The sequence below is a fragment of the Mus musculus genome, chromosome 4 (assembly GCF_000001635.26).
Source record: "Mus musculus strain C57BL/6J chromosome 4, GRCm38.p6 C57BL/6J".
Taxonomy (NCBI): Eukaryota; Metazoa; Chordata; class Mammalia; order Rodentia; family Muridae; genus Mus; species Mus musculus.
Window position 1 is genome coordinate 48,729,589 of NC_000070.6, and position 144,179 is coordinate 48,873,767.

Consider the following 144,179-nt stretch of genomic DNA (forward strand, 5'->3'; position numbering starts at 1 on the left):
TTTCAACTGCTAGGTTACTTGGGGGGGGGAGGTTGTACAAAATTTTGGGAGAACTTTACTAGTTGAGCTGGCTAATCTTATGTGAACTGGACACACAAACTAGAAAAGAGGGAACCCTAATTGAGAAAATGCCTACATAAGATCAGGGTATAGGCAAGACTGCAGGGTATTTTCTTGGTTAGTTATTGATGGGAGAGGGCCCAGCTATTTTTCATGGTGCCATCCCTGGGCTGGTGGTCCTAGTTATTTTTAAAAGCAGGATGAGCAAGCCATGCAAAGCAAGCCAGTAAGCAGCACCCTTTCATAGCCTCTACATGACCTCCTGCCTCCAGGTTCCTGTCTTGAGTTCCTGTCTTGACTCTGATGATGAGCAGTGCCATCAACGTCTAAGTCACATAGGCCCTTTGATCTACAACTTGCTTTTGGTCATGGTGTTCCATTGCAGCAATAGAAACCCTAACTAGGACACCTGTCATCTCCCCAAAGTTTGAGAACAAATTCTTTGAAACCTGGCCAACTTCATAAGTGAGAAATTCCAATGAACTTCTATGTGGCATGAATAGGGACAAGTGGAAAGACTTAGTTGCCACAGAAGTTTGAATTTTTCCCATTATATTCAGTCTCATTTAGATGCTTTTGCCCATATATACACTCTGTAGCTCTGGGAGGATCTTAGCCTATTGATAACAATGGTGATTAATTGTGAGATGCCTACTGTATGCCAAACTGTGGGGCAAGTGGACTGTGCCACCAGATAGAAGAACTGGTAAGGCTGAGCAAGCCCAAACCCCAGGAAATCTCAGAATTGAGAATGGTAGGCGTGGGGCCAGCTTCCTGCCAAACCATCTGATCTGGAACACATAACCCTGCACTTCACTGAGAGGATGGTGACAGTCGGTCATGTAGCATGAAAACCTGGAGTTCTCTATGCTAATAAAGTATAGATATGTCTCAAGTGTTTAGTCAAGGAGCTTCACTTCCTGAGCATTCCTTCCCCGGAAAGGTATTTAATGCCTGGTTCATCTTGAGTAAGGTGTATGCATTCACATCCGCCATCAAAAAGGCAGTTTGAGCAAGCAAGACCATATTCTTCATCAAGGATCGAGGCAGGGGAGGCCTTTATCATAAAAAGCCATGCCTAAATCTCCCAGAGAAGGCCTTTTTAAATCTGCCAGCCCCTCAGCACTCTCAGCACTCATTAGGAACCAAACTGGATTCCGCCATGTCCAGGACTCAGTTCCTCCCTTCCTGCCTGGTGCCAAGGGAAAGTGCTGAACCTTGGACCCCGTTCCCAACTCCCCAGTGGCGTCTGGGTTACACAGGAGGCCTGGAATCACAGCATCGCCCCAGACAAAGCTGTTTGTTCTTGAGGGAAACACGCGCTGGAACCCCTATCACGGACTGTGTTCTTCCTTTCCTGAGTTGGCGCTCGGTCAATCCAGCTAGAGGTAGACACACAGCCCGACACTAAGTTATGCTCAGTACTCTGCACTTATAATCATATGTCCTATTTGCTGTAAAGTGGAAAGATATATATCCTTGCTACCCATCCCCAATTTAGGAAAGAGGGAGCAGAGGCACAGAGGTAATTGCCCACTATTGAACTACCAGCAATGTCTGCTGTTGACAAGTTATTGAGGATGTTGGACTTCTGGACTTCATCCTATATGTTGTAGTAGTTCCTGGTCATACAAGACTTTTTCCAAGAAGCATTCTATACTTCCTCTCTGTCATGTAGAGGACTCTAGTGAACATTTGTGAATGTTAAGTACCAATTGAATAGACTTATTGATGCTAGGTGTCCTCCATATACAGAGCGCCTGTTGCCCATAAGCTTTGTCCCTGTAAGGGCATCTGGAACCCATATTCTGCATTCCAAAAACTCAGAAGTCATGAAGTCCTTTAACATAATAGGCCTGTGTATGGTGCCTCAGTAGCCCATGCAGCCACTCAGCATGAATGTGAATTAGTTTCCATCTTCATTGTTTTAAGTCCCAGCTAAGGAACTCAGAACACTGTGACATCTTTGTTTACTCTGTCTTCTGCAAATGAGGTGACCACATACACTTAGATGGACATCCTCCAGATGTCCCTTGACAACTACATTCATAGGACACGCGAAAGGGAGCTGTAATAGTAGAAGAGCCATTGATTAGGAAGAACTCAGATGCTATTCTGAGTAGCTAGGATCTTAAAGCAGGAAGGGATAATAAACAGGGGACTTACCTAAGCAATTCTTGCTTGCTTTAGGAAGCTCATACCCAGAATATACATTAGCAAGGAAGGAAGCAGCAAGGAACCAGAGTAGCAGAATTCTATTGTACTAAAAGAGCAATTCTGAAATTTGCAGGCATGAGAACCCTCACAGAGCTTGTCTGACTCAGATTTCTGGGAGTGAGGTCTAAAAAGTTGCTGGCCTGTAAATTTCTCAGGGGATGGCCATGTTCTGGTCTGGGAGCCCAGCTGAGAGCTTCAGCACAATGGAGAAATAATGGTGACTTAGTTCAACACACTGGTGGTTGGGTTAGGGACGAGGATTCACAATTGAGAGGTATTTAGGAAGCAAAGGTTGTAAGGTAAGAGTAGTGAAGAAGAGAAAGGTTTTGATCTGGATGGGTAACTGGGTTGATAATGATACCATTGGTAGAGCTGAGAAGGAACTCTCGGGGGAGAATCAGAACCCTTGGGAGTGCCCTCTCCTCAGGGTGAATGCAGCTTGCTTTATCTTGTATAGGGGGTTTCATTGTGGATGGCCACCTCTCAACCTCAGTGATTTCTACTTCCTAAGTATCATGGAAGTATTTTGTGAGGGCATTTTAGTAAACAAAGTAGCTTTTGTGGATGGTTCTGTGTTATAAAGTAGGGCTATTGTGTTGGTTTGAATAGGAATGGCCCCCGTAGACTAGAGTTTGAATGCTTGGCCCATAGGAAGTAGCATATTAGGAGGGCTCCTTGTTGGAGGAAGTATGTCATTGAGGATAGGCCTTGAGGTCTCAAATACTCAAGCTAGGCCCAGTGTCTCACTTTCTGTCCCTGCTGCCTGAAGATGCAGATGTAAAACTCTCAGCTACCACTCCAGAGCCATGTCTGCCTGCATGCAATCATGCTTTCTGCCACGATGATAATGAACTAAACCTCTGAACTGTAAGACACTCCAATTAAATATTTTCTTTTATAAGAGTCATCGTGATATCTCTTTATAGTAATAAAACCCTAACTAAGACAGAAGTTGGGACCAGGAAATGGGGGATTGCTGTGATGGGCCTGAACATGCTTTTGTTTGGAGGAGTGTGGACTTTGAAACTTTGGATTAAAAAAGCAGTTGAGAGGAACTGGGAGGTGGACGGAGGGGAACTGTGAAGGGATGTAAAAACTAAATAAATAAAAGGAGGGGAAAAAGCAAAGTGGAACTTTATAAACACTGGAAAAAAAGAAAAGCAGTTGAGTGCTTTAAGTGGGGCTTAATTGGCTATAGTAACAGCACGGAAGACAGTGGAGCTAAGGGTGCTTTAAACTATGGGAGCCTGGCTCAAGAGGGTTCAGAAGAGAATATTTGTATGTGGCCCAGAACTGTTCTTGAGGTATTTTTGGCTAAGAATATGGCTGCTTTTTGCCCTTGTCTGAAACATCTACTTGAGTCTGAATTGAAGAGTTTTGGATTAAGCAAATTGGCAGAGGAAATTTCAAAGCAGCTTCATATGGACTCTGTCATATGGATGTTAGTGCTTGCTTCAGTGCAGGTCTATGATGAAAAGGAGCAAGTTGAGCAAATAAAAATATAAAATGTACAGATTGAAGAGGAAAAGGGCACTAGAAAGTGGAATGGAGCTATGTCCTGTGTTCAAGGAGATAAACATTAAAAAAAAAAAAAACCCTGATGCTAAATAGAACAAATGGAGTGGTGACCTCAGGGCAACAATCCATCCAGCTAAACTTCCAATTTGTGAAAAAGAATTAAATAGCTTAGAGATGTGTGGTTATACATGCCTTTAATCCTAGTACCCAGGAGGCAGAGGCAGGTAGATCTCTGAGTTTGAGGCAAGCCTGGTCTATAGATCAAGTTTCAGGACAGCCAAGCTTAGGCAGTGAAAGAAACCATCAGAAATAGCCAATGAAGAAGTATTGAATGAAGAGGCCCCATTCCAGACCCAGCAAGCAGCTTCGGCCACATGATTCTGGCTTTGGAGTTACAGATACAAGAAGGGAGTTATGGAATCTTCCTCCATGGCTAAGGAAAGCCACTAAGGCTAGACCTGTGTCAGGGTATCCCTGCATGAAAGCCTAGAGAGGCCACTGTGTGAAGCTGTGAAGGGGAAGCCTGGGTTGCCTTGGAGATTCCAAAAATGTTGGAGATGCTAGAGCTATGGATACCTGCTGAGGAGAGCTACTAACAGGGAGTGAAACCAGTCCATAAGAAAGAAGTATGTGATAGTCAACAAAGCTGATAGGATTTGGAGATCTGAAGACTGCTTTGACATCAGACACGGGGATGCAATGTTTGGAATTTGCCTATGACTCTATGGGGGTCATGCTTGATTTTGGTCTTGCTTTGGTCGAGTATTTCCTCAGTGTGTTTCCTTCCCTTCTTTTTGGAATGGTAATGTATGCCCTGTTCCATTGTATGTGGGAAGTATGTGAGCTTCTTTTACATTTTGATTTAACAAGGATTACAGTTAAGAGATTGCATGGGACTCAGAAAAGACTTTGGACTTTTAAACAGGGTGAGACTGATACAGACTATGGGGACTTTTGAAGGTGGAGTGAATGTTAGTGAATGATATCTGAACTCTTGCTACCTCTCCAGCACCATGTCTGCTTGCGTGTTACCATCCTTCCTGCCATGACAATAATGAACTAAATCTTTGAGCTGCAAGACAGCCCCAATTAAATATTTTTCCTTATAAGAGTTGCCATGGTCCTGGCATGGCATGGTCTCTTTATAGTAATAAAATCCTAACTAAGGCAGCTATTTAAGGATGAGGAGATCTAAGTGAGATGCAGGAGGCTTCCAGGAGCCATGTGATGTCACATTATGTCCCTATAACAGTGCTGTGTTGTTGTTGTCATCAACCATTATGTTAATTCTCACTATGTAACAAGGAAAATAACTTACATATATAATGTTTATATGTACATACATGTATATACACATTCATGAATATACATATATGTATATATATATATATATATATATACACACACACACAAAGACTGACAGACATACACACATATACACATATACACACACATGAACACACACACACACACACACACACACACATACACACACACACACACATGAGTTTAAATGTAGCACAATGGGTACAGAGCCTGATGTGTAAGCAAGCATAGGTGCATATGTGCATTAAAAGTGGAAGAGGAAGTAGGATTTCCCCACATTTGCTACCTAACCGAAGAGAAAACCCTGTTCATTGTGGCTTTGAGAAAAAGCTAACCAATAGCTGGTTAAATTCTCAGGCTGGGATTGGTCAGCCCATGCAGAAACCATGGGTAATTTTTGGCAGTGAGCTCTGCCATTGGAAGCACGCCTGCGAAGGCGAATGAGAAAGGAGCCTCAAGCAGGTCATAACTCATGTTTCAGTGATGCTGTGACTGGAGGAGGGAGAATGAAACATTTATGAAAATGACTTTTTTCCAGCCACACATTATGTTTGTCAAAGTGAAAATGGCAGGGGCAGGAGTCACTTCCCCGGAGACCCTGTATTGCACATCTGTTTTCTTGCAGGTCTTAACTGTGTCAATCCCTGTAGTGATCTGCTTTTGCCTTACTCCCAGGGCGTGTGAGGCTGCTCCCGACTGTCCACAGCACACTGACCACGGTTTGCCCCGTGCTCTAGCAGAAGCATGGTAGAATATTTCTGTGGCTGTGTAATGTTTGGAATTCTGGGAACTTTTCAGATAAATGTGAGAGCCTCAAGAGGCGGGATGTGGTGGCTGTTGATCATTTAGGGAGGTTGGTTGTGGTTTGCTAGTAGCTGTGGTCAAAGAAGAAACAAAAGGAAAGAAATTAGCCCCAGGGATTTTCCTAATTCCTCTCTCCCCTTTCTCCTTCTTTCTCTCCTATCTAGTGATAGGGGGTGAAACTAGTGGGATAAAGGGTGGGAAAAAAAAAGAATTGACAAAGTAGGAAAGACCAGCTACAAATACCAATGGGAGGAGAAGGACCACAGACTCCAAGGATCATGGCCAAATTAATTGAAGCAAAGAATTAATTAAAGCAAGCTTTCTTATTCATGTATACTGGCTGCCTCCCCTCAGACAGGGTTCAAAAGATCAGCATCGGACCTGGGCAAGAAAAAGTTTTTATAGCTCAGGGGTAGCTCAGGGGCAGGGGTTTCCAAATGGGGGAGGTTACATAGATGAGGTTACAAGAGCATAATAAATGGGTCATAAGTAACCTTTTGAAACCAAGATGCGATTGCAAGGTGGTCATAAGGTAGCCATAACAGCAGGTGGTCATAACAACCTTTGAAACACAGGCATGGTTGCCCTTTCCTGGAAAAGGCAGTACAGAACCATTTGTAGTTAAGGTTACAGGTGGGCATAGCACAATCCTTGAGATATTTAATCATAAACAAGAAAGGACCTAGTTTGTCTCCACTTTCACACCTTAGATGGAGGCTGGCTGGTTTCTCAGCTGAATGCGTGTGTATTTAAAGGTGAACTCGTCACAGGTTCGTATCCATTCTGTTAGTTGTTATTGACTTATCTCATGTCTTCCTGGGTGAGGACTTTTCTTGCAAGAGGTTAAGAAACAATTAGTTTTCTTCAGCAGGGATGAGCTTAGGGTACCTGGAAAGTGGAAGCAAAATCATGCGTGCGTGCGTGTGCATGTGTGTGTGTGTGTGTGTGTGTGTGTGTGTTGGGCACTGAAAATAAACAAAACTATAAAAATTGAAGAGAAACATACCTAGTTTCTTTTTTCTTTCTTTCTTTCTTTCTTTTTTTTTTGGCAAATACAATTAAAAATAAATCCTCTCATGTGACCAAGGGACCGATCAGTCATGTGACCAGCCTGCAGTGGGAACCACCACAATGTCAGATGGGAGAGAAAGAGAAGTGGAGCAGCTTGAGCATTATGAAGAGAGAGATTGAACGGGAGACCTGATGCTGGAGCGGAGTAGCCTGCTGTGAATGTCCAGCTCTGCCACCTGGGGCCATGGTGAGGTCCTAGCTCAGGCTGCTGCTGAGGGCTAAGTCTGAGTCTATGGCTATACAGTAGCGGGGGGTCGGTGTCAATGTCTGTGACTCTTATTACTACTAGAGAACACCGGGACATCCCTCATCAGGGCAGTCACCTGGATGTTCAAGGGCTGTGCAGAACTATCCCTGCCCCTCGTTGGATGTGCTGCTTTGGAGAGCTGGCCCCATCACTCACCCCAACAGCATTCAGGAGAGCAGGCCTTGTGCCTTGCCTAGGCAGCACAGTGGAGCTGGCCCTGATGGAAGGGGCATGGGTAAGCTGAGCCCCAAGGACCTGAGAGAGGGAAAGCTTGTCCCTGCCACTCCTCTGCTGTGAGATGGCCTGGGTGGAGTGAGGTTAGGGGGAGATGCCCTCTGTCCCCTTGCCCTTGGCCACCTGAGGCACTCGGGAAAGCTGATATGGGGGTCATGACTGCAGCTGAGCTGGTCCTGCAGCACTCAGGAGAGTGGGTCCTACACCTCACTTGGGTAACACTGTAGAGCTGGCTCTGGTCAAGGGGCACAGGTGAGGCAGCTCCCAGGACAAGAATGAGGGAGAGTTGGCCCCACCATTCGGCTGCTGTGTGGTGGCAGGAGTGCAGGGGTGACTATTACTCCTACCCTGCAGTAGCTGGGAGAGCTGGCTCCAAAGGCATGAGAGCAGGAGAGCTAGCTGTGCCCCCTCACTTGGCTGTAGCACTTGGGAGAGCAGGCCCTCCACCTCACCTGTGCAGCATAGTGAAGCTGGATCTGGGGGCATGGGTGAGGGTGAGCCAGCCCCAAGGGCATGAGAGCCGGAGAGCTGACCCTGCCTCCTGCTGATGGGGGCACTGGGTGGCCTAGCCTGAGCAGTGCTGGAGAGCGTGCCCTGATTGTGTAGATAAGGGAAGACTGGGTCACTGACCAGCTCAACAACTACTCTGGACTCTAAGCTGGCCAACCCCCAAATCTATATCATCTACAAATGTCTGGGGTGAGTGAAAAGGCCTGTCCTGCTGTTCCAAAGCTGCAGGATCTCCATGACACAGGGCAACAACAGGACTGGGAAGAGTCCTGATGATGACCCAATATTGATGGTGTCACAGAAGCCAGAGATCCCGAACCAGACTCATTGCAATGAATATTTGCAAGTGAAGATGTGTGGACAGAGGGCTATACTGTGGGGACACACTGTGACATATTATAGATTCCATGAAGAGATGTGTTCTATGCTTTTCTTTGTATGTTTTTTATTTTTGGGGAGAGGTTGAAAGGACAAAGCACAGATCTAAGGGGATGGGGAGATGAGTGGGACTTGGGTACAAGATGTGAAATTCACAAAGAATCAATAAAAGTAAGAAAAAATGAGGTGCACAAAGAAAGAAAAATCAATCAACCAACCAACCAACCAACCAACCAACCAACCAACCAACTAACCAACCAACCAATCTTCTAACCCGAGAAGTCATCTCCACAAAAGTTAGAACTGAAGCCGGTTTTATTACTAAATATCTGGTATGGTCAAAGTGAGGCCTTTGAGAGTGGTGGAGGCGTTCTCTCTCACACCAAGAGAGCATAAATTGGGGTGCTAGGGTTCCATACAAATAGCTACTAAACAACACAGGGTCATAGCTTCCGGTATCTTTGTCTTGGGAACTGTCAGAACAAAAATCATAGGGAAAGCGAGGTCAGTTTGGAAGGTGTGTTATAGGACTGTAGAGGCCCTGAAGAGAAAGCAAGCAGGTTACTGTGCATCAGGAACAGGTCCACGAAGTAGGGCACACATGAGCTGTTGGGCTCTTTATGGGGCTTATGGAAGAAACTGGGTGTCACATGGGTGTTACCAGAAATTTGAGGGAGTCTCCCAAAGTCATCACATGTGACTGGGGGAAACTGGGGTCATATTTGAGGTCCTTAGTCTTGTAAATAAAGAATTTAAGAATGCATTTAAAGAGATTCAAAGGCAATTTTATTATAGTTTCAAGGAAAAATATTCTCTAAGCAGGCAATCTCAGCAGTTGCCTGGAGGAAGATAGAAATAAAGAAAAAGTCCTGTCATCAATCAGTGCAAAAAAAAAAAAAAAAAGCCATTTTCTCTCATGTAGGAGGTTGGGCTGCTCCGTTTGCCACACGTGGTTAATTCCAACTGCACTTGGGGATGTGCTGGCTGTTGTTAGCAGGAGGGAAAACAGGCTTCTGTGTCTTTGTGATGAGGGAGTTTCGGAGCCTGGAGCACTGATCTCCTACAGCCAGGCTCTTTTCCTTGCCTAGGGACTGGGAGATCTGAGCTAACTCTCCCTTTATATTTGGATCTCAAAGACATGACTCCAAGTTTCAGAGCAGGTCACCCAGGTCATAAAACTGACAAAAGATCTACCTAGTTTTGAAGACATGGATATACATTTAGAAGAGAAAAGCGGCTACTTCAAAGTTTTCTGAAGGCAGTGATCTACGGAATGGGAGGAAGCTCTCTTATTTTTCCTCTCCAGTTATTTCTGCTCCACCTCTCCCTTGGATTCATGATTCTCTCTTAGGTAGGGAGTACCGATGTATGTCTTCATTTTTTTTAACAGGAAATTTAGATTTTCCCTATAGATCTACAGTTTGTTCTTTTTTTTTTTAATTAGGTATTTTCCTCGTTTACATTTTCAATGCTATCCCCAAAGGTCCCCCATACCCACCCCCCCAATCCCCTACCCACCCACTCCCCCTTTTTGGCCCTGGCGTTCCCCTGTACTGGGGCATATAAAGTTTACAAGTCCAATGGGCCTCTCTTTGCAGTGATGGCCGACTAGCAGTTTGTTCTTATAATACTTATTTAATAATCTAGCATTGCTGCTGGGCAGTTGTGGAGCATGCCTTTAATCCCAGCACTTGGGAGGCAGGAGCAGGTGGATTTCTGAGTTCGAGGCCAGCCTGGTCTACAGAGTGAGTTCTAGGACAGCCAGGGCGATACAGAGAAACCCTGTCTCAAAAAACAAAAAGCAAATAACAAAACAAAAAAAAAATCTAGCACTGCTTTAAATTTTCACATTGTGTATGTGTACATATATTAATAGTATTCATGGATTAATTTGGTAGAACTAGACAGGGCCTAGTGTCTCTCCCCAGCCTTGGGACACGGACTCAGAGGAGAGAGTAGCAATGGGCCTGAGTGATGTAGAAATGGTGAGGCCTAAAGGACAGGGACCCAGAGTTGCTGGTAAGCCAGAGCTATCTGGTTAGCACGAGGAAGCTGTCTGCTGAAGGCTCTTCATGAGGTACAGCTGAGCCGCCAAGGATCCAGAAAGGATTAGAGATTAGTAAGGAGTCAGAAGGAGCAAGCTAACTTGCCATTCTGCCTGTAGGGCTCAAGATCCGAGGCCCTAGGAAGGGAGCTTAAAGCGAGAGCCTAGATGCTCTAGGAAAACTTTACGAGATCTGAGTGGGTGGGAGTGAGTGTGGTGAGTGTGGTGAGTGGGTGTGAGTGAGTGTGGTAGTGGGGGAGACCAGGGAACTCAAAGCAAGGGTGTTTGTCACCAAGCCTGATGACATGAATTCTGTACCTGGGATCTACATGATGGAAGTGGAGAACCAGTTTCTGCCAACTGTTCTCTGATACATACACACACACACACACACACACACACACACACACACACATACACACACACACACACAATTTTAAAAGCTTAATAAAAATATTCTTAAAAATACAAACATGGATGTAACTGATCACAATTGGTCTCCTGTCTGTCTGCCATCCTCAATTTCATCAGGAGCATGAGATGTTCATTGAAGTGAATTGAGACAAGAGTTAGTGGCTTGGACTGTGCTTTGAACTATTAATTTGTTCTTTGATCACAGATTGCCTATAATGTTAGGAAATGTGTTTTAAATAGCTAAAATGTCCTATTAGGGGGTGCTTGAGAGATGGTTCAGTGGCTAAAAACAGTGGAAGACTTTATAGAGGACCTGGGTTTAATTCCCAGCAATGGCATGGCTGCTTACAACAGTCTGTAACTCCTGTTCCAGGGTATCTAACACCTTCTCCTGGCCTCTGCAGGCATCACAGCACCTGAGGGGTACCTGTACATACATGCAGATGAAACATCAATTAAAAAAACAAAAATAACAACAGAAATACCCCAAAAATGCTATTAACAACTGGAATTAGCTTCAACTCTCCTAAGCCAAAGGGAGTTGGGTAAAGAACAGGCAGAGGGACCAGAGCTGGGCTCAGATCTCCTCCTCTGCTTTCCTTTGTTGCCATCAGGCTGTCTCCTCAGGAGGCATGCCACCTGTGGCTTCAGGTTTTCACCAATGATCCTCAGTTTCTGGGAAGGCGAAGCAAGGAAGAATCTACTGTTTCTGTCTGCTCGATTCCTAACTAGGCCTTTTGGGGCTCTGTGATCATAGCTTATGTACCAGGGAAGGATACTTCCTGGCAGAGTTGGGTTCATGTGACTTACAGTTAATAATGCTGCTGTTGATGGGTAGGGAGGGTAACTGGGCTTAATGAAGTACCTTTATGTAACACCAGTGTGCCTCTCTACATGTGGGCACTGTTTTATTTGTCTTTGTGATCCCAGTGTGTAGCAAAGTATCTAGGACCCAGGAGGTCCCCAGTGCACGTTTGATGATTGGATGAACTTCTACTCACTTGCTGCCCAAGTAGAGGGAACATCCTTGGAACACCTTGGCCCCCAGGAATACTAAAACCCAAGGATGCACAAACTATATAAGCATATAAAAGTACCTGCTCCTGTATAAAATGGTATATTTGTATATAACCTATGTGCATGCTTTTCTATATTACTTAGGATGCCTAGTACAGTATGACAAGGGATGCACACATTCAGATTCCTTTTGGTACCTTTGCTGAGTATGTGTGTGTATGTGTGTGTATTTTTGAACCTTAGCTGGGTTTATGCATATGGAACTTGCTGACTGAGATGTCGAGATTAACCCTCTGTTAATCTGATGGCAGTAGAAAAGGCATGAAGGAACAGATTTTGGACTCTACCAGCAAATGATGTTAACACCAGAGAGAATTCACTAACTTTTAAGTCACTTATTTATAAAGCCAGCTGACCATGACTAGTGCTTAGTAAGGTACTGTTTAGAATGGCCACTGCCAAATAACCAGTACTGTAACAATAGTCTTTAGACAAATAAATGAAACTTGGATGAGATGGGATTTTAATTAGATAAGTACAAAATGTTATAAATATTTTATATGTATTGTGTTAGGTAGTTAGATGTCAACAACAAAAGCTATATTCATTTGAGAAGAGGGAGCCTCACTTGAGAAATGTCTTCATAAGATTGGCAAGTCTGTGGAGCATTTTTTTGATTAGTAATAAGTGTGGGAGGGCCTGGAGGGCCCAGCCCACTGTGAGTGGTGTTAACCCTGCTTAGGTGATTCCTATATATATATATATACACACACACATATATACATAAGTGATAAACACACTTCTCTTTATTGTTATTAAGATTTTGCCAATGTCTTTCAGTTACAGAGCACTTACTTAATTCCACTATTGGTCATGTGTACTGGCTAGTTTTGTGTCAACTTGACACAGCTGGAGTTATCACAGAGAAAAGAGCTTCAGTTGAGGAAATGCCTCCATGAGATACAACTGTAAGGCATTTTCTCAATTAGTGATCAAGGGGGAAAGGCCCCTTGTGGGTGAAACCATCTCTGGGCTGGTAATCTTGGTTCTATAAGAGCAGGCTGAGCAAGCCAGGGGAAGCAAGCCAGTAAAGAACATCCCTCCATGGCTTCTGCATCAGCTCCTGCTTCCTGACCTGCTTGAGTTCCAGTCCTGACTTCCTTGGTGATGAACAGCAGTATGGAAGTGTAAGCTGAATAAACCCTTTCCTCCTCAACTTGTTTCTTGGTCATGATGTTTGTGCAGGAAAAGAAACCCTGACTAAGACAAATTGGTACCAGCATAGTGGGGTATTCCTGTGACAACCTGACCATGTTTTGTGGAGGACTGTGGAAGGACTTTGGAAATTTGGGACAGAGGATCCATTCACTGTTAAGAACTCTGAGATGTTGTGTAGGAGCTTGGAAGATAATGTTGAGAAAAGTGCAGAAAAATGGAGGCCTGGCTTGTGAAATTTCAGAGGGAAAATTAAAGACTCTTTTCAGGGGCGTTACTATTTTGGATTGTGAAGATTCTGTGGTTCTGGTTAGCTGGGGCTGAAGAATCAGCTGTGATTAACAAGATACCAGAACTACTAAATAAAAAACTTTGCATTACTGGGACTATTGATGCTGGTTAGTTGGAGCTAAGAAATTAGCGGTGATTAAGAAGAGACCAGCATCACTGAGATGAAATCTTCTGGGAAGTGTTTTCTGAGAGCACAGAGGCTGTGTTCCAGAGATAGCCAAGGTTGTACCTTGTGCTGTGGCTGGACTTGGTAATGTGTAAGAGTTACCCAGGTGGTACTGGTTTTGAAGGCATGAAGGGGGTCACACTTGCCGCAGACCCTCTGGGCCCCTTTGTCTTCGTGGAACAGGTCTCTGGTGCAGGTGGGCAAAGCGTCGGATGGGATGACAGACAGATGCACACAGGAGAGGTTGTGTAGAATCTGAATGTAATTTGTCAAATTGAGCATCAAACTTTTCATACAGAAGACAATAAGGAAGTTGGGTGACATACCCGCAAGGTACAAAGAGGTTACTGGATTCTTACATAAAACAGAGGAATGCAAACACAGAAGGTCTAACAGGAACCACCTGGGATAGAATTCATTGTTAACAACTGGGATCAACAAGGGCTCCACCTAAGATTCACTTAATCTTAGAAGCCAAGGTCAAGGGCTTCATGCCCTTGCCATAGTTCCTATTTTAGTCTATTGTATAGTCCACCTTTCCCTTAGGCCATTGTAAATACGTGTGTATGGGTGTAACTCAGCTATCTATATGTATTAGTCAGGGTTCTCTAGAGTCACAGAACTTATGGATAGTCTCTAGATAGTAAAGGAATTTATTGATGACTTACAGTCGGCAGCCCAATTCCCAACAATTGTTCAGTCGCAGCTGTGAATGGAAGTCCAAGGATCTAGCAGTTACTCAGTCTCACGCAGCAAGCAGGCGAAGGAGCAAGAGCAAGAGCTAGACTCCCTTCTTCCAATGTCCTTATATTGTCTCCAGTAGAAGGTGTAGCCCAGATTAAAGGTGTGTTCCACCACACCTTTAATCCCAGATAAAAGGCGTAGCCCAGATTAAAGGTGTGTTCCTTAAACTCAGAGATTCAATCTTCTGGAATCCATAGCCACTATGGCTCAAGATCTTCAAACCAAGATCCAGATAAGGATCTCCAAGCCTCCAGATAAGGGTCACTGGTGAGCCTTCCAATTCCGGATTGTAGTTCATTCCAAATATTGTCAAGTTGACAACCAGGAATAGCCACTACACTATAGTTTTAAGTATCTACTCTGGTTTCTCCTTAGGTCTGAAACTTCCTTCTTCCTAGGTGATGGTAATTTCCTGTGTAGGGCAGTGACCTAGCTTTTGCTCAAAGTGATAGTGTAGTACCAGAGGCAATTCTGAATGTCACTGAATAGCAACATTCTTACTGAATTCCAAGCCCATGGTCTTACTCAAGGACTTTCTAGGACATTGGAACACTGGCGAAGGCTTTAGCTATGCCAGAATTCAATCTTAAAAGGCACTTATAAAAGAGAGCACGTGGATCCATACACTAGACTAACGCGGGAATGGAAAATTAATGTATGGGTTAGAGAGAACGCCAGACTCCAGGAGTGAGTTTCCGTGAAACTCTTCTGCCTCATGAGTAGTTTCCAGGCCTCAGCCTGTCAGGCTGACTCGACCAGAGTGCGTGGCACACACTGAGGCTCAGCACTGTGAGAGGCCCTGGAAGGCCATTGGTGAAGGTGTGCAGCCTCAGTTGCAATTGATGGCCCAGGACTGAAGGGGTCATGCAGTGTTTTGGAGATGCCAGTGCCATGAGATGAAAACCAAGAGCAGCAGCAGTGGAGTACTGGCATCTGGAGCCTAGAGGACAACGCATGTGCTACAAAGGGCATGGCTGGAGAAGTGACCCAAGCCCTTGGAGGAGCCCAGAAGATCGTGAGTTGGATCCCAGACATTGGACGGTTGGAGATTGATTTTTGCTTTTGATTGTGATTGTGCCCTAATATTTTTCCTTCTTGAAGGAAGAAAATATTTTAGTGGATTCCACAGTTAAGAGACTTTTAATTGTAAAAAGACTTTGGATTTTAAAAAATATTGGACATTTTAATGGGGTTGACTTTTAATATGTAAAGACTGTGGGACTTTTAAAGTTGTTTAGATCTTGGGGATGAATAAGAAATTAAGGGTTGAGGCTTACTAGTGATGTGTTTGTGTGTCAAGTTGACAAGAGGTCAATTGTACTGGCTAGTTTTGTGTCAACTTGACACAGCTGGAGTTATCACAGAGAAAGGAGGCATTTTCTCAATTAGTGATCAAGGGGGAAAGGCCCCTTGTGGGTGGGACCATCTCTGGGCTGGTAGTCTTGGTTCTATAAGAGAGCAGCCTGAGCAAGCCAGTGGAAGCAAGCCAGTAAAGAACATCCTTTCATGGCCTCTGCATCAGCTCCTGCTTTCTTACCTGCTTGAGTTCCAGTCCTGACTTCCTTTGGTGATGAACAGCAGTATGGAAATGTAAGCTGAATAAACCCTTTCCTCCCCAACTTGCTTCTTGGTCATGATGTTTGTGCAGGAATAGAAACCCTGACTAAGACAGCCATGGTTTGGGCCTTGCAAACTCCCTTCCCCTTCCCCTCAAAGGGAGCTCCTTTGCATGTGGCCACACACTAATCTTTGGTGTGCAGGTCAGGCTGAATTTGCTCCCAGATCTTCTTAGGGTTCAGCTCCTTGTCAGGCTCTCCAGGGAAAGCATCAAATGTAATTCTGTTCCCAGGTATGGACCTGTCGTGAGGGGCCAGAGTTTCCACTTTCTCTGGTGAAGTGGCACACATCACCATGGCTTGAGACAGTATTCCCCGCATCTTTGCAGGCTTCAGATTACAGAGTAAAACCACCATCCAATTTTGCATCTCTTCTAGAGGAACATGATTCTGATCCTATAAGACAGCAGACTGAGCAAGCTCTGAGGAGCAAGCCAGTAAGCAGCATTCCTTGCTTCTGTTTCAGCTTCTGCCTCCAGATTTCTGCTGAGACTTCCCTCAGTGAGGGAGCGTGATTGAAAGATGAAAAAAACCCTTTCTTCCCCAAGTTGCTTTTGGTCATGGTGTTTTAGCACAGCAACAGAAAGCATAACCAAGACCTCTATTGTATTTAAAGTTTAATTGATTAAGTAATGAGTGTGTGTATGCATGTACGTGCATGTGCTGTGGCACACATGTGGAAGTCAGAAGACAAATTTCAGAGTTTCTTCTACCCTGTGGGTTTCAGGGACTGAACTAGGTTGTCAGGGTTATCGGCAAGCACCTATACCTGCTAAGCCATGTCACGGTTTCATATTTCATGTTTAAAGAATGATTGCCTAATTATTTTGCAGGAACGAACTTCCATTAGTCCTCTTGGATAGAAGTAAGTACTAGCATATTTTCTGGCATTTCCTACGTGTTCTCATTAAGTAATCTAAGGCAGGTATTATTTTACTGCATGCCAAAATGACCTATTGAAGTGCCCCTGAGCACAGAGAATCTTGGTTTCCTGAGGAAGGAAGTTTGGCCTGCATCCTCCACAGAAGTGAAGCACCTCCTTACAGTGCCACTTGGAATGTCAGAAGAAAGCAAACACATTTTGCATTCTACTCCATAATACCCCTGAGCTTGTTCTAACAACTAACAACCATCCCTACTCTCCCACAGAAAGAATGAAATGGGAGAAGTTCTCCTCAGATGACACAACGGCAATTTTAACTCTCTGTAATTCTTCCTGTCACTCATTAAGTAATTAGAAGCATTCTCTGGAACTCATGGTAATTTTATTCAAGAAGGGCACAGTAGTTCACTATGAGGATCTGACTCTGGTCAGGAAATAATGAAGTCTGCTTTGCATAAGAGCAGCTGCTAATTCACCTTATATCACTTTTTTTTTGCCCCCAAATAATTTTAAGAACAAGCAGGTTTTTTTTTTTTGTTTTTTGTTTTTTTTGTGTCACCTGAGAACGTGGAAAGATCATGGGGTTTTCAAGAGAAATACCATTATGTGCAAACCTGGTGCCCTCAGAAAACTACTTCACCTTTGTCTCTTCATCCATTCAATGGGGCACTTCACGGGGTGACCTCTGTATCTAGAGTCACAGAATTTATGGAATGAATCTATATTTACACATAGGGAATTTATTGGAATGACTTATAGGCTGCAGTCCCACTAGCCCAACAATAACCAGCTGTGAATGGAAAGTCCAAGAATCTAATAGTTGAGCAGTCCCATGAAGCTGGGTGTTTCAGCTGGTCTTCTGAATAAGCTGGAATCCTGAAGAAGTAGGCTCTAATGGATGTGCTGGCAAAGTAAATATGAGCAGGGGAAGAACTAAGAACACTTCCTTTTTCCAATGTCTTTATACAGGCCTCCAGCAGATGGTATGGCCCAGATTAAAGGTGTGCTTCAGGATCTATATTAAAGGTGTGTGTCATCCCACCTCAAGATCTGGATCAAAAGCTTGTGTTTTCCAGCCTCAAGATATGGGTCACAGGGGTGCCCTCCATTTCTGGATTGTAGCTCATTCTAGATATAGTCAAGTTGATAACAGAGAATAGCCATCACAAGTTCTAAAGTAAATTCGAGTCACTAAATCCTTGATTGCAATAGAGACAGCATCAATGGTCTATTTGAACTAACCACACAAATACCCGATGAAAACATTTGGGGTTGGGGAGACAAAATCTGAATAAGAGGTATTTTTTTCTTCTTTTGAATGGCAAGGACGTGTGTTTGAATAATATTTATCTTGTCAATAAATCTCTTAAAAATGAACATTTGGGCACCATTTCTAAGTATTTAATGGATTAAGGCTTAATAGGACATGGGGCTGTCTTAGGGCTTACGATTCAGCAGAGGAGAGAAATGGATATTCATGTACCTCAGAGGCCCAGGTAGGGGTCAGTGGGAGGCAGAGGAGGGAGTGATTCTGTTTAGTGATGCTAAGCTAGATGGTGAGGTGAGGGATGCAGGGACTGCTTTGGAGGAGACCAGGACTAAGAGTTGTAAAATGTTTATTAGTTTCTCAGAAGAAAAGAAGAAATATTCTAGTCAGATCAGAGTACACAGATGTATAATAAGATAGACCATAGATCTTCTGCTTCGAAATTTCCATCAAAATGTTTTCTCATGATGTAAGAATGAACATTTTCTGCTCCATTTAAACATTTTACACTGAATTTCTCCCCTCTTCTGTTCATCCTGTTCTATATACCTTCTTTTTATTTTTCTAGCTCTTTCATATATACTGACTTAAAAAATATTTTGAATACATAGGACTGACTGATACCTTAGGTAAACCCACTGTGTGTGGGTCTGTCTTAGTTAGGATTTTTATTGCTTTGAAGAGACACCACGACAAAGACATTTATAAAGGACAACATTTAATTGGGTCTAGCTTACAGGTTCAGAGGTTCAGTCCACTATCATCACGGCAGTTAAGTATGACAGCATCCAGGTAGACATGGTGCCAGAGAAGGAGCTGAGAATTCTACATTTTGATCAGAAGGCATTTACTCTCTCTTCTGCAGGCAGTCAGGAGGACTGTCTATTCTTCACTGGGAAGGGCTTTAACATTACGAGCCCTCAAAGTCCACCTACACAGTGATACACTTCCTCTACAAGGCCACACCTCCTAATAGTATCACTTCCCGTGGGCCAAGCACATTCAAACCACTACAGGGTTTGATTACAGTACAACCTGGAAAAGATATAGAGTGATAATTAGACCTGATACATACCTATCATTCCAGTACAAGAGAACCATAAATTCAAGGCCAACCTGGGTGACAGAGCAAGCTCCTGACCCCCACCTATGTGAACATACATTTAAAATACTTTGCAAAAAGATATTTTACTTGAAGGTACAATTCTTCATTTTTAAAAGCATCAATAGTCTCCCATTCTTTGAAAGACATTAAAGCCAGCTTATTTAGTTGGCTTCCATAAAATATAAGCTTTATAATCAAATCTTTGTCTTGCTACTCATTGTCAGTAGGACCATATCTTTTCTGGGCTTTAGTTTGAAATGAGGTAGCCTCAGCTGTCTTGTGGACTCAACTGAAGAAATAATAAAACAATGAGTATTAAATACAAAACTCTCTGAGCTTGAGAATCAACAAATACTATTTACCTAACCTTTGTCAAAAAATTCTCTACATAAATGAAGTCAAATTTTGGGTTGTTAACATACAGAGTAGAAGGATATTAAATGATTAGCTTCATGGCCACAGAAAATTTAGGGCAGTTAATATGGATGATGGAAGGATGCGCAACAGCCACAGAGGAACTTGTCCTTAAAGATAGTTGATCCTTGTATTTTCAGAGTGACAGGTAGTGAGCGTGTGTTGAAAATCTTGGATAGATTCTAAATTGCCTGTCAGATTGGTATTGTTCAGGGAAAAACTTGACATATGGCCAGTCACTTACCCAATACACGAGGAACTCCCCTGAGCCCTATCCATCATCAGAGGGACATAAGACAAACTTCTGAGCCCAGGAAGAGAAACTTTCCTGCTCTTTTAAATCCAATGGATATTGTCCAGTTTTCTCAAACACAAATAGTACAGAAATGTTAAGCTTTCTACTCTTATGATCATTCAGCTCTACTCTTAAGACCAAATTATATATATATATATATATATATATATATATATATATATATATATATGATGCATTTAACTACCTTTTTGTAATTTTCTATCTTTACAGTTTTAACAGTTATTTTTCAATACCGCCTTGGCAAAGACTGCCACAGTCTGAGTCATCTTTGCATGGATCCCAGTCCTTCTCTACTCCTATTGTGTGTTTCTCTCCACTTTATAGCTTGAGTGGCTCTTCAGCCAGCGCTGGCCTGCTTAAAGCACTCTAGTGGCTTTCCATTACACTGGGGGAAAATTGGGTCGTTACTTCGCTTTATGTAGCTCATCCTGAGTTCTTTTGGTATTACCGTTTGAGAACTTGGGTCAGGATAGTGTTTGATTTTTCTCCTCTGTACGACGATAAGATACATAGATGACTTATCAAGAGTGTTGTTTACCAAGCTACATCTTTCCCTTGGAGAGGCTATTGTTGCACAGGAAGAGCAGAATGAAGCCCGAGACATAGAGTGTGCAGGCGTGGCTCTCTGAAAAAACTATTTCACATGCTTTCAGAGAAGATCAGCATTTGGACTATCTCCTCCAAGTGTGCTGTGTACCCTCCAATAAAGTTTGCTTTTGTAAGATGCATGATGGATAAGATAGGAAATCAGGGGGCTGTATAGATTTCCTGAAGGAATGGGGAGAACAAAGACCTGCCTTGAGCTTTAGAGGATACGCTGTGAACATGTCTGGGAACTTTGCCATATGCATTGTGTTCTCACTGTAGAGAATATGGTGAACTGACGCTGTGAGGACGAAGGATGGAAAAGAGTAGTACGTGCTAAACAGTTACTAGTGTCATATGCACGGAAAGTAGTCTAGCTACTTCCTTGCAGCATGCTAGTTCAATAGTTTCTGCTTGGGAGCAACAGAAATAAACAGAGGCAGATGGGTTATAATTTTTATACTTCTTGTACTATTACACATTTCAGTCAAATCCACTTCCTCTTATCTTGAGAAAACAAATGCCGGCAAAGCTATCTTAAGCAATGGTTGATAAAGCTGTCTGGGTAAACAATGGAACCACGTTTACTAAAGACAGAACATCCTAATGGTTACCAGCAGTATCTGTGTCTATAAACACATGCTGTGTTAAACATTATTCTGGGAGTTTTTTTCCCCCACTTAGATCATATAGTTTCCAAATAAAAGACACAAAAGCCTTTATAATTATAATGAGCCTTAAAGTACTAGAGCTAGGCAGATATCAACCCTCTATGCTATTTTGCTTGTTTCTCTGTCAATAACCCTGCGCTATATAACACTTGCCATATTCTGCCTGGGCTCCTCCAATGCCAACAGGCCAGCTCTCATGGCCAGTGCTCATGATCCACCAACCCCATGGCAACTTCCTTCTTCTTCCTCCTTATTCTGCTATCTGTGGTCCCTGCCTGAGACCCCCAAGCCCGGAAATGTTTGCTCTGCCCTCTCTCTTGTGCCCAGTCCAAGCGATAGACATCTTTATTAACCAATCAGGGATAACTTGTGGGAGGAGGCAAGGTTCATACAACAAAAACTGATATATGTGAGGATCTCCTCACCCTTGATGATCTTGTCAAAGGGCGGGGACAGCAAAGATCTTGGGGTACAGAATTTAGCAGTTGAATACAAGCAGCATAAGACCAACCCCCTACAAACATGCTTAACCTGCAATAGAAACCTCTCTTCGATTTTCATGGGATGCAGATACACCCTCAGGTGGTCATATGGATGGAGAGTTCAACACTGTTGCTCAAACTATAAAAGTTGTAAGAAACTGTAGGCTGAGGCCAGACTCTCCTGAGTACTCGCTCATTCAAATGCCTGTTAGTGAGACACAGATAAAATATATCTCTGTGATTCTGAAGCCAGCCTGATCTCCATAGTGAGTTACAGGACAGCCTGAGCTATATAGTGAGACCCTGCCTAAAAAACAAACAAACAAACAAACAAACAACAAACCTACCACCACCACCATCACCACCACCACCATCACCACCACCACCATCACCACCACTACCATCACCAAAAAACGAAAGCCAAAACCAACCAACCAACCAACCAACCAACCAACCAACCAACCACTACCACCACCACCACCACCACCACCACCACCACCACCACCACCACCATCAATAACAACAAAAACAAAACCAAGAAAACTGGAGTTCTCCAACTCCCTGAGTACTGCTTGGTTTTGTCAAGAGCTGGATTTCAATAACAAGGAGCATAGGGGTGTATCCAAAAGACAGAACAGGTGCCCTTATGAGAACACTCACAATTGAATCCATGCATTGAAAGGCAAGCAACTTGAGTGTCAAAGCACCTGTGAAGAAAGGAGACTAGCACCAGCAGCCTCGACCCCTGCACAGACCTGGTGCATACACACGGAGGGGAAAAGATTGATGGAGAGAGATGAGAGTGTACTGGTGAAGGAGTCTCCTAATGATTGCTGTGGAATGCTGCTTTTTGGGTGTGACACGGCTGTTGCCACCTTGAACTCTCAGCAGCTACATTTACCCATAGAACACCTGCATACAACTGGGATCATTAATGTTCTGCCATGGAAGGGGAAAGGGCTCATGGGACTCTGCAACTTCTTGAGCCTTTTTTTTTTTTTGCCAGTTAATCATTGCTATGAGAGACATTTTCTTCAGTGATATAGCCACTTGTAAGTTGCCTTTGTTGCTTTCACCCTAACTAAACTAAACAAATCTAAACTAAACTAAACTAAACTAAACTAAACTCAACTCATTGCATCAGCAAGCTGAGTGTGTATGGAATGATTTCTTGGTCTGTTATTAGTGACCTATGTGGAGTTAGTAAATATTTATTTCCCCAGGAAAAGTTCACACCACAGAGCTAACTTATGAGTTGAGATTTAAGTGAGGCACACTGTTGTAAAATGATGAGTTCCTCTATAGTGGAGGGAATGGCTTGAGAAATGGCAGGGTGGTAGTGGATCCTATGGAGGGATGCTCAGAAGGTCATGGATGGTAAGCCAGAAGCTGAGGGAATGTGTTGGCAAAGAAAGTTTTGCTTGTAAAACTATTGTCAAGTGACATCCATATGGGCATTCCTGGGGGTGAGCCAGCAGGGCCATCCAGGCTCACAATAGTGGTGCAATTGGTAGTGAGCAAGCCAGGAACAAGACTGGAGGTCTGAGCGCTGACCCTAAGAGCAGACTGCCCAGAAGGCCCAAAGTGACAAGGGCTCCTGCTGAGTTGTGACTGGCTGTGAACTGCATTCTTGGTGACCTCAGAGCAAGTGATACTGACCAATAGAACTCTCCCACCAGAGAGAGAATCATATGGACCCAGAGGACCTTAGGGCATCTATCTAAAACCTTCACAGGAAAACACATATCTTTCCTATAGCTAACTCTGAGACATTTGTCAGTCCATCATAGTTTTTATTAGTCAACTTTCCCTCTGAATATAAATCCAAGCAAAGAAATTCACTTGGAGGACTCACATAAAACAAAGCAAAAGAAAACCATGGGAAAAGGAAGGAGCTACAACCCGGAGGACACCCTCCACCCAACATTTGCATGAAACATTTGAGCTGAGAAAGACAACACAAGAGTCAGCACTCCACTACGGCAGCTCCACAAACTGAGAGCTTCACAACACCAGAACACAAAGATGATGTGGCAACTAAAGTGACCGCAAAAGACTAGCTTTTAAAGGTTCAAGACCAGTGGGTGGAATGGCTCAGTGGGTTAAGGCATTCTCAGTAAACCTGAGGATGTAGGTTCAAACCCTGGAACTCCCATGAGGGAAAGATAAGTAATTAGCTCAAGTTGTCCTCTGACTCCCACATGCATGTCCTGCTGCAATACGCAGACAGACGTGCATAGGAAACTAATAAATAAATATAAATTGAAAAAAGATTCAAAGACCAACTATAGGATTCATATGATCCAAGACAAGCAAAAGAAACTTACCAATGAAAGACATATAGACCTGAAAGATTAAAGATGTAAAAGTATGAAGGCAAAATTCAGCAAGGAAATAAAACACCCAAACAATTATATAGCTAAGCAGAAATTCTGGAAATGAAAGACCCAACGAAAAATACAATAGAAAATATCATCAGCGGAGACAATAGTACACATAAATACACACATACAAAAAAAGTCAATGAATACCATAGAAAGTTCAAGAAGTCTGGGTACATGCAAGAGACCAAACCTAAGAATCCACGGGCTGTAAGAAAGAGCTGAGACCTGTAACCCGTGGGCATGTTACTTAGTGTGGCAGCTGCTGTGGAAATCAGCACAGAGGGCTTTCATAGCTAAGCATGGAAATCTCATCCAACCCAGATATCACTGCTGGGCCTGTGCCCGAAGGACTTTCCAGCCTGCCACAGCAAACAATACCTGCTCAACCATGGTTATTGAAACTCTTTTCACAACAACCAGGAAACCAGACTAGATGCCATCAATGGTGCATGGATAGTGAAGCGCAGTACAGATGCGTGATGGGATTTTATCCAGCCCCAGAGAAAAACAAAATTAGGAAATTTGCTGGTGAGCGGATGAAACTGGAGAACATTATTTTAAGTGTGGTAACCCAGGTGGAGAAAGACAAATATTTCATGTGCTCTCTCGTTTGCAGATTCTAGCCTGTAATTGTAAGATTGTGTAACCAGGTGGAGAAGTTATGGAAAAATATTAGGAAATTGGAAGGGGCCCATGAAACTGGAAAGGAGGTTTCTAAGGGAGAAGGATGGAGGGAAGACAACAGGATAAAGAGGGAGGGGTGGAGAGATATCAGGGTGCAGCAGAGAAGACGGGGGGGGGGGGAGGGAAGGGAAGAGCACAGGTCCTGTAGGGCGGTCAACCAGAGCGACATTATGAGAAACCAACATGGGTATCCCGCACTTCAGAATCTAATTAAAAAAAAAAAACAACCTTCCTTAATTATACTTATCCTCCAGCTAAAGATCCAGTTTTCAATGTAAATTTGTGACAAATTTCTACTGTCTGATGCTGGGGTAAGGAGTGTCTAGAACATAAGTAGACACTCCCAAGAAATGCCGGGTGACCCAGGTCCCTGGGCTCTGAGGAGTGTTAGGATAACTCCTGGGAGAGTCTGAGCTGCTTTGCTGGCCCCTCTTCCCTCCAGGATCTGTGGAGTACAGTGTCTCAGATCTTGACTTACATTTTCCACCCCACACCAACATAAACAAATCTCCTTTTCCCTTTTGAACATGAAATGGTGCAAAGATAAACACACGTTTCCTATTGTCACTAAAAACGCATTCATTCCCAGAATAATGCGGCGCCTGGGTGAACAAGGAAGATAGATATTTTTAGGGAGACTCTCTCTCCTTTGGAACAGGAACAGAGCACCTGCTAAATCTGGCACAAAGCGATGACTGCTCCCTGGCAGACTCGCATACAGATGCCTGACTCAGCGATGACGGGCGATTTCCAGCCCAACAGCAGTTTCTGGGCGTAGGGTTTCAGCTCTGAACAGCTGTTGTAATTCCTTCAATATTTTTAGTAACTTATAGTTGCAAGTGCAGAATTGTGACTAGCAAGAGCATAAAGGGTGGATTTTATGCCCCCCCCCCCCGGAATTAAATAGTGTGCTTCGGTTATTAGGGGATTGAGTCACAATTTTAAAGAAAGTATTCTTTCTCAGAGCATGCCTAAGGACCAATATCTTATCAAATGTCTAAGAAGAAATGAAATGCGTTCATTTTAGTCCACTGCATTTAGCTCACCTATGAGTTAGCCGCATCCTTTAATAGTCTAAGCTAATAATTTACAACTCAGATTAGAATCTGATCTTCAAGTATTATTTTTATTCAATTATTATTTTCTCCAGAAAATACCACCTGAGGGGTGTATGCATTTATGTAAGGACAGGGGAAGCTGACTTTGGATTCTGTGGTTCAAGTAGAAAATCACAAAAGCACATGGGAAGAGACACGATTTTAACCACAAGTACAATATGAATGAGCGACCAGAAGTTCTCTGTGTCACCTTTAATGACACACTCATAGTGATCATTTCTTTTTGTTAAGGGGGGAAATTTATTTTCTTATAACTCTCCCGATTAACCTCAGCTTTATGCATGGAGTAGTCTAGAAATTGTGACTGCACGCCTGTAGCCAATTTGTCTTCCTTAATTTTCATGATTTCCATGGTTATGATTCTATAATCGGTGAAGCATGCACGAGAAAATGAAGGGCAGGACAGCCTGTGTTACCTTGTACCTCACTGGCTCTCACAGACCTCTTAATTGGGCTTAATTTTGGAGCATTTCAATGCTTAAAAATAGCATCAGATCAGGAGCCCTCTGACACTATCTTTCCTAAGTTTCTAGGGAATGAGCGTGGATATGCAGAAGAAAATCCTAAAATGCTGCAGCAAGGCTTATCTCTAGAAGGCAGGGTAAATAGTCTCCCCCACCTTCCCTTCTAATGGTCACGCCTCCAGGCCTTGCAAAACAGACCTTCTTTGAGAAATAAAAGTCAAAGAAGTGCCATGATTCTTCTTCCCATACATACTGTCACAGGGATGCAGGGTTTGAAAGTGATTTTTATTAAGGCTATAGCAAGTTCTTTTACTAGTGGTGTGTGTGTGTGTGTGTGTGTGTGTGTGTGTGTGTATCCGGTGCTGCTCTCTCTGCAAATCCTGATGTAGACCTCTGAGCTACCTTTCTAGCGCTATGTCTGCCTGTGTGCTGCCATTCTTCCCACCATGACAAAAAGACACTAAACCTCTGAAACTGTAAACCAGACCCAATTAAATGCTCTCTCTTATAAGAGTTGATGAGGTCATGGTGTCTCTTCACAGCAATGGAACCTTGACTGAGACATACCACATAGGCCAGAAACAATGGCATGAATGATCACGAACTAGGACTTCTAAAACTGTGAGGTAAATAAATTTTCTGCCTTTAAGCTATTTCTTTACGGTATTTGTCACAGTGCTGAAAAGTCTGTCTAATACAGGTTTCACTATGGGGTCTAGGGAGACAGCAGTACTCAGACCACAGCAGTCCTCAAGATATGGTAGCTATTTATTGTTGTTGTCATCGTCACCATGACCACCATCATCATCATGTGTCATTTCCACCATGTAAGACAATATGGCTAGCGGACAATAGAAAAAGATATACACTTGTTGCTTTATATCTTGGAGGTGTAGTATTAACTCACTGGGTTCAGGGCACCAGAGACCAGAAATAGTAAACCAGGAGTCCTTTACATATCAGGCTTGTAGTCTGACTGTTAGGATGCAGGGTGGAGACGGTATCTCCAGCTGTGGATCAAAACAAGAGACATCCAATACCCAAGTCACAAGTGCAAGAGAAACCCACTTACCTGCTTTTTGGCAAATACTTTAGAAATCTTTCTGCACCTTAAATATAAAAGCTCCAAACTCAACACTAGACATTTGGGGACAGGAGAAGCAAGGAAGACAAGTATGGCTAAGGAGACTCAGAAGAAGAACACATCTCTGGAAATGAGAACACAGGGTCAACCAGTGTTCTTGAGCATGTTTGAGTGGCAACTCTGAGCCTTTGAAACACTTAGTAGCTCATTGGGTTATTTTATTATTAATAATTATTATGCATTTTATTTGTTTACATTTCAAATGTTATCCCTCATCCTGTTCTTCCCTCCACGAACTCCCCCACCCCCTCCCTTTTGCCTCTAAGAGGGTGCTCCCCTACCCACACATCCACCTACCCATTCCTGCTTCACCACTCTAGCATCCCCCTTTTCTGGGGCATCAAGCCTCCACAGGGCCAAGCACCTCACCTCCCACTGATGCCAGATGAGGCAATCCTCTGCTACATGTGTAGTAATGCCATGGGCCCACCCACGTATGCTCTTTGATTGGTGGTTTAGTCCCTGGGAGCTCCAAAGGGTCCAATTAATTGATACTATTGTCCTTCCACCCACGTGTGATGGAAAGCACTCTTATCAACTTTACACATGAGGATACTAAGGCTCAGCGATGCTTATGGAGTGGTGAATGGAGGATTTTCTTCCGCACATCCATGGTCATTTCACTACAAACTTAGGAATGATGGTGTCAGAGGGCGCTGGATCTGATGCTATTTTTTCCAGTGGTTATGGAGTTGGTGAAGAGCAGCTCCCAGAGTCTGAATCTAGGTGGTCCAGAGGCAGTGGCCTAAATTTTGTGCTTCAAGGCAGTTAGAACATAAGTAACTACCACTGACCACCAAAGCAGAGTTTAGGGATGCTCACAGGATTTGGAGGCACTAGGGAAGAGAGAGATGAGAGAAACAGCAGAGGAAAAGATTAGCAAACACACTGATGAGTGAAGCTGGCAATTGCAGGAATGTGCTCTAGAAAGCATATCAAATAGAACATAAATGACTAGCATGTTCTGAGTTGAATAGATACCTTTGGATATAGATAACTGGACTCTTGTGTTCCAAACAGAGTTGAAATCTATATGTGAACTAAGTATCAACAAAGGTTTTGAATGGAAGGAAAATAAAACTTCAAGTTTTCAGAAAATTAGTAGTAATAATAATAAACAACAGTAATAATACTAGTATCAATAACTAATTGACTCAAACATTCTTACCTGGAGCTAGAGAGAGGGCTCAGTTAGTAAAGTACTTGCACCAATGGGAAGAGCTGAATTTGAACCCCCATATTGACATATAACATAAAACTAAATGCAGTTGGAGGGATGTAGGTCTCTATCTGCAATCCCAGCAGCAGGGAATCAGAGACAGTGAATCTTAGGGATTGCTAGATAGCCAGTCTAGCTGAGCCTGTGAGCACCAGGTCTGTGAGAGGACTTGTTTCTCAAACCAGGGAGGGGAGTGTCTGAGGAAGGTATTTGAGGCTGACCTTTGACCTCTACACATGTACTTGAACCATGCGCACACACATTTCTCTGTCTGTCAGAAGACAATTGAATAACATTTGTAGGGTTATAACAAGGAACTTATACCAAAGTAAATTATTTCACATGAGGTGGGGTTAACAAGAAAAGATAATGGTCATGTATTCAAGAACTCAGAAAGTATTTGCATTTCTAACAGTATTAGAAGACACTCACCAACCACAAATAGATGGAGTAAAAAAATTAAGCTTTTTATGATAATCAAAGAAACCAATCATAGTTGTCAGGAATACAGTGTGTAAAGTCATTTATATCAGGACTGAATGCTGATATTTGGGGAAAAAAATAGCTCATTCACACCCACGGGCTGATAAAACCACATGCCATTTCCCGAGTGACTGCATATGAGCTACATTCCCAAGAAGAGAGCACCTTCTCTTATGTTCCTCACTTTCCTGACTATTCCTTTGTACCCGCTCCTGTCAGGACCTTTTAAAATGACTTCTAGGCTGGAACAGCTGTAGGACAAGCATTTCTCCAAATCCTCAAGAGTTTTCTTTGCTAAGGCCCTCCACCCTTGTGCAGACCCTGGAGATTCCCCAGGAAATGAAGGACCCTTCTTCTTCAGCAAGCATGAAGCCAGCTTCATTAATCAGCTTCCTGCTTCCCTGCTCCCTTGGTGGGAGTAGGAAGAAGTCTAATAATGCAGAATAGGACATAGAAAATAGATCATCCAATCATGCAAAAGTCAAAATGGCCTTTCTGAAAAGATTAAAGGCAAAAATAATAGCGGTTGAAAAATACTAAGACTGGAAGTCTAGATCATCAGGAAAATACTAGCTTATAAATTGTACTAAGTATGTTTAAGCTTGGTGTACTCTAAAGGTAGTCATTTTAGCTTTCATAGGTAGAAAATATAAATGTACCTACTGTAACTATGCAGTCAGTGATTCTAAAACACCAGAGGATATCTAATAAAGATACAAGAGTAAATAAAAATGAGTAAACCCTTCCTATTTAGAGACTAACACTTTCTGATTGAAAACCAAATTTAACCTAATTACTTATGTTTACAAAAGACACACATAATTAAAATTGACTTATTACAGTTGGAAGAAGAAAATGGGCAAATATATATTTCAATTTTAATATATTAAACATAATATGATATATATAGTGTCTTGTAAGTTTAAATATAAGCAAGATTTGTAATACTCAGATATATTAAGATACAGTTGGTGAATAGGTTAATTGTTTTAATAAGGTATTTTTAATACAAAGCTTGCCTGTTGTGACTTTTTATGTGGGGAGAGTAAATGATTAAAGCAATGACAAGATTTACTTCCTTCATTAAAATGACAAAAAATTTAAAAAGATAACATATAGCAATACAACAGTGGGTGGACAGCACTCTATTTATGGCAGGACTAGGAGCTGAATTAACCATTCACACGGATTATCTGGCATCATCTAGAAGCGAACCGAGTAATGTTTGAGTCAGCAATGTCAACTTTAACAGACTTAGTCAATGCAAATAACTGGAGAACTTTAGAACCTGAACAGAGAAGGCATGTACCATATGTACAGTTGCATGTATATATTTTGCAAGGTTCTATGTGGCAGTAAAAATGGACAGGCACACAACTCTGTTACACAGGGATGCGACACCCTGTCATGTTTTCTACTTTTTCTGCACTGTGATTGTCTTTGCTGTACAGTTTGTTGCCAAGAGTCACTACAACATGAAAGGAGATGGACTAGAGAGGCAGAAGACCTTTGGTTTGGTCCTCGTTACTCTGGTGTCGTCTCAAACAATTTAACTTAGGCACTCTGTGCATTAGTACTCTGAATTTTGAAATGAGCAGTTGACCGCGTTTCAGAGCTGTAAGGGTTACATATGTTAAGGTAGCCGTGTGGCTTCTGGAATAGTCCCTGCTATTTGAGGAGTCCTCGATGTGGTAGCCGTTTCACTCCAGCATGACATTTTTTCCAGTCTGTGGAAGGCTAAATAATAAATTGGAACTTTGGGCAAAATACTTTTCCCCAGCAGAATAATTATCTTCAGATGGTCTTATCAGACCCTAGAAAATGGTTCTTTAAAAGCTCAAAGTGAAAAAAACAAAAACAAAAAAAAAACCCCAAAATACCCCAACCCTCTAGAGTTCAGACACTGGTCAAATGGTGCCAGCTGATAGAGCGGAAATTGTATTACAGACACAGAAGAGGAGACTGGAAACAGCGTATCCTTTTATCATCCAGGAAAGTAAAGCAAACGTGGAAAACGGCAGCACAAATTGCATGGTGTGGGAGGGAGAAGGCCAGGACCCAGGCAGGCTCTCTCTGCTTCTTCCAACGCATGCAGAGTGGATGCTTTCAGCACTCTCTTGGTTCTCTTTTCTGGATGACATATGAGATCTGAGCACACCCACCACACTGTGCACGCCACACAGGCTTCTATTTTCTCTCTGACTCTAGCTACCCTGATGGGTTCCTTCATTGCTTCTTCATTACCACCCACACGGCACACACTGATCAGAGCCACGATGAAAATAAGAGATCGGTAGTGGAGGGGAGGACTGGTGATTGTGAACTCATTGGGAATCCATGATAACCTCGCCCGGGAGATGAGCATGAAGAAGAGAAGTTAGTTCTCTACAGCTGTTTTGAAGTAGGCTGGGAGGAAACACGGCCAAAGTTTATTCGGCCCTGAAAGGGTCATATCCCTCCTTTTATTTTTAATTAGTTTGACTATGTTAGATTCCATCAAGTAGTTTTGCCTTTTGCTTATTTCACTGAAAAACTCTGAAATAATATGAATATACCTAATTCCATCTACTTAGCCACAAATGGGAGGATCTTTTTTGCAACACTGAATTATGAACACACACCCTGCACTTAAATTTTACACCTCCTTCAGCAGGTGCTTTTATATCTTGGATAGTATGAATAACACTACAAGGAACAGGAGAAAACGGACATTTTGCCAAGATCTTGATCTCAGTTCCTTTTGATCTGTATCTAGACACGAGATTGATGAATTAGAAGGTAGGTCTACTTAAAATATTCTAAGCAGCCTTTGTACTGTGCCATGGCCACAGCAAGGACATAGGAATTATCTTTTATTATCATATATCATTGTCTGAGATGATGCTTCTTGTGGTTTGGACATGAACTTCTTGGATGATTAGTGGTGTTTAGCACATTTTTTAAAAATTGAAAATAAATTTATTTTTATAAAATATATTCAGATCATGGTCTTTTCTCCCTCATCTCCACCCAGATCCTCTCCATTTCTCTACAATTACAACTTCATGACATCTTTCTTTCTCTCTCTTAAGAAACAAACAGGCAAAAAGAAAAGCCAACCAAATAAGAACAAAACAAGCTAACAAAACACAAACACACAAGAAAAAAGAACACGAGAAACACATAGACACGCAGACACAGATGAACACACAAAGATTTCATTTTTTAATCTTCAAGGAAGATTAGAAAGTGTATAATAGTTTTACATTTTAGTAGATATCTGTACAATAGAAGTATATTGTTAACTGATGAAAGAAAATTGGAGATTTAATTTATAATACTTCAGAAAGATAAATGTGAGCACAGCCACATACCATGTTGGCATATGGACAGGGGCTTCTTTTGTTTCTTCAATAATTGTCACGCTCATGTCTTCTTCACATTTGCCCTTTGCTAAGTGACAGGTGTCTTTAACAGTTTTCTGCCTTCTTCCACAATTGAGACTCTTCAATTTTTGAGTCTCAGTTTTGCTAGACCCATAATATCTAGACTCAGCCAGATACTATGCTTGATTGTATGTTCTTATTCCAGTCTCAACCAAATAAGAGGTTCTGCTCTTCTTTTAGTAGAACGAGAGTGTAGAATTGTTCATGGAAGTTCCTCATGAGAGAGCACCTTTCTATACACAATTCTGGATGCTACATCAATGGGAGCAGAGAATGGCTCAGTTCGTATGCATTTACATCCATATTGAGGAAAGACAGATCATGTACCCACAACTAGTGCTCAGTGTAGTGAATTTAATTCTTAAGTTGAGATCATTTAGAACGAAAGATAGATGAGAAACTAGTCCCTGTTGGAATCGCTTCTCGGCCTTTTGGCTAAGATCAAGTGTACTAGTCCCTGTTGGAGTATTAGTTCTTACACTATTATAGTAGGGTTACCTATAGAAAGAACATCTGATGATATAAGATTTTAAAAAATTCTTCTGTGAATTCTATGTAGAAATGATGACTTTTAGTGTCTAGCCTGTTTATCCAGTAATAGCAACCTTGTGCTCTGGGAACTTCAAAGAGTTGAGACTGTAGCTATTATTGTAAATGTTTTGATCTTTCAAGTAAGTTAGGTACAAAATAGAGATGCAGAAGGACAACTGCATACACCTGGATATGTTTCTAATCTGTTTGCTTCTAGTTTACATGAGTTTTACTATTCCTCCCATCCAAGTACTAACCAGGCCCGACCCTGCTTAGCTTCTAAGATCAGACGAGATGGGGCGCGTTCAGGGTGGTATGGCTGTAGATGAGTGAGTCTATTCCTTACCTATGAGTAGTACTTGTCTTTCCCTATTGATGCGTTTTCTCATACCAGTGCTGAGATACTCCTGTGTATTTCTTTTTTAAAATTTATTTATTACATGTAAGTGCACTGTAGCTGTCTTCAGACCCTCCAGAAGAGGGAGTCAGAGGGATCTCATTACGGATGGTTGTGAGCCACCATGTGGTTGCTGGGATTTGAACTTCGGACCTTCGGAAGAGCACTCGGGTGCTCTTACCCACTGAGCCATCTCACCAGCCCACTCCTGTGTATTTCAATTCTCCATTAACCTCTTTCCTAGGACTTTGTTTTTATTTGTTCATGGTTAAGATGATCCATTTCCATGTTTCATTATCATTACTCAAGGTAGCTAAAAGATATGCATGTAGCTGAAATCTCACATACCTGACATTGACCCTGCTCACCACTCTGATCCTTGGGTGGCCGGCAAAGTTGGGAAACACCCAAGGAGACAAAGCACACATACAGAACTTTTCTTTTTAGGAAGTAATTTTATTCTCATCCTGACCCTACTGATCTACTTCCCTCTATCTCTGCAAAAGAGAAACACTCAAAAATACTTCTACAAACTGAGGATGCATATCAGATATTTGGTAGTCAAAGATATTTAGAGCCAACTCTTTTGTCTTAGAGTCAAGAAGGAACACTTCTCAAATGGCTTAGCTAAGGAGGAAGCCTTGGTATTTCTTCTTGTTGATTTCTGTGTGTGGGAAGTTTAAAAGAGGAAGCATGCATAAAAGAAGTCATAATACCCTGAATATCTCCGTGCTCACTTAAAAACACCTCCATGAGCAGTTCTAAGTTTGTGTTTATGTGAGTGCCCGTGCTTACTTACCAGGCCGAGTTCACTTGATATGGCTGAAGGGAATTAAAACAGTCCAGTTGGAGAGGCCGTAGAAAGACTGAGTCTGTGTCAGTTTTATCAAGAGCACCCAGATACTTTATACCTTTATCAGAAACAGAATATAATGGCAATCACCAGGATCAATATAGTTGTAGTTGCCATGATACAATGATGTTGGCAAACTTTACAGGGTGCACAAGATTAACATCTAAGATCAATTGTCCTGTCAAGTTTCCATGTTTCCTTGAGATCTGAGGGAACATAGAGAGAAACACAAAGTGATCTGAACCCCTCGCTGCCCAAAGGAGTGTGTTGGCTCCTCAGAGCCCACAGTGTCTCAGGAGCCATGGACAACCTATAATGCAGGCCTCTCAAGGCGGCTAGGCCAGGGCAACTCCACAGTTTCTTGCCTGGTTAGCCCTCTATCTGTTCTCCTAGTTAGAGAACATAACTAGAAATCCCATTGAAAAAAGCCTTGGGTGTGTAGGGGGCACTATGTCTTTTACAGGACTTGCAAGCTAATCCATAAATATATTTGTTTACTAATACCTTCGTAAGGTCCCTTAAGGAGAAGCTGTGATTCTGTAAAGTGGAGACTGATTGCATACTAAAATTACTGAGGACCGAGGGTTACCTCACACCATTGCCTCTGGGGTCCACACCAAATTGTGATGTTATTGATTTTGGGTGAGATCCAGGGACTGGTGCTTCTAACAACCACAACCACAACCAAAACCACAACTACAACCACAACCACAACAACCAAACACCGTGAGGGCACAAGGAAGCACAGTTATAATACAATATAGCACAGTGGTGTCACAATCCTGCACTCTCCTGAAACAGGGAAGCATTGTGAGTCCACAACTGTGAGGACACAGGGAAGCACTGTGAAGTCACAAAGTGGCGTAGTGACATCATAATGGAATATTATTATGGTACAGTGGAGCAATGTGATGTAATAATGCAGCAATGTGATGTCATAAAGCAGCAACGTGATATCATAAAGCAGCAATGTGATATCATAATGTAGCAATGTGATGTCATAAAGCAGCAATGTGATATCATAATGTAGCAATGTGATGTCATAATGCTGCAATGTGATGACCTAATGGATCCTTGTACTGTCCCAGTGGGTCATTATGATGTTACATTGGATCATTGTGCTGTCACATGGGTGTTGAGTGAAGGCAGGGCAACGCTGTGGTAGAACAGTGAAGCACTGTGATATCCCAGTTCAGCATTATAGTAATACAATGGAGCCTTGTAGTAACACAATGCAGCCCTAGAACTGTTCAATGGATCATTGTGATACAGTTTGCCACAGTGATGGTTCAGTGCAGCATTGTGATGCTATCAAACACTACTGTGATGACACAACAGAGCATCATGATGTCACAATTAGTCAAAAATATGTATTCCCTGAACTGCACTTTTCAAGTGTTAGTATACACATATACATATCTATGGATGTTGTCAGGTTGCATGTTCTAAATTTGTAGGACCGAGGTAGATCCCAATATTCTGCTTTCAATACTCAGTTGCTGATCACTTTGATAGCAGGGCCCTGTACACTGGTGCTCAGTAGAAATACAACACGAGGTATACACGCAACCCTGTCTATCCTTTTAATCCTTTTTTTCTAGCAGCTTTAACTGTGCTAAGCCCTGCTAGACCTTAGCATAACTGGCACAATACTAGAGGTAAAAAGACACCACTCTTACTTAAGAGTCCAGCATGTAGACTCATCACACCCCAAAACAAGAACAAAGACATAATCTATCATAGTCCATAGTTCTGCAAAAGCCCTCAATGTTCTAACCTTACTTTGGCTTACAAAGAGGATGCGCTCCAACAATGCTTCATTTTTATGGTCTCTAAACACTTGAGCATTTTTGTAGCTGAGCTGAGAAGTTGCCAGAGAAATGGATTAGGGGGAGTATTCATGGAGTAGGGAGAGGTTTTGGGGATGGACCAAGGATCATTTTAATTTTTTGTTACCAGTCCATAAAGCTACCATGACAAGGAACATTTAGATGGAGTTTTGAAACAAAGCTAGGAGATTGTAGTGCCAAAGGCTTGGCTGGAGAGTTGGTTGGCCTGGAAATATTGGAAAGGAGATGGAGAATTCAAATTGTGTTGGCAAATGGTGAGAGTTGGAACTGGGATAGCCCGAGGAAGGATGGGGTACTGATAGGTTAGACTGAAGTTTGGGTAACCCTGGTACCCGTTTCCTTCTGCGTGAGAATGAGATGCCACATATGTGATGGTAAGTTGGAGAGGTGGTGCCTTTTCCAGATTCAGAGTCCCACTTGGCCTTTCAATCATTAGGCAACGGACATCAAATTTCTAAGCAAGATCACAGTAAGATCCTGGTTACCAAGTTCAGGTGGGGATGTGTCTGATGATAAAGGGAGATGAGAATGTGGACAGAAGGCTATTAGAAGGGTGGTTATTTCCCATTGCTTCTCTGACAAATGGGTGGAAACATGACTTAGCACAACACAGTTTATTATCACAATTATCTTACAGGTCTGGAGATATGAAATGAGTCTTATGGGGGCTAAACTCAGTGTAAAGAAAGCTGTATTTCTCTGGGGATTCCAGAACAGGGTGAGTTTTTGCCTCTTTACCTTCTTGAAGGGGATGGCATTCTTGGCTCACAGTTTCTTCCTCCATCTTTAGAGTATACCACCCCCAGTTCCACTTCTGTCTTAACCTTGGTTCTTTTTAACTCTGAGTCTCTCTCCTCCCAGTCTGAGGGATCTTGTGATCACATCAGGTTCATGAAGATAACCCATCATGCTTCATTCCCCAGGGACAGACACAGCTGCACCGCTGGATTCCCCATATGAACAATAGTCAGAGGAGTGGGGACAGCATGGTGAATATATTTAGAGGCATTCAGTCAGCATACTACAGCAGGCCTGTGCTGATTCCAGTCTTCCAGTCAGAATTTCTGTACCTATGGAGAGGGTCTTCAAGATGGGCCTTAAACTCAGAAGCTAACAGCAGTTAGGAAGGGCTCAGAACATGAGGGGCACTGGGAGATGGCAGAAGGCGGTAGGGCCTATGCTGGAGACCAGGTTCCCTCCAGAGGGAGATAAGACTTTACTACGGCTCCAGTTAGCTACAGCTACCAGGTGGGCACACAGGCAATATTATTGGACCTATCCTAAAAGGAAGCCTGGCGATGAAGACCGGAGATGAAGACCTTTAACAAAGATGTGCCTGGTAAGTGTGTAACAACGGTTGTGTGTGCATGTATATTACATATATGCAATATATACATTTTACTGATATAAAGGGAACATGGTATAATTTACTCTCAAAATACCTAATACTCTGTGTGGAATTAACATTCTTAGACCCACTGTCAGCTTTTACGGTTCTGTCAGCAACAACAGGGCTGCGTACCCTGATGTGAACAGAAGCTTGATGATGGGTGTAGCTCCGGCACAGGTCTTGGTTGTTCTGTTTTCAGTTTGATAAATGAAAACACTAAGCAGCCTTCATGTAACTACACTCGGTTATGAATGGCCCCGTAGCCTCCTTTCTTCTGAGATGGATAATAGCTTTCAAGTACCACAAGAACAGCTCTTCAGTTTTCTGTGCTAGTTAACACTGGAGGCCTGAGATCCCTTCAAGTTTAGCAGGTATTATTAACACCTCCCCACTGCTAAGTCTAGACAGCCACAATCAGAGAACAAAGGGACGGAGAGATGGCCTGGCAACTGAGAGTACTTGCCATTCTTGCATAAGACCCAGGTTCAGTTCCCAGCACTCACATGGTGGCTCACAATTATCTATAACTCCAGTTCTAGAGGTCTTGTCACCTTCTTAAGGCCTCTGTGGGTACCAGGCATGCAAATGTTGTGGAAGGACAGAGTCAGCCATAGCCAGACTGACTCCATCACAGGCTGCGAACCCGCAGTTTGGGAGACCAAGCCTACCTTGCTGTTTCCCAGAACTGGAAACGTCCAAAACCAAGTAAATTCCAGGAAAAAAAACATCCCTCATAGGCAGCCAATCAGAATGCTGCCCCACCACGTGACCTGAGCTAATCTCACAGGCACCCAATCAGGAGCTGTAAAAGCTGCCCCACCATCTAGATCAAGCCAAGTGTAGCTAATCAGCAAAAGTCCCCCAAACCCCCCAGAGCCGTAACCAATCACAAAGGCACCATAGCCCTGGAGATAGAGCCAGCCAATCAAAGGGAAGAAAGGTAAAAGCTATCCACTCCCACCCTAACAGGCTTTAAACTGACCCTGCAAAGTCCACACCCCTCTCTTCCATCCTGATGTATGCATGCAGGTTCTCTGCAGAATAAACGCTCTTTGCTTTTGCATACTATTTGAGTCCGGGGTATCATTCCTAGCAAATCATGGAACCTTACAGTTGCACATATAGACAAGCAGGCAAATATTCACATACATAAACACAACAACACAAAACACCTCCCTAATAGCGCTCCAAGCCTTGATTTGGTAATACTTATTTCTGTGCTGCCCACTTCTCGCCAGTAGGATGGTATGTGGGCAGAGACGTAGAGTAACCTTCCACTAGACGGTATTCACACCCTCGAACCACAATAGAGGTCAGTAACGTCACAGTAACTCCTAAAGTAATACGAAAGAGATGCCTTACAAATTTTAAAGTTGTATTGAGTTATGATTTGTTATAATTTTTTCTCTTCATACATTCTCACTGAATAGTTAGTGGATCTTGCATATTTACAAATAGCTGTAATCATCACTGATATCTAATTTTTGCCTCTGTCTTTAACAAAATTTATGTATTCTGTTTATGTATTATTTTATGCATGTAAAATACATGAAGCATGTAAGTTATGCTCTTTAACAGAACTTACACAATCCAAGCTTTACCAACAGCTGTATCTAACATCCACGCACAACATTCCTGAAGAGTTTAACATCTGGCTTTTTCAGCACATCCCTGATTTGATATGAAATCTAATTCAACATGTTAGATTGACGTTAAAAAGAAAAGAAAAGAAAAAAAACAATACTCCCCTAATGTGATGGGCCTAAGGAATACCTATAACTTGTGTTTGGCTGATTGGCTGTCATTTTGTGGTATTCCAAATAGGGACAATAAGAAATGAGAAGTTTTGCAAGAAAGGCCTCTTGGAACTGTTTGGCTCTGCTTCTGAGACTCCTGCCTGTGTGAGGCACAAGGAGGTATGTGGGACTGTCCCCTTCTATATGCAGAGTCTGGAGCAGTGCAGATGCTCCTGTGTGTTGGGCCTCACCCACCGGTGGTGTCCTCGGAGATGGAGGCGGCTTCCCATGAGAGAATCTGCTGCTAATATCAATCAGCAGATCAGCTTCCAATACTGGCTGCTGCTGCCTTGTGACATTCCAACCGGGAATCTCAAAATAGTTGAGGAGAATTGTTAGGAAGATTCTAGAAACTCTAAAGTGTAGCCTTCCCCAGCCTGAAGCGGGCTGGTACAGACCTTGTCGCCACTGAGGTGGGGCCACCTGCGGTGCAGCTTTCGGACTTGGCTGGCTTCTTTTGAAGTGACAACTGCCCTGAGATTCTGCTACCTGCCAAGGGGCTGAACCTGTCTTCCTGAGACATTGCTTTATAAGCAACAGCCTGGCAACCAAGTGCTGACGGCATGGCGACAAAGCACCAAGAATGGACTGGCGAGGGGTGGGGGGTGGGTGGGGGGAGGAGGATGAGCCTTCCCCCTTACAAGCACAGTCCCTTAGTAAACTCGAGGGCCTTGATCAGAGAAAAATTTGTCTTGGCCTCATCATTCTTTTTCTCGCCTTCTAGTTTCTCTTTCAGCCCCAGCCTGCCTTCCAGGAATACCTGGTTCATGTAGGCCGCGGGCCGGCCTCCTACTCCACTAAAGTCCTCTGTGAGGACGTTGTTGTCACCTTTGTGAGTGAGTGTTGAAGTCACAGTGACCCTGGAAGAGGTTGTGTATGAGGTGAACGTGTGATTTACACCCTACACTAGTGCACTTCTAAGAGAGAAAGGAGACTAATTAAGTAGCCGAGGTATTGGGTGTAAAGTGACTCTCCCAGATGAACCAGATGCGTACCCCTCTGTTTAACAAGCTCCTTAGGTGGTTATTCTCAAAGGGAATGGGCCACGTCCTGTGAGGGACTGTTTCAGAATAAGCATGTCCCTTCTAGGGTGGGCACTGAGAGTCATGTGGCCGGCAGCTGAGGAACTAGATTAGACAGGACTTTAGTGTCTGACTCTACTTATTGCCAAGTGACCACCTAGTCTCCCCCCATCCCCAGCCCATCTCATATAAAATCTCTGCTGCAGAACTAGTATTATCTTGTGGCAGAGGCCAGCCAGGACCTGACACAGAAGGTGATGGCTAGGCACTTTCTAAAGGACTGCCTGAAAAATCTTTCTATGACATTCTGTCAGTTTTGGGGACAAAGCAGTTGACACCTGAGTGTGTGTGTATTGCACATACATATCAATACACACATATACACACATAGAGTTTGAAATTAGTCTCCCACTCCCTTTGCTTAAATGTTGTTTCTGTGTTTACACTTGTGTATGCATACACTTACACACACACACACACACACACACACACACTCTAAGACAGACAGACACATACTCAAAGACAGACAGACAGACATGCAGACAGACATACACACACACACACACACACACACACACACACACACACACATACAGGGAGGGGGAACAGGGCACAGATGCAGTTAGGAATAGACAGGGAGCAGAAAGATTCACTCTTCTTACTGACAGAATCTAATCTTGAGATGAATTGGTCCCTCATAAGCCAACAGCTGGGTTTAACAGTCATAAAAAAAGTACTCCCGCTTCATAGATCAATCTGGAAAGGGCTTCATTCCAAAACAATCCAGAGACATCAATCGCAGTTTTCAGGATTGATTACATCCAATTCAAGCCACAGTGGCTCTGAAATTAGTCTCCACCCTCTCTGCTTAGGTATTACACTTCTGTGTTTCTGTGTGCACACACGAGGGGGAGAGGAGAGAGAGGGGGGGAGGGAGGAGAGAGAGGGAGAGAGAGGAGGGAGAGAGGGAGAAAGGGAGAGAGGGAGAGAGGGAGAGAGGGAGAGAGGGAGAGAGGGAGAGAGACAGTCCAAGGACCATAAACTAGTTCCTTCCAGTCACAGCACAGCCTAATGGTCCACGTGATGCAGGGCAGCCTGCAATTCAGGCACATATTTTCTGGGTCTACTCTGTCAGTAAATAATATGACACAGATGCTGCTGAATATTTTATGATGAGCTTGCCCCAGGAGTCCCTAAATGTTTTATGATTTCCGAGGAAAGCAAGCAAGCATTCAGAGCTGTTATGTTCAGCAGCAAGCTCAAAATCTTTATTATGTCTGAGGTAAGAGGACTTCCTTTCTCTCACTTTTGAAAGAAGACAAAGGCGAAAGCGTCAGATCACGTGACCAGAGTAAACAGGAGCGCATAACACCTAAGCGGAGGGGGTGGAGACTACTTTCAGGGCCACTGTAATGATCCTGTGGCTTCAATTGTACGTAATCATATCTCGGGATTGTTTTGGAATGAAGCCCATGGAGCAGGAGTACTTTTTTGTTTTGTTTTGTTCTATGACTGTTAGGCCCAGCTGTTGTTTTACGAGGGACCAATTCATCTCAAGATTAGATTTTTGTCACTGTTGGAAATGAGTCTTCAAGGCCTCCTCTTCACCGTGTCTATATTTTCTTAAACAGCAGAGGGCGCCCTACCGACAGCAAATTTAAGGCTTTCCCCACGAGGGTATTTATCTCCCTCTTTGCCCTTGTTACAGCATTTAGTGGGCTCAGTGAGTTGGTTTGGCTTATTGTACACCGGTTTCTCCTTTATTTTCAAGCTGTTAGGAAGTTTCTATATCTAGATGGTGTGAAACTCTAAATACTGGTCTGAAATAAGTCTGTGCTGTATGTGCTCAATAAAATCTAGTAAAGGAAAAAGAGCTACGGACAATTTGGGGGCAATTTTCCAACGTTGACTCAGATTTTAGTTTAAAAAAAAAACCAAACTAAGGAAGCAGTTGCCTGTGCTCTTCCTCACTTTCAATGCCGGGAGCCTCATTTCAGATGGAGAAGACTTAGCAGATATCCACACCTCTCCTTACCAATTAAGCAAAAGTCTCTTGCTGCAGGAAGGCTGTGTCGCCAGCTCTTTCCAGGCTTCTCTGGTGATTTGCATACGCAAACAGCATCCAGCCTTTGATCTGTTCCACTGGAAGAGGCAGGCAAGCATAGTTTTGGCTGATGCGGAAACTACTTGTGTAGCCTTTAGAATCGGTCTTAATTTAGAAATCTGACAGACTATAACCCTTTCTACAGCTCTTCATTCTGCGCCCATCTCCCTCCAGTTTTTTAGGCGAGAATCAGCACTGCAGCATGAGGTCTTTGGTAAAATCACAAATCCTTTCTCTAAGTGCCTTTGGCCATACATCTCACCGCTATTTTCCTTTCTCGGACCTCTAGTTGTAGCAATGGCTTGCCCTTCATAACTCCACACTGCTTCCCTCCTCCTTCTGGCTGGTTTTATGCCTTTCTTCATTTTCTAGATGCAGTGAAAGCTGAGACTTCCACACAGAGAGGGAAAGTGGTTACTTAAGATGTTGCCACCCTGCATCAGAATGTCTTACAATTTTCTGTTCTTGAAGACTAGGGAAGATCCTGGGAGATGCTGCAACTTCAAACGTAGATATCATCAGAGCTAGCTAAATGGGCGTTAGAAATGTGCAAAGGAGAATCAGGTATGAGTGATGATTCTGATCTCACAGAGAACATGTACCCCATATAAAAGTGATTAAAGTAAACTTTTTGAGCACTGAATGTCCAGCCATGGGCTCACCACACCACTCTTCTAGTTCGCCACCTGACCCTACCTGCCCTTGGGGCTTGGAGTTGAGGTGGTGCAGAATCAATGACATAGACTCTGGGAGCAAGGGAGAAGCAAGCTGCTCTGAATGCTGCTGCAGGCTCCTTTAATACGCTCCACCCCCATTGGTCCCAAGAAAGCATCTTTTCTAAACAGCAGTTTCTGATTGGCTGGCATTGTCTGTATCAGCAATCCTTGGTCTCTCAGGCAGCTAGTCCTCAACTAGGTCCTCCTGCTGGAGATGCCTTTGCGGCCCCTGGGTGTTTATACAGAGGCAGCTGCACCATTTCTCCTACAATAGTGTCTTAGTTTGGGTTTTACTGCCGTGAAGAGGTATCATAACCAAGGCAACTCCTATGAAGGCAAACATTTAATTGGGGCTGCCTTAGAGTTTCAGAGGTTCAGTCCATTATCATCATGGGGAGAGGCATGGCAGCATCCAGGCAGACATGGTGCTAGAGAAGGAGCTGAGAGTTCTACATCTTGATCCAAAGGCAGCAGAAGGGGATTGTCTTCCACAGGCAGACTGGAGGAGACTATCTTCCTCTCAAATCCAGGTCCCATCTTCACAGCCCACCGTGCAGTCTGGCTGGCTCATTGCTCCTTTAAGTCTTATTACATTCATTCCAGGTGATGATCAACATCTGTACAGTGTTATAACAGAGAACAAGGAGCATCAGGTCCCTTTGATAAGCAAGGACCGAAAAGGGGCTACAGGACTTCCTGTGTTAGACTTGCTGCCTTCAGAGGTTTGTCAAAACTGTTTCTGCCACAGTCTCCACTGAATGCAACTTCAGATCCAGGGCTGTTCTTGTCTAAGACCGGGAAGGGGCAACAGAATCCCTGATACACTTTCCTCTTGGCTCTCAGCCAGTTTGCAGTGACATCTCAGCTTTGTCATCTGATTTGTAGAATCCTCTCTGCTGCTGTGTTGATTTTACCCCTTAAGGATTTCCAAAATCATATCAACGCCCTTCTCTCTCTTTTCCAGAAGAAATACATTTGTTCACCTTGATCAAAAGATAGAGGGGGACATTTTCTCTGACCTGGTGGATAGTGGCTAGACTGTCTGGGTTCCCACCACATCCTTGTGATGTGCAAAAAGGCTTTTCTCTGCCATGTGGCCTCTCCGGAGACACTGGCCTTCTTTGGGAGTTGTGGTCCAACCTGAGGTGTGGAAGGGCACATGATCCTGCTTTGAGCTCCTCTGAAAAAGAGATGTTCCTGACTGACTCCTGCTTTCTCTATACCTCAAGCAAGGAGGAAAGCTAGCTCTATTGACTTCCTAATCAAGGCACCTGCTGTTGCAGATAAAAGGAAGAATCACACACAGCAGTAGAAGTAGGATAGACTGGTACAAAAGCGGAAGGGGAGGGCACATGGTGTGTGGAAAGGCATCACACACTGAGATTGATCAGAAGACAGCCCCAGCTCAGTGAGCAAAAGGTAGGGCTTAGAGGTGTCTGCTACTTGCTGAGATGGCTTCTTCCTTAAAAGCAGCTTACCCTGAATGGGAGATTCCCCACTTAGTCTGCATTCTCATCTTGTGGTCTTCTTGTAGCTACCCATGGGCTTTTTGAGATGCAGGCTGTGTTCCTGAACAGCATTCTTGAGTCTCCTTTTATGCTTTGGCCACAGACAAGGCAAATCAGTGTGAAGCAGGCAGGCTTCAGTTTAAGGCAAACTCTGTAATTGTCTTGTCTCATAGTAAGAGAGAAAATTGGAGAAACTGACAGTAAACTTTTTAACTTTACAAAGGGAAGGACAAATTTTATTTAATTTTTTCTTACAATTGCTCTCATGTGCATGCTTATAATTATGTGTGTGTGTGTGTGTGTGTGTGTGTGTGTGTAAATTCAGAGGACAATTTGAATTTCTCCTCTCACAGTGTAGGTTCTAGGATTGAGTTTATGTCCCTCAGTTCTGGCTGTAAGTGCCTTTTTCTGCTGAGCCATGACAGCTGTCTTATAGGTTTATTCTAAATAACAGCATCTTCAGTTATTTAATATGCAGCTTTAGAGACAGGATATTGTCCTCAGTGTCTATATTCTTTACTGTTCCTTCTGGATACAGAGCACATGGAGATAGATAGCAGCCTAAGCTCTTCTTAAGGATGAGAAAGTCCGTGTTTAGAGAGGCCTCTGTGTCAGCCTTTTCATTTCGATAAAACATCTGGCATGGCCTTCTTAAGAGAATAAGAGTTTACTTTTGCTCAGCTTTTTTTTTTTTTTTTTTTTTTTTTGGCCCCTGGTCAGCTGTCTCCATTGCTTCAGGACTGGGATGAGGAAGGACATCATGGCAGGTAGGGATGTGACAGAGCAGAGTGGCTCAGGGTGGCCAGGAAGCAGCAGAAGAGAAAGAGCTGGGACAAGAGATACTGTTGCAGGGTGTCTGCCCAGTGACCCACATCCTCCAAGCTGACTCCACCCTCTGAGGTTCTCCAGCTTCCCAGGATTCTGTCAGCGACTACTCCAGAGGTGAGATTAGAGTCTTCAGTTCTAATCAGCTGGTGACTGACCCTACAATGTATGATCCGTGGGGGACATTCCCAGTTTACACAGTCTCCACCTGGCTTTCGATTCCCATCTCATGGTTTTCACAATAACGCTAAGCTGTGGTTTGTTATTATGCGATGCTCACAAATTTGACTTGGATTTTCATCTCCTTAAACGAACATTGATTACGTTTATGTTGGGATATGTCCTTGCGTATTGGGCGCTGTGGCCCTGATCACTCTTGAGGGGTGCTGGAGATGCCTTCCCCCCAGGTCTGGGAAGATCTTTGCATTCAGGAGGGTTAAGGGACAGTAGTCATTGTGTTTCTTCTTTTAAAACATTTTACATATTAAGTGAGCTTATTGAACTTTCAGAAAGGAATACTATCTCTCTAGGGGATTTCTAGAGACTTGTAAAATTCTCTAAAATATGCAGTTTTTCTTTGGCAATGTAATTTTAGCTGTGAATGTCTACCTGATATATTTGTGATTTATCATAGATTTAAAAAAAATTTAATTTTATTTGTAATTCATTTTTTACACTTCATATTCCATTCCCGCCCCTCCCCACCCACCCCATCTCCATATCCCATACCTCTCCCTCAACCCGCCCTGTCTCCATGTGGATGCCCCCAACCCTTACCCCACCTGACCTCTAAACTTTCTGGGCCTCCAGTCTCTTGAGGGTTAGGTGCATCACCTTTGAATGAACACAGACCTGGAAGTCCTCTACAGTATGTGTGTTAGGGGCCTCATATCAGCTGGTGTATGCTGTTTGTTTGGTGGTCCAGTGTTTGAAAGATCTCAGAGTTCCAGATTAATTAAGACTGCTGGTCCTCCTACAGAGTTGCCCTTCTCCTCTGCTTCTTTCAGCCTTCCCTAATTCAACAACAGGGGTCAGCTGCTTCTGTTCATTGGTTGGGTGCAGATATCTGCATCTGACTCTTTCAGCTGCTTGTTGAGTCTTTTGGAGGGCAGTCATGATAGATCCCCTTTTGTGAGTGTTCCATACCCTCAGTAATAGTGTCAGGTCTTCGGACCTCCTTTTGAGCTGGATCCCACTTTGTGCCTGTTGCTGGACCTTCTCAGACTCCTCTCCATTTCCATCTCTGTAATTCTTTCAGACAGAAACAATTATGGGTCAGAGGTATGACTGTGAGATGGCAATATAATTTCTGATCTAGATTTGCAGAGATAATTTTTTTTACCCTTCAGTTCATTCCAGTTGCGAAGAACAATTGGCCTATTCCTCTTGTTACTCATCCACCTTTGGGTTTAAATTCTTTTGAACAATAACTGATTTCCTAATGATTTTTAAGTTATGACCTAAACATTTTCCATGGCAGTGTTAATTTGAAAATAAAACACTTATCTTCAAAATATTTTTAGTTTTAAGACTTTACTCACTTACCATATTGTTTAATACCATTTGTGAGCCTTTGTACAGGGTGTACTTACTTTTATATGAGTCTGAGCACCCATATGTATAGTGAAAATATCACACGTTCCCACTTACTTCTGGAAAGCAATGGTTTAGAGAAATAATCACTGTGTTCTGATGGCCACTATGGTCTGATGGGCCAGTGTGTAAGTCTTAGCTCCACTGCCTGGTACACTGCAGATCTGAAAAAGCTTTTTAGCATTTCTGAGCCTCAGTTTACTCACTGGACAGTGGGGAAAGTAACAATAAGTTGGTCATGATGTTGAAAAACAACCACATATTTTGTGTGCTCATGTTCCTACAGGTTCTGTTTGGACAGGTACATTTGTATGAACACCAAATAAAATGTACATAAGATGGCTTGTAAATGACAGATATCCAGATGTGTTGGCAATATTATTTGAACATTCTAGTAGTTTTTAGCCTAGATTTCTAGTTTCAAACCTCCTGCTGACCTGCATGGAGCAACTGAAAGAAAGATGAAATTTCAAGACCTATAAGTCATATAAAGTACTCAGAAATTGCTGGTTGTTTGTGAGCCTAGAGGCTGCCTGGGGCTGAGAAAAAAGAAAAACAAACCCGGGTATGCCCCATAGTTAAAACATTCCTGGGAACAGCTTAACCTTAAAGATAAAGAGGAATGTGAGGACATAACAGGGCTATCTGAACTGAGTCAACAACTCACAGAACTCTGACACCCTGCACGTACATGTAATTTTTCTGCTGATGTTTGAATGAGCCAATAGTGTGTTGCTATGCTGAATTCCACACCCCTACACCCCTTACCCCATAAAAACCCCTAGCTTTTGAGTCTCGTGGCCGATATCCGTTATCTCCTGTGTGGGATGCATGTCGGTCCGGAGCTCTGTATTTAAACGACCTCATGTTATTACATCAAGATGGTCCTTTGTGATTTTTTGGGTGCACGCTGAATCGGGAATGGAATGGGGGTTTCCCCACTAGGTTCTAACACAACCACTGAGGCTATTAAAGTCTTGTCTATTTGTCATCCTTGGTCCACATAACACCTGCCATCGCATGGGTAGCTATGGTGTTCTATTATGCTTTCATGATTGTTAAAACCCTTACAGCAGTCCTCCAAAGTCTATACGATTCCCAGTTTATAGAAGAGATCAGTATATAACTTATACATAAGGTATGAACGGAATTGAAATCAAAAGTCTTGTGATCCAATGTTTAAAATGCTCTTGCTTTTTACTCTGTCGTGCCTCCCATGGGAACGTGATGGTAGCTGTGAGTCAGCCTGACTTTCACTGTCTTGGGTTTGCCACTCTCATGTCAGGATTCCTAAGTAGGCTGACTGTCTGTGGAGTTTCTTCAGCAACACCACCACCACCCCCAACAGAGATTCTGTAACTATTAGTTGAGAAGACATAACAAGTAAATTCCGCATACTAGCTCTTCAAGCCTAAGACCGGCTAACAAAAAACCTCTGCATCAGCTGCAAGAAGCCGTTTTTGAGATGTTGGCTAGGTTTGTCCAATAGACTCTCAAAACATTACAGACTATTTTTATTGCTCTTGGTTGTCCCCCAGAGGTGGAAAGTTAGTTACTATTGCTGAAGACAACATGTCATTTAGATGTAGACTCCTGAGGTCCCTAAGCTGCATCTGACCTGGAAGCTTCCTCCCTGAGGACTAGCTTTTGTGGTAGCTTCAGATACCATGAAAGCTTCCAAAGGAGAGAAGTAACCAATGGTCTTACCCCTATATGACTCCTATGGCCCACAACGATGGCCAGCATGGCACGATGACCCCAAAGGTGCAGTAGAGGCATGCAGACCTTGGCAGGAACCAACAGCTCTCTAATTGGATCTAAAACTCACTTAACAAGAAGGAAATCATGCCTGATACTGGAACCTAGCCAACCACTCAGGGCTGGTGAAAGCACAGATACTTGAAGAGAACACACAACCAGGACTTTGTTAAACCAACATCTCCCTAACTATACTCTACATATTTGACCACAGGTAACTACAGTCTTCATCCCTCACCAAGGATACTTATTATTGCAAGAGGCAGAAACATTATAGAAAATTACTGTCAATCAAAATTCAGAGTCATGGAAACTGGTCCCAATGAGTACACCTACAAAATGATTCCCACATCTAACACTCAGGGTTCACTGAAGAAGGGGATTGTAAGAAACAAAGGATGAGAAAGCTTGCTGTGAGATTGTGTCTTCTAGCAATGTCCCCTAAAGCTTCACCAACATGACTGCCTAGACATGAGCTGAATGAGAACAACAATAATGGACATGCCAAAATGGACAGGGGTGGGGGGAAACCATGAGACCTCAATTCCATACAAAGAACTACAGTGGGAGAGATAGTCTTCCCCAGAGAAGAGCACACCAGGTGGTTAAGCAATACCAAATAGTCGTGTCTGAAAACATACATACAGGTATCATTCGTGATACAGTCTGATCAGGAAGTATTTATGCATACAAGAGTACCACCCCCTCCTCCCCCACGTAACAATAATTAATGAAAAAAAAACACCCCATGAGTTTGAAAAAAGAGAGGAAGGGTGTATGGGAGGGTTTGGAGGGGCAAAAGGGAATGGAGAAGTGATGTTATGATGTCTCAAAACCAAACAAAGCCTCAAGCCAAAAAACAAATAATAGCTCTTCATGTTTTCTCTTCTGGTACTCCAAGTCCCAAGGGGTCTTGAAAGCCTCCTTCATCTGGCCGGCAGGGGGCGGTAGAGACCATAAAGCCTCTGGTTAAATCTTGGGACAATCTTAACCTTGGAATCCAAATCAGATCAGATCCTTTGCCCTCTGATTCTGGTCTTTAGGAAAGAAAAGAAGTAGAAATCCCAGTAGTATGCATCGTAAGCCCAACCATGACAAGAATAACTTGTGTTTGCATAAGATCCCAAATAGGTGGATTGTATTATGCAGGAAACTTTTCACGGTTGGCTGGTGTTAGCGGTTTCATTAACCTCATGAAGACATTAATATCATTTGGAAAACAGAAGGAGAATGCCTCCAACTCCTCCATTAGACCCAATTAGCAGAGCGTTGCCACACAAAAGAGGTCGGCGTGCATCTGTCTGTGCTCCTGCTAGCAGCCGCTGTCGGCCCCATTAGATTGCTACTCACTGGAGCCATTAAAGCAGCCTCATTTGTGGTAGGAAGCGATCACTCCCAAAATAGGTTGCTTTCAAGAAATGGGTATTGGTAAGTGATAATGATGACAAATTAACACGAGATGATAAAATAAATGCACATGCAGATTGGACCAAATGTTGACTGACAGGACGGGGTGATGTATCTTTCTTGCTTTATTTACTCATTCTTGGTTATGTGCAGCAGCCTCTGAAACCTTTATTATTTAAATTTTTATTTCTTTGGGTCTGCTTCCATTTGCCATTGCAAGCCTTTGCAAAACCCTTGCTTTCTGCTTCTCCTCAATGGTCCCAGTGATGTGGTGTCTCAGATGCACTGAGCAGGCACAGCCGTTTTCTACACAGCCTATTCATTGGCCTTCTTGTTCTCAGATCCCTATGACAGGGCCAGTTGGTTGCTCCCACTAACCAGCACTGCTCTGTTCTATGACTACTGCCTCTGCAGATTATTGCTCTGTGGCCTCTCCAGCTTCAGAAGCACCATACTTATATAAAAAAAGATTTATTTCTAATTGTGTATATGTCTGTGTCCGTGTGTGAATATGTGCATGTGAGTTCAGGTGCCCAAGGGAGTTAGAAGAGAGTGCTAGATCTCCTACAGTCGGGGTTATAGGAAGTTGTGAGTTTCTTGTCATGGGTGCTGGGAATCAGACTTGACTCCTTTGAAGAGCAGTATGTGGTTTTAATTCTCCAGCCACCTCTTTCGAGCTGGCACCATACTTTGGATGTGTTAGGTTTAAGCATGCATATGGGAAACCCTTTAAAGATAACATCCTGTTACACACACAGTCCTGTATTAAGAAGTTGCCAGACTCCTTAAGAGAACAATTATCTTCTGTCACATCTCGCCAGTTTTTTTCCGTCTTCACAATGAAGTTGGACTCCTCCTTCTCCAGGAAGATTTTCCTCATCTACTAGATTGCTCTGAGTACCTGCCACACCAGCTCTTCTTAACCTGTGGGTCGAGACGCCTTTGGGGGTTAAATAACCCTTTCACAAGGGTCGCATATCAGATATTTACATTATGATTTATAACAGGAGCAAAATGACAGTTATGAAGTAGCCACAAAAATAATTTTATAGTTGGGGGTCCCCACACCATGAGGAGCTGTACTAAGGAGTCACAGCAGTAGGGAGGTTGGGGGTCACTGCGCCCCACATCTTTGTGTTTGGAAGCACAAAGCCTCTGCTTTGGCACTGCAGTCCTACCTCGACAGTTCTTTAATGTTCCCTGCTCAGGTCTGTCTGGTCTGTACCTTTTTTGACAGTATATCTCAAGTGCCTCGTATACTTATACCCCTGGGTTTGTGGTCTTGTTTTGATCTGTAAATCAGGTTGAGACCAGTACTTTCCTCTTTCTGCTTGCTCTAGTATTGAAACCAGGGACATTTGCATGCTTAGCACCCGCCTTTCCACCAAGATACAAGCCCAGCACTGTTCTTTTGATGATGTCGTAGTTTCCCAGAATTACTGTAGCAACACATAACAAGCTGGCTGGTTTCAACACTAGAATTTAGTGTCTCACAGTTTCAGCATCTGGAAGTCTGAATTCAGGGTGCATTCAGGTCTTTTTTTTTTTTAGAAGGCTCTGAGCAAGATCTGCTTCCGGACTTTCTGCTGGTGTCTAGTAGCTCAGGCATTCCTTGGCATGCCTGTGGAATCCTCCCTCTCTGTGTTCTTCCTCTGTAAGTGTCTGCCTCTGGGCCCTAATTTCTACTTTTTGATAAGGACATAAGTCACATTGAATTAGAGCCTAGTCTAAAAAGTCCCATTCAACTTGATGGTCTGTAAGGGCTTGATTTCTAAATAAGCTCATAATCGCACATTCCAAGGACCTCATCTTTGAGGGCAGCACATTCAACTCACAGCATGTTTCTTCTGGTAATCACCTCCAAGGTGTACCGCATAGCCGGGCCACATTTAGCCAAAGTTTCCCAGAGCAGCTTCTATTGTGGGGATGGAATTTCACACCGTAGCCTATAGTACTAGTTCAAGATCCCTTTTATAGAAAGCAAAATTCAGACAAAGATTAGTTTTTTAATGCTTCACTCAATAAAGTTGTACATTTTGAAAAGAGAAGAAACCCGATCCACTAAGCAGTCACACCCATTTCCAACCAAGCTCTGTAATGTTCTGGGTTACTTGTTGGGAGACAGCGAGTTATTTACTTGCTGAGGCTACCTTCCAATCTTTATGTGTGTGTGTGTGTGTGTGTGTGTGTGTGTGTGTGTGTGTGTGTGTGTGTGAGAGAGAGAGAGAGAGAGAGAGAGAGAGAGAGAGAGAGACTCACATGTGGGGTCTCAAATTTAACATTGGATATTTTAATCGCTCTCCACTTTCTGTGTTGAGACAGTGTCAGTTGAACCTAGAGCACATGAACCAGCTAGTTTGGCTACCCAGCTTGCTCTGTGATCCCATGCCTGCCTCCTGAGTTATGGGATGATAGTTAGCTACTACATCTACCATTTCCCTTCCCTTTCTTTCCTGCAAACCCCCTTTTCTCTCTTTCAAATACATGGCTTCTTTTTTCCATTATTTGTTGTACACACACACACACACACACACACACACACACACACATGGCTTTTTGTGTCAATGTACTCGTGGAATATGCATTATTATCTTTGTTGATGGATAGGCTGAGGCTTAGAAAGATCTAATGTCGTAAACTAAAGTTTGAACAACTAATAACTGTAACATCTGGAACACAAATTAGTCTTCACTCATTCTAAGGCAAATCCCTAGCTTTTGCCACCAACTCTGTATTGCTGTATGCTTGAGTTTCTGGCAGCTTATTAATTCTGTGTGCATGAGAATAGACGGAGGGACTCTAGGCAGCCATGACCATGGGAGATGCTCTTGTCTCACCAGATTTAATTCTTTACCACTCATGGCTTGAATGGTTTTGAATGCATCGAAGGAAGGTAATCAAAGAACTGGATGAATTGAGCAGTTGTAAACGGAAACACAGGTCCCCATCAGGCCAGTTCAGAAGATAATGCAGCCATTGTTTTTAATAGGCCAAATCTGTCTCCCTTGTTCCCTAGGAGGCAATTGAAGGAGACATGCTGATAGCTTCCCTTGGGGCATTGGCCAGAATCAGATTTGTGAAGTGAAGCTTAAGTTGGTCATTTTATCCCAGCTGGCAAGGGCAAGGAGTGAGTGCTGTTGGGAATAAAGCCCATTTTCTATGCGTCTTAGAGCAACACTTTTGTTAGTGTGGTGTTCTCAGGGCAGTTTCTGTTTCATGGCATAATAATATGTAAACATCAGTTCAGATAAGTCTCCATTTTTCTTCCATGTTTTATTCTGAGGTAAACCTTTTCTAGTGCAATGAGCATTTTAATCTCCCTTGGCTAGGTTAGTGATTCTCTAATGACTTAATCGTATGCTCTATGTTACATGTGTCTCCCACACACGATAAGCACAGCTTCCTCCATCTTCCAAGATGGCTGTCTCTATGGATACGAGGTAGGTGCCTTCATGGGAACCTCACTTCCACATTCTTTGAATGCTTTATAATGATCAATTAGCTTTGAAGACAATATTTCAGAAGTCAAAGAAAGAAAATAAAGGCCCTCATGTGCTCCTCAGTGCTGTTTTCTCAAGGTAACAAAAGTTGAAAAAAAAAAGCTTTCCTTTAATACACCTCCATTTCTTCAGGCCTTTGTCTTCTTTTCGAGCATGGGTCCCTTTCTAGTTTCATAGCTTCCATAGTCAGTTCAAATTCAATACACAAAACTAAAGATTTGATTCTAAGATATGAGTGAGAGCATGTGTTATTTGTCATGGGGAAGAGGGTTGAAGGGTTGGGAAGAAACAAGAAGTGGTAGAAGAGATAATAACATTAAGGAAGTTTCAAAAAGCCATATAGAAACCTATTCTTTTAACACACACACACACACACACACACACACACACACACACACACACACACACCTGACTCATATAGAATTGGATTATTCTACATGTGGAACAATGCTTCTCCTGGAAGCTGTTGGTTACCAAATCAAAATCCCAGTGCCAGGAGTAAATACCTCCCCTCAGGTTGTTGGTCAGAGGTGTCCTTGGAAAACACCAAACCAATAAAGGCTATTGTTCGCACTCTTGGTTGTCCATCAGATTGTGGTGGTAAGACCCCACTGCTGAAGATGCCACATACTTTGGATACAGGACATCGATAAATCAAGTTGGCACTGATCAGGAGCTCTTCTTGTTGGATGAGTATTCATAGTCCTGGATGGTGCTATGTAGGCTTCTTGGGGGAAAACTCATCAATGGTCTTTCTCAACTGCAGACTCTGTGAACTATGATGGTAAGGACCAGTGTGGCGAGATATGCTCGTGGATGCAAGAGCCGCATGAATGCTAAGAGTACAGTAACCTATTGCTTTTTTATTGGATTTGAGGTCTACTTCACAGGAAGAAATGCATGCTTGGCACTGTGAATCTTCCTAAGAACCAATAATTGGGGAGATCACAGGCCCCTAGGATGAACCCACTACTAATTTTTCTGGTAAATAAACAGAGTATCAAACTACTCTCTAACTTTGTATCTCCCTGCTCAGAGATTAGTGCAGCTCTCAAACTTCATCAGAGAAGTTTCTTTGTGCAGTGGGCAATGGTTAATGCAGAGACTTACAACTGATCAAAGTATGGAGAATAAATGTCAGTACTATAAATCCTCAGATGGGGTATTTATATCCCATTTATATAAAGACTCAGGGACCACATGGAAGAGTAGACAGAAAGATTGTAAGAGCCAGAGGTTAGGGAAGGCTGGAATGAACATTATACTCATGAACTCATGGTAGCTGTGCTTGTCTGCACAAGACCTTCACAACAAGCCGGGCACTGCTAGGTCAACCATAGTCCAGTGGATGGATCCATACCCATAATATACATCGGACCCAATGAGTTGCTAACAAAAGGAAGACTTGAAGTTGGGGGTAGAGGAAGGTAAGGGTGGATTTTGGAGGAGGTAGGGGAAAGAGTCAGAAGTAAATATGATCAAAGTACATTGTATGAAATTCTCAAAGAATTAATAAAATTATTTTTAAAAGTTCCAAAAAGAAAAGAAAAACTAAGAAAAATTCTGTATCAGTAGAGAAATTAATGACCAGTGATAAATAGTTCTAGGTTATTTCTATTCCGGGGTTTAGCTATATTCGTACTTCCTGGAGGGTTAATTGACTTACATGGATCCAGATAAACTCATTGGAAAAGAGGAACAGGATAGGTTTTAGTATGTCAGTATTTTGTGATCTTTTTCAGCTATTACACTATGAATTTAATGAAGTTACCCAGGTTGCTATGAAGTCAAATCAGATTATCCAAACTGACTATTGACAATGTACAGTGTTTAGTTTACTTCTGTTGGTGTAATTTACTCTTTATTATAAACAAGAACAATGACTTTGTTGTATTTTCAGAGTGATGACTTCATCTGAAAATAAAAGTGAAGAATTTTAACAGAATGAAAATTCAATTCACTTAATAAAAAGGAGACATAGCCCACTACTGGAAACCTAGCCAAGCGCTTAGGGTTAGTGAAGTTATACATTTTGGAGAATAACTGACAACCACTACTTTATTAAACCAACACAGTCCCTCATTACACTCTAAATATTTATCCTTATACTCACAGATAAGTGTAGTCTTCATCCCTCAGCAAGGAGACTTGTATTTGCAACAGAGTGAAGCTATTACAGAAACCCACAACTAATAAAAATGTGGAGGTGTGGAGCCTAGTTCCAGTGGATGTATTTTTAAAACACTCCTGCACCTAAGGCTAGGGGAACATTGTACAAGAGGGTTGGAAATATTGCAAGAGGCAGATGATCAGGGAGTTTGCTGTGGTATTGTGTTTCCTAGTAATATCGGAAACTACACCCATAACATCTTATCAGCATGACTACTCTAATGTGAACTGAACAAGGATAACCACAACAGACACTGGTGAAGTGGACAGGCACACACAGACAGGTACAGAAACAGACAGACACACACAGATACAGGCACAGACAGACATACACACACAGACACATAGATACAAACACTGGCACACACATACACCCAGACACAGTTACAGGCTCACATATAAACATAGACACACAGACACAGGCAAACAGATACACACACACACACACACACACACACACACACATGCACACGCACAGAAACACATACACACAGACACACATAGACAAAAACACAGGTACACACAGACACATAGACACACAGATATAGACACACACACAGATAGACACAGACACAAGCACAGAAACAGACACACACATAGACACACAGATACACAGACACAGGCACACATAGACACAGATATACAGTCACAGACACAGGCTCACACATAGACACATACATAGACACAGACACAGGTGTGGACGCCCGACTTGCCAGCAAGGAAGATGCCATAACAGGATTCTTCTGCACACGTTTATTGGGAGAGCTTGATAGCGAAGGTGAAAGACCCCGAGCTCCAGAACTGGCACTGCTTATATAGGCCTAGGAGTGGCGTGTCTATACCTGATTGGTTGTGCTTTCAGTACCTCATTTACATTCCCTGGGATGGGCTGTGACTTGGTGCGGAAACCCTTATGCACATACGCACATTGGTTGTTTACCCGAACTTACAGGCGGTGGCCAGCGGTAGCCAGTGCCATCTTGTAATGGCGTATGTGGCTTCCCACACACAGGCACACAGATGCAGGCACACATACAGATAGACACAGACACATACACAGACACAGATACAAAAACAGACACACACACACATAGATACAGTCACAGACATACATATACACAAACACAGGCACACACAGACATAGATACAATGGCACAGGCTCACACAAAGACACAGGCACACAGACATTGGCACACACAGACACACATACACACACACACCTGCACATATTTGTTTAACTGAACCAGTTCTTATCTATTTCTGGAACTGTGCAAGAATCTGAGGTTCTAAAATAAGCAAATAGTGCTTCGCTTTCAATAAAAGTTGATATTTTATTGAGAGTTTGAATTATTTTTAGCAAGTTGGAAATGATTTTTAATTACATTTGTTTATCTGTGCACACATGGGATGCATGGGTGTGTCTTGGCATGTGTGTGGAGGTCAGAGGACCACAATTCTCTCCTTTCATGCTGTGGATCTTGGGGGGAGCGAACTCAGGTTTTCAAGTATGACACAAATTTCTTTTACCCACTGAGCCATTTTGTCAGCTCTTGAAATGTTTTAATTTATTTTTTATTAATTATTTTATTCATTTACATTCCAAATATTGGCCTCCCTCCTGGTCCTACCTTCCAGAGTTCTTTACTCCTTCCCATCCTCTTAGTCTCTGAGAGGGTGCTCACCCCACCCCTCTGGCATCCCCCTTCCCTGGGGCATCACGTCTCTACAGAATTAGGCTCATCCTCTCCCACTGAGGCCAGACAAGGCATTCCTCTTCTACATATGTGCCAGGGGCATCAGAACAGCAGTGTATTTCCTTTGGCTGGTGGCTTAGTCTTTGGGAGCTCCCAGGGGTCCAGGTTAGTTGACACTGTTGTTCTTCCTATGGGGTTGTCATCCCTTTCAGCTCCTTCAAGCCTTCCCCTAACTCTTCCATAGGGCTCCTCGATCTCAGTGCAATGGTTGGCTGTGAGTATCTGCATCTGTTCAGTCAGCTGCTGGTAGAGCCTCTCAGAGGACAGCCATGCTAGGCTCCTGTCTGCAAGCACACATAGAACCAGTAATAGCATCAGGATTTGGTACTCACATGGGATGGATCCTAAGTTGGGTTTGTCACTAGACAGCCTTTTCTTCAGTTTCTGCTCCATTTTTGTCCCTGCATTTCTTTTAGACAGAAACGAGTCTGGGTCAAATATTTTGAAGGTGAGTTGGTGACCCCATCCCTCCACTTGGGTCCCTGTCTGTCTCCTGGAGGTGGTTTCTTCAGGTTCCATATTTCCACTGTTGGGCATTTTGGCTATGGTCACCCCCATTGAGTCCTGAGAACCTTTCACATCCCAGGTCTCTGAGACTTTCTAGAGGTTCCTCCCTACCCTCCTGCAGTTGCATATTTCCATTCATTCTCCTGACCCTCTCATGTCTCCCCATCATACCTCATTCTGCCCCCTTTCCCCACTCCCTTCTCTCACCCACCCAGGTCCCTCCATCCCTGTGCTTCCCGTGACTATTTTGTTCCTCCTTCTAAGTGAGACTGAAGCATCCTCACTTAGGCATTCCTTCTTGTTTAACTTCTTACTGTCTGTGGATTGTATCAAGGGTATTCTGTACTTTTTGGCTAATATCCACTTATCAGTGAGTCCATATCATGCATGTCCTTTTGGGTCTGGGTTACCTCACACAGGATGATGTTTTCAAGTTCTATTCATTTGCCCGCAAAATTCATCATGTCTTTGTTTTAAATAGCTGAATAGTATTCCAATGTGCAAATGAACCACATTTTCTGTATCCGTTCTTTGGTTGAAGGACATCTGGGTTGCTTCCAGTTTCTGGCTATTCTGAATAAGGCTGCCAATAGAGGAATCTCCAATGGCTGAGAAGCTCTTAAAGAAATGTTCAACATTCTTAATCATCAGGGAAATGCAAACCAGAACGACCCTGAGATTTCACTGTACATCAATCAGAATGGCTAAGATCAAAAACTAAAGTGACAGCACATGTTGGTGAGGATGTGGTGAAAAAGGAACACTCTTCCATTGCCAGAGGGATTGCAAACTTGAACAATCACGCTGGAAATCAATCTGGCGGTTCCTCATAATATTGGAAATAGTTCTACCTGAAGACCCAGCTATTCTGCTCTTGAGCATATACCCAAAAGATGCTCTACCATACCACAAGGATACATGGCTTCACTATGCTGAAATATATATATTTAAATATATTAACTCACTCAATAAATTAAGGTTCCTTGTGGTGAGTTAATATGTAAATAATTACTTTATAATAAGAATGGTTACTATAAATTGGTCTTTTTTTCTTCATGTGCTGGATCTAATGGTGCTGCCTTTTATAACTGGCATTTTAAGGGCTGGGGAAGTGGTTCAGTGTGGATCACTTGCCTAGCATGTGTGAAAACTTGGGCTCTGTCACCAGCATCTTGAAAATACAAAAACAAATGATGCTTTTAGACACAAGGTAGAAGAGCCAACTTGTGAGGCCCACAGTTTCTCACCTGTCCTCAACTCCACCCTCCACTGGAGTACCCACTTCCCATAATGACCTCACGCAGTTGCAGCTAATTCCCTAGGTCCTTGCTAATTAATGCATTATTTCTCCTTTGATCTGAATTTCTTCTTGTCCCCAACACTGATGAAAAACAAACAAACAGACTTAGCTCAGCTTCTTTCTTTCTGTTTCTCTCTCCTTTACCCAGAATTCTCTATCCACTGAGTTCTAGGAACATTGGGGAGTCAGTTAGCACCTGGGCAAGTTTTCTGTGTTTCAGTGGTATTAATGATAACACAGACAACACTTTTCACACTAAGTGTGTGCTGACTATTAGTGTTACAACTGGCTAACTTGTGGTATTACTATTGTCTTCTTTTTGTAGATGAGGACACTGAAGCCACCACAGTCTCTCAGGGCTGGATATGGAGTCAAATCCTGCTGTGAGACCCAAAATAGGATCTCTCATTCCCTGTTTCTTCTTCAGTGTGTGGTCTTTTGACTCTGTGTATTAGAACCACGTATGGGTGCTGGTAAAATGTAGATCACTGTGCAAATATATTACACATTTATTATTGATTTGTCAACTGATGGACATCTAGGTCATTTCCGTATCCTGGTTATTGTGAATAGATCAGCAATGGACATGAATGAGCAGGTTTCTCTGTAGGAGGATACAGAGTGGTAAAGCTGGGTCATGTGGTAGATCTTTTTTTTATTATTTTCAGGTGTGTCCATTATGGTTTCCATGGAGATGACATCAGTTTGCATCCCCTAACCCCCACCAATGAAAAGGTGCTTCTCCCTGCATCTGCCAGCATTTGCTTTCTTTCTTTAATCTCAGACATTTGATGAAATGTCTAAGGATGAAATCTCAAAGTAGTTTTAATCTGCATAAATATAATCAAAATACACAATACAGAATTCCCAAAAGAGCTAATAAAATAAAAAACTAGATTGCTGACTGTATCCCCAGATCTGTCTGTAAGTCTGAGTTTGCATCCTTTCTGCGTTTCCTGAGTGGTTCTGCACACTGTGTTTAGGAATTACCTTGCATACTTGGCTAGCTTCTTTATCCTCACCTTTGTAATGAGATTATAAGCTTCAGTTTACTTGAATTCATGTTGCAATACCAAAGGAGTGGGTATTGCCACAGTCCACAAGTGGAACTAGAATATGGGATTTAAAAATAACCATTCTAGTGTATTACTCAGAGCCATAAGACAACAAACAAAGTTACCTTATTATGGATATAAGATCGAAAGGGCCAGAGAGGTCTGTTCCTAAAACACTGTGGCAAGATTTCCTTATCAAACAATGAGATGGCTGCTAAGGGGCCGCAGAGAAGCTTTTGTTCTCCCTATGACTGCTCAGGGCATTATTCAGGGCAACTCACAAGTGATTTGTGCTTTTCTGTTTGATGGGACATCCTCGCAGATCACACCACACATCCAGTCTCCTAGATTTACAACGACATGTGTAATTTCTTAAGTTCAGTCAGTCTGGAGTTTCAAGTGGGGTCTTCATATTCCAAATAACATGTTTCTCATGTTCCACCATCGTAGTATAGCTGGGCTGATGTTACAAACTGTGTGAATCAAAGAAAAGCCTACATGCAAACAAGGCCAGGAACTGAGGGAGGGGACATGTTCTGATTCTTATTTCCTATTGCAAACCAATCTCTTCTTACAAAGCATCATTTTCTGAAAGCTTTATGGTAGCACATTAGCCACTTAAACATTACCATTTTTAATATGAATGCCAACAATATCACTAGGTACTTGTTCTATTTAATACCCACACCTGGCCATTTATCATTTAGGATTGAAAAACCATGTGACCTAGTTGTATTGCCAATTCTCATAACAATTGTTTAAAGATTTTTTTTTTTAAATAACAAGAGAATGCAAACACTGTTGAAGATGGGAAAGGACCTTTTGCTTATTTACAGCTCTGTTAGTCTGGGAATGGACTGTTGGTAGCGTAAGCGCTTACGTGCATGCCCCTTGTTTTTTCTAGAAAATTCATTTGTTAGGGTTTTGCTTTAACATGTCTGTCTATTACCTGATTGTAAGCAAGATTTTTAGATGGTCCTTGCAGGAGCACCTTACATATTGTAAAAACTGTAATTAAATAATTTCTTAAGATGATATACCAGAAAGTTATTTTTCTGTTGGAGGGCACCGTAGGATGAGTCAGCCAGCTGTAAATGGGTTTTGTAGTCCATCCAAATGAAAGATGAACTTGGCAGCCTCAATCCTTGAATGACCTGCCGAAAATAAAACCAGCTAGCCAGCGACATTTACCCTAGTGAGACTGCCAGTTCATATCATAAAGTGACCATGTAGCTTCATAAACACTGTTCTCTAAACGCTGACTTTCAGAGGCAGCTCAGGGATCCCCATGCTTCTAATATAGCTTTGTGTAAAATGCTAATGTCATGACATTTGTAGAACTATTAAATCATTTTAACATTAAGAGCTATGGTTCTACAACTAATTGATCTTAGTGCATTTCCTCTGCAGAATCCTTTAGTAGTTGGTTGTAACAGGGAGGGATATTTCCTTTTTCCAGCTCTAAAATTTTGTTCTCACGTGGAATCACATACCATCATTTTAGGATAGTTTGCCTCCAACTTGAATGGGGGCAAATCCATTGACACAGTGTTGTTTCAATTCTGGGCTCATTTGCCTGATGCCTCCATTTAATATGATCTGTGGTCTAAAAGCCTGCTTCCCTTGAGAAATATGTCTGCCTGTTTTTCTTTTAAGTGTTTGGGAGTAAATATATATCCATGGTTTCCAGCTACTAAAAGATGGGCTTAGATGCCATAACACCAAATCAAAGGAAATGCTTGTGGCTAAAAATTATCCTGTGGTCACATATGAAAGCAACTGGGATTTATTCTCGTCCTGGCACCACATTTCCTTACTAATGGCCGTCCCACTCAGTGTGTGCTGTCATAGCAGGTCTCTGTAGAAAGAAATAGCTGCAGAGCTCCTGGAAATACTAAGTACCGTGAACAGCAGGGTGGTGCCTGCCCCAATTCTTCATCACCTCTGTACTATTTCACATCTTTCTTGTTGGGTCAAGATTCCATCTGTCGCTGTTTCTCCATCCTGTTTTCTGTTCATACAAAACACCTAATAACAGAGAGCACTTTCTCAAACAAAGCAGCCACATTCCCATTCCTAAATAGGATATCAGTAAGGTTGAGTTCGCTGTCAACAATCTCACTTCTGCCCGTGATCACGGAATATGAGTGTTCACATCTACTCTACTTTCTATGACTGCCGTTTTTTTGCTTCATTCCTCACTGTCTTTGGAACTTACTAGATTCACCATCATGTTTTTTCACAAATTAGAGTGTTTCAGCATCAAAACGTTTAAACACTCAGCCATATATTTCCCCCTTTCCTTTCCACCCGAGTCCCCTTTACGTGGATGTGAAGTATTGCAGAAGTGCGAGGACTTGAGTTCTTCCTCATGGCTAGCTGCTTCTACTAAGGCCAGTGTCTGTGTCAGCTTCTCCTCAGCATCTAGTCTGGATTTACTAATCATTTTGTAACAAGATTTTTATTCTAAAATAATGCTCTGATCCTATCACTTCAAGAATATAACCATGTAGCTAACATCCTTTTCATTTTCTGAGCTTTAATAGGCATCTTACACAATGTACAACCTATTGGTGGAGCATGTTTGTTTAAGGTGGTCTCAACCTCTTTGATGCTGCGACCCTTTAATACATTCCCTCATGCTGTGGTGACCCTGAACCATAAAATTATTTTGCTACTACTCCATAATTGGAACTTTGCTTCTGTTATGGGTCATAAAGTAAATATCTGTATTTTACGATGGTCTTAAGTGACCCCTATGAAAAGGTTGTTTGATCTCCCAAGGGGTTAAGACCCCACAGATTGAGAACCACTTGTTTAAGGAGACAATGAAAGAACCTAGTGGGGAAACCCCCACTTAACTCCCGATTCAGTGTGCACCCAAGAATCACGAACAGAACAAAACACCTTGATGTAACAACACAAGGTATTTTAATGGTGGAGCTCCGAGTCGAAACACAGGAGACAGTGGATTCGACCACGAGGCTTGGAAGCTAGGGGTTTTTATAGAAAAGAGTGGGGCTGGGGGAGGAATTGGTGCGGTTTCACATGATTGGTCCATTTAAACATCAGCAGCCTGTTAACATTTAACTTAGGTCAGAGGGGTGGGAGATAGGGAGGCGACGGGCCTGCCCGGGCATGTCCTGGTCTGTTCTGCTATGTTCTCAGCCCCAGGTTTCAAAGCTCACAAACAACTCTTTGGGCTATTTGACATACATTACATGAATCACAGGTCTCAAGTTTTATTTTCTTTCAACAATACAAAACTCCCTCTATTTTTATTGGGGTGTCATCTTCAATGTGTTTATTTATTTATTAATTAATTAATGTATTTGCAAAGTGCAAGGTTTGTCTATTACACTGCCATACATTTCTTTAGGTTAATTTACTATTTGTTTTGTGAGTGATGTTGATGTGAGATGAAAAACACTTTGCAATTAAACCATGAATCATTAACCACACACCAAACTCCAGAAGCATGTTACTAATAATAGTTAACAGTTCTATAACCACTCAAAGTTTACAGAACGCATCTGCAGTATTTGATCTCAGTTCTCTTATTGTAGGTAATGAGGTTCTGGAGAGCATGGTCAACTGAAAGTTTCCTACCAGGATCATTTCCTCGATGGAGCTGAGTGACTTGAAACATTACATCTCAACCAGGAGGAATGTAAAGCATCCAAAGGCTTAATTTATGTGGAGTGCTTTGGTCACAATAGAATCAATGAATTGCCCAGTAAGAGTTGTCCAGGTCTGATACCTGATTTCAAGGGCAGATTGGTTGCCTCGTGCACAGATTCATTTTAAGTAGTGACTGCATGATTGAGAGGCTACATCGGGCCACGAAAAGGCCAACATTCCATAGATAAGATGGAAGAGTTACTAGGAGGACAGTGGAGCTGCAGACCGACAGTTTGAAGATGGTTTCTCCTTTGTCATTATTACTTTCTCATTCTCCCAGGAAAGCTTGATCAGGTAGGGTGGCTCTGTCACTGTGGGAGGATTTGCATTCCAAAACCCATGCCTGGATCTGCACAGATCTCCCTCAGGGATCATTGCTTTCCTTTTCCTGCTCCTGTTTTAAATTAATTCTGTTTAGCCAGGCAGTGGTGGCACACACCTTTAATCCCAGCACCTGGGAGGCAGAGGCAGGCAGATTTCTGAGTTCGAGGCCAGCCTGGTCTACAAAGTGAGTTCCAGGACAGCCAGGGCTACACAGAGAAACCCTGTCTCGAAAAACCAAAAAAGAACAAACCAAACCAAACCAAACCAAACCAAACCAAACCAAACCAAACCAAAAACAACAAACAAACAAACAAACAAACAACCCAAACAAACAAACAAAAACCCAGGAAAAAAATTAATTCTGTTGACTAACTCTCATCCAAATGTCTGTGCAGTTATTTTTGTAGTCATGGCCTAGCTTACTGTGTGCCACCAAATCTAGTGTCACACAGAGTCTGTCTCTCCTCCTTATCTTTTCCGCAGACATTTTGCTAGGGCGATTTAGTGCATCTTAAGTACCCAGATGTCATTGTTATGTAGATTCTCAATTGTTTAGCATAATCTTACTTAGTTTCAGAGGGCTTCCCAAAAACTTAAACCTAATCATGTCATCTACTAATTTTTCTTTCTCCCTTTGACTTAGTTAATGTTCTCTTTCTCTCTCTCTCCCTCTCTCTCTCTCCCCTCCCCCTCTCTCTCCCCCTCCCCCTCTCTCTCCCCCTCCCTCTCTCTCTCCCCCTCCCTCTCTCTCTCCCCCCTCTCCCTCTCTCTCTCTCCCTTCCTCTCCCTTTCTCTCTCTCCCATTCATAATTAGTTGCATATGTTAAGAAGGCCAATGTTTCTCTTCCTCTGTGTCACCTAAGTCACTAAGTATGCTGATTCCAATCCTCAAAGTCTCCTGAAGATGTCCTGTGTGGTTCCCATCCATTGTACATTGTCCAGTCATTTACTGCATGGATTCTTGTGATGGTCTCATGCCAGGCCCTCTCTCTCTGGCTTGTATTGTTTTTTTTTTTTTTTTTTTTTTTTTCTTTTTCATTTTTTTTTATTAGGTATTTAGCTCATTTACATTTCCAATGCTATACCAAAAGTCCCCCTTACCCACCCACCCCCACTCCCCTACCCACCCACTCCCCCCCTTTGGCCCTGGCGTTCCCCTGTACCGGGGCACACAAAGTCTGCGTGTCCAATGGGCCTCTCTTTCCAGTGATGGCCGACTAGGCCATCTTTTGATACATATGCAGCTAGAGTCAAGAGCTCAGGGGTACTGGTTAGTTCATAATGTTGTTCCACCTATAGGGTTGAAGATCCCTTTAGCTCCTTGGGTACTTTCTCTAGCTCCTCCATTGGGAGCCCTGTGATCCATCCATTAGCTGACTGTGAGCATCCACTTCTGTGTTTGCTAGGCCCCGGCATAGTCTCACAAGAGACAGCTACATCTGGGTCCTTTCAGTAAAATCTTGCTAGTGTATGCAATGGTGTCAGCATTTGGAAGCTGATTATGGGGTGGATCCCTGGATATGGCAGTCTCTACATGGTCCATCCTTTCATCTCAGCTCCATACTTTGTTTCTGTAACTCCTTCCATGGGTGTTTTGTTCCCACTTCTAAGGAGGGGCATAGTGTCCACACTTCAGTCTTCATTTTTCTTGAGTTTCATGTGTTTAGGAAATTGTATCTTATATCGTGGGTATCCTAGGTTTTGGGCTAGTATCCACTTATCAGTGAGTACATATTGTGTGAGTTCCTTTGTGATTGTGTTACCTCACTCAGGATGATGCTCTCCAGGTCCATCCATTTGGCTAGGAATTTCATAAATTCATTCTTTTTAATAGCTGAGTAGTACTCCATTGTGTAGATGTACCACATTTTCTGTATCCATTCCTCTGTTGAGGGGCATCTGGGTTCTTTCCAGTTTCTGGCTATTATAAATAAGGCTGCTATGAACATAGTGGAGCATGTGTCCTTCTTACCAGTTGGGGCTTCTTCTGGATATATGCCCAGGAGAGGTATTGCTGGATCCTCCGGTAGTACTATGTCCAATTTTCTGAGGAACCGCCAGACTGATTTCCAGAGTGGTTGTACAAGCCTGCAATCCCACCAACAATGGAGGAGTGTTCCTCTTTCTCCACATCCTCGCCAGCATCTGCTGTCACCTGAATTTTTGATCTTAGCCATTCTCACTGGTGTGAGGTGGAATCTCAGGGTTGTTTTGATTTGCATTTCCCTGATGATTAAGGATGTTGAACATTTTTTCAGGTGCTTCTCTGCCATTCGGTATTCCTCAGGTGAGAATTCTTTGTTCAGTTCTGAGCCCCATTTTTTAAGGGGGTTATTTGATTTTCTGAGGTCCACCTTCTTGAGTTCTTTATATATGTTGGATATTAGTCCCCTATCTGATTTAGGATAGGTAAAGATCCTTTCCCAGTCTGTTGGTGGTCTTTTTGTCTTATAGACAGTGTCTTTTGCCTTGCAGAAACTTTGGAGTTTCATTAGGTCCCATTTGTCAATTCTCGATCTTACAGCACAAGCCATTGCTGTTCTGTTCAGGAATTTTTCCCCTGTGCCCATATCTTCAAGGCTTTTCCCCACTTTCTCCTCTATAAGTTTCAGTGTCTCTGGTTTTATGTGAAGTTCCTTGATCCACTTAGATTTGACCTTAGTACAAGGAGATAAGTATGGATCGATTCGCATTCTTCTACATGATAACAACCAGTTGTGCCAGCACCAATTGTTGAAAATGCTGTCTTTCTTCCACTGGATGGTTTTGGCTCCCTTGTCGAAGATCAAGTGACCATAGGTGTGTGGGTTCATTTCTGGGTCTTCAATTCTATTCCATTGGTCCACTTGTCTGTCTCTATACCAGTACCATGCAGTTTTTATCACAATTGCTCTGTAGTAAAGCTTTAGGTCAGGCATGGTGATTCCACCAGAGGTTCTTTTATCCTTGAGAAGAGTTTTTGCTATCCTCGGTTTTTTGTTATTCCAGATGAATTTGCAAATTGCTCCTTCTAATTCGTTGAAGAATTGAGTTGGAATTTTAATGGGGATTGCATTGAATCTGTAGATTGCTTTTGGCAAGATAGCCATTTTTACAATGTTGGTCCTGCCAATCCATGAGCATGGGAGATCTTTCCATCTTCTGAGATCTTCTTTAATTTCTTTCTTCAGGGACTTGAAGTTTTCATCATACAGATCTTTCACTTCCTTCGTTAGAGTCACGCCGAGATATTTTATATTATTTGTGGCTATTGAGAAGGGTGTTGTTTCCCTAATTTCTTTCTCAGCCTGTTTATTCTTTGTGTAGAGAAAGGCCATTGACTTGTTTGAGTTAATTTTATATCCAGCTACTTCACCGAAGCTGTTTATCAGGTTTAGGAGTTCTCTGTTGGAATTTTTAGGGTCACTTATATATACTATCATATCATCTGCAAAAAGTGATATTTTGACTTCCTCTTTTCCAATTTGTATCCCCTTGATCTCCTTTTGTTGTCGAATTGCTCTGGCTAATACTTCAAGTACTATGTTGAAAAGGTAGGGAGAAAGTGGGCAGCCTTGTCTAGTCCCTGATTTTAGTGGGATTGCTTCCAGCTTCTCTCCATTTACTTTGATGTTGGCTACTGGTTTGCTGTAGATTGCTTTTATCATGTTTAGGTATTGGCCTTGAATTCCTGATCTTTCCAGAACTTTTATCATGAATGGGTGTTGGATCTTGTCAAATGCTTTTTCTGCATCTAACGAGATGATCATGTGGTTTTTGTCTTTGAGTTTGTTTATATAATGGATTACATTGATGGATTTTCGTATATTAAACCATCCCTGCATCCCTGGAATAAAACCTACTTGGTCAGGATGGATGATTGCTTTAATGTGTTCTTGGATTCGGTTAGCGAGAATTTTATTAAGAATTTTTGCATCGATGTTCATAAGAGAAATTGGTCTGAAGTTCTCTATCTTTGTTGGATCTTTCTGTGGTTTAGGTATCAGAGTAATAGTGGCTTCATAAAATGAGTTGGGTAGAATACCTTCTACTTCTATCTTGTGAAAAAGTTTGTGCAGAACTGGAGTTAGATCTTCTTTGAAGGTCTGATAGAACTCTGCACTAAACCCGTCTGGTCCTGGGCTTTTTTTGGCTGGGAGACTATTAATAACTGCTTCTATTTCTTTAGGGGATATGGGACTGTTTAGAAGGTCAACTTGATCCTGATTCAACTTTGGTACCTGGTATCTGTCCAGAAATTTGTCCATTTCGTCCAGGTTTTCCAGTTTTGTTGAGTATAGCCTTTTGTAGAAGGATCTGATTGTGTTTTGGATTTCTTCAGGATCTGTTGTTATGTCTCCCTTTTCATTTCTGATTTTGTTAATTAGGATTTTGTCCCTGTGCCCTTTAGTGAGTCTAGCTAAGGGTTTATCTATCTTGTTGATTTTCTCAAAGAACCAACTCCTCGTTTGGTTAATTCTTTGAATAGTTCTTCTTGTTTCCACTTGGTTGATTTCACCCCTGAGTTTGATTATTTCCTGCCGTCTACTCCTCTTGGGTGAATTTGCTTCCTTTTTTTCTAGAGCTTTTAGATGTGTTGTCAAGCTGCTAGTATGTGCTCTCTCCCGTTTTTTTCTTGAAGGCACTCATAGCTATGAGTTTCCCTCTTAGAAATGCTTTCATTGTGTCCCAAAGGTTTGGGTACGTTGTGGCTTCATTTTCATTAAACTCTAAAAAGTCTTTAATTTCTTTCTTTATTCCTTCCTTGACCAAGGTATCATTGAGAAGAGTGTTGTTCAGTTTCCATGTGAATGTTGGCTTTCTGTTATTTATTTTGTTATTGAAGATCAGCCTTAGTGCATGGTGATCTGATAGGATACATGGGACAATTTCAATATTTTTGAATCTGTTGAGGCCTGATTTGTGACCTATTATGTGGTCAAGTTTGGAGAAGGTACCATGAGGTGCTGAGAAGAAGGTATATCCTTTTGTTTTAGGATAAAATGTTCTGTAGATATCTGTCAGATCCATTTGTTTCATCACTTCTGTTAGTTTCAGTGTGTCCCTGTTTAGTTTCTGTTTCCATGATCTGTCCATTGGTGAAAGTGGTGTGTTGAAGTCTCCCACTATTATTGTGTGAGGCGCAATGTGTGCTTTGAGCTTTACTAAAGTTTCTTTAGTGAATGTGGCTGCTCTTGTATTTGGAGCATAGATATTCAGAATTGAGAGTTCCTCTTGGAGGATTTTACCTTTGATGAGAATGAAGTGTCCCTCCTTGTCTTTTTTGATGACTTTGGGTTGGAAGTCAATCTTATCAGATATTAGGATGGCTACTCCTGCTTGTTTCTTCATACCATTTGCTTGGAAAATTGTTTTCCAGCCTTTCATTCTGAGGTAGTGTCTATCTTTTTCTCTGAGATGAGTTTCCTGTAAGCAGCAAAATGTTGGGTCTTGTTTGTGTAGCCAGTTTGTTAGTCTATGTCTTTTTATTGGCGAGTTGAGACCATTGATGTTAAGAGATATTAAGGAAAAGTAATTGTTGCTTCCTGTTATTTTAGTTGTTAAAGGTGGCATTCTGTTCTTGTGGCTGTCTTCTTTTAGGTTTGTTGAGGGATTACCTTCTTGTTTTTTCTAGGGCGTTGTTCCCGTTCTTGTATTGGTTTTTTTCTGTTATTATCCTTTGAAGGGCTGGATTCGTGGAGAGATAATGCGTGAATTTGGTTTTGTCGTGGAATACTTTGGTTTCTCCCTCTATGATAATTGAGAGTTTGGCTGGGTATAGTAGCCTGGGCTGCAGTTTGTGTTCTCTTAGTGTCTGTATAACATCTGTCCAGGCTCTTCTGGCTTTCATAGTCTCTGGTGAAAAATCTGGTGTAATTCTGATAGGCTTGCCTTTATATGTTACTTGACCTTTTTCCCTTACTGCTTTTAGTATTCTATCTTTATTTAGTGCATTTGATGTTCTGATTATTATGTGTCGGGAGGAATTTCTTTTCTGGTCCAGTCTATTTGGAGTTCTGTAGGCTTCTTGTATGTTCATATGCATCTCATTCTTTAGATTTGGGAAGTTTTCTTCAATAATTTTGTTGAAGATGTTTGCTGGACCTTTGAGTTGAAAATCTTCATTCTCATCCACTCCTATTATCCGTACGTTTGGTCTTCTTATTGTGTCCTGGATTTCCTGGATATTTTGAGTTAGGATCTTTTTGCATTTTCCATTTTCTTTGATTGTTGTGCCGATGTTCTCTATGGAATCTTCTGCACCTGAGATTCTCTCTTCCATCTCTTGTATTCTGTTGCTGATGCTCAAATCTATGGTTCCAGATTTCTTTCCTAGGGTTTCTATCTCTAGTGTTGCCTCGCTTTGAGTTTTCTTTATTGTGTCTACTTCCCTTTTTAGGTCTAGTATGGTTTTGTTCATTTCCATCACCTGTTTGTATGTTTTTTCCTCTTTTTCTGTAAGGACTTCTACCTGTTTGATTGTGTTTTCCTGTTTTTCTTTAAGGACTTGTAACTCTTTAGCAGTGTTCTCCTGTATTTCTTTAAGTGATTTATTAAAGTCCTTCTTGATGTCCTCTACCATCATCATGAGATATGCTTTTAAATCTAGGTCTAGGTTCTCAGGTGTGTTGGGGTTCCCTGGACTGGGCGAAGTGGGTGTGCTGGGTTCTGGTGATGGTGAGTGGTCTTGGTTCCTGTTAGTAAGATTCCTCCGTTTACCTTTCGCCATCTGGTAATCTCTGGAGTTAGTAGTTATAGTTGACTCTGTTTAGAGATTGTTCTTCTGGTGATTCTGTTACCGTCTATCAGCAGACCTGGGAGACAGATTCTCTCCTCTGAGTTTCAGTGCTCAGAGCACTCTCTGCTGGCAAGCTCTCTTACAGGGAAGGTGCGCAGATATCTTGTATTTGGACCTCCTCCTGGCCGAAGAAGAAGGCCCAAAACAGGACCTTTCTCAGACAGTGTGTTGCTTTGGCAGTTCCCAGGTGGTACAGACTCTCACCTAAGCAGACTAAATTCCTAAGTTCCTTGGAGTCCCGGGACCAAGATGGCGACCGCTGCTGCTGTGGCTTAGGCCGCCTCCCCAGCCGGGTGGGCACCTGTCCTCCGGTCCGGAAGGTGGCCGGCTGTCCCCGGCCCACACAGGGTGCTGCCTCAGCGCCTCTGTGCTTCTGTCTGTTCCAGAAGCTGTCAGGTTCTCTGGCGCACCCTCTCACCTGTTCAGACTAATTTCCTAAGTTCGGCGGGTCCCGGACCAAGATGGCGACCGCTGCTGCTGTGGCTTAGGTCGCCTCCCCAGCCAGGCGGGCACCTGTCCTCCGGTCCGGAAGGTGGCCGGCTGTCCCCGGCCCACACAGGGTGCTGCCTCAGCCCCTCTGTGCTTCTGCCTGTTCCAGAGGCTGTCAGGTTCTCTGGCGCACCCTCTCACCTGTTCAGACTAATTTCCTAAGTTCGGCGGGTCCCGGACCAAGATGGCGACCGCTGCTGCTGTGGCTTAGGCCGCCTCCCCAGCTGGGTGGGCACCTGTCCTCCGGTCCGGAAGGTGGCCGGCTGTCCCCGGCCCACACAGGGTGCTGCCTCAGCGCCTCTGTGCTTCTGTCTGTTCCAGAAGCTGTCAGGTTCTCTGGCGCACCCTCTCACCTATTCAGACTAATTTCCTAAGTTCGGCGGGTCTCGGACCAAGATGGCGACCACTGCTGCTGTGGCTTAGGTCGCCTCCCCAGCCGGGCGGGCACCTTCTGGCTTGTATTGTTATGACCAACTTTGCAAAACTGATTAGGTGTATCTGCCTGATTAGGATCCTTATATACATTCCCTGAAGACAAAAGTTCTATTCCTCAGGATTGTGTATATATGCAAATTTGCTAAATTGTGATCAAATTATAATATTGTTTGAATATATATGTATATATCACCATATATTCACACACATATATTCATTTGCCTCTAATGTCTTCCACACATTGATTCTATAACTGTATTTTAATATATACATATATACACATACATACATATATTTAGTGATTTAAGTGACACAGAGGAAGAATATATATGTTCATTTGCCTCTAATGTCTTCCGCAGATTGATTCTAGTCCCTTGCAGATATAAAAATTCATGGATGTCCAAATCCCTTATATTGAATGGTATAGTATTTGCATATACCTTAGGCATGTCCTCCTGTAGACTTTATATATAAGATTACTTACAATATTCAATGTAAGTAGCTGTTATATTGCATTCTTTTGGCAATGATAATAAGAGCAATCTATATAGTCAGTGTATATGAAAAAAATCTGAAAAACTTTTAACACATGGTTGGTTGCCTCTTTTGTGAAATCTGCCAGTGTGGATGGATATGTGTATATGTGCAGATATGTGGGATGGATATTTTGGTTTCCCAACTTGACTACACCTGGAATTAGCCAAAACCCAAGCATCTGGATACACCTGTGAGGGATTTTTCTTAATTAAATCATTTGAAGTAGGAAGGGTTGCCTTTAATCTGGGATCGACTTTCTGCTGGCAGCCTATATAAAGGACATGGAAGAAGGAAGCTTTGTCAGTCTTTGTCTGACTGCTTTCATTTTCAATGGCAAGTCTATGCCTTCCCTGGCATTAGACCCCACTTCTTTGGGATTTTGGCATATACTGAAGACCAGTCAAGACATCTAGCCTCATGGATTGAACAACTTGAATTCTTGGACCTTCTATTAGTATGTAGCCATTGTTAACTAGCTGTACAACAGCTTGTAAGGTACTCTAATAAACTTACTTTCTCTCTCTCTTTCTCTCTCCCCTCTATATATACATTTTATCCATTCTCTTCCGAGAGCATTACGACTAATTCAAAATGTAAACACATATAGCTATGAAAACATGTATATTTATAGATATGTTTATTTAAACATGTGCAAAGATATTACATTATATAATAAAATTTAATTTTTTTCCTATATTATGTTTTTATCACAATGGACAATGTACAACTCTAGGTACACTGAGTGTACTTTCATGTTCCTTGCCTTTGCCCCATTGCACTCCTCTTTAGAGTTCTTCTCACATGACTGTATTCTCTTTGTGCTGTATTTATAAGCTCTGATAGAATGGTTCTCAGCTTGTGGGTCATGACCTCTTTGGGGGTCACATATTAGATATCCTGCATATTTGATAGCTTATATTATAATTCATAAGTGTAGCAAAATTGGAGCTACAATTTTATGCAGTTATAATTCTATGGTTGGGGTCACTATAACATAAGGAACTGCATTAAAGGCTCATAGCATGAGGAAGGTTGAGAACCACTGCCCTGACACAGTCTCCTTTCTGCAATGTCTCGTGACTATATTTCTCCATTCCTGGTTCGAGTTTGTGTTGCAAGGTGATATTAATCTCGTAGTCCCACTCCTTTTGCGATGGAGTTGTTTGAGTTTAGCAGGGATTCAGTCATTGTTGTTCTTGTTGTGTGATAAATGTTTCCCCTTCCGGAGAAAATGCACAGGGGAAGCTTGCTCACGGAGCCCAGCCCCTATGGTCCCAGTAACTACAGCCCTTCAGATACTGCTCCAGTGTTTTCTTTCAAGCCCATCATGACCTTTTCTTTCTTAGGATTCCTATTGTTAATCACACTGGGGAAAGGCTATAGACGCTAGGGGTGGGGGTGGGGGAATGGTTTAGCAATTTAGCCTTTCTCATTGGCTCTTACTCAGTTTTGTGATTCCTTGATTCTTAGACTTATACCCTTGGTTTTCTGACCCTGTGCCCAACCTCCCTTCAGTTGGCTGAGTCCGTGCTGCTAGCAACCTGCCTGGCTGTTTTCTCCTGTCAATTAGCTGACAGTAGAGTCCCTGGGTGCTGGATTGCTGCCATCTGTACCTGCCATATCATTGGACTTCTGCCAATCTTTGCTCCTTCTGGACTTCTGCGGTCACCTGACACAGTGCCTCCATTTTTCTTCTGACCAGTGACCTCTTTGTCATGTTTGGAAGACAAACTGATAATTTGCTACCTTTGAGAACAGATAACCAAGGCGTTTGTAATTGGACCATTTAAAAGTTATGATTATTTTGGGGGTGGAAACAGAGCACATGTCTCTAGCAAAACACAACTCTCAATAGGCAATTATGACTGAGACAAGGTAGAAAGTAAGGGCAGCTTGAAGTTTATCAGGTCTCAGTGGGCATGTCTGGGTGATAGGAGATGCTGATAGGATGTCTGGGGACAGGTACCATGAAAGGGGAGAAGAAATAAAAGGAAACACCAACAACTTCAGTATTTGGCAAAGTCTCATACTAAGTTCTGTGCCCTAATGTATTATAAATGAAGTTCTTTCGTGGTCATGGCTGATAGGAACTTACTGTTCAGTTTACTCAAACTGGATATGGGGGCAGGGCTTGTCATCTTAGCACATAACAAAAGCTCAATATATTGCCCTGTGCAGAGAACAGTACCTTCCAGACCCTAGCACTCAAGATGAATTATTTAAAAAAAATGCTCAGAATGTTCTGTTTTATAGAAAAATTGCTTTAAACTGCACAAAAATCTTACCATACAATTAATTCTTAATTTTTAAAAAATATGTGGGTAGTGCTTTTTTCCCTGGTAGGATGACACATTAAAAAAATTATGATCAGAGTCTAGAGAAATGGCTCAGTGATTAAAAGCACTCAGTGTTCTTCCAGAGAACCTGACTTCTACTCTTAGCACTCACAACAGGCACCCACAACTGCTTGTAACTCAAGTTCTAGGACTCACAGTTTGGCTTCTGTAGGTACTTGTGCACACATATGCGTGCATGGATACACACATGCACAAAATAAAAAGCAAATATTAAACAGTTTCAATGCAATAAATTGAGCTGATTAGATATGTTTTTAGTTATGGATATCCAGGAATACTGGCATGCCATGGAGGACTGAGATCTACTCACTGGGATATGGGAACAGGGCTTGAGAGACACTGCCCGTAGACAAGAGGCCTGGTCTAGAACAAGCTCCTGGGCTATTCAAAATGACATCCCCCAGTCTCAAAGTGGGTGTGGCATCAGGTGCTCTCAAGTTAACATTCAGGGATCATATCTATTGCCAGGCGCTCACTGTTCAGGAAGCTCCTCCCAGCCACATCTGGTGACATTAGAGATCAAGTCAAGCCCTTGAGGAAACACTAGAAGCTAGAACTGAGAAGACAAAAGAGGGAGATAAAGGAATCCCACTTCTTTATCAGCAATGGGAACTTGGTCAGTGTGGAGAGCTGTGAGCAATTGCCATCATGAGCCTCCGCTGTGCCTAACTGGTAAACAAGTAATGTGCGCAGGTGCAAGAGTAAATTCGTGCCAAGTCACTGCCCATCCTGGGGCGTAGTAGTGGGGTGATGAGTGAGCAGCTAATCAGGAGCTGACACGTCGCACGGAGGGGTATATTGGCGGCACCATTTTCCTTGTTCGGGGTCTTCCTTTAGATGAAGCAGTAAAGTTTTGCCATAGAAGAATCCGGTTGTCCGAGTGAATTCTTGCTGGTGAGATACTAGCTCAGGATAAATGGTGCCGAAATCCAGGACGAGAAACATCTTCATGCAGGAGTGAAGACCCCCTGCTACAGGGAGGATTCAGAACTGCATCGCGGGGAAGGAGCGGTTAATAAAGTGTTCCCGTAAAACAGACTGCAGAGAAGGATCTAGCGTGGATTCAGAACTCTTCAGCTGGGGAACAGGGTATCGGTAAGTAAAAGGAAATTAATGTGAGTCTCTGAGAGGTATGCTTTCTTACGCAGTAGGTCTGGTAATTGTCACTGGGGCTGTGTTGCTTGCTTTCTTTCTTTGCCTTGATATTATGCTATTGCCTTAATTTTTCATCGCCCTGGACACGAGTGTATCTGCTGGGGTAGCTTGGCGGACACATAAGATCATAAAGCAAGTGTAGATAAATTCGTGGATCGACCTTGGGGCTAAGAATCTCACGTAGATAAGTGAGTACCTCAAGGATGCTTTAGTCCAGGACAAGTATGGGTACTGGCCAGTCTACAGCGTTAGTGGGGCCAGTGCAGGCCTTGCTCAAAGAACAAGGTTTAAATAGACTTGCTCCTTGGTTTGCCCCCACTGGGTCACTGATGCTACCTAGTTGGGAAAAGTTAAGGAAAGATATAGCGAGAGAGGAGGCAGAAGGAAAAGTGAGAGCAGGAACAAGTCCGTTATGGAAGCTGACTAAGGCCAGTCTATCCAGGACAAGAAATGTGAGCTAGCTGTTAAGGAAGGGCAATGACTTTTGCAGGAGCACCAGGGAAGCATATCAGAAACAGAGAGAAATGAAAAAGAAGGCACACGTAGAAAAATAAGTAAAAAAAAAAAAGTTATTTTAGAGCTCTCCTAGGGACAGAAGAAAAACAGGAGACGTCTTGTTCTGGCTCCTATGGAGGTATATTTAGCTTTGGATAGGATATTTGTGTCCCTTTGAGACCCCAGGTTTTATTCCCTGTCTGTCTATTGTCTGTTTTTGGTGTATGATTATTGTTTTGTGTTTTATGTTGAAAAATATAATTGGTTAAAACTTTATCTGCTGGCTGTCCATCCTTTAACTTGTTTGAAAAGCAGCCTCAATTTGCACAGCAGAAAGTGATAAAAGCACAGTGGCTGGGAGTCAGGTACAGCTGAAAAAGCCCTGCTGAGGGCCGATTGCAAATGGAGCTCTTAAAGGGGCAGGCAGCCGCATATAGATGGACCTCCTGTTTGGAGATTTGGAGAGAGATTAGATTCTCCTTGCTGGGATGTCCTATTTTCACTGACCAAGCAGGGCAGAGATATCATGAGCCTCTAGATTTCAAAGTAATCAGGAATTTGGCTGAGTCCGTGGGGACTATGGCTTAATTGCCTCCTATACTGTGGCTCAAGTAGAGGCCTTGAATAGACACTGCATGATGCTGTCCGATTGGGCAGGCTTGGTAAAGGCATCCTTTCACCTGGGCAGTATTTAGACTGGAAAGCCTTCCTTATTGAATTTGCAAAATCCAGCATGGGATAGAGATATGCTGCTTGATCAAGGTCGCTTTGCACAACAACAGACAGGATATCCAGTGCAGGTGTTTGAGCAGGTGAATCAGATTGCCATAAGGGCGTGGAAATCATTGCCCATCGGTGTTGACAGTGTTGTAGAACTTCAGAGAGACAATGAGGCACTGAATTAGGTAAGAGGAGTGCTCTCAATTGGTTTGGGAGAGAGGGTCTGTTTGTGTTTCCTCAGGATCATCGACAACAGCTGCAGGTCCCGGAGAGGCTGATCAGAGCAATTCAGGGCAGGTGGAGCTGTGAGGGCTCCTGTGGTAGGAGGTGCTCCCGCTAGTGAAAACTGAAGAGCTCTGTGTTCCTGAAACCTATGCCGTTGACGAATTCGGGTGTTTCCTCAATTCTTTACATCTAACGCCAGATTTTAAGCCTTAATGGAACTCGAATAGCATCCATCATTGTTGGCAATTTTACCTCTGCTTTTTCTTACTTTAAGGAATGGTTGGGGGTAATTTTGTTTGCTGCTGTGGGCTTGTGTCCATGCTCTGGTTGGTCTGCAAGTTCAGAACCCCAAAAAAAAAACAAAACCGTGACAAGGTCGTTATCACTCAAGCACTTGCCATTGAACAAGGGGCCTCCCCTGAAATTTGGCTATCCATGCTTAAGAATTAATTGACATCTGAGTTCTCTGCTCTTGCGCTCCTCGGTTCTGTGGAAAATGAGAGAGACTCAACAATTAAAGCTCGCCTTAGGCCATACTCAGCTCTTGCACCCCTAGAGGCTAGACTCATTGCACAGGGACGAGTGAGTAGGTCGTTGACTCTTATGGATTGTTGGGCTAAGCACCGCATAGGAGTCGCTCAGAGGTTTGGGCACTCCTAGAAGACAAGTCGATTTGCATGAGGGTTGAGTGTCCAAGTGTCCCTCCCCTAGGAAAAACGGCACGGGACCAGGTCAGGGTTGCTCTGGGTAAAAGCCTGTGAGCCTAAGAGCTAATCCTGTACATGGCCCCTATTTCTGCACACTAGGGATTCGACCTCTATCTTCATCCATTAAAGAGTGGCTTGCGTTTTAATAAAATAAAAATGGGGAGATGTGGAGAGCCGTGAGCAATTGCCATCATGAGCCTCCGCTGTGCCTAACTGGTAAACAAGTAATGTGCGCAGGTGCAAGAGTAAATTCGTGCCAAGTCACTGCCCATCCTGGGGCGTAGTAGTGGGGTGATGAGTGAGCAGCTAATCAGGAGCTGACACGTCACATGGAGGGGTATATAAGCAGCATCATTTTCCTTGTTCGGGGTTCTTTTTTTGCCTATGCAATCAATGCTCTCCCAATAAACATGTGCAGAAGGATTCTGTTGCAGCGTCGTTCTTCCTGGCCAGTTGAGCGCGTGCAAGAGGTCAGGTTCTTTAAACACCCTCAGATTTTGTCTGTCAAACTGTGTTACAACCCCTACTATGTGTCACTATCGAGAGTTAAAGATAACAATATGATGTAAGATATTAAATACAGCAAGAGCTTGCATAGAGTGCTGCCATCTGCAGAGGCAGCCAGCAAAGCCTTCACAGCCCCCAATGTCTTGCCATCATGGAGTTTTTTTCTTGATCCCAGAAATCAAAGTCACCTTCATGCAATAGGACTGTGGCCAAAAATAATGGAAATGTGGGCAGGACTCCAGATCCGGAAGGGGATGGTGCCACGGTGGTAGGGTAGTAAATCAGAAGGACAGAACAGGAGTGGGTGCACTCTTGTTAGTTCAGCCTATTCATAACACACTACTTTCTCTTTAGCAAAATGAAGAGATAGAAAGTATTTGATCATAAACGACAATTTCTATTACTTATGAATGTCAAATGTGTGGAAGCTACGTTTAGTAAAAGCAGCATGAAGGCATGGTCATTTTTTTAGAGTTATGTTTCTGAGTCCCAAAAAGACAAGGAGCCCCATGATTTTACTCAATTAAAAATGTCTTCTTTGCTAAAGAAATCTGAAACAATGTTCTTTAGTTTAATGTTATTTCAAACAAACAAGCAAACAAGAAACCCAAAACCTCTCCATGTACCTGGATGTGGTGGAGTTCTTGTCTGTTGTGTTCAAGGCCCTGTTCGATTCTTAGCATAGTCACATGGAGCCAGAGCCAGAGCCAGAGCCAGAGCCAGAGCCAGACCCAGACCCAGACCTCCCCTTCCCCTGCTAACTACTTTTTTCCCCCCAAACTGTTTATTTATAGTAGAAATGGATAGATTAAATTTACTCAGAGTGGACCAGAGATTAAATACCCTTTTCAGGAGGGAATTGTCTGGGAAGGGAAGCTTATTGGCTAAACCCTTAGAACCCATGGAGATACCTCATTAGCACGGAGAACTCTGGGCTCTATGTCATGAGACTAGTTGTCAAGGTTCTATTAGTGGGGTGTTGTGGTCACATGCTCCAGGACAGGAACTGGGTAGGGAGCAGATTCAAAAGCCAACCATTTTCAATTATGAGATTTGCTGGGGTTTTTTAATCTGCTGACCTGTCCAGTGTTTCTCTCTGGGGACACGGTCCCACTTGTACCACACTTACCGTTAGGTAGTTGAGACTAAATACCTTTACTTGACAGCTGGATCCCAAGAGGGTAAAGTTAAAAGCTGCCAGGTCAAAATACTTCTGAAGACAGGGAGGAATGATTGTAGGAGCCAGAGGGGTCAAGGGCACGGCAAGAAAACCCACAGAATCAACTGACCAGGGCTCAGAAGGGCTCATAGAGATTGAAGGGACAACCATGGAACCTGCGTGGGACTAACATAGGCCCTCTGCACATTTGTATCAGTTGTGCAGCTTGGTCTTTTAAAAAAATTATTTTATTTATTTACACTCCAGGCGTTACACCCTCCTCCAGTCCCCCTCCCACAGTTCCTCACCCCATTCCTCCTTTCCCTTGAGGGGGTGTTAACCCTACTAGGTCTCCCCTTTCCCTGAGGCCTCAAGTTTCTCAAGGATTAAGTGCATCTTCTTCCACTAAGGCCAGGCCAGGCAAACCTCTGCTGTATATGTGCCAGGGTCCTTGGACTGGCCTGTGTATGCTTCTGGTTTGGTGGCTCAGTCTCTGGGAGCTCCCTGGGCTCTGGGTTACCTGAGATTGCTGGTCTTCCTATGAGGTTGCCTTCCTCTTCAGCTTCTTCAATTCTTCCTCTAATTTAACCATAGGGGTCCCTGACTTCAGTCCAATGGTTGGGTGTAAGTATTGGCTTCTGTCTCAATCAGCTGCTGATAGGGCCTCTCAGAGGGCTGCCATGCCAGGCTTCTGTCTGTAAGCACATCATAGCATCATGCCACCTCTGCCATGAGATGGATCCCAAGTTGGGCAATCTCTTCTCCACTTTTGTCCTTGCAGTTCATTTAGAGAGGAACAATGCTGGGTCAGAAATTTTGACCGTGGGTTACTAACTCAGTCCCTCAACTTGAGGCCCTGTCTAGCTCCTGGACGTGCACTCTTCAAGTTCCCTCTCCCCAGTGTTGGGCATATTGGCTAAGGTCACCCCCGTTGAGTCCTGAGAGTCTCTGACCTCCCAGGTCTCTGGTACTTCTAGAGCCCCCCCCCCCCCCCACGTCCCACCCCTTAAAGCTCCTTATTTCCATTCATTCTCCTGGCCTTCTGGGCTTCTCTCATGCCCCTCCCCCCATACCTGATCCTGTTCCTCTTTTCCTCCCTCCCCCTCCCACCCAGAAGCCTCCCTGCTGCTGACTTCTTATGAGAAAGCTAAATCTCTCTAGTGACCACATGAAACTCAAGGGAGTGCTGAGAATCATGAGCCATCCCAACAATGCCATGTACCAGAGTTCTTATGGGATATGAGAAACACAGCCCATGATGGAGCACGCTCTGGGGAAGAATACATAGACAAACACAGACCACTCCCCTGTGTTGTGAAGACAGCTTTGGGGGATAATCAGTTGCCAGTACCAGTGTAGTTTTAGATTGTGCATTGATGGGAATTCTGCCTTTTTTTTTCATGAAGAGACTGACTTTCTTTCTGTAAGAAATGGCTGGATGGTGAGATGGCTTCGTGTATCATGATGCTTGGGACATCCCTGATGTGATGAGTTTGCGCTCCAAAATATACGTGGTGGAAAGTGACGACCGATTTCTGCCAGTTGTCCTGTGACTTCCACATGTGTGCTGTGGTACACACACACACACATACATACACACACACATGTAAAAGAAAGAGAAGGACTTAAGAAATCTAGAGCCACTGATTCATTGACCACATCAGCAGCTCTGTTAGCCACATCACTAGGAGGAATAGCTTGTAGCTGAGTGTAATGTTGCATAGCCATCTGTACTCCCAGGAGTGGGAATGCTGAGGCAAAAGAATTGTGAGTTCAAGGTCAACCTAGGCCACCTGTTGAGATACTGCCTGGAAAAGAATTCTGCAATGACATGATAGTCCAGTTGTAAGTTTCCACTCATTTGTTGGATGGCTTAGTACGTATGGCAGGTGCATTAATACATGCACAAGGCCAAGCCAGACGAAATACAGGCATAAAGGAGAAATGGGCACACAGCCCCATCCTTAAGCATGAAGCTATTTGCAATTGACACAGAAAAACTGAAAATCAGTTTTCTTCAGTGTAGTGACCACGCCCAGGGCGGACCTCATGCTTAGGAGTCATTGGCCTAGCAAAACAGACTGCTTGTTGTTTATTTAGTTTGTATGTGCTTTTTTGTCTTATTCTTTTAAGGCAGGGAAAGAACATGAAGTTATGTGTGTAGGGGTAGGTGAGGTCTCTGGGAGGAGGTAGGGGAGAGGAAAGCACACGATCAAAGTATGCTGTATGAAAAATTTAACAACTAAATAAAATAAGATAAAATCAGGTGGCGAGCCCCTGGGGCTGGAAAGATGGCTTAGAGCTCAGTGGTTACGAGCACTGACTGCTCTTCCAGAGGACCTGGGATTGATTCATAACACTTAGATGGTCGCTTTGCAACAGACTGTGACTCCAGTTTCAGGGGATCTGACACTGTCTTTGGGGATCTGTGGGCCCTGCACACATGTGGTGCAACAGGCACATATTTAGGCAAAACATCCATATGCATAAAATGACAATAAATAAATCAGAACGAAATCATTAAAAGACAGAGGGTGAATGGCAGGGAAAGGCACCTGTTGTTAACCTCTGACCTCTACGTGCTCATGGCTGCTGTGGGCAAACACATACACACACACACACACACACACACACACACACACACACACACACATATACACACACACATGTACATACAAATATACACACAAACACACATATACACTTACAAACATACATGTGTACATACACACAAACACACATGTACACAAATATACACACAAACACACACCCACAAATAAGTAACAAAGCAAAAATTCCCAAAAGCACCTGCATGACTTCTGTTTGTGTTCTGGTGGCTAGAACTGTGTCACATGGCTACTCTAAGCTTCAAGGGTAGAGTGGGGATGTACTTAAACTTTTATGAGGGCAGACAGGTGGAGGGAGGGCAGACAGATGGAGGGGGAAGATAGATGGAGGGAAGGGCAGATAGGTAGAGGGAAGGGCAGACAGATGGAGGAGAAGACAGACGGGAGAGGGGATAAACAGATGGAGAGGGCAGACAGGTGGAGGGGAGGGCAGACAGGTGGAGGGGAGGGCAGACAGGTGGAGGGAAGGGCAGACAGGTGGAGGGGAGGGCAGATAGGTGGAGGGGAGGGCAGACAGGTGGAGGGAAGGGCAGACAGGTGGAGGGGAGGGCAGACAGGTGGAGGGGAGGGCAGACAAAAATAGCCTTGGGATTATCTGTCAGAGCCTCTAATAAACATATTACAGACAGTTTTTGAAAGAAATTCTCTTTTTTATTCTAATAAGGGCCAGCGTCTAAAGGAGAGATGAGTTCAGCACTATGCAGCAGCCGTTCGCTCCAAGACTTTGGAAAACAGTGATGCTATTTCAGAGACTATCGTCCACGTGTATTTCCCACATTATCCTCCAACATCACATATCCTGTATTGTACAGCGGAGTTAATAGTCATACACGTTTAGGGAGGACAGGGACATTCCATCATCTTAGTGACTTGTGTAAAGCAACTGTCTTAGTCAGGGTTTCTCTTCCTGCACAAACATCATGACCAAGAAGCAAGTTGGGGGAGGAAAGGGTTTATTCAGCTTATACTTTCCACATTGCTGTTTATCACCAGGGAAGTCAGGACTGGAACTCAAGCAGGTCAGGAAGCAGGAGCTGATGCAGAGGCCACGGAGGGATGTTCTTTACTGGCTTGCTTCCCCTGGCTTGCTCAGCCTGCTCTCTTATAGAACCCAAGACTATCAGCCCAGAGATGGTCCCACACACAAGGGGCATTTCCCCCTTGATCACTAACTGAGAAAATGCCTTACAGTTGTATCTCATGGAGGCATTTCCCCAACTGAAGCTCCTTTCTCTGTGATAACTCCAGCTGTGTCAAGTTGACACAAAACTAGCCAGTACAGCAACTAAACATTTGTGTGTGTGTGCAGAAACATTTCATATTAAACCAGGACTGGGTGTGAAAAATGTTCATCTGTTTCCATTGTAATCTTTATTTTTACAATAAAAATGCAAATCACAGACTGTTGGAGCAAGAAGGAGAGCTTCCGTAGACTGGTGTACAGCATTCATTTGTGATTCGGAGTGCATCTTGCTGTGCTGGCCCTGTGGGCATGCGTCTGTTCCTTACCCAGAATGGCAGGGCAGAACTGCCCGCTTCGTTACTGTGCTGCTGATCTCATCTCCCGACTGCAGGCTGGTCCTTTCTCTTTCGGGTCACCTCTTAGGGACTCAGCATCAGATATTTTTTCCATGATCACTCATTGATTCTTCTTCTCCTTTCAGGTGGTAGGTTACTCAACCTACCTGTAGCGTTGGCTGGTAGATATAGCTGACTTGGTGAGCTCGAGGTTCAATAAGAGACCCTGTCTCAAAAAATAAGATGAAGAAACAATTGAAGAAAGCACCTGCCATTGGCCTCTGGCCTACACATGCATACAGACATGTACCTGTATGCACGCACATACTATGTACATATCTATAAGAAACGTAAGTGGTCCAGTCTAACCCCATGCAGGGGGAGCTGACAACCTGATTTCATGGATGCTTCAGTATCATGCTCAGCGTTGTAAGGCACTTAGTGACAACATAAACACCTGGTTTTGATTTCTCAGCCGAGGCTGCTTTCACTTCTCCAGGTGACAGCAATGTGTCATCTGAGGTTATACACAATGTGTCATCTCTGATACACATGGGCAGAGGAGAAGTAGAACAACCAAAGGTGGGACATTGAGACCTGGGATCAAGCTCAACACGTGCTCGTGCCTGTGACCTGGGCCCTTAAACCCCTCCTGTATATCAGTCATGCATGGTGACACATGCCTGTGTGATTGGCATTCAGAGGTAGAGGTGAGAGGATTGAATTGGAGAAAGGTCAGCCTGGGCTACATGCTGAGACACTGGCCTTCATGAAGGACTGGTGATGTACTTCAGTTGTACAAGGATTGCCTATAGTACTCAAGTTGCTATATTTGAGCCAGAATTCCACAAAAAGCAATAGCCCTGCCTTTCAAGATTTCAAATATACACATGGCTGCAAGAATTTCTAGGGTATTTTGATTTCTTTTACGAATGGTTTTGGGCTAGAGAGATAGCTCAGTGGGTGAGGTGTTTCCCAACAGCACTGATAACTTTACATACACAGAATCCATATGAGGGAAGCAAAGAGCCTACTCCTGCGCCTTGTCCTCTGACCTCCATGTGTGCACTGTGTCCGGAGTGTGTTCCTGACAATTAAATGTCCGTAAAAAGGCAATCCCATGCAATTTTTGTTGCTATGCTGGACTCACACTATTCAGTTTCATCATGTGTGCCTCGAGGTGATTTTGTTCATGTGCTTTGCACACTTATTTGACTTCCTTGTAGTTTCTGGGCTGATACTTTTTATCAAATTTGGAAGCATTTCAGTTATACTGTTTTCAAAATGTATTGTTCTCTTTTAATCCTGTTTATTTTCAGAACTCCGGGAACACAATAAGCCACCTGAATACATTCACAACTCACAGATGCGATCCCATGTTCAAAAACCGATTTCTTCTTTTTTCATGGTTTCTGGTGCTTCACTTCCTTTTTCAGCTTTTTTGACAGTGAGTCCATTGGCGCTTTTTCCTCTTATGTGTTGTAGATGTTTTCAAGTGCAATTTACTCCTTTAAATATGTTTTGACATTTCCCCCACCCACCTATCTATCTATCTATCTATCTATCTATCTATCTATCTATCTATCTATTATTCACTTCACCGTCCCTCCCTCTTCCCTGTGCCCCTTTACAAGTCCCTCCCCCAACCCCTTCCATCCTCTGAGATGGTGGAGGGCTCTCCTCCAGGAATCAACTCACCCTGGCACATCAGGCTTTTGCAGGGCCAGGCACACCCTCTCCCACTAAGGCCAGACAAGGCGGTTCAGTTAGGGTAACAGGACCCACAGACATGCAACAGCTTTAGGGATAGCTCCCTGCAGATGTTAGGGGACCCACATGAAGACTGAGCTGCACATCTGCTCCATATGTGTGTGTAGGGGGTGGCTAGATCCAGCCGGCATATGCTCTTTGGCTGGTGGTTCGGTCTTTGAATCTTTTGACGCTGGAATGGCTGGATGGATAATGGTTCTTTTGATGGTCTTCTCTATCAGGTGATAGCATTTGCATCAGCTCTAATAGATTTTCTCCTCACTGTGCATATTTAGGAATATTTATTTAGTGCATATTTTTGGGAGCAAGGAGAGTTTTGGTAGATAGCAGAGAGTGAATGTCCTGCTTGCTGTAGGTCCTGTTTTGCTGCTCATCACCTGTGTGCGTGTGTTGGCCGAGAAACCCTCAACACATACATATGGCTCACACGCACAAGTCAAAGGCATGTGGGACCAAGTGACAATTGTACAATGGCAAACACATACATAGCTGATAATACATTTTCCACTGAATATAGGTGAATGTACATTATTCATTTAAATTGGTATTAAATCAACAGTCTCCTTTGTAATTAGCAACTTGTCTTTATGTAGTTTGTGTGCAACTTGAACATGAAGATGATACAAGAAATCGGTATTTTTTTCTCTTCCTAATTGCCACCCAACATGATGAGCACAGAAATATACGAAACTGTAGTGAATTACATCATCAACAAATGAGCTTTGAGGTTTCAGTTTTTTTCACAAGGAACCTCTGATTGTGCAGCTGTGATGGCGAAAACATATTCTATAGTTAGCTAAATTCTATACATCTAACTTTGCACATGTATTTAGTTTTCAATCATGTTGACATTACATCATACCTACTACTTTCCCCTCTCTCTAGTGTACATGTGGCCACATATGCATGTGCTTGAGTGTGTGTCTGTGTGATATATATATATATATATATATATATATATATATATATATATATACATGTTTGTCTGGGCTAGAGGCTGATGCCAAGTGTCTCGCTCAACTGCTTATCTTTTGAGACTGGGTCTCGTATTGAACCTGGGATTGCTAATGGTCTCAGTTACAGTTCTGTTGCATGGAAGAGACACCATGACCAAGGCAACTTACAAAGTCAAGTATTTAATTGGGGGATTGCTTATAGTTAGTTCATGATCATCATGGTGGGTAGTGTGCCAGCAGGCAGGCAGGCAGGCATGGTGCTGGAGCAATAGCTGAGACATCAACTTTCAGGGAGAGAAAGAGAGAGAGAAAGACACACACACACACACACACACACACAGAGAGAGAGAGAGAGAGAGAGAGAGAGAGAGAGAGAGAGAGAGAGAGAACCATCACACCAAGTTAACTATGCTGGCTGGCCAGCAAGCCCTGGGGATTCGACTGTGTCCATGTACAAGTTCCAGGGTTACAGATATGTGTGACCATGGTCAGCTTTTACCTGTGTGCCAGGGCTCTGAGTTCCTGTCCTCATACTCGAGCAGCTGGACCTTTACTGCTAGAGAGCCATGTCCACAGCCCCTGTGCATTTACTGTTCTTCTTGGGCTAGTCACCAATGATAGCCATTTACCAGTATAGTATGAGGATTAGATATTATTCCATGGTAGGTTCCCTTCTGTGTATCAGCTGGTTTTCCACAGGCAAAATGAGTGCTTTCGCTCTCCCTCCCCCTTGGCCCAGTCCTGTAATAAACATCTATCTCTCATTGCTTTCTTGTCAGCTTATTCCTCAGGGTTGGTTTCTGTAAACAAAGAATGAAGCCAAGGGACATGCTATCTACATACCCCAAATTGTGTCTGCACACTCTCTCAAATAATGAAACAATTTAGTCTTAGTTGTCTTGTCCTCGATGCTATAACACGTGGAGCCCTCACTATCAAGGAAGCCGGTTTCCTGTGTCTTGCTTGTGTTTAGTGTTTTGTGAACTGGCTGGTCGTGTTCTTGTTTTTAATCTTTGCATCCATCAGTACAAGCACTTAAATCATGTATTCACCTACTGTCAGTGATTGCTAAGTGTGCTATTTTATTTGTGCTTCTTATATTTTTTTCTGCCAGGTATTTTTTTTTCACACACACACACACACACACACACACACACACACACACACACACACAATGTGTTTTGATTAATGCATGTCCTATTCCTTCCTCCCCTACTTTCCCCAGTTTCACATGCTCTCTTCTGTTCTCGCCCTGCCCTGTGCCTTCATCTCACTGAGTCCACATAGTGCTGCTTTTGTATGTATAGGTGTAGGGCCATCTACTGGACCTTGGGTAACCTTTTGGGGACCACATTCTTGAGGAAAACTTACTGTCCCTCTCCCAGCAGCCATCAATTTCCAATAATAGCTCCTTATTTAGGGCCGAGACTTCATGAGTCCCTCCCCCATCCAGGTTGAGGTTTTTGTTTTTCAGCTAAATTTTAAAGTTTGTGTGAAATCAATGATTTTTCTCATTTTTGGTTATTATGTTTAAAAATATCAGTTACTCAAAATATTAAAAATTCTCATTATACTTTATCATTTTTCTCATTTTAATTTTATATCTATATTTCAGTGAAGATGGAATTTAAAGCTGTAACTCGTTAACGACTGTGTTCAAGTCTGAGGTCTCTGGGGTTCCTCCGTTCACAAGAATACCAGTTTTCTTGGGTCAAGCCTCTGCCAGTGTGCTCTAATAGAGTGCTTCTTACCCCTCCTTACAGAGCTTGTCACCAAATGCAGTCATGTTGGAGGTGAACGCTCCAGCATAAGATTTTGGGGGCTATGAGTCAGCTCAAACAGACATGTATGTATTTTGAGAAGTGGCTGATTAGTCTCTCTGCTGCCATTTATGGAATATGTACCATTTTATAAAATTGGAATTGCATTTTTATAGCGTAACACTTTCTTACTTATGTTGCGTATAGTAAGTGCTTATTTAGGCTTACTTCTATATTTACTGTACATTTCCTCATCATTTTCCCCCCTTTCCTGTCATCTCCTTCTGATGTTATCCTCCAGAAGTTTCTCTTTAAGTTTCTGCATCAGTCTATTCTTTTGTTACTTTAACAAAATGCCTGTAGTGGGCTAACTTTATAATAAAAAGAAGACTATTTGCTTAATAGTTTCGGAGATTCCCCAGCAGGGTGTCAGCATCAAGCCAGATGGTTAGGACTTTAGAGTTATGATAAGAGGCTTTTGTCAGGGAGAGGGCTCACACCATCAGTCAGAAAGTCAGAGGGCAATTCAGAAGTCAGACTTGCTCTCTTAACTACTCTCTCCTGCAAGATCTCAGAGGTCCTAAGTGATCTGTTTAATCTCTTCTTACTCTACATCCCCTGAATGATAAGGATTTGACTAGACTCCATCTTCCAATATCATCACACTGAGAGCCACACTTCCAGCATTTGAGCTGTGTGTACTTGAACCACAGAGCATTCATTCTGTGAGTAGAAGCTATAGGTAGACAGTACAAAGGACTTCCCCAGACCTCTGCTATAAGTAACACTAGTTAGCTACAAAGGGCCCATCTTTTAATATTATTGCCTTGTTAGTTAATATTCAGCATATGAATTCTGGGAGATAGGCATGAATTTCTATTCCACAGTATTAGTGATGTATATTACTTGGCCAGAAGTGGGAAAAGAATCTTATTTTGTTAACCACAGTAGTAGTATATTTAATAAAATCATAAACTAATTAAGTAGCAAAAGGAAATCAGGCATATTTTCTAAGTAGAACCTTCAGAATATAGAGAATGTGATGCACACACGCAGAGAAATAGAGTGGTTCTTATTTACTGTATAGCTCAGTTTCATCTTTCTGAGTGAACATGTACCATGACATCACTTGTAACATATGTGATGTCCATGGATGCAAAGCTAGGTCTACTGTAGGTTTATTCATGCCCTGATCTGGGATGCAAAATGAAAACCATTAAAAGTGTTTCCTTGCAAGTGCTTTGTTTTTGTTTTTGTTTTTGTTGTTTTACAGGGAAAGGGCATATTGATCTCCTTCTACTAGGACTGTCAAGGTATTTTAAACCTTAGCCAGCTAAGTTTTTCTAGGAAAACATCTGTCTGAGATGTCAGAGGCATCACAGTATCACTAAGTGCATTTCTAAAGTAAACAGGGTGGGGTTCCTGGAGCCTTGACAGTGGGCTCAGCACTGCCTTCTGAGTTTCTATGATACTGCACTGCTTGGGGGAGAGTTTTCTCCACCGGCCTGCAGCTTCCACTCAAGTATTTGCAGCCCTTGGCACCACACTGCCTCTTAAGGCATTCTAATTTCCATTGTTATCACAAAGAACCATGTGAAACGTTTATTGGCAGAGTGATCTTTTCATTGCACATAGAGCCCAGTCCAGACATGGTGAGGCAGCTGAGGTGTGACCTTCCTGTGCACTGTGGCTTTCTATAAGTAGCATGAGCCACACTCTCCTGAATGTTATATCTCCCCTAGACCAGAAGGTCAGGTTCTTCACTATATATAGCCAGTGACCTGCAGAGGGTCAAGTACATAACAAACATAAAGCCACAACAACACTTATTGAGTGAATAAGTGTCTGAATGTTTGAACTTTGGGGGTAACAAATTTATTATAACCTGTTATAACTTTTCCTCATTTCAAAAGGCCTCTCAAAGAAAATGAAATCTAGGAAAATTAGAGCAGTCCTTAGTCATTTTGAGTGTGGATATTTCAAACTTGGATTGGTTTTTATTTGTTGGAAACTGGCTTCCTTTGTTGTTGGAGACACACTTGTTATGTACCATGAAACCAGTGGCCTGAGCCCTGGGCCAAGCAGCACATACCACCAGGCTCATCTAAAGAAGCTATTTGATGCCATATTTACACTTGTAGTTGGAGTTTTCCAATTTCCTTTTATGGGATGATTCTTGCCTTAAAAAAAAAAAAAAACTCCTTAAATTTCACACACGTTTGTCTGAAAGGAGGCTGAGAGTTAGTTTCTTCTATATCACATTTTAGAATTGAGATGCAGGATGTGGCTGAAGTTAAGAGAGCTGAGGTTGAGATGCCATCCTGAAAAAACTGGGCGTGTTGAGCCAGTCGTGTTGGAACACAGGACAGGCAGGAGGATTATAGTACATTAATGCCTGCCTGTGGACTATACATAGGGTTTCCCAGGACAGCCAAGGCTGTATAGTGAGACCTTGTCTTAAAAAAGAAAGACCAAAGGCTGGGGATGGAGCACAGTTGGTAGGGTGCTTAGAGCACACAACCCCTGGGTTTGATCTCGTACCTCAGAAACTACGTGTAGTGGTGAGTGCAAGTCCAGCACTTGGGAGGTGGAGGCTCAGAGGTTCAAGATTATTGGGTGCTAAGAAATGTTCATGAACCCCCAAAAGTCCACCAAGGAGTGGAATCTGATGCAATCACATTAGGATCTCTTTCTTTAAGCTCAAGTGTGGGCCACACCACTGTCTCTGATGCAGGAGAATGGGAGGGACCCTGAGTCCAGTTTCACATACACATTTACAAAGGGGTATCTAGCCTGGTACACATCTGATGGAGGGGGGCATTACGGCCTTTACCATAATTGGCTGGTTCAGGGAGCTAAACCATAAACTTAACTTCTGTTTTCCTCCTGATTGGTGGTTGTTAGGAAGTGACGTGTCAGGGGCAGGCTTGTAACCTGGAGGTGCAGATTTGTTGGGGAATAACCTAGAAACTGGTGTTAGATGCTGGTCTTGTTAGGGGGTAAACTAAAAACTGGTTCTAGGTACCAGTCTGTTAGTTAACTTGAGTTCAACCTTAGGTCAAGTTCTCTAAGATGGAGTCTGAACCCAAAAGGTTTGTTCTGTATGTCTTAGGCTACACAGTACATTTGAAGTTGGTCTGGGTTATGTGGGCGTGGTGGCGCACACCTTTAATCCCAGCACTCAGGAGGCAGAGGCAGGTGGATTTCTGAGTTCGAGGCCAGTCTGGTCTACATAGTGAGTTCCAGGACAGCCAGGGTGATACAGAGAAACCCTGTCTCAAAAAAACCAAAAAAAAAAAAAAAAAAAAAAGAGACCCTGTTTCAAGATGAAAAACAAACTCCCAAGTTGTCTATGCTCTGTTATATTCAAACCATTGTAATTTGAGAACAGGGGGAAAGATTTCCTCTCTCCCTGAGAAATACCCCAGAAAGGTAAGATAAAGGTTTTGCCTTGTGTATGTGTTTGTATTCAATAAATATTATTGAGCATCTGTCACCTGCCAGGCTCTGTGCTAGGACATGCTCAGCAGTTTATCACTGCTGGAGATAGATGTTGTCAAGACAGCATCTGCCACATGGAAAGAAGTCCATAAATATTGTCACTGTCATTACAGGGGTCTCACAATGTGTCTACTCCACACATTCACAGCAGTTGATACTCTGGTTGTAGTCCAGAGAAGCAGACACGGGGTAGCCAGTTCAAGATGAAAATCTAGAAACTACAGGCCAACTTACTGATTTCAGAAAGGTCCCATTCTTCAGGAAACTCAGCAGCCTCACAGGCTGAGTCAAAGCAGTGATTCAGGGGAGGCCTTACTCCCGTATTGGAGGCTACTTGGGATCTAGCCCACAGCAGGAGTGCAATTAGGATCATAGTGGATGGTGTCACTCAGCCCTAGCATCTTTCTCAAGTCACCAGGACTCCTCATCCAGTTGGTTTGGGACATGCCCGGGCATGTAGTGCCCTTGCGAGTGTGATTTTCCTGCTCCATGCTGCCCGCCCCTATGCTATCCTGCTCCTCATCTACTTGGCGAGTGTTTTGTTTCTTTTGCATTGTGACAGTGAATTGGATTTCCCCATTCCGGTTACGATGCTGATACTACTAACTAGAATGTTGATTTATGTGCCTCCCACTTGAGTATGAATATTTTGCTTCTATTTATGTGCTTGCAATTTTAGAGTGACTAGATTCTGCCTTGTTAACCACTCCAATATGCTGAACTGGTAGCGATCCTTTGGGCATTCTAATCTTGAACCATATACTGATGCCACTTTACAGGAGTGAGACAGGTTCCTGTTGCTTCTCCTCCTTGTCAATAGTACTGCCTAGGAAGTCCCCTTCCCAAATGTGACATGATTTTTTCCCCCTAGAATACTCATCGTATTAATTTCTCTTTGTTACTGTAATAAAATAAATGACAAAGGCTATTCAAAAAGGACTACTTTATTTGGCTCCTAGTTTGAGGGTACAGTCTCCATCATGGCGGGGAAACTGTAGCAAAGGGAGATGGAGGAAGCTGGATACATTGTTTCTACAGTCAAGAAGCAGAGAGTAAGGAATGCTGGAGCTCAGCTCACTTTCTTCTTTTTATTTAGTTCAGGACCCCAGTCTGTGGAATGGCACTTTTCATATTCAAAGGTGTGTCTTCCCACCCTAGTGAAAGCATTCTAGAAAATGCCTCACACAGGCAGCCAGAGGTTTGTCTACTAGGTGAGTATAGAATGTGTCAATATTGGTAATCAATATTAACCATGTTCTGTTTCTGTTTTTTTTTAAATATGCAAGAAAAACAGTTAAGTTCCAGGGAAGAAATGTTACTAATCACATGCAAGGCAGACTCTAATTAACCAAATGCTATAGGCTATGGACCAATTGCAGTGATACTGTATCGAAAATCAGAGGTAATTATTTTAGCGTTCATATTTTCAGCTTATTATGAGATACATCACCTATAGGAATCTCCATATGTAGTGGGGATGTTTCTTGACTCTTTAATTTTTAAGTATCGTTTTAAGAAAAGTAAACAAATCCCGGGAAAACAAATGTGCAATCTGTCAGCCTTTCTCTGCACACTCCCCGATGATCAAATGTTCCTGTCATGGCGCTTGTCTTCACTTTCAGTATTAAATGCTGCCCTGGTTCCGTTTAATTCAATCAAATGCCGACTGTACATTTTCTATATGTCAGTCATATCTCTTGCTGTCATATAAGCGTCTATAAAACTTGCTGTCTGTAGCACTCACATGGTACCGATTGATGTACTGTGGGTACATCCATGTGTGGTTAAGTCTTATCTAAATGGCTGTATTTCAAGGTCTTAGAATTTGAGAGATTGCATTTTCTGTTCCCTGTACTGTGTTCAACACTGTGGTGGTTTGAATAAGAACGACTTCCATAGACTCATGTATTTGAATTCACAGTCACCAGGGAACTGCATTATTTGAGAATTTGAGAAGGATTAGGAGGTGTGGCCTTGTTGAAGTAGGCATGTCCTTTTAGAAGAAAGTGTGTCACAGGGGTAGGGGTTTGAATTTAAAATTTCAAAAGCCCATGCCAGATATAGTCTCATTGCTTCCCTGCTGCCTGGGAATCAGGACGTAGAGGTCTCAGACACCTCTTCAGAGCTGTGGGTGCCACGAAGCTCCTCACCATGATGATAATAGACTAATCTCTAAAACTGTTAGCAAGTCTCCAATTAAGTGTTTTTTTTCAGTAACTTTCTTTTTCTTTTATTGGATATTTTATTTACATTTCAAATGTTATCCCCTTTCCAGGTCTCCCCTCCTATAAGAGTTGCCGTGGTCATGGTGTCTCTTCACAGTGACAGAACAGTGACTAGGACAAATACGTAGGAACATACAGATCTGGTTAGATCTGTATAACATCAGAAAAGATGACAAAAATAATATACGCAACAGGTAATAAATAGTAATTAGTCATAAAAATCCCAAGGGTCTTACATTTTGGGGAATAGAATTAGGGTCTGAGATGGTATTAGATAACCAAATTAATCATCAAATTTTAAGTAAATTATCCAATTGTTGATGCATATGAATTTATATGGTAGAGATTTCATAAAGGTTGTATATGTCTGGAGTTAAGCAGGGAGAGCTGTAGTCATGGTAGAACTATTTCGGCAGGAGGCAATGTAGAGTATCAGTTAATCAGAAGGTGGAAGGACGAAAGACAAATTGTCTTTGTCTGAGCCTGTCTTGATGAAAGAAAAGGGTGTGGTAAGCACTGGGGGACTGGATCCAATGGATGACGTTCTCTTATGGGACAAGGAAGTCGTGGAGCACCATGTGCTGAGAGGAAGGCTGGTACCACCTACCAACAGTCAGGGCGGTGGATCTTAGCCAGCCACAGGAACACAGTGTGAAGGTGGATGAGAGTCTGATGCCTGAGAAGACCCTCAGTAAGAAGATGGAGTCAGGTTTAGGCTGGGTCCCTAAGGTTGGCTACTTTCCCACATCTTAGCCTATTGCTTTGAACAGGGCCTGCCTGTGAAGCCCAGGCTAGCCTTAAAGAGTCTTCATTCTGCAGCTTCCATCCCACAGGGACGGAGATTGCAGACAGGTACCACTGTGACCTTATATTTCTTTTTGTAGAGTTCAATCTTGTTAGTTAGATTAACGGCATCCATTAACGGGCAATTCAAGTTCTCTAACTTGAGTCAAGTCATCATATTCAGAGGAGTTGTTCACTGGAAATCAGGACTCAATGAAGATTTTAATGTCTGGAAAAAAGTCCTTTTTCGTTTTCTTGTGGCCACCCTGAAAGCTGGTGGGATACTCTCTTAGTCACCGGTTAGTGACAAAGCACCTACCAGCAGAAACATAAGGAAGGAAGGATTGATTCTAGCTCATGGCTTTCGAGACCAGTCTGTCACAGCCCTGAAAGCGACACAGCAACTCCTGTTGATGGCAGTGTGCCTGGTGGCTCTCCTACTGAAGCAGCACACAGGAAGCAGAAAGCCCGAGTGGAACATGGAGACGGGGTGTAACTCTCAAGGCCCCTTCTACCCGCCTGCTTCCTCCACCTAGGCGTCACCTCCTAAGGTTCCACAACCTCCTGAAGCAGCTGTGACCAACCAAATGTTCAAATACAGGTGCCTGTGAGGGACATTTTACATTCACATCCTAGTAGTGACTCATTCAGTTGTATACACACATAAATATTTAACAAAATGAATTGGTTTTGAGCTGTGGTTTCCTCTCATTCGCTCTGGGGATTCAAGCCTACAAAGTAGGCGTGTGCTTGCTCTCCTGCAGAGTCCCACCCCAGTACACGGCTCCTTTTCTGAGATTTTTAAAAAGAAAGAAACCCAGACTAAAATGAAACTGTCCTTCTTAGCTGGCCATGTGCTATTAGTCTGTGAGAAGAGATTTACATCAGCACGGTATCTTCATGCTTCCACATCCATCGTTAGCAGTGGGAACGATCTTTGCTGGCTTTTGGGAATCCAGATGCAATTTCTGCCCTAATCACTTCGGCCAAATCCTTGGGTGTAGGAGTTTTTATTTTATGGCTTGCATGAGAGGTCCTGCTGCCTCTGCTTTAGGCCACTGTGTGAAGTTCCTGATCAGCAACTTTTCCTCTTTTGAGTTAGTGCCGGCGCAACCCTTGCTGGAATCTCTACACGAAATGTCAGGGGCCAGGTCACACTTCAATAAAGGCAGCAGAATGTTAGCTTATCACGTGAGTAGGACCACAGGGTGTTTGGGAATTAAGTCAAAGCCAAAACTCGGTGGGTGTTGAAGGAGACTGCAGGGATATACACAGCATGAAATGTAAATTGGAAATGCTCAGACGATGACTGCTGAGCCCATGGCCTAGACTGGACTGAAGGAGCATGATCGTGTCCACCCGAGTCGTGACACTTTAAGAGGTCACATTATCTTTCCAGACCAAGAAAAGGCTTTATATCTTCATTTAGGCTCGGTCTGCCTTTGCAGTCTTCATGTTCTGTGCTGGGAGCTTTTTCTTTCTCACAGAAGCTGACGGTGGGGATATTTACTCCTTTAAAAAAAATCCTTCAGGCGTACAGGGGAGAAATCTTGACCAGTATTCCCCACCAGGGCTTTTATGGAAAATTATGGCAGTCTGCATAGGCACACTTAGGAACTTCCAGACATGGGTGACATATCTGAGAAGGGTGGCAGGATTCATGTAAAGACTGAGCTGTGGCTGAGCTCAGCTTTCCTTACTGATATGCTTATAATTTACATTATAAAATCACACCTAACTGCCTTTCTGCCATCCTGGGGGTCCCGTATCCCGATCTATCGATGAACTCTGGATGGACCTGTCTTTTTGTTGTCCTTGAGCCATCTGCTTTTGTAGGCAAAATAACAGTATTATTTGCGTTCATGAATAGACAGAAAAGCACCGTAAAAATAAACAACTAAAGCTTGAGCAATATAATTCTGGCAAAAAAAAATATTTCTACAGTAATTGGTGCCACAAATAGATCCTGTCTCACCTCATATTCTCCATCTGCATCCAGCCTATTTTATTCACCACTTTCCCAAAGAAAGCTGAGCAAGAATGATTACGTGTAGGACCAAACTGAGTTTATTAGTCCTTTAAAAGGCTCAGCTGGCCACAGAGGTGAATCCGAGCCTTCTTGAACAGTGAGGACACAGGGGTGGTTGGCTCCTTCTTCACTCTGTTCCTACCCCCTCCCTGTTTCCTTCTTTCTCCTTCTGCTCTGCTCATGTTCTCTCTTGAATAACTTATCATAGAAATTCTCTCACTCTCATTTTTATTTTGCCTTCTATGTGAGGGTGGCCATGGAGATGAGAGGACAATACATATGCCACCTGGGATGTCACTCGCAAGGACCCATCTGTCTCAACCTCCCTAGTTCTGGGAATGCATATACAGGCTATCATGCTTAGCTTTTAACATGGGCTTTAGAGTTAAAGTCATGTCCTTGTGCTTACAAGGCAGGCACTTTAGTAAGCCATCTCCCACACAGTCCCTCTTTTAAGCCTTAAATCTTCATTATGGGATATTTAAATACATACAGTAGTAGAAAAGTAACGTGTACTCTCCTGTACCCATTAACTAGCTCCAAAGGTTATAACATTTTGTTCATTTCCACACATTTATTTTTTCCAGCATAGTTGAAAGAAATCTAGAATACATTATTTTATCCATAACTACCTGGGTGGTTTTTAGATGAGGACTTGAAACACCACTATACCTTAACAAAGATTTCCTAGTGCCATCTGATTGAATACATGTTTAAAACATGCACATTTGTTCTCTACATTCTTTATTTACAGATACCTTGTTTGAACCAGGATCTAAACAAGGTCCATATACTACATTTGGTTGCTATCTTTTATGGAATCTCTTTTCTCTCCAGTAGTTAATCTCTTGGCCTATTTTTTTATATGACTTATTTATTAAAGATATTAAAATATTTTTCCTGTATAATTTTTCTCATTGAAGCTGATTGCATCCTTATTTATTTATTGTAACCTTCAATTTACATTTTTCTTGAAGACCAGTAGCTCAACCTAGAGGCTCAACTACATTAACATCCAATTACTTGGGCAAGAATAATTCACAGGCAGCAAATAACAGGACAACTGGTCATTTCTTGATTGTTGAGTTTAGGTACTGTTCATCAGAATGCTGTAAAATTCAGCACCAACTTGGTGCACAGTTGTCTGATCTTCTGTTGTGGCCCAGATGCTTTACTCATTATGGCCTACAGTTTTCTAGTTCTTCTCCCTTATATTTTGCATCATTAGCTTCTTTATTGGCTACTTGGGTTATAAAACGGTTAAAAATCTAGATGTGGTGTGGGCATGCTTCTCCAACTGCCCTCAGCAAGTGCCATTCTGTATCAATGCAGAGGGCACTTTATAGCCCCTGAGACCCATGGAGCATGCTAGGTGCTGCAAGTAGCATTGGACCAGTGACCTGCCTATTACCTCTGCACTATATTTACAACCAAATTAAGGAGAAGCATAGAACCCTTTTGCAAAAGAGGCTGTCCCTGGCAAAATGAATGAGGTTGGACTCACCAACATTTTCCTCACCCATGAGGGTCACCTACTTTTTTCATTTTTTGCTCCACATTGTCTAAAGAGCTCAGGAACCTCGGAGCCGAGCCTGTCAGCCTGTCACCTTGTGATGTCTCTATGTAGGAGGACTCCATTTGCTGCAGGCTCCTGACAGTGCCTTGATCTCCGTTAAGGAGGAGATTCGCTGCTCTATTAATGAGGAAAGGTGACTCAGTAACTCATATCCTGTATTGGTACAAGAAACAAAATGAGAACAAAGAATCTACAGCTAGATGTTTTAGTCGCTAATTTCCTAAGTTTCCTGTGAGGGAAAATGTGTTCTTTTCTCTTCTGTAATGGAACAGTTAGTAAGGTTTTATTTCCAAAGTTAGCACAAGATTTAACTAAATTCTTCCCTAGTACATTGCAAAGTTCCATCATATGCAATGCCAGGTAGTCAGACATGAAATGCTTCTCTTACAATGTTGTTGTAGTCTGGGGATGGCCCAAAGACTTCTCCAGAGGTCCAGTTCTCTCCCCTTTCACTGAGTGAGTTTCACAAATACATTGCTATGAAGTCAAGTCCAACTCTACCTTCACATCTCTAGCGCAACTTTAAAACTGTGAGCCCTAGTATTCTTGGTGTTTTTGTAAATTGATATTTGGAATTAATTGAAAAACATTTAAAATTTTCATTTTTCATTTTATGTGTGCCTTAGTAGTTTTTAAAGAATTTTCTCTAGGTTAGAATTTCACAGAATGTTGACAGATCTGTTAATTATATACCATGAAGACCTTAGAGCAAGGTAAACAATATCTTTTCCAGTTATTTCCAAACCCCAGTGTCTTCTCATCAAGGGAGTATTGTAGGCAAAGGCTTAAAAATGCAATGAAAAATGTGGCAGCCAATAGTGTTTGCATCTCAAATGCCAGTGTTCTGGAACCGCTTGGGACTTGTCTAAGCAGAGTGACAGCAAGAAGCGTCTGATGCTGCTAACATATTCAGTGAGCTAAAGCCTTACAAACCTATAAAAAATGCTTCCTGATAGTATTTTTTCATTTACTAATTAAGTGATAGATAAGCTTTTGTGTTGCCATGGCAAAATGAGGGTACAAGAAGGAAACTGTCGGCATGTCTTCACAAAATAAAACTTCTTTTTGTATTTCCTTATCATTTTCCCTTACTTTGTGAATTTGTGGTTGTAGAAGCATTTCTGATTTTTGAAAGGATTTTTGTCTTTAAGACTTCTTCATGATCTCTGACCCTGACAATGACAAGAACTTAACCCTAGATGCAGCTACAATGAAAATAGCTGAATGGGATGGATACTCACGAGGCAATGAGACCTGGAAAGGTTGCTTGGGAGTAAAGGTTATTTTTGTTTGAAAACGGTTCTTTGATTAAAAACATCTAGGGCAGAATATAACATCTAATTGTATTTCCCTAAATACCTTAGTGTTAGGATTATCGTTACATCTGTTTCACGCTCATCTCCAGAGACCTAGGGATACAACGATGAACTCTCTGTATTCCCTGGATGTTTCTGAGAAGATTTGTGACATCTTAGAAGTATTCATCTGCTTTCTGTGGCCAATTCTTTCAGGAACCTGCACATCCCAACATATGTGACTTTTTCTGAGGCTATTCAGGACTCCAAATATCTCTGACTAGAGCTTGGGAGTCATATGCTTGTTTCCTGAGCCCCTGGGTCTAAGCAGGAGGCCGAAGAAGACTCCGTTATTCAGAAAGAGACTTTACCTATTTTAAGACTGACACTTTTTCTTCACTATAACCAGCATCTGTCTGGTTTAATTTGTTCATCTGTTTAGTCCTTGAAGTAGAATGGATAGTGAGAGAGGGAGGTGGTCCTGATGCCTGGCTGTTCCTCAGAGAAACAGCCAGCCAATGCCTTGTTCTTACATCATCTATACTCTTTACACACTTGTTGCTACCAGCTCCTAAAGTTCTTTGGAGCTTATGGATAAGTTTGTCTTTCATCTCCATCTCTCTTTTCTTTCCAGGCAGTTGGTATCCTATGATTTTTCTCCACTGCTCTTTCAGTCTTCATGCTTTTAACGTCTGTTTACTTCTAGGGATGCTTCAGAAAGGAGCAGAGGTGAACGTATTCAGTATGTCATAACTAATGAGATGTCCTTCATCAAAAGTCTCAATTCCTTTGCTATTGAGGATTAAATCATAAACATGATGGTAGATGCCTCTTCAAAATTTAAAAAGGTACCTAAAAGATATTCAGCTTATGCTCAACCCAGAGTTGCGAAATTGGCAACAGGTCGTTAAAAATTCTATGTGAATATGCAAATTTTATAGTTTAATTAATATTAGTTTCTAATGGGGTAGCTTTCATATTACAACAAACAATGTAGGCATACTTAAAGCAGATCTGGTTGTACAGTGCCACCTGGTAACAGTTGGCCTGATGACTGTCATTTGCTTACTGGTAGCCTATAATTGTCCTCAAGTCTGCTCTGTTAATAGCTCTGGATCATCCACATAGACTTAGGAAATTTAGAACAGACTATAAATTTGTTGTTCTGTCCTTTGTCTACTTAAAGATACCACAACTACTTTTTTGATTAAAACTATTTTATTCTCCTCTTTTATTTTATATAGATTCCTTTTCATGCTTCCTTTTATTTTGAACTAATTTAGTATTTGTTTTCCTAAATGAGGAAAACAATGTCTGTTTGAAATGAGGAACACTATGTCTTCTACTGGACTACATTTTTATCTCTGTTAATGGTAACTGTGGGGTTTGAATGTGAATGGCCCCATAGCTTCATATATTTGAATGCTTAGTCCTCAGGGAGTGGCACTATTTGAAAAGGATTAGCAGGTATAGCCTTGTTGGAGGAAATGTGTCACAAAGTGTGGGCACTGAGATTTCTAAAGCCCAGTCTCACTGTCTCTGCTTTTTATCATGATGTAGCTAGCTCTCAGCTACTGCTCCAGTGGCTTGTGTGCTGCCGTGCTCCCTGCTGTGATGGTAATGGACGAAACTTCTGAAACTGTGAGCTAGCCCCCTATTAAATGCTTTCTTTGATAAGAGTTGCCCTGGTCATGGTGTCTCTTTTACAACAATAGAACCATCACTAAGCCAGTGACCCTAAGTGTGTGTTTACTACTGGACTCTAGTTTCTTCCTTCTGTTTGCTTTTGTTGATGCTCAGATCACACTCTTGATTATTACAGCTTAGCTACAAATCATAAAGTCAGATAATACAAGTCCTCACCTGTTCTTAAACAATTGTAATTAATCTAGGTCACTTGGAATTTCCATATGAATTATGTAACCGGTTTGCCAGCTTTTGTAAAAGTGTCCTCTGGAATTTTTATTGAATTGAATGTGTGTGCTGTAATTATATTACATACACTTCTCACTATTGTCCCTGTCTCCTACTCCTCTGGACACCCTTCTTCCTAAGTAGTCCTTCCCCAGTCTCTGTCTCTCCTTTCCTTTGTCCTCCTCTTTTTTGGGCTTTGGGCGGTTGGTCTCACCTTATACCCACAGCCCTTCTACTTCCTCTTCTGTGAGGGCCCTTGCAGGGATTAACATAAATGTCCTGTCTGGGGATCAACATTCATCAGTCTCTTATTCTCAGGACTTAGCCCAGTTACGATTCTGACTTTGATTGTTGCTTAAAGCTGAAAGAAGCTTTTCTGACCAAGGCCTGTGGGCATTATCATAAATAGTTTGAAGTGAATTTAATTGCATGCCCATTTAGCAAAATATCACTAATAGTTTTCCCTATAGGGCCTGTGACCTTGAACATAGTTTCTCTACCTGGTCTAGAGTGTCAAGCATGCATTCCCTCCCTGGAGTGGGCCGAAACCAAATTAAGAAGTTGTTGGTTATCCTCAAAATGTTCATGCTTCTGTTGCAGCAATGGGTGTATCTTGCAAGGTAGTTAGTTCAGCTTGGTACAGACAGGGTCTACGGCTGAGTGTGAATGATCGTTTCTTGACCCAACAGCCTGAGCAGAACACTGGCCAGAAAGGAAGATGCTTCTAGCTCAATTGGAGCTTTCTTTCTGCATCCTGTCTCCGAAGTGTTTGATGTTTTCAGCAGCAGAGCCTTTCCATCTAGTCCTGGTAGGCATCTAAGACCAATGGCGGTAGCCTGGATTGTTTTGAGAGCCTCTGGAGTTGACCTGACCAATAACTTGCAAGGAAGTATCTCACTCTTGGCACTGAGGTTTTAGTTAAAAACGTATGACTAATGGAAGTGGAATTCAGCAGCCATGCCGAGTACTTCCAATCAAGCCCCTCATTTTTGTGATAGTGCATTTTATTCATATGTTTCAGTTGGCTAAATCTAGATCCAATATGGCTTTGCCATACACCCTTAGTTTTAGTGACCCTGCTCTTTATTTCTTCTGATATAATGGCATTGTGAAAGATTTCTATTCCCAGTTACTCTAGTTTCATTCTGTGGAAATAAGATAAGATGACCAAAGACAACTTGGAAATAATTTACTTCACCTTAAAAATTCCCCTATCGAAGTCCATCACTGAGAGACGTCAGAAAAGAAACTCAAGGCAGGAACCCAGGGCAGGAACCACAGAGGAATGCTATTTACTAGCTTGCTTGTTGATTTATTCTCTGGCTCTCCTAATGAGCTTTCTTATGTGTCCCAGGTACACTGGACTTGGAATAATCCTGCCCATAATAGGCTGCTCTCCAGCTCCAAATCAATCACCAACCAAGACAACATCATACAAACATACCACAGACCAATCTGAATTGGGCAATTACTCAATTGAATGTCCCTGCTTTTCTGGTGACTCCAGGGTATGTGAAGTTTACAATTAAAACTAACCAGAACACCAATTATTGATATTTTTAAAACTATGATTGGCTTTGAGTGCTGATCTTAGTAAATTCATTTAGCTGTAGAGTGTCTGACTCCCTTCTTCCCTCACCTCTTCCTCTCATCCATCCTTCCTTCATGCTAGCTTTGGATAAAGATAGATGGTATTATTTCCTCAGAACCTTTTGTGTGATGTTCATAGACATTGTAAAAGTAGACATTCTTGTTTTATAGATTTTACTCATATTGCTTTTTCCCCAAAGAACAACAAATATGTCACATTTCCAGAAATCAATATAACAAGTTCAATAAAATTTAAATTAAAATGTTCTTTGGAACCAAATTGTCTTGCTGTAGGAATAATGTTGGGACTTATTTCCTTTCAAGATGCAATCTACATATACATATTCAAAGTAGGAAAAAATAAGGACATCATAGTAACTACTGTCCCTCATAACAAACATCATTTCAATTTAAAATTTCAGCAATCCTCATAGAGGCGAGAGGCAGTGTGTGAAAAAAGTGGTATTTATAGTAGCTAAGATCAGCGAGAACTGGCCAGAAGTCATGGTTCTCAGGAGATTAGTAAAAAAATGTTTGCTTAATGTTACTCACAATCTCCTGGACAAAAGCTAGTAAGACTTTTCAGCTCGGTTGCTCTTTTCTGTGCTACATACTTCAAATGTTGACCATGGTAGCAGACCTTGATTTGAGCCTAAGAACATTTAGTTAGGCAAGAGCATTGGTGGGAAAAGCTCACATCAGGAAGTTGATCTTTGTCCTCAGGGTTTTGCTATCAGACTCAGTAGAATTCAAACATTTACTGAGGACCAGAACAATGTTTTCTTTATATATACTTTTCTCATCCTTAGAGCCATGGGGGCTGTCATCTAACAAGGATTGCTGAAGCAAATCTTTGAAGGGGCTTCAGCCCTCCAGGGTAAAGAGATTTTTAGACACATTCTATCTAGAATTCATCATAAACACTCAAAACTTCTTTTAGTTCTGAAAAGATAGTTTAAAGTGCTGTCATCCCTCCAAGAGTCCATAAAACATGCCGGATAACATCCGATCTGCCGTAACCAGCATAGCTCCATACTCTTGGAAGTTTGCCTGTTTGGTCTGAGAACGTTAACTGAGGAGGTGATTGGCGTTGCTGTAAGAAATTAGTAAATCTCTATCCTTTTTATTAAGGTCTTGTTTTCTTTAAATAATCTTCAGGTGTCTCTGTATCCCTCTACTTAATTTGGCTCAGATGACCCTCTGCTTCTACAGTGGTGCCTGATGATTTCTTTAGCATACATGGATGGGTTGTGTTCTAATTGTTTCAACTTGTTTGACTGTCTCATTGAACTATAATGTCTATGTGGGCTCTTATTTTCTCCAATTTGGGCATCTGATGGCATCAGTAAACTATATCTGGTTCCTGGTTGGGAAGCAGTTGCTAGGTGAGTTTGTGAGAGGATGAAGTTATGGTATCTCAAGATCCTGAGTGGTTAACACTCTCTCAATTTCCAAGTAAAGTAGCAACATTTTCTCATTCATAAATTAGATTAATTCATGAAAGGGCAGGGTTTGACAAGCAAGTGAAGAAACAAACAAGCAAAAACTTGGCGGTTTAGGAGGAGAGGAATACAACTAGTTCCCATGGATCAGAGGAACTCGGAGTAGGACTCAGGACGGTTAGCTACCTGTTTGGAATAGGTGGGAATCTGGAAAATGACTTAGACACGACTTCCATAATTTAACGCCCGGGACACTGTAGTAAAGATTAGTCTGCTACAAAGATCTAGATTATTCTAGAAAGACAAGGTGTTCATTTCCCATTTACAAAGAACCATTTGTTCACAAGTGTACTTTCTTTGAATGTTCCTCATCTTATCTTAAGTTTTTCATTGCAGTTTATAAAGTTATAAGTTCTCCTGTCCCACCCCCTACCACCCCACCTTTATGCTCCCGACCTTATAGTCTCTCTTTCTCTTTTAAAAATATGTGATACCCACTAGTTCATTTTGTGCTGCCTTTATGGGTGTGGGAGCATCTGCTGGAGAATGGGTAGCTTTTTTGGGTTCAAATCCCCCATGAAAAGTGGCTATCCATGTCTTAGTAGCCATCAACTGCCAATAGCTCTTCAGATTGGCAGTATCTCATAAGCCCCTCCATCATTTTGTTGGGACTTTAGGGTAGACTGATTTAATGGAAGTGTCAGTTATGGTGAGTTCAAGACACATATGTCTTGCTTTTTTAATGATCATGCTTATAGACTTTTCTAGTTCTATTATTTATTATACTTATGAAATAGCAAAATATAATGTTTTGTTTTGCACTTTTTTTCAGGCAGATATTTTTATTGTATGTAAGTAGGCAAATGTTTTTTCCTGTTTCCTTATATGGTTAATTTTATTGTTATGGCCTCTCATGTAATTGTCCAGAATTTCCAGAAAAATTTTAAAACATTAGTTGTGAAATTGGACATTTTTGTCTCATCCTCTGTAGGGAAAATATTGAGTTTTAGATTTTTTAAAATTTTATTTAATTTTTTTACACTCCATATTTTATCTCCCTCCCGGCCTACCCTCTGACTGTTCCACATCCCATACCTCCCTCCCACCCCACCCCTGTCTCTATGAGGATGTCCCCATCCCCTGCCCCCACCGCACCAGACCTCAGATTTAAGTATTATGTTGCTAATTAATTGGATTATAGGTATAGCATCTTATGGAATGTTCTTCTGTTAAAAAGCCATATACTTAAAATTTTCAATTGCTTAAAACATCTATTTAAGCAATTAGATGACTTTTCTCCTGATGCCTCCATGTGATAAATTATAGATTTCCTAATATCAGGACATAATTACATTCATTCCTAGAATAAATCCTTCTCTGTCATGACATATTATTCTAACATCTGACAGATTGGATTTTAATGTTTTATTAATAATTTATGTATTTATAGTTATACTTGAGATTGCTTGAAAGATTGGGGATAGTTCTTCCTTTATGGCACTAATTTATTTCCTGCATGTGTGCACGTGTGTATGCATTCACATGTGTGTGTTCATTCTTGCATTTTCATGCTAGAGAACAACTTCAGACATCATTACTTGGGCACAGTTCACTCTGTCCTTTGAGACTTCTCTCTCACTGAGACCTGGAACTTACTGGTTTGGTTAGCCTGGTTGGCCATAGAACCCCAGCGATCTGTCTGCTTCCATTTCTTCATTACTGAGATTGAAATTATATATTTTACTTTTAAAAATCTTATCTATCTATCTATCTATCTATCTATCTATCTATCTATGTATCTATGTATCTATGTATCTATGTATCTATCTATGTATCTATCTATGTATCTATCTATCTATCTATCTATCTATCTATCTATCTATCTATCTATCTATCTATAGTGTGGTTTCTGAGGATCAAGCTCACATCTTTATAATTTTTATGGATCAAGTTATCTTCCCTGGCCCCTCTGTGGCCAGCTCTTGCTCACCCTTAAGCTCCGGGCTGGGTTCTGGATGCTGCTTGCAAATACTTCCAAGTCACTTCTTTCAAGGTAGATTGTGCTTTGCCTTTTAAAATTTTTGTCTCTTCTATTGTCAGCATAGCAGGTTTTAATGAAACCTCCTTTTTTCCCCTAATTCAGATTGCTTCTTTTCACTTTCTTTTCTATTTTCCTTTGTACTTTATTCATTGAAAAAGGGGAAATGGTGGGGTAAGCTGAAGCCAATTAAGTACACTTGAAAGTCTCTTGTCTGGGGCTGGTGAGCTGGCTCAGTGGTTAAGAGCACCGACTGCTCTTCCAAAGTTCCTGAGTTCAAATCCCAGCAACCACATGGTGACTCACAACCATCCAAAACGAAATCTGATGCTCTCTTCTGGAGTGTCTGAAGACATACTACAATGTACTTACACTAAATAAATAAATAAATAAATAAATAAATAAATAAAAATAAAAAAAGAGAAAGTCTCTTGTCTTCCTTAATAAGTCTAGAACCAATAATGTGAAATGACATAGAGTTTTCATTAAGTTCATTAAATTTGAAACTATAACACTCTCTAAATCATGTATTAGATGTAAAGTTTTCATAATGACCACTTTTTTGTCTTAAGAAGGAGCTGGCACCCTTGAACTATTTCTCCTCTAGTTGTTGAGAGAGCTTGGTGGTCAACCAACATCACAGTTTTGGTATATCCCAAGTGCTAAGTCTTTCTTACTGACTGAGTAGCATTTGTAACTGCAAAGATATATAGATAAATGCAATAACTCCGCTAATTGAACAAGACTCACATTTTTGTACAAGGTCACATAGAATTCCACCTGTGTTTATAGTGTGATAGGCTTTTAGACAACACATTTGGGTCTTTAAGGAAACCCTGTGTCAACTGGAGGAATCTGTAAGAGCAATGAAGTAAACCCTTGAACACATCAAGCCATCAGTGATAACAAAGGCCGAGGCATGCCAGGTCTGTGTAGTACGTTGGGTGCAGTAGGCTCCCTTGGGCATGGCCCATTCAGTTTACTCTGCGCATCCCTTGTAACTTCCTCCTCAGCAAGGCCTTTCTTGTTTTTTTTTTCTTCCTTTCATGTTTTCCTCAATCAGTGTTCTTTTCAAGGCGAGAGATCCTAACTGTCAGTTCTCTCTTGGCAACGTCCTTGATGATCTCCCTGGCCAGAGCTTTGAGACTCTTTGGTTAGATAATCAACTTGACAAATATGTCTTTATCTGTCTGAGATGGATTGCTTTTTAATAATGTAAATGTGCTGTTTATCACAAGGAAGAAGTGCCCTGTAACATCGGTGACAACCAGGAAGGATAACGGACACAGAAGCCACGGATGCAGAAATTGGATGGAGAACAACAATGGTATGGACAGGATGTCTCACCACAGTCTCTGTGCCCAAGCTATGGCATTGCACTCACTGTTGTCAGTGGGTGAGCAGCCTTCTGCTTTTCCAGTCCTTGACAGACCTTGGGCAAATGCTATAGTTTCTCTGTTTGTAAACAGAAGGTAATTTGTGCTGCCTGCTCCATTCCAGAGCTGCCGAGAAGATGGATGTGAATAAACCGGTAAAGAGCCCTGAGCCTCTTTGAGAGGGTGCCGTGCATTTACCAGTAGTCACTCTCACCCAGTCAGATGCATTGAGCCTTCTACAACTGAGACTAAATCAACAGTAGACATTTGTTCTTAAGTTTCAACTTCTATGCTTCCTGTCTCCCATACAACTTGTGAGCACATAAATATTGTTGCCAGGTCACACTGATGCCACATGAGTCAGGGTAGACTCTTGTCCTGCCTATATCCTTGAGCCTGGCCTCTTTCAGCACATACAGAGTGGAGTGAATTCTTTACTTGATTAGACAATCTCAGGCCTTACCAACTTCCTGCAGGATGACCTCAGACCTATAAAAGTTCCTAAGATTTTGGATTGTGATTAGTAGCATTCGATTATTTATAGCTATTCCATAAAGGAAATGATGTCTGTTTCTCTGAGCTCTTGGTAAACAGAAGATGCTCAATAAATGTCGATGTTTTGAGATCTAGTTTTCTTTTATTCTGTCACTTTTTGACCCTGACATTCACATGACATGTGCATTTCCATTTCAGCATCTTGTAGTGAGGTAACAGTAACATTTGGGTGTCTGAGATATGTTATTTTAAGCAGACTTCATTTAGAAATACAGGTTTTCATCCTGAGTCCTGGAGTCATTTAAACTAACCCAATACATACAAGCATTTACTCCGTGACATTTATTCTTAATAGCCTGGGAGCCCTTCCATACTCTTAATAGAAAGCTAAAGCTACAAATGCTACCCGGGCTGTTCTGTCAGCAGGGCAGGAAACAATCATGGTGACACTGGCTGTGGAGTGAATGATGCTAAGGACTAGCCCACGGGCCCTGTCAGTCATGTGCTATCCAGAATCACAAGTTGGTTTAGAGGAGATTTTGCTGGAGGAAGCTTTTCACATCCTTATTTCTAGATTTCACTTGTGCTACAGATGGAGCCTGGGGCAGCAGAGAAGTCTTAAGCTGCAGGCTGGGGCTGGAGAGGCAGGGTTTCCCCACAGGGAGATGCTCTCTTGGAGCTCCAGCTGAGTGTGGGTGCAGGGCAGCTTAACACAGGAAATAGGTGTTTCATTGAGAGGTGGCTGCCTGCCTGCACACTGTTTTGTGCTGCTTCCCAGTAGCAGGGATCTCAGCCTATGAATGTCTTATAATTTCGTTACTGGCTCTCCTTTTCATTATCTATCAAATGGAGAGTGACACTGACTTTATAGTATTTTTAGAAAAGCTTTTGGTAGCATGTAGAGAATACCCATATGGGTGTTTAGACTTTGGAAGGCACAGTGATACATCTAAGCAATGATTTCCATTCTAAATAAAACGAATAGAGAATAATTAGTATGGCAGGCAGAATAATTCTCTTTCCATCAAAACAGAAGAGGGCACTGGGCTCCTGATCCCTGGAACCTGTGAATCTTACCTTTCATGGCAAACGGAGCTTCATAGATAAGGCTCAGTTAAGAAAGAGAAAATTGAAAAAAAAAAATCAATGGAACAAAACAAACGAAAGAGCCAGGGGGTGTGGCACATGCCTTTATTTCCAGCAGGTGGATTTCTGTGAGTTGGAGGCTAGCCTGGTCTACATAGCAAGTTCCAGGACAGCCAAGCCTACACAGTGAGACCTTGTCTCAAAAAACAAACAAAACAACAACAAAAGAGAAAGGAAGAAAGGAAAGAAGGAAGGAAGGAAAGAAGGAAGAAAGAACGAACATTCTCAGAGATTTTGGGTTTTTGGGTGACCATAATTGAATTATATAGGCTTTGAGAGTGGAGGACCTTTCATTGCTGCCGTCAGGGGGAAGTCTATGAGGGCAGGAGGAGCCTCAGCAGAGTCTTTCCCTGCTGGATTTGAAGCTGTAGGCAGGAAGCCACAACCCAAAGAAACATGTCTGGCTTCTAAAGGCTGTGTGAGACCAAGAGTTAGATTCTCTCCTAGAGACTTCAGAAGGAGACAACATTGCTGTCACCTTGATTTTAGCTTTCTGATGACCTACGGAAGTATACGAAAAAAAAGTTCTGTTTTTACGATTTTAATTCAAATGTGTAGTGATTTGTTGTAGCCACATTAGACTTATACCCATTGCTAACTAACACTGTCAGACACTTTAGGTCACTTATACTGCGCTGAGGATACGTTTTGTTTGGGAATTTAGAGCTATAGAAAGGATGGACTTTCTAGTTAGAGCAGGGTTCTATCCAGAGTGTCTCCTGCAAGAGGTGTTGAGTTGTCTGCTACTGACATCCCAGCAGAACTTTAATATTACTAAGTGTATTCAAATATAGAATTCAGACAACAGCTCTGCAGACAGTAACTATTAAGGTAGCACGGCTCACCTCGGGATCAGAACACTGTTGAGAAATGATGAATCTGTGACTTTGCATCTTTAGATCCTGACGTACAGATATTGGTGGCACATTTTAGGCTTCCCCCTTCATCAGCATGTTGGTATTAAGCACTGGGCTAATGGGTCCGACACTGGTGTCATGTCACCACCTACCATGTAGACTTCGGTGTGATCCGCTTCCTCCAGCGAGCTTTTCCTTCAGAGGAATAGTGTCAGGCGATATTTTTTTTCTGCTCTGAGATATTGCAGCCCTTTGGCTATTTTAGGAACACACTTCAGATGTGTACAGACTGCTGACACAGGGCAGAAACCCTGTGCCAAGAGGAATTCTCTAGGAAGGGAATAAATGAGGAGAGAAAGCCTGGAAAATATGTATTGGTGTAGCCGCTGCTCTGACTTCACCCAATTCTTCATGGTGTGAAACTGAGGAGGCCTGACACCCAGGGCTAGATGAGGTTTATCAGAAAATGCTGACACCTGTTATAGCCTTGTGCTGGAGAGATGCTAGCACTGTTGCCAGCCCCCAGCCCCCAGGAAAACACCTTCACCAGCTCCTCACATAACCCATACTGTGCATTTCAGGATCCAGTTGTTGAGAATGCTGAGTGGGGTAAGTGTCTTGACTTGAATTAATTACTCCCTTTGACTCCATGGCAATCTCCTACACCCTCTTCATAGCAAGCCAAGTGTAAAATACGACAGAGAACTCTGGGTGACACAGAGCTTAGGATCTAACTTGTATCAGTGGGCTTCAAAATAATATCCCTTTCATCCCAGCAACTTTATTACTAAGGCTGTCTCCCAAGGAAAACAGTGGAAGCCATACTCCAACACCCTAGCAACAACTCCTTAAGCACTGCAGCGCTGGAGTCCAGATTGGGAGCTCCAAGGGGCCAGGGAGGGGCTCAGTGGGTAAAATGCTTGTCATGCAAGCACGAGAACCTTGCTCTGCAAGCATGAACTTGAATGCTCAGCACCCATGTGAAAAGCTGGACAGGCTTTTGTAAGGGCAGCCCAGGCTGTCCTTGAACTCACGATGCACATGTAACCCCAGCACTTGTGGTGCAAACAGACAGTTTTGGAGGCTCCCTGGCTTTCTACACCGAGCTGCAGTTTCCATGAGGGACCTTGTCATGATGAGGACAACTCTTCAAATCCACCTCTGGCCTTCATGTACATGCACATGGCTGAATGCACCCACACACATATGTGAATGCAGATGAGTATGTACACTTGTGTATTACACACACACACACACACACACACACACACACACACAAAATCACACTTGGAAGAAGCAATTCATACTAAACAACATAAATCTATACCATAAAGGATTATGCAGAAGATGTAGAAGCACAGGAATATTTCTGATATATCATCCAGTAAAAGAACCAGGCTATTAAGTAACTAGCAATGTGTTGGCTAATATATATATTATCTTTAAAGAGTGCTTTTTGATGTCAGTATCACTGCAATACTTAATGAAAACTGACTGCATATCATGTATTAGAAACTTTCCTCAGTCCATAGCACATTGGACATACATATTTACTTATGTAATTGCTAACAATATTGGGTAAAGTAATATTATTCTTATTGTTTTGTTGAGACAGAATCTCACATAGTCCATGCTATCCTTGAACTCATGATGTAGCTCAGGATAATCTTGAACTGGTGCTCCCCTTGCCTGCCATCTCTCAAGAGCCAGAATTACAGGCAGAAGTTGTTATGTCCTGGTAAGGTACTGTTATTGCCCCCATTTTATAGATGCAGAAACTGAGACACAGAAAATTTGGATAAACTTGTTTAAGGTCACTTGGCAGAATGTCAATTCAATTGGAGAAAACAACTCCAAAGCTTGAGCCACTGACTACAAAGGACACTGCTTTGACACCCTGCGAGTTGACCCCCAGAAGCTGACAGTGAGTACATCATGTTTGAATGCTTTGTTCATTAAAAAGTTTATGTATGTATGTATGTATATATATGTATGTATGTTGCCTGTCAAGAAATGTTATTATATCAATGCAATTGTATATGTATTATGATTGAAGGATATTTATGCCTCTACCATATATAAATAGGGCAGCAATACTTACAAAATACCATTCTAAGTAGTAGGCCACTATTTAACCTGTCTGCTCGACCATCAGTAATTTCACTGGCAAACTAAATGAAGCACAGCCTGGCTGTGTGGGTCAACAACTCTCTGGCATTCATTACTTAGCTTTGAGCCAATACTGCTTCACACTGAAGACCAGACACAGAAATAAATCTTCTCATTTTTATTGTTGATTCAGTCCTTAATTGGCCTCAGACTAATGTTGACCCAGGCTGTTCCTATTCATTAGCTAATTCCTTTCTGCATGCAGAATTGCTAAGTGTTAGCCCTGGGCAGGGTTTCTCAAGGAGGAGTGAATTCCTTTCCTTGTGAACACCACCCCTGAGGACATTTTTGGTTGTGACAATTGGTGTCGGCTTGCAGCCATGGCATCTGGTGATAGTGGGAAGCCAAGAACACTGATCAACTCCCACAGCCTCACAACAAGAGAGTGTGGGTCCAGTGTGTTCGCTTGTACTGAGCTTGACTTCCCTCTCTGGGTGTCAGTGACCTTATTCTCACCTTTGGATGTGCTATGAAAATTTTTTAGCTGCTTTGATGTCCTCAAACTTACAGTTCTCTTCTTCTTAACAGAGTTTGGCCAGAGGCAGCTCTCCTCATGTCCAGGGGTTCATATGAAGATGGTGTCAGAAGTCTAGGCAGAAGTGTACTAAGAACATGGTGTGGCCTCTCCCTAAGCCTTGCTAGGCTGGGTTAATTACTTCGTCTCTTTCAACTTCAGTTTTTACATGAAACTGGAGACATCAACTTTACCACTAACTTCCAAGAGTGTCATTGTTGGTATCAGGTTCGGCTCCGAATCCGGTGACATCATACCTAGGAGACAGAGACCCGGACATCTGTTGCCAAGGCAACCACCACCATATTCCCATAATCCCCTTGGCTCACTTCTCATCTCTACCTGTGAACTGCTACTCACTATCCAAATAAAAGGAAGACACCTCTGACCTCTTTCCTCCTACCCCTTCACCACCACCTCTGCCCTTTTCTCCTACAATAAACCTCACTGGGAACTGTTTGGCCTGGTGCGGTCGGTCTGGAGGCAGGCTTCTAACACAAGAAAACTCATGAAGATATAATGAATGCCCTCGGTAAAATTCCTGGCCTGGTACCATGATATAGTAGATGCCCCATGTTGTCTATTTCTGTCCCAATTTAACCAGGGGAAGGGCTTTGATGGTCAAATTAGTTATTGGCTTACAAAACATCAAGAAACTATCCATTGGATGCAAGTTAGGTTCTTTTTAAAAAAATATATATTTTTTATTACGCATTTTCCTCAATTACATTTCCAATGCTATCCCAACAGTCACCCATACCCTCCCCCCCAACTCCCCTACCTACCCATTCTCACTTTTGGCCCTGGCATTCACCTGTACTGGGGCATATAAAGTTTGCCTGTCCAATGGGGCTCTCTTTCCAGTGATGGCTGGCTAGGCCATCATTTGATACATATTCAGCTAGAGTCAAGAGCTCCTGGGTACTGGTTAGTTCATAATGTTGTTGCACCTACAGGGTTGCAGATCTCTTTAGCTCCTTGGTTACTTTCTCTAGCTCCTCCATTGGGGGCCCTGTGATCCATCCAATAGCTGACTGTGAGCATCCACTTCTGTGTTTGCTAGGACCCGGCCTAGTCTCACAAGAGACAGCTATATCACCGTCCTTGTAACAAAGGCTTGCTAGTGTATGCAATGGTGTCATCGTTTGGAGGCTAATTATGGAATGGATCCCTGGATATGGCAGTCTCTAGATGGTCCATCCTTTTGTCTCAGCTCCAAACTTTGTCTCTGTAACTCCTTCCATGGGTGATTGTTTCCAATTCTAAGAAGGGGCAAAGTGTCCACACTTTGGTCTTCATTCTTCTTGAGTTTCATGTGTGTTGCAAATTGTATCTTATATCTCTGGTATACTAAGCTTCTGGTCTAATATCCACTTATCAGTGAGTACAAATCATTTGAGTTCTTTTGTGATTGTGTTACTTCACTCAGGATAATGCCCTCCAGGTCCAACCATTTGCCTAGGAATTTCATAAATTCATTCTTTTTAATAGCTGAGTAGTACTCCATTGTGTACATGTACCACATTTTCTGTATCCATTCTTCTGTTGAGGGGCATCTGGATTCTTTCCAGTTTCTGCCTATTATAAATAAGGCTGCTATGAACATAGTGGAGCATGTGTCCTTCTTACCGGTTGGGACATCTTCTGGATATATGCCCAGGAGAGGTATTGCTGGATCCTCCAGTAGTACTATGTCCAATTTTCTGAGGAACCGCCAGACTGATTTCCAGAGTGGTTGTACAAGCTTGCAATCCCACCAACAATGGAGGAGTGTTCCTCTTTCTCCACATCCTCGACAGCATCTGCTGTCACCTGAATTTTTGATCTTAGCTATTCTGACTGGTGTGAGATGGAATGTCAGGGTTATTTTGATTTGCATTTCTCTGATGATTAAGGAGGCTGAACATATTTTCAGGTGTTTCTCAGCCATTCCGTATTCCTCAGGTGAGAATTCTTTGTTTAGCTCTGAGCCCCATTTTTTAATGGGGTTATTTGATTTTCTGGAGTCCACCTTCTTCAGTTCTTTATATATATTGGATATTAGTCCCCTATCTGATTTAGGATAGGTAAAAATCCTTTCCCAATCTGTTGGTGGCCTTTTTGTCTTATTGACGGTGTCTTTTGCCTTGTAGAAGCTTTGCAGTTTCATGAGGTCCCATTGTCAATTCTCGATCTTACAGCACAAGCCATTGCTGTTCTATTCAGAAAATTTTCCCCTGTGCCCATATCTTCAAGGCTTTTCCCCACTTTCTCCTCTATAAGTTTCAGTGTCTCTGGTTTTATGTGGAGTTCCTTTATCCACTTAGATTTGACCTTAGTACAAGGAGAGAGGAATGGATCAATTCGCAATCTTCTACATGATAACAGCCAGTTGTGCCAGCACCATTTGTTGAAAATGCTGTCTTTCTTCCACTGGATGGTTTTAGCTCCCTTGTCGAAGATCAAGTGACCATAGGTGTGTGGGTTCATTTCTGGGTCTTCAATTCTATTCCATTGGTCTACCTGTCTGTCACTATACCAGTACCATGCAGGTTTTTTTTTTTTTTTTTATCACAATTGCTCTGTAGTAAAGCTTTAGGTCAGGCATGGTGAATCCACCAGAGGTTCTTTTATCCTTGAGAAGAGTTTTTGCTATCCTAGTTTTTTTGTTATTCCAGATGAATTTGCAGATTGGTCTTTCTAATTCGTTGAAGAATTGAGTTGGAATTTTGATGGGGATTGCATTGAATCTGTAGATTTCTTTTGGCAAGATAGCCATTTTTACAAGGTTGATCCTGCCAATCCATGAGCATGGGAGATCTTTCCATCTTCTGAGATCTTCTTTAATTTCTTTCTTCAGAGACTTGAAGTTCTTATCATACAGATCTTTCACTTCCTTAGTTAGAGTCATGCCAAGATATTTTATATTATTTGTGACTATTGAGAAGGGTGTTGTTTCCCTAATTTCTTTCTCAGCCTGTTTACTCTTTGTGTAGAGAAAGGCCATTAACTTGTTTGAGTTAATTTTATATCCTGCTACTTCACCGAAGCTCTTTATCAGGTTTAGGAGTTCTCTGGTGGAATTTTTAGATCACTTATATATACTATCATATCATCTGCAAAAAGTGATATTTTGACTTCATCTTTTCCAATTTGTATCCCCTTGATCTCCTTTTGTTGTCGAATTGCTCTGGCTAGGACTTCAAGTACTATGTTGAAGAGGTAGGGAGAAAGTGGGCAGCCTTGTCTAGTCCCTGATTTTAGTGGGATTGCTTCCAACTTCTCACCATTTACTTTGATGTTGGCTACTGGTTTGCTGTAGATTGCTTTTATCATGTTTAGGTATGGGCCTTGAATTCCTATCTTTCCAAGACTTTTATCATGAATGGGTGTTGGATCTTGTCGAATGCTTTTCCACATTCAAGGAGATGATCATGTGGTTTTGTCTTTGAGTTTGTTTATATAATGGATTACATTGATGGATTTCCGCATATTAAACCATCCCTGCATCCCTGGAATAAAAACCTACTTGGTCAAGATGGATGATTGCTTTAATGTGTTCTTGGTTTTGGTTAGCGAGAATTTTATTGAGTATTTTTGTATCGATATTCATAAGGGAAATTGGTCTGAAGTTCTCTATCTTTGTTGGATCTTTCTGTGGTTTAGGTATCAGAGTAATAGTGGCTTCACAGAATGAGTTGGGTAGAGTACCTTCTGTTTCTATTTTGTGGAATAGTTTGTACAGAACTGGAATTAGATCTTCTTTGAAGGTCTGATAGAAATCTGCACTAAACCCATCTGGTCCTGGGCTTTTTTTGGCTGGGAGACTATTAATGACTGCTTCTATTTCTTTAGGGGATATTGGGACTGTTTAGATCGTTAACTTGATCCTTGTTTGGTACTTGGTATCTGTCTAGAAATTTGTCCATTTTGTCCAGGATTTCTAGTTTTGTTCAGTATAGCCTATTGTACAAGGATCTGATGGTGTTTTGGATTTCTTCAGGATCTGTTGTTATGTCTCCCTTTTCTTTTCTGATTTTGTTAATTAGGATTTTGTCCCTGTGCCCTCTAGTGAGCCTAGCTAAGGGTTTATCTATCTTGTTGATTTTCTCAAAGAACCAACTCCTTGTTTGGTTAATTCTTTGAATACTTCTTCTTGTTTCCACTTGGTTGATTTCACCCCTGAGTTTGATTATTTCCTGCCGTCTACTCCTCTTGGGTGAATTTGCTTCCTTTTTTTTCTAGAGCTTTTAGATGTGTTGTCAAGCTGCTGTGTGTGCTCTCTCTAGTTCCTTTTTGGAGGCACTCAGAGCTATCAGTTTCCCTCTTAGAAATGCTTTCATTGTGTCCCATAGGTTTGGGTATGTTGTGGCTTCATTTTCATTAAACTCTAAAAAGTCTTTAATTTCTTTTTTTCTTCCTTGACCAAGGTATCATTGAGAAGAGTGTTGTTAAGTTTCCATGTGAAATTTGGCTTTCCATTATTTATGTTGTTATGAAGATCAGCCTTAGTTCTTGGTTGTCTGATATGATGCATGGGACAATTTCACTATTTTTGTATCTGTTGAGGCCTGTTTTGTGACCAATTATATGGTCAATTTTGGAGAAGGTCCCGTGAGGTGCTGAGAAGAAGGTATATCCTTTTGTTTTAGGATAAAATGTTCTGTAGATATCTGTTAAGTCCATTTGTTTCATAACTTCTGTTAGTTTCACTGTGTCCCTGTTTAGTTTCTGTTTCCACAATCTGTCCATTGATGAAAGTGGTGTGTTGAAGTCTCCCACTATTATTGTGTGAGGTGCAATGTGTGCTTTGAGCTTTACTAAAGTGTCTTTAATGAATGTGGCTGCCCTTGCATTTGGAGCATAGATATTCAGAATTGAGAGTTCCTCTTGGAGGATTTTACCTTTGATGAGTATGAAGTGTCCCTCCTTGTCTTTTTTGATAACTTTGGGTTCGAAGTCGATTTTATTCGATATTAGAATGGCTACTCCAGCTTGTTTCTTCCTACCATGTGCTTTCGAAAATTGTTTTTCAGCCTTTCACTCTGAGGTACTGTCTGTCTTTTTCCCTGAGATGGGTTTCCTCTAAGCAGGAGAATGTTGGGTCCTGTTTGTTTAGCCAGTCTGTTAGTCTATGTCTTTTTATTGGGGAATTGAGTCCATTGATATTAAGAGATATTAAGGAAAAGTAATTGTTGTTTCCTTTTATTTTTATTGTTAGAGTTGGCATTCTGTTCTTGTGGCTGTCTTTTTTTGGTTTGTTGAGGGTTTCTTTCTTGCTTTTTCTAGGGCATGATTTCTGTCCTTGTATTGTTATTATCCTTTGAACGGCTGGATTTGTGGAAAGATAATGTGTGAATTTCGTTTTGTCGTGGAATACTTTGGTTTCTTCATCTATTGTAATTGAGAGTTTGGCTGGGTATAGTAGCTTGGGCTGGCATTTGTGTTCTCTTAGTGTCTGTATAACATCTGTCCAGGCTCTTCTGGCTTTCATAGTCTGTGGTGAAAAGTCTGGTGTAATTCTGATAGGCCTTCGTTTATATGTTACTTGACCTTTCTCCCTTACTGCTTTTAATATTCTCTCTTTTTTTAGTGCAATTGTTGTTCTGATTATTATGTATTGGGTGGAGTTTCTTTTCTGGTCCAGTCTATTTGGAGTTCTGTAGACTTCTTGTATTTTCATGGGCATGTCATTCTTTAGGTATGGAAAGTTTTCTTCTATAATTTTGTTGAAGATATTTCCTGGCCCTTTAAGTTGAAAATCTTCATTCTCATCAACTCCTATTATCCGTAGGTTTGGTCTTCTCATTGTGTCCTGGATTTCCTGGATGTTATGAGTTAGGATCTTTTTGTGTTTTTTATTTTCCTTGATTGTTGTGCCGATGTTCTCTATGGAATCTTCTGCACCTGAGATTCTCTCTTCCATCTCTTGTATTCTGTTGCTGATGCTCTCATCTATGGTTCCAGATTTCTTTCCTAGGGTTTTTATCTCCAGCGTTGCCTCACTTTGGCTTTTCTTTTTTGTGTCTACTTCCCTTTTTAGATCTTGGATGGTTTTATTCAACTCCATCACCAGCTTGGTCGTGTTTTCCTGCAATTCTTTAAGGCATTTTTGTGTTTCCTCTTTAAATCTTCTACCTGTTTAGCTGTGTTCTCCTGTATTTCTTTAAGTGAGTTATTAAAGTCCTTCTTGATGTCCTCTACCATAATCATGATATATGTTTTTAAATCCGGTTCTAGCTTTTCAGGTTTGTTGGGGTGCCCAGGACTAGGTGGGGTGGGAGTGCTGCTTTCTGATGATAGTGAGTGGTCTTCATTTCTGTTAGTAGGATTCTTATGTTTGCCTTTCGCCATCTGGTAATCTCTGGAGCTAGTTGTTTTAGTTGTCTCTGGTTAGAGCTTGTTCCTCAGGTGATTATGTTAGCCTCTATCAGCAGACCTGGGAGACTAGCTCTCTCCTTAGTTTCAGTGGTCAGAGTACTCTCTGCAGGCAAGCTCTCCTCTTGCAGGGAAGGTGCCCATATATCTGGTGTTCGAACCTGCCTCTTGGCAGAAGTTGTATTCCACTCACCAGAGGTATTAAGATCCTGTGGAGGGTCCTGTGAGGATCTTGGGGGTGTCCAGAAACTCCAAGTGCAAGGAACCCTGGTGCTGGAGTGGACCGCAAGGGACATGTGCCCCTGATCAGGCCGGGTTATCTGCTTCCCTAGTTAATGCAGTCTCAGGTCCCACCCGATTGGATTGGAGCAGACTCTGTGTTTCACTCACCAGAGGTCTTAAGATCCCGTGGGGGATCCTGTGTGGGTCCTTGCGGGTCTCCGGAGACTCTGCGGGCAAGGAACCCCCGCAAGTTAGGTTCTTAGAAGTTGCTATTGCGACAAGCCAACTTCTGCTCCACTCGAGCCCCGGGCTACCTTGCCAGCAGAGTCTTGCCCAACACCCGCAAGGGCCCACACAGGATTCCCCATGGGATCCTAAGACCTCTGGTGAGTGGAACACAGCCCCTGCCCCAATCCAATGGCGTGGACCCTGAGACTGCGGTAAATAGGGAAGCGGACTACCCGGGCCTGACCTGGGGCACAAGCCCCTTCCGCTCCACTCGAGCCCCGAGATACCTTGCCAGCGGAGGCGCCCGACACCCACAAGGGCCCACACAGGATTCCCCACGGGATCCTAAGACCTCTAGTAAGTGGAACACAACTCCTGCCAGGATTCCGGTTCGAACACCAGATATCTGGGTACCTTCCCTGCAAGAAGAGAGCTTGCCTGCAGAGAATACTCTGCCCACTCAAACTAAGGAGAGAGCTATCCTCCCAGGTCTGCTTATAGAGGCTAACAGAGTCACCTGTAGAACAAGCTCTTAACAGAGACAACTATAACAGCTAGCTTCAGAGATTACCAGATGGCGAAAGGCAAATGTAAGAATCCTACTAACAGAAATTAAGACCACTCACCATCATCAGAACGCAGCACTCCCACCCCACCTAGTCCTGGGCACCCCAACAGAACCGAAAATCTAGACCCAGATTTAAAAACATTTCTCATGATGATGATAGAGGACATCAAGAAGGACTTTCATAAGTCACTTAAAGAATTACAGGAGAGCACTGCTAAAGAGTTACAAGCCCTTAAAGAAAAGCAGGAAAACACAACCAAACAGGTAGAAGTCCTTAAAGAAAAACAGGAAAACACATCCAAACAGGTGATGGAAATGAACAAAACCATACTAGAACTAAAAAGGGAAGTAGACACAATAAAGAAAACCCAAAGTGAGGCAACGCTGGAGATAGAAACCCTAGGAAAGAGATCTGGAACCATAGATGGGAGCATCAGCAACAGAATACAAGAAATGGAAGAGAGAATCTCAGGTGCAGAAGATTCCACAGAGAACATCGACACAACAGTCAAAGAAAATACAAAATGCAAAAGGATCCTAACTCAAAACATCCAGGAAATCCAGGACACAATGAGAAGACCAAACCTACGGATAATAGGAATTGATGAGAATGAAGATTTTCAACTTAAAGGGCCAGCTAATATCTTCAACAAAATAATTGAAGAAAACTTCTCAAACATAAAGAAAGAGATGCCCATGATCATACAAGAAGCCTACAGAACTCCAAATAGACTGGACCAGAAGAGAAATTCCTCCCGACACATAATAATCAGAACAACAAATGCACTAAATAAAGATAGAATACTAAAAGCAGTAAGGGAGAAAGGTCAAGTAACATATAAAGGAAGGCCTATCAGAATTACACCAGACTTTTCACCAGAGACTATGAAAGCCAGAAGAGCCTGGACAGATGTTATACAGACACTAAGAGAACACAAATGCCAGCCCAGGCTAATATACCTGGCCAAACTCTCAATTACCATAGATGGAGAAACCAAAGTATTCCACGACAAAACCAAATTCACACAATATCTTTCCATGAAACCAGCCCTTCAAAGGATAATAACAGAAAAGAAGCAATACAAGGATGGAAATCATGCCCTAGAACAAACAAGAAAGTAATCCCTCAACAAACCAAAAAGAAGACAGCCACAAGAACAGAATGCCAACTCTAACAACAAAAATAATAGGAAGCAACAATTACTTTTCCTTAATATCTCTTAATATCAATGGACTCAATTCCCCAATAAAAAGACAGACTAACAGACTGGTTACACAAACAGGACCCTACATTCTGCTGCTTACAGGAAATCCATCTCAGGGAAAAAGACAGACACTACCTCAGAGTGAAAGGCTGGAAAACAATTTTCCAAGCAAATGGTCTGAAGAAACAGGCTGGAGTAGCCATTCTAATATCGAATAAAATCGACTTCGAACCCAAAGTTATCAAAAAAGACAAGGAGGGACACTTCATACTCATCAAAGGTAAAATCCTCCAAGAGGAACTCTCAATTCTGAATATCTATGCTCCAAATGCAAGGGCAGCCACATTCATTAAAAACACTTTAGTGAAGCTCAAAGCACACATTGCACCTCACACAATAATAGTGGGAGACTTCAACACACCACTTTCATCAATGGACAGATTGTGGAAACAGAAACTAAACAGGGACACAGTGAAACTAACAGAAGTTATGAAACAAATGGACTTAACAGATATCTACAGAACATTTTATCCTAAAACAAAAGGATATACCTTCTTCTCAGCACCTCACGGGACCTTCTCCAAAATTGACCATATAATTGGTCACAAAACAGGCCTCAACAGATAGAAAAATATTGAAATTGTCCCATGTATCCTATCAGACCACCATGGCCTAAGACTGATTTTCAATAACAACATAAATAATGGAAAGCCAACATTCACGTGGAAACTGAACAACAATCTTCTCAATGATACCTTGGTCAAGCAAGGAATAAAGAAAGAAATTAAAGACTTTTTAGAGTTTAATGAAAATGAAGCCACAACGTACCCAAACCTATGGGTCACAATGAAAGCATTTCTAAGAGGGAAACTCATAGCTCTGAGTGCCTCCAAGAAGAAAAGGGAGAGAGCACATACTAACAGCTTGACAACACGTCTAAAAGCTCTAGAAAAAAAGGAAGCAAATTCACCCAAGAGGAGTAGACGGCAGGAAATAATCAAACTCAGGGGTGAAATCAACCAAGTGGAAACAAGAAGAAGTATTCAAAGAATTAACCAAACAAGGAGTTGGTTCTTTGAGAAAATCAACAAGATAGATAAACCCTTAGCTAGGCTCACTAGAGGGCACAGGGACAAAATCCTAATTAACAAAATCAGAAAAGAAAAGGGAGACATAACAACAGATCCTGAAGAAATCCAAAACACCATCAGATCCTTCTACAAAAGGCTATACTCAATAAAACTGGAAAACCTGGACGAAATGGACAAATTTCTGGACAGATACCAGGTACCAAAGTTGAATCAGGATCAAGTTGACCTTCTAAACATTCCCATATCACCTAAAGAAATAGAAGCAGTTATTAATAGTCTCCCAGCCAAAAAAAAGCCCAGGACCAGACGGGTTTAGTGTAGAGTTCTATCAGACCTTCAAAGAAGATCTAATTCCAGTTCTGCACAAACTTTTTCACAAGATAGAAGTAGAAGGTACTCTACCCAACTCATTCTGTGAAGCCACTATTACTCTGATACCTAAACCACAGAAAGATCCAACAAAGATAGAGAACTTCAGACCAATTTCTCTTATGAATATCGATGCAAAAATCCTTAATAAAATTCTCCCTAACTGAATCCAAGAACACATTAAAGCAATCATCCATCCTGACCAAGTAGGTTTTATTCCAGGGATGCAGGGATGGTTTAATATACGAAAATCCATCAATGTAATCCATTATATAAACAAACTCAAAGACAAAAACCACATGATCATCTCCTTGGATGCGGAAAAGCATTCGACAAGATCCAACACCCATTCATGATAAAAGTCTTGGAAAGATCAGGAATTCAAGGCCCATACCTAAACATGATAAAAACAATCTACAGCACATCAGTAGCCAACATCAAAATAAATGGAGAGAAGCTGGAAGCAATCCCACTAAAATCAGGGACTAGACAAGGCTGCCCACTTTCTCCCTACCTTTTCAACATAGTACTTGAAGTATTAGCCAGAGCAATTCGACAACAAAAGGAGATCAAGGGGATACAAATTGGAAAATAGGAAGTCAAAATATCACTTTTTGCAGATGATATGATAGTATATATAAGTGACCCTAAAAATTCCACCAGAGAACTTCTAAATCTGATAAACAGCTTCGGTGAAGTAGCTGGATATAAAATTAACTCAAACAAGTCAATGGCCTTTCTCTACACAAAGAATAAACAGGCTGAGAAAGAAATTAGGGAAACAACACCCTTCTCAATAGTCACAAATAATATAAAATATCTCGGCGTGACTCTAACTAAGGAAGTGAAAGATCTGTATGATAAAAACTTCAAGTCTCTGAAGAAAGAAATTAAAGAAGATCTCAGAAGATGGAAAGATCTCCCATGCTCATGGATTGGCAGGATCAACATTGTAAAAATGGCTATCTTGCCAAAAGCAATCTACAGATTCAATGCAATCCCCATCAAAATTCCAACTCAATTCTTCAACGAATTAGAAGGAGCAATTTGCAAATTCATCTGGAATAACAAAAAAACCTAGGATAGCAAAAACTCTTCTCAAGGATAAAAGAACCTCTGGTGGAATCACCATGCCTGACCTAAAGCTTTACTACAAGCAATTGTGATAAAAACTGCATGGTACTGGTATAGAGACAGACAAGTAGACCAATGGAATAGAATTGAAGACCCAGAAATGAACCCACACACCTATGGTCACTTGATCTTCGACAAGGGAGCTAAAACCATCCAGTGGAAGAAAGACAGCATTTTCAGCAATTGGTGCTGGCACAACTGGTTGTTATCATGTAAAAGAATGGGAATTGATCCATACTTATCTCCTTGTACTAAGGTCAAATCTAAGTGGATCAAGGAACTTCACAGAAAACCAGAGACACTGAAACTTATAGAGGAGAAAGTGGGGAAAAGCCTTGAAGATATGGGCACAGGGGAAAAATTCCTGAACAGAACAGCAATGGCTTGTGCTGTAAGATCGAGAATTGACAAATGGGACCTAATGAAACTCCAAAGTTTCTGTAAGGCAAAAGACACCGTCAATAAGACAAAAAGACCACCAACAGATTGGGAAAGGATCTTTACCTATCCTAAATCAGATAGGGGACTAATATCCAACATATATAAAGAACTCAAGAAGGTGGACTCCAGAAAAATCAAATAACCCCATTAAAAAATGGGGCTCAGAACTGAACAAAGAATTCTCACCTGAGGAATACCGAATGGCAGAGAAGCACCTGAAAAAATGTTCAACATCCTTAATCATCAGGGAAATGCAAATCACAACAACCCTGAGATTCCACCTCACACCAGTCAGAATGGCTAAGATCAAAAATTCAGGTGACAGCAGATGCTGGCGAGGATGTGGAGAAAGAGGAACACTCCTCCATTGTTGGTGGAATTGCAGGCTTGTACAACCACTCTGGAAATCAGTCTGGCGGTTCCTCAGAAAATTGGACATAGTATTACCGGAGGATCCAGCAATACATCTCCTGGGCATATATCCAGAAGATGCCCCAACGGGTAAGAAGGACACATGCTCCACTATGTTCATAGCAGCCTTATTTATAATAGCCAGAAGCTGGAAAGGACCCAGATGCCCCTCAACAGAGGAATGGATACAGAAAATGTGGTACATGTACACAATGGAGTACTACTCAGCTATTAAAAAGAATGAATTTATGAAATTCCTAGCCAAATGGATGGACCTGGAGGGCATCATCCTGAGTGAGGTAACACATTCACGAAGGAACTCACACAATAATAATGATAAGTGGATATTAGCCCAAAACCTAGGATATTCATTCATTTTTAAGATGTATATAAGTCTTTTGTCTATGTGCATGGGGTGCCCTTGGAGGCCAGAGTAGGGTGTCTGAACCCCTGAAAACAGAGTTACAGATGGTTGTGAGCTGCCATGTGGGTGCTGAGAACCGAACCCAGGACCTCAGGCAGCAAGTGCTCCTAACCACTGAACCGTTTTTGTAGCCTCCATCGTCTTTTTTTCCCTTTTTGGTACTGGGTGGGAGTAGAACTCAGGGCTGTATGTGAGAGACAATCTAACCCCAAAAGCCTTTGAAGGTAGAGGCTGTTTCCCAGCTACTATAAGAGAGAGAGAGAAAGAGAGAGAGAGAGAGAGAGAGAGAGAGAGAGAGAGAGAGAGAGAGAGAGAGAGAGAGAGAGAGAAAAGGAGAGGAGAGGAGAGGAGAGGAGAGGAGAGGAGAGGAGAGAAGAGAAGAGAAGAGAAGAGAAGAGAAGAGAAGAGAAGAGAAGAGAAGAGAAGCTGGGCTGCTGGGCTAGAACCACAGATACTTTGCTACTGGTTTCAAGTTGAAGACTGGATAGAAGCAAAGAAATGAAAGCAATCTCCAAATGCAGCATAAAATAGTGGATATAGTCTGTGCTAGTGCCCTAAAGATGCCTTACCCTGGTCACATTTTGATTTCAAAGGGTGAGTCATAAGGAAAGCTAGGAGTAGCATGTGAGTCACCTATTGCACTGTTCTAGTCTTTGGTCTTTTCAAGTCTCTTCTCAATATTGACTATAGAAACTTTAAAAAATAAAATAGAAGAAAAAGGAGGAAGAAGCGGAAGAGGAAGCAGAAGCGGAAGCAGAGGCAGAAGCTGAAGAGCTGGAGCTGGTGAGACAGACCAGTGCTTAAGCACACTGACTGCTCTTTCAGAGAGGCTGAATGTGGCTCCCAGCCCTCACACTGGGCTGCTCACAACTTCCTAGAACTCCAGCTTAGGGGATTGATACAATGTCTATGGCTTCTGAGGATACGTGCATTCATGTGCACATACCCACACGCAAATGTATAATTAAAAAAAATAACGAAAGAGTTGAGGATTGGGAGTATAGTTAAATGGTAGAGCAATTGCTTAGTATATGTGATGTCCTATCTTTAATTCCCATCCAAAGTACCACCAAAAGAAGAAGGAGAAAGAGAGAAGGAGGGGAAGGAGAGGAAGAGGAGGAAGGAGGAGAGGGGAAGAGAGGGTACACAAGGTAGTGCTGACATTTCATGCTTACCTTGGGTCCTCAGAGTTTTTGCCTGGCTCTCAGCTATGCTGTGTCATCTCACTCTGTACACAGGCTCTTCTCTCTTACAGTTCTTTCTACTCTTTAAGATCTAATGCAAAGGTTCATTTAACATTTGTACTGCTTGCTCCAGGAAGGTAGGGCCAGGGCCAACACCTAACAGTCATCATAACTTCTGGTGTCAATCTGTTCTGCGTACAGCCAGCCTTGATGTTTTCTTTTGTTTTTTGTTTTTGTGTTTTTTTGTGGGCACACAGCATCACCCACCTTCCTTTTCATTGTGATTGAGAGTCATCACTTCATAGACCCTAGCTATCCTCATAACTGTCCTGGGGAAATAATCTTACCTTTTGAAGATTTTATAGACTTAAATTAGGTACATTCTGTATCAAGTGCCTTGAACATGTGGTCTATCCCAACAGTTATTTGCTAACCTAAAATTCAATCTGCATTTGGAGATTCGGCTGCAGATACTGGTTTGTTCTAGTATCATACTGTATCCTGAGAAATAGGTGAGTGATCCTGGAAAGTCATTCTGCTATTTAGGCAGTGGTGACACTGGGAGTCTGCAAGTTGAAGAGGGTATGGTGCCAATCCAAGGGCCTTCTTTACACTTCACCCAGGTTCATACCCATACACACGTTTTACAAGGTTCTATTTTTATTAGAGCCGAGCTTGTGAGGCTTTCTTTTAAAGGATTGCTCTTGTTTTCACTTCTGGCTGTTTTTTGTGCTTGGTTACATTAATTCTTCAGATATGCTTTGTGAGAGAACTCATCATCAAAGTAAGTAATCTGTTTTTTACATGAAACGCTATTTTCAGAAAGGTTCTCTTAATGCATTCCTAAATATTCACTAAGATGAATCATAGGGAAGAAGTGACTAACATAGCTGGGTACTTTATTACTCTTTGTCACTTCATCATTTAATTTATCTTTCCATTATAGATCCATGCGTGCTCACTACAGAGGATTTGGAAACTACAGATAAGGGAAAGGAAGAACATTTGTTATAGTATCACCAAAGAGATAACTATTGTTGACAGTTTGATAGCCTCATCTTACACACACACACACACACACACACACACACACACACACACACACACGCACACGCACATGCACACACACAGAGGGAGGCAGAGATACAGGGAGACAGAGATAAAGAGAGACACATAGACAAAGTGAGGCAGACAGATACAGAACGACAGAGACAGAGACACAGAGAGGACAAACACACACAGAGACAAGAGAAAATAGAGACACAGAGACACAGAGAGATAGAGATATTCAGAGAGACAGACACACAGAGAGATGGTCAGACAAACAGAGAGAGACAGGCAAATACACACACAGATGAGAGAGAAATAGACACACACACACACACAGACAGAGACAGAGACAGTCAGACAATTACAGATCACAAAGACAGAGACACAGAGAAGAGTAGAGGCAGAGAGACACACAGAGATAGAGATGGAGAGAGAGACAGACAGACACACACACAGATGAGAGAGAAACAGAGGCAAAGAGAAAGAGACAGAGAAACACAGAAACAAGAGAGAGGCATAATTCATATAATCAAAGGGTAGCAAACTCTTATGGTATACTAAATGTATTCTTCTCAACTATAAATCGTGACCCTAATGAGCTATTTCATCAATTCCTTTTACCACTTGTTGCTGACATTGCATCCCTGGTCTTCTCTCCTGTCCCATTGCACTCATTTTTCTCCACACCAAGAATCATGATATAAGCTCATCATTTCCTAACTTTAACAGAGCTTATTGAGCTGAGCTGTGTATGTTATGAATCTCTCTCTCTCTCTCTCTCTCTCTCTCTCTCTCTCCATTTAGTATATTACATAAGAGCAGTTTTGAGAGTTTAAGCTTTGTTGGTGGGATATAACATAACCATTCCCACAGTAAAGAGAGCAGGGCATTGAGTAAACAGAATAAACCAATTGTCTGCCTTTGGGAGAGTTAAGAATTGTTTAAAGATGAAGAAAAAAAAAAAAAACCCAACTGGGTGGTTCACCATACTCTTTCTGAGTTAATAGCAACACATAAAAACATACATCCAGGTTGTTTTGAGAAGACTTAAGGGTGAGCTGAGACTCACTGGACAGCAGCCCCAGGAACCAGGCAGTCACCACACTACGCACAAGACTGGGAGCACAGTAGGGCTTGTGCATCCAGTAGATGACTCAGGAGGAATGCTTGGGAAGTCCAAGCCACACAACTACTGTCGATGTCGGGCTAAGGATGCTCTCAGCCAACCATTGAACTGATCATGGGGTCCCCAGTGGAAGACTTAGAGAAAGGACCGAAGGAGCTGAAGAGGTTTGCAACTCAATAGGAAGAACAATATGAACCAACCAGGGCTCCCAGGGACTAAACCACCAACCAAGGAGTACACATGGAAGGACCCATGGTTCCAGCCATATATGTAGCAGAGGATGGCCTTGTTGGGCACCAATGGGAGGAGAGGCCCTTGGTCCAGTGAAGGCTCAATGCCCCAGTGTAGGGGAATGCAAGGGCGGGGAGATGGGACTGGGTGAGTGGGGACATACACTCATAGAAGCAGGAGTAGGGGGGATGGGATAGAGGGTTTTGGGGGCGGGAATTGGGAAAGGGGATAACATTTGAAATGTAAATAAATAAATAAATATACCCCCCCCCAAAGAGTCTTGAGAGAAAGCTAAACTCAGTCACGTTACCACGCAAAAGGACAAACACATGGTTTTCTTGCTTCCAGCTTTGCTGTTTCACTGAGCTGTGATACAACAGGCAACCTCTTGGTTAAGATGAGAGGAATTCTACCCACTGTCAAGTGCTGAGGGAAAGTTTGATCCTTGGTAGAGCTCCTCTGTTACAGGGCTTTCAAGACCAGGATGGAAAGACCAAGGGATTGAGATGCCGAAGCAGAGTAGTGGTCTTGGTAAAGATTTGATGTAGGATTTTAGGGTATTTTAACAGCATTTGTTCATGAGATTAACTAAATTCTTAACATTTCGGTAGCTCTGTGATAAAAGACCAAAGTTAATATAGTAATGGGTTGCATTAAGGTGATTAAAGAGATTCTTGCAAGGCATGCTGAAATAAAGACCCAGATTAATGTTTCATTAAATCCAAAGCATAATTTTAAACTTAAGAGTAAAAAGTGAGGTGGGGACTCACGGGATACACAGCTGAATACGTTTCAATTAAAGTCTGGAAAATGATGAGCATCACAGTTAACTCGCAGTGTGGTAAAATATCAGTGCAATCGCAGAGTGACCAAACTAGGACTCCTGGTCTACCTGCTGAATGTTAGGGGTAGGCATGATGATCCAGGCCTATGATCGTGGTACTCAGGAGGTTGAGGCAGAGAGATTGATGGGGGCTGGGGTAGGGGAGGGAAAGAAAGAGGAGAGAAAGAGAGGGGAGAGAGAAGGGAGAAAATTAGAACATAAAGCAGAGGAGATTTTTATTATTATACTGGAAATGTAGAAGACAATTTTCAATACTTTATTGGGATACTGAAAAAATCACAGAAACCACAGAGATGATGGAAAATTGAGAAAAATGAAAGAAAAACTATACTAACTAAAGTATGAATAAATGAAAGCTAAAACAAACAAACAAACAAACAAACAAACAAACAAACCAGGACAGGCCTAGGAGCACAGTATAGATAAAGAACAGAGGTTTGATCTCTATCATTGCACCCGCACACACACACACACACACACACACACACACACACACACACACACTGCAGGTTTAAAGGACTCACTGTATCTCACATGAACATCCTGCTCATAGGAATTCGTTTCATGAACAAAGGAAGGCTTCACAGTGAGGCTCATGCCACCCAGAACGGTTTACTCATCACAGTGCAGGAGGGGGTGGTAGTGGCTGTGGTGGTGATGGGATTACAACAGTGACACCATTGGGCCAAATGGGAGGCCAGTAGACATCAGATCTTTGCCTGACAGCATTTCTCAATAATGGGGTGGGGTCAGGCCTCCAAGTCTTAGGATGGACCAGAAAACAAACAAACAAACAAACAAACAAACAAACAAACACTGGAATCTGAAGTTATTCTGAAGACAAAATAAATAAAATAAAATAGAGACAGAGAAAGGCTATTTTTATTAGATATTTTCTTTATTTACATTTCAAATGTTATCCCCTTTCCTAGTTTTCCCTCTGAAAATCCCCTTTCCCCTTCCTCTCCGCCCCCCCCAACCCACCCACTCCCATTCCTGGCCTTGGCATTTGCCTATACTGGGACATAGAACCTTCACAGGACCTAGGGCCTCTCCTTCCATTAATGACCGACTAGACCATTCTCTGCTACCTTTTTAAAGGATATTTTTAAGAGTAATTTTCATCACAAAACAGCAATGCACCTGTGCTGCACTACCAAAGAAAACAGAGCTTTTGAAGCAAATGGAGTCAGTCAAACTAAATTGAGGAATAATGGTGAGAACACATCCTAAAGCTTGTTATTAAATGAAAGTCACAGAGAGATGATACTACACTCAATAAGATGGCAACAGCCATATATACTAACAATATTAAGCATTCATACGTAGGGGGGACCCTGAAGTCCTATGTTTTACTAGTGAGGCTGAGAAGGTAAACAGCCACTCTAGGGAACGGTTCCACACTTTATTAAAATTTTAAAAATATGTTTTCAGGTGTTGCTGCAATTATACTCCTAAGAAAAGATTTGTATGTAAATGCTCATAATCACATTATTGATAACAGTTCCCAAGTTATGTTATCCGTTAACTAGCATATGGATAAACACAATACAATGTGCATAGAGAATGGAATTCACTACTCAGTAATTAAAAGCAACAAGTTTTTAATGGTTGGACCTTGAATAGATTATGTTCTCCAGTCCCCTGGTTGTGTGATGTATCTGTCTGGCAACCTGGATCACCTAATTGTCTGTCTTTGTTATATCACTAGACATCTATGACTGTCAATCCCAGCTGGTTGACACTCATCAGTTTCCTTGGGGAATCACACACTAAGTCTACAGCTGCTTTTTATTTTCCTTCTCTTTGGTTTTCTGCTGTGATCTTTTTCTATTTTCCTAACCATGCTCACATCCCTAAACTTTCAGAGGTTTCATATGCCTTTTAGGTCCCAGGACAAATCCACAGTCTCAGTAAACGTCTGCCAATGTATCTTTGCTGCCCTCATTAGGTCCCACGTCTCTTTCTCCTTTCCTCTGCATCCCCTCATCTAGTCAGAGTTCTTTTTCCTTTCATCGAATGTCCCACCTGTTTCTCCTGTCTCTTTTGCTTCTCATTCCATTAGGGATCAATGCTTTATATCTCCTTGTCTCTGAGTCTTCAGCATGAGCTCAGTTACTCCAACTTTACATACGTGTGTAAGATGATAACGTGTTTGCCATCTTAAAAAGTCTCACTGACGCATGTGACCCCTCACTCACTACCTCATTTAGTATGCACCTTCAGATGTTTATCAAGACTATTCCAAGGCTAGGCCTTCTCCCAGGATTCTTGGCCTGCATACCATCAGCTGATTGGTTATCTTCACTGGAAGCATCCCTAAACTCACAAGATGCTTATAGTGTAACTTCTTAATCAGTTCCCATTCAAAAATCTGCTTAAAATTCAACTTCTTTCTCCTATTCTACCCACTCCGCGTTCTACCTTTATTACCTTTTCATTAAGTGTTATTTCTCTTTAGCTGAAAAAGCCAGAAATCTTACTGTGAACCTTACTGTCTCCTTCCTTCTCTTATTTAACTGACAGCCTACTGTCCTATGTTCTATGCCACAGTTGTCGGGTAATCTGCTCACTTCTCTTTAACCCCAATGCCACACTCTTGTCCCTATGACCCTCATCCTTCCTGTAGATTATTCCAACAGTTTCTGGATTTGTTTACTGCTCTCACCACTCACACATTTATTCATTCCATAACTAGAGGAACATTTAAATATGTTTATGTTCCACCACTAGCTAAAATCTTTTAAATGTTTCCTACTACTCATATATTCCTAATTTCTGTAAAAATGTTTTTAAATGTGTGTGTGTATGCAGTATGTGTGTGATTTCACACATGTGTGTGGTATCTGTGCTGTATGTGTCTGGTATGTGTGTTCATGTGTGTGCAGGTGGTATATACATGGTGTGTGTATGTATGCTGATGTGTATGTGCATGTGTGTGTGTGGTATATGTGCTTTGTGTGCAGTGTGTGTGTGTATGTCTATATGTGTGTGAGTAGGTATGCATAATTGTCTGTGTGTATGGTATGTTGCATATGTGTGTGTGTATTTGTATATTTATGGTGTATGCATGCATGTGCTATGTGTGAAAGGTACAACTATGTGTAATGGGAAAACTTGCAGGAGTCAGTTCTCTCCTTCTACCATGGAGGTTTGTCTGGTCAAACTCAGGTCACCAGGTTCCAAAACTTTTATCATGAAGGGGTGTTGGATTTTGTCAAATGCTTTCTAAGCATCTAACTAGGTGATCATGTGATTTTTGTCTTTGAGTTTGTTTATATAGTGGATTACATTGATGGATTTCCATAGATTAAACCATCCTTGCATCCCTGGAAGGAAGCCTATTTGGTCATGATGGGTGATTGTTTTGACATGTTCTTGGATTCGGTTAGCGAGGATTTTATTGAGTATTTTTGCATCGATATTCATAAGTGAAATTGGTTTGAAGTTCTCTATCTTTGTTGGGTCTATATGTGGTTTAGGTATTAGAGTAATTGTGGCTTCGTAGAATGAATTGGGTAGAATAACTTCTGTTTCTATTTTGTGGAAGAGTTCTAGAAGAACTGGAATTAGGTCTTCTTTGAATGTCTGATAGAACTCTACACTAAACCCATCTGGTCCTGGGCTTTTTTTTTTTTTTTTTTTTGGTTGGGAGACTATTAATAATGACTGCTTCTATTTCTTTAGGGGATATAGGACTGTTTTGATCATTAATCTGATTCTGATTTAACTTTGGTACCTGGTATCTGTCTAGAAATCTGTTCATTTCATCCAGGTTTTCCAGTTTTGCTGAGTATAGCCTTTTGTAGAAGGATCTGATGGTGTTTTGGATTTCTTCAGGATCTGTTGTTATGTCTCCCTTTTCATTTCTGATTTTGTTAATTAAGATACAGTCCCTGTGCCCTCTAGTGAGTCTGGCTAAGGGTTTATCTATCTTGATGATTTTCTCAAAGAACCAGCTCCTGGTTTGGTTGATTCTTTGAATAGTTCTTTTTGTTTCCATTTGTTTGATTTAGCCCCGGAGTTTGATTATTTTCTGCAGTCTACTCCTCTTGGGTGAATTTGCTTCCTTTTGTTCTAGAGTTTTTAGTTGTGCTGTCAAGCTGCTAGTGTATGCTCTCTCTAGTTTCTTTTTGGAGGCATGCAGAGCTATGAGTTTTCCTCTTAGAAATGCTTTCATTGTTTCCCTTAAGTTTGGGTATGTTGTGGCTTCATTTTCATTAAACTCTAAAAAGTCTTTAATTTCTTTCTTTATTCCTTCCTTGACCAAGGTATCATTGAGGAGAGTGTTGTTCAGTTTCCACGTGGATGTTGGCTTTGTATTATTTATGTTGTTATTGAATATCAGCCTTAGTCCATGGTGATCTGATAGGATGCATGAGACAATTTCAATATTTTTGTATCTGTTGAAGCCTGTTTTGTGACCAACTATACGGTCAGTTTTGGAGAAGGTACCATGTGGTGCTGAGAAGAAGGTATATCATTTTGTTTTAGGATAAAATGTTCTGTAGATATCTGTTAAAACCATTTCTTTCATAGCTACTGTTAGTTTCACTGTGTCTCTGTTTAGTTTCTGTTTCCACGATCTGTCCATTGGTGAGAGGGGTGTGTTGAAGTCTCTCCCTATTATTGTGTGAGGTGCCATGTGTGCTTTGAGCTTCACTAAAGTGTTTTTAATGAATGTGGCTGCCCTTGCATTTGGAGCATAAATATTCAGAATTGAATGTTTATCTTGAAAGATTTTACCTTTGAGGAGTATGAAATGCCCCTCCTTGTCTTTTTTGATAACTTTGGGTTGGAAGTTGATCTTATTTGATAATAGAATGACTACTCCAGCTTGTTTCTTCAGACCATTTGCTTGGAAAATTGTTTTCCAGCCTTTCACTCTGAGGCAGTGTGTCTTTTTCCCTGAGATGGGTTACCTGTAAGCAGCAGAATGTTGGGTCCTGTTTGTGTAGCCAGTCTATTAGTCTATGTCTTTTTATTGGGGAGTTGAGTCCATTGGTATTAAGAGATATTAAGGAAAAGTAATTGTTGCTTCCTGTTATTTTTGTTGTTAGAGTTGGGATTCTGTTCTTTTGGCTGTCTTCTTTTAGGTTTGTTGAAGGCTTACTTTCTTGCTTTTTCTAGGGTGTAATTTACGTCTTTGTATTGGTGGTTTTTTGTTATTATCCTTTGAAGGGCTGGATTCGTGGAAAGATATTGTTTGAATTTGGTTTTGTCATGGAATACTTTGGTTTCTCCATCTATGGTAATTGAGAGTTTTGCTGGGTATAGTAGCCTGGGCTGGCATTTGTGTTCTCTTAGTGTCTGTATAACATCTGTCCAGGATCTCCTGGCTTTCATAGTCTCAGTTGAGAAGTTTGGAGTAATTTTAATAGGCCTGTTTTTGTATGTTAATTGACCTTTTTCCCTTACTGCTTTTAATATTCTCTCTTTATTTAGTGCATTTGTTGTTCTGATTATTATGTGTCAGGAGGAATTTCTTTTCTGGTCCAGCCTATTTGGAGTCTGTAGGTTTCTTGTATGTTCATGGTCATCTCTTTCTTTAGGTTTGGGAAGTTTTCTTCTATAATTCTGTTGAAGATATTTGCTGGCCCTTTAAGTTGCGAATCTTCATTCTCATCTACTCCTATTATCCGTAGGTTTGGTCTTCTCATTTTGTCTTGGATTTCCTGGATGTTTTGAGTTAGGGTCTTTTTGCATTTTGCATTTTCTTTGATTGTTATGCCCACATTCTCTATGGAATCTTCTGCATCTGAGATTCTTTCTTCCATCTCTTGTATTCTGTTGCTGATGCTCACATCTATGGTTCCTGATTTCTTTCCTAGGTTTTCTACCTCCAGTGTTTTCTCCCTTTGGGTCTTCTTTATCATTTCTACTTCTATTTTTAGATCCTGGATGGTTTTGTTTAATTCCATCACCTGTTTGGTAGTGTTTTCCTATAACTCTTTAAGGGATTTTTGTGTTTCTTCTTTAAAGGCTTCTATCTGTTTACCCGTGTTTTCCCGTATTTCCTTCTTAAAGTCCTCCATCATCAACATGAGAAGTGACTTTAGATCCATGTCTTGCTTTTCTAGTGTGATGGTATATCCAGGACTTGCTAAGGTGGGAGAATTTTGTTCTGACGATGCCAAGTAACTTGGGTTTCTGTTGCTTCTGTTCTTTTGCTTGCCTCCTGCCACCTGATTATCTCAAGTGCTTGCTGCCCTCAATATATCTGTTTGGAGTCTGTCCTCCTATAATCCCAGTTGATTCAGGACTCCTCAGAGTCCAGCTTTCTCTGTGATCCTTTGATTGTGGTCTCCTGTGGACCTGAGATTCTGGGTGTGTCAGAGTTCTTTTCAGTCAAGCTTCCTCTGAGACCCTGAAATACTGCTGTGACCCAGCTCCTGTTATCCTGGTATCCTGTTGTCCTAAGATCCTGGGTGTGTTACAGTGCCTGGGAATAGTGTCTCCTTTGAGGACCGTGGAGCTGTCTGGTTCAGTGATCCTAAGATCATGTGGAGAGTCTTCTGGGGACTGCGGGGGTGTCTGCTGATTCTGTGCCCAAGGTGACCCCGTGCTGGTGTCGACTGGAAGGGACTTGTGCATTTTTTCTTCTAAATAAAGTATATGATAAATAATATTAGAATGGAGATGATAATGTTTGATTAGTTGTTAGGTGACAGAATTTAATAAAAACAATTCAGTTTGTTTGTAGTTATAAATCAGAAAGTCTCCTGAGGATGCAGCTTGGTGGCAGTGCTCTTGCCTACCTGGGGGCCTTGGTCTCAGGACCCAGTAGTACAGACATACTAAAATGCTAAAATGAAAAAGAAAATAAAAGAAATAGAAATTAGAATATCTTATATTAAATCCCGAAGTGTCCATGAGGTCAGGCCGATAGACTTTCAGTTGGTTAGTTATTAAATATTTCACAGTGTTTTTGAGATCAGAACAATGGCTTCTTATGAAATGCTTCCAGACTTTTCTACATGGAGCTGAAGAGTTGAAGGTGCTGTTGTGTACTCAGAGTCAAGACTATGAATAACAAACATGGAAGGCTCAGTCACCACTTTCTGGTCAGGGGAGGCACAAAGGAGATATGGCCCAGCATGGAGTGCTTTATTAATGTCATCATCCCTTATAGGGGAATTAGTTTTTAATTTAAGCACAAAATAATTGTCAGGAACAATTTATTCATTTGCCTACCTTGTCTGCTCTTATCCCACGTTGATAATCTTTGACTTTTCTTAATAATTGTTTACATTGCTGAAAACAGGGCCACTTCATCAGTGCCTGACGTAATACAGAAGACCACTCTTCATGCCACATTCCACTTGTAGTGACAAACTTTCCAGGCTTTTCTTGGGGAAAGTAACAATACCAAAGAAAGGAGAACTATTAAACATATGTTACAAATGTGAATGAAATCCTTCAATTTATTTCATTGTACAGTGCTATTTTTGCAAGCATTCTATACTCTACAATGCTAACAAATTGTATATGTATATGCATATGTGAACAGAATAGAATTCCATTGTGAGTTAGACATAGACATAGAAGTCTCCTTTGTCACAATCCCATGTCTGAGTGTATTTGACTATTCTTCTTAAACTTTATTTATTGTATGTGTTCATGTGTTTGCACATGCCATGGCACATGCCATGGCACACACATGCCACAGTACATGTGAAAAGGGCAGAAAACAACTTGAGGGAGTCAGTTTTTCCCTCTGCCATGTGGATTCCTGGAACTGAACTTAGGTCCTGAGTCTTGGAGGCAGCCTCCTGACCCACTGAGACTTCTCACATCTGAATTCTTTTTTTTTTCCATTTTTTATTAGGTATTTAGCTCATTTACATTTCCAATGCTATACCAAAAGTCCCCCATATCCACCCACCCCCACTCCCCTGCCCACCCACTCCCCCTTTTTGGCCCTGGTGTTCCCCTGTACTGGGGCATATAAAGTTTGCAAGTCCAATGGGCCTCTCTTTCCAGTGATGGCCGACTAGGCCATCTTTTGATATATATGCAGCTAGAGTCAAGAGCTCCGGGGTACTGGTTAGTTCATAATGTTGTTCCACCTATAGAGTTGCAGATCCCTTTAGCTCCTTGGCTACTTTCTCTAGCTCCTCCGTTGAGAGCCCTATGATCCATCCATTAGCTGACTGTGAGCATCCACTTCTGTGTTTGCTAGGCCCCGGGATAGTCTCACAAGAGGCAGCTACATCTGGGTCCTTTCAATAAAATCTTGCTAGTGTATGCAATGGTGTCAGCGTTTGGATGCTGATTATGGGGTGGATCCCTGGATATGGCAGTCTCTACGAGGTCCATCCTTTCATCTCAGCTCCAAACTTTGTCTCTGTAACTCCTTCCATGGGTGTTTTGTTCCCAAATCTAAGGAGGGGCATAGTGTCCACACTTCAGTCTTCATTCTTCTTGAGTTTCATGTGTTTAGCAAATTATATCTTATATCTTGGGTATCCTAGGTTTGGGGCTAATATCCACTTATCAGTGAGTACATATTGTGTGAGTTTCTTTGTGAATGTGTTACCTCACTCAGGATGATGCCCTCCAGGTCCATCCATTTGGCTAGGAATTTCATAAATTCATTCTTTTTAATAGCTGAGTAGTACTCCATTGTGTAGATGTACCACATTTTCTGTATCCATTCCTCAGTCTCAGGTTCCGCGCGATTAGATTGGGACAGGCGCTGTGTTCCACTCACCAGAGGTCTTAGGATCTCGTGGGGAGTCCCGTGTGGGCCCTTGCGGGTGTTGGGCAAGACTCTGCTGGCAGGTAGCCCGGGACTTGAGTCGAGTGGAAGGGCTCACATCTGAATTCTTACAGTATATCATCAAGAAAAAGTAAGACATAAAAGAAGATTTTCTTTATCTCAAATTTGGCATTAATTAAATAATTGAGCTATTAAATCACTTAGCTATTGAAGGCATTTATTTGTTTATTTTATTGGTGTATATTCATTGTATAACATAATGGGTTTCATTATGACATTTTTATACATGCATATCATATATTATGATTGTATTCACCTCCACAGCCCATCACTTCATACCCTATTTTTAGAAAATATCCATGTGTGTACTGCACCAAGGCAAGGAACTAAAGAAAATAGCAACAATCAAAATTTTGTCTGTTGATAAAGACAACATCAGGGGAGGCTGCTTGTCATTTGATGATGAAAACAACAGTCTTATAACAGATTTACCACAACAGCAGGGGACCAGTGAGAAATCCCCAGGGAGCCAGGACAAGAAGCCTAACTTGGAGACTGAGGCCAAACCACGTGTGTATATATTTCTTATGAAATATGTTTATTTATTTTAGAAAATGAAAATAATTACAGGTCTTCTAAAAAAGGCAAAGAAACTGGATCCCATCTCTAGTGCTGCAGAAACAATTCTGCAATAGCATAAGAGAAAAAAAAAGTGAAATAAAGCAGAGTATGTATGTATGTAAATATGTATGTAAGTATGTATACATGCCTGTATGTATGTCGGAGGAAAGTCCCCTAAGTCAGGGTTATGTAGATCAACAAGCCACAGAAAATTCCCTTAAGGGGGTCTGTGAAATGGAATAGAATTAATAAAATAAAAAGAGATTAATGGATATATGATTATTGGCAAACATTACTCAGGTGAAGAAAAAAAATATGATTATATACAAAGAAATAGGAGGCTGGATGGTGGTAGTGCATGCTTTTTGTCCCAGCACTTGGGAGGCAAAGGCAGGCAGATCTCTGACTTCAAGGCTACCCTGGTCTACAGAGTGAGTTTCAGAACAGCCAGGGCTGCACAGAGAACCCTGTATTGAAAACAAAATGAAACAAAACAAAAGGCTGAACTTTGGCTGGCTCAGAATTCTCCTTAGAGAAGATAAATACTGAGGAACAATAAATCATTTATTTCAAATTTCTATGAGACTTTACTAATCTAATGTCTATTTCAATTAGATTTCATGTGTAAAGGCAAGAAGACACTTTCTCAGACACAAGGAATGGAGAAATGCTTTGAATTATTAACTGTATAATTCCCATATGCCAACAATAAGCAAAATATGACATAAACTATTAAAATATAGGCTTAAGTCAAATGTTTCCACTAAAGTGAATATTTAAATTAAATGCAAATTACAAGTTTTGGAAGACAAAACACACGCTCTTAAAACTTTATTAGCAGGAATTTGGACTAAAGAAATCATGCCAAGTGGGATGTGTCTGTTAGAGCAGGTTCTGTGTGCTTTTGCATGCAGACGTACGAGCACACGCCAGTGCTTGGGGTGCCCCATAGCACTGTAATGGCTGTTCACAGGCAGTGAATGGTTAGCTGAAGTGGATATTCAGGTTGTGTGACCTGCCTGGTAACTGTTTGGCATCTCATACCGCCTAAATGAATGACTTGCCAAGTGAACCATTATGGTTAATCCCTTCACTTATATCCCATTGAGCATCTTTACTCTAACATTTAAGAATTTCTGAGCAGGTGCATATCTTGCCTATACACACCCTGCTTCTATTTCCTTCACATTAGACTATGCCACTTCTGTGTGGCTTCCCGTTGTGTTTGAAGATGACCACTCAGATGCTACATCTGCTACATATTAGATTTTATAATATCAAGATTTCTTTGTTCACTACAATACCCTACATAATGGTTCATAGTTACCTGCATACTATGACCATTACTGCATAGTTTATTCTTAATTACAAGTCTGTTGACAGCACAGGATATATTGATTGTTATTATAATTCCTTACAGCTTACACCTGCTGGGTCTCTGCAGTAAGTGAATATATAATACAATTTTTAATTATCCTTTAAGTACACCTTGGCTACTAAGAGTAGAAGGCTCTGAAACATTGTCCTCTCATTTTAAAAGTGATAGGATTGAAATGATTTAGTTGTGTGGATTATGTCTGCTTAATTAAGAAGAGAAAAAACTTCAACCAGTGTCCAGATCCCTTGCTCTCTCTTCAGGACCCTTTAACCAGGATAGCTCATTTTTGGACAAACATATGGTTCCTGGTACTGCTAGCATGTGCTTCTTTTATTGCCCAAAGCTTATCATTTTGGTGTTATTTAGTCCATGATCCAAAAATCTAGATTTCCTTCTTTGACACCATCTGCATCGCCAGCCTCTCACCTCCTGTGGCCTCCTTTTTCTTTGAAATACCCAACTGTTAGTTGGACAGAGAAATGACAACACCACCTGTGTCCTTCAGATTTCTCATCCCAATGTTTCCTGGAGACTGTACTATTGCCTAATTAATTAATTAATTAATGTTCACCGGGCAGCTATTGTGTGCCAAGAACTGAACTAGCTGGTTGTTTTCCAATTGAAAAGTAACCTAATTGGTAAAGAGTGAAGTGGATATTTCTATTACTACATTCAAACAAATAAGTCGCCTTCTTCCCAGTTATGGTCTCTGTCTTGCTTTCTCCATAAAATTCTAAGAAGCCACCTATGATGTCCTGGAATTAAATTTTCATTTCTTTTTCAAAACCTTAGTTTTATTTATTTTTATTTTTTAAAAAAATATTTATATGTTCATTTAGATACTTTGGAAAATCAGATAAGCGAAATAAAGGAACTTTTAAATACTCATTTAAATCCTTTATTTAAACATTCAAATACACAATTCAATGTATTTAAATACATTTAAAGATGTATTCTGAGTAGATCTTCATTGTGATGTCAGACTTGAGGTTGAGGAGAGAGGCTCCTAAAAAAGACATTTATCCATGTTCATTTCTGTGTGTTTAACCTTTCAAGATCAGAACAAATTTTATTATTAAAGAAAAAAATCTGAATGTAACATAGGAACAAACAAAATTAAGAATATATTTTGCATGCTTTCCCCAACCAGCCAGTGTTTCCTAAACCTGAAGAATCATAAAGATATTCACATTTATTGGCATAAAAATATTTCTGGTCATTGTAAAGTTATCACACCTGGAGTATACTCAAGGACCTTGGAGCTATCTGCAACATATCTGATTCACAAAGCATTACAATCCTTAGTACACAGTTACAATGATCACTATGAGAAGATAAAATTTTAATGGCTCATAATGTAGGGGGACATTTCATGGCACATAAAAATTGCAAATGGGTGATTGATGTATTTTTTAAAGAAAATGCAATTTTCTTATAATCAAAGACCGTCATTTCGAAATGACTATGATGTGCCTTATTTTACCTAGCTAATTTTCAAGGATGAAAGAGAAAAAAAAACGCAAACCATTTTGGTGAACATGAAAAGAATGCAAAGGGGATTTTATAATACATTTCTCACATGAAAATGTTCTAAAAGTTTGAATGACAGTTTTACTTATAGGCCTTAAAAGGATTATTATCATAGATATGTCAAAATTTACCTTCCATGACAGATATTATGTTGTTACATGTCATAACAAAGGATGAAAATAGCCTGGTGATGCATCCATACTGTAGAATTCTATGTTGGCCTATAAAATAATATTAGAAAGGAATATGTACTGAGTCAGAGAAATGCTCATTATGTAGTGTTAGAGTTAAAAATTATACAACACGTTACAGAGACGGAGTTTGGAGCTGAGATGAAAGGATGGACCATGTAGAGACTGCCATAGCCAGGGATCCACCCCATAATCAGCATCCAAACGCTGACACCATTGCATACACTAGCAAGATTTTATTGAAAGGACGCAGATGTAGCTGTCTCTTGTGAGACTATGCCGGGGCCCAGCAAACACAGAAGTGGATGCTCACAGTCAGCTAATGGATGGATCATAGGGCTCCCAATGGAGGAGCTAGAGAAAGTAGCCAAGGAGCTAAAGGGATCTGCAACTCTATAGGTGGAACAACACTATGAGCTAACCAGTACCCCGGAGCTCTTGACTCTAGCTGCATATATATCAAAAGATGGCCTAGTCGGCCATCACTGGAAAGAGAGGCCCATTGGACTTGCAAACTTTATATGCCCCAGTACAGGGGAATACCAGGGCCAAAAAGGGGGAGTGGGTGGGCAGGGGAGTGGGGGTGGGTGGATATGGGGGACTTTTGGTATAGCATTGGAAATGTAAATGAGTTAAATACCTAATAAAAAATGGAAAAAAAATAAAATAAAAAAAAAATTATACAACACAACATAAGGCTTGGCCACAATGTGAAGCCCTTTTCTTACCCTTCCAAGTACAAACAAAAAGAACACAAATTTTGACAAGATATAAAAGCAAAAAGAGAACAAAAGATATCTTTGGTTTGGAGCCTATAATTGAATTTCATTTTTTGTAGCCTTTTTGCCTGCATTTTAAATTTCTCCTAACAAATATATAACACACACACATACACACACACACACGTACATATTTGTTAAAATGTATATATATTAAGAATCAAGACAATAACTTAAAATATTATGTAAACAGGAGTTGTTATGATAGAAGCTATTATTATTACATTTAAAAAGAATTGAAAATCAATCTACAAAAGTATACAATAGTGAATTGTGTAGCTTTATACTGTTTAAAAGTGCATTCCTACCCAATATTTTGCAATAACGTTTTCTTTTATCATTTGTAATAAAAGTCCCTTCTTGTAATGTGTT

At 41.9% G+C, this 144,179-nt stretch overlaps 1 long non-coding RNA gene across 1 annotated transcript; it reads left to right on the top strand.

The window, feature by feature from the left end:
- The first annotated feature begins 45,586 nt into the window (after nt 1–45,586).
- Gm52718 lies at nt 45,587–114,063 on the top strand. Its single transcript, XR_003955338.1, has 4 exons — nt 45,587–45,625; nt 108,383–108,471; nt 112,788–112,942; nt 113,716–114,063. It is a non-coding gene; the product is annotated as a predicted gene, 52718 (long non-coding RNA).
- Nucleotides 114,064–144,179: the final 30,116 nt, after the last annotated feature.